Genomic DNA, 119779 nt, shown 5'->3' on the forward strand with positions numbered 1-119779 from the left:
AATGCAGCAGGGGTTCCAGATTTAATCAGCCCATCACAATTAGCATTTCACATGATTTACCCGTAGGTCCGCTGATTTGAAATCTTGCTGTTCTCTTTGTTCAAACAGCTCCAACAGCATGCCAATCTAACAGAGGATAAGCCTACAGGATCTGGTGCTGCTGACCCCTTTTTTGTATGCTTCACCCACAGTGGAAAGTAAGATTTAGTCAGGCAATGCATTCATGTAAACCTTAGAGGTATTTGTACCCACTTTAGTTCTTTCAACATAAAATTCTTGATATTTCACTGAAAAATATTGTACTTTTTTTTTACTCAGCCATGATCATTGGACAGCTGTTATTACTTTACAAATTAAGAGTTTACAAACCAAACTCTGGCTGAGCTCATAGAAACTACATTTCTGCAGACCATAAATAAAGATAACATTGTAAAAATTTTGCTCAAGCTGCAACAGCAAAGTGTGGCTTCTACATTAATGTATCAGTGTTAATAATCTGATACAACAATTGTATAATATTCTGTACAGTACAATATCATTACAGTGGCCACGGCCTTTCTTCTCCGTACTGAGTACTTGTTGCTGCTATTCTTTTGAATTGAGGGGACGTTTTTCTCTTTCCACATCTTTTACTTTTTATTTCGACTTAACCAGATCTGAACAATTCTGAGTTCCCAGTGGTGTAGTGCCAGAAAGTAACCGGGGGATTACTGGCAGCGAGGCATTCCATAATGTTTCAACTGAGACACTCCTCAGGCCGCTCAAATAAATCTCCTCTTTATGATATAATCTCTGAATCGGTGCCGTGAAGATAAAATGTTTCAAACTGATTTGTGCTTCAGCCACAAAACATTTGGCACAATCTTCATCTTAACACTTGAAACACGAACATGAAACCGAGGGCGTTCTCTCAGCAGAGGAGTATTATTGCAAAAGAAAAAGTCATCTGTTTGAAGACAAGCTCCGCTCCCTCTCAGGACTCCAGAGTGGAGACAGACACATATGGTGATCAACACGTAGTCTCTGACTATTTATATTTCAGCAGCTCGCTAATAAAAAAACAGAAAAGAAAAAAAGCCAAAACATGAATAAAAGTAAACTGAATGTCATTGTTGAGATATAATTTAATAGATGATAATAAAAAAAACACTACTTATTTTATGAAATGACATTTGAAATACAAAGTGATCCTTCATGTCTTCTTGTAACTTTTACAAAACGATGAATTTGTCTCTGCTGTTTCCAACAGTAGACACAAACTTGCCTTTTGCACAGTTGGTACGAGTGATCACGTTTCTCTAGATTCCCCCCCGAGTGAAGACTGGGCCTTGATACTTTACTCACCATTCAGCTTGACTACAATGTTGCAGGAAGCATCAGTAAAGGCTACAGCTGCTTCACAATGAATAGTTTCAGGGCCGAATGGAGAGTCTTGGACATGCATTCAGGCAACTGGTCTTTCTGACTGTCGTCCTTTCAGCCATAAAAATGTTGCCTCTTGTTGAGTCAAGCAGAGCAGAGGGACGCTTTGATATGGCTGTGTTGTTACATGTCAGGCACTCAGACTTGTTATTGAGTTTGAGCGCTATAGTCACTCATAACTCTTAACTGTCTGTTCTGGCAAACTCTCAGGAACTAATATCGCTTTGTTCCTTAATACTCTGTGTCAACAAGGGCAGAATTACATTTATTCACATGGCTTGAGGCTTCTTTTTTTCTTTTAAATGCCTCATCACTATTAAATATTGATATTGAATGATATTTTAAGTTAACAGTTACCATTAAAGCGCGCTTTTATGAAACGGATGATATAACCATAGATTTAAAAAAAGTTTGGATGATATATAGAAAATTAACAATAGAACAAAATTCAATCAAATGTGACAACACAAAGCAACAAACACAACCCATTACATTAAAAAAGGATGAAAGCTTTAGTATCACAACTTTTTGGGATTTTGAAATGCAAATAAAGGGAACCTGACGACACGAAACATACCTTGTTTTAATACCATCTGCATGGACGTCATATTCAAATAAGCGTTGCATTTTCCATACCATGCCTATTTATTTATTTAAAGGTTGTAAAGTACAACATATTGTAAAAAAAATAATTAAATTGACACTGTGAACTGTGAAAGCAGTTTTCTCTCAGGGTCCAAACCAGAACTTTAACTTTAGTACTTAAGACAACATCACACTTAAGTGATGTTAACTTGCGTAGGATTGTACATACAGGACTCAACCTGTTATTAAGTATTTGTATTGCTGCATTTGCACTTACAACTTGGCAAAGACGTAAAAACTTCTTCTACCACGATGTGTAAAATGTATGTGTCATTTGACAAATTTTGGCTGGGATAAGCAACCTCCTGGAGTCTTCGCTGGTTTGCCCATCAAATAGACAAGAAGTTGTCTGACTATCTATATCCCCAGTTTGCAGGTTTTGTCATGTGCTAAGCTAACAAACTGCTGGTGCTATTGACAAAGAAATGTAAGAGTAGAATTTGTAGGTAAGGAACAAGCAAAAATGGTTGTTTTAGGAATTAAAGTATCTAATAGCACTATTTCAGTGTTTGCTTAAGAATCAGTGATAAGGCCACATGTGTGGATAAGACTTATGGGGAACTTAGTGTTGTAGTAAGAAAAACCTTAGAATATTCAATAGGTGCTGCACCAAAAGTTGTTTAAAAAGTTTAAAGAACACATCTAATTGATACAAATACAAATCAGAATAAAGGCATTGCAGTCAAGTCCTTATAGAAAATTCCCTTGTGGTCCCAGTGTGTGTGGATGGAGGCTGTTCGCCTCAGGAGAACAGCAAGACTTTCTGCAGTGTCCTCCTGAGAGGCACCTTCACCTCAGGCTTGCTATCAGGGATCATATCTGCACTCCTCTCTGCACTCAGACGGATGGCCGGCCTCATCTCCATACAGCCTTGCAGCCCTGCCTGAGTGATGTTCCTGCAGAAGTCCACCTTTACCTCCTCCAGATTGTTTCCATGAGCAGCCACACCCTGCAGGCTGCAGTTGGTGATCCGGACGCAGTTCTCCAGGTGGAGGCTGCGCAGCTTCTTGCAGCTCTGTAGCACAGAGATCACGTCCTGGTCAGTGATGTGTGCACAGCCAGACAAGGTTAGCGTGAGCAGGTTGGGACACCTGTGGGACAGAAAACAGTCGATAAAGTAATTAAACAGGGCAGGTATCCAAGTGCAAGGCCTGCTATAACTCATCCCTTCATATAGTGCAGAAGGGAGAGATTAGTCTGTCTGGAGCAGGACCAGTGTTCAGTAAACAGCTGTCTTTGATGTGCATTCTTATTTTCAGATGGATATTGTGGAGGCCTAAAATAGAATCAGGTAACATAGGAAGCTTATGGATCATAAGGCCTGATTATGTATGAAAGATATGTAAACAACACTACTGAGAGGCAGCAATATGATCTGTGTAACGACTGAGCAGTTTAATACCAGGACCAAACCATCCTTTCTTTACGCCCTGTCCCCCTGGGGCTTATGTGTTTCTGCCTTCTGAAAACATTTCATGAATACATGAGGTTAGTGCTATTGTACAGAACAATTACAGGATGTTAGACAAATTATTGCATGACAAGGAACAACTCCTCTGTAGTATCTTTAAAAAAAATCTTCTAAAAATGAATATCAAATGTTGCTGGGAGGTGCATTTGTTTACTGCATATTTCTGTGAAGTACCAGGAGTGCAGTGTAGCCTGCCGGCAGGCCAGCATTACAGACACTCAGATGGAAACAAATCAGGAAGGTCATTCATGTTCGCTGTTGCAGATTACATAAAGACTTATATAATCTTACCGTTTTTCCACATGTGAGCTAAACATATTCGAGTGTTGCAAGGGTACTGCCCCGGTAACCCCTGAACGTGCAATAGCACAGTCCATGTGTCCTGCTGCACTGTTGCATGAGCTTTATCGCTTTATCAGGGCATGTGATTAAATGGTATTGACATTGAAAAAAGAGAATGTGTACGAAGAAGAGATAGTGGAATTTGAATGTTCGTTTTCTCTCTGGTGACTGTGTTTCAGAGGAGAAGATAAAGCCCACAGAGTAGGGAATGGCGGAAGATATAACAGGAGTTGAAAAAAAAATCAATCATCAACCTTTGTTACACAATGTGCCATCTCACAGCACTTCCTCTCACCCGGTATGCCGAACCAAAACATATCTGCATACTGCCTTTTTTTAGTGTTTCACACACATTAGCACTCTTGCATTGCATGCACATAGATCCAGTATAATATCACATTTTAGGCACATTAAAGAACTCTTTACTATCCTTTAAGGGACAGAAACACAGCCATAAAAGTATCAGTGGCGCAGATATTTTTTCTGTTTAATTTTCCTCCTTCAGTGTATGTTTGAGACATGATGTAGTTCACATTTAAACAAACAGCTTAGAGGGCAGACTGTTCTCTGCCGAGCACCAGCAGAAAGCCTCACCACTAACCTATAATCATCTCTCTAATGACCCATTTGGGTCCCCAACGGTTATTTTGTGTGGTCAAATTGTCCTGTGAACCCTAAAAAGAGCTAACATGTACATTTACTGTGCATCTCCATCAGCCTCTTGAGCTAAAGGCTTTGTTTCAAAGTAGGTTTCGCTCGAGTTTTCTGCTTCGTAAAAAACATTTTCAAAATCAGCCAAAACTCTGTGTACTTTGGAAACTGAAGCCATAACTTAAAAGTAACTTAAGTCACTGTTCTTTTTCCGATTTTGCAAGAGAAACCATAAATTTCATCAAATGGAGCGGATCAAAGTTGGGAATAATCCTCCTTGGTAATGTTTAACTTTAAAAGTAAAGACAAAGCTTCTTGTGCCACCCACTGTGCAAACAATACCACATGGCACATCGAGCATGATCACTTATGTTGTGTAACTCTGAAACTGTGTCCTCAAGATAATCAAAACTGAGTTGTTGATAACCGGTTTATTGAAGTCCTCTTTCTTTAAAAGAACATAACACTTCAAACTGCACAACAAAGGAACCAGACTAAATGCTATGCTGTAGGTTTTTTCCATGAAGATTAAGATAAAGATAGACGTGAGTTTGGCGTCAGATTTAAAGAGGCAGGCAGAGACGGACATACATGCTCATTCCTCAAACAGCAACAAAGAGCCAATTGTAGGCTCCACCTGCCTGCATAAATCTCCAGTATGCAGCTGACTTGGAGCGTCTGTAGCCGAATCACTCTTTATCACCCCCACTGCTTCTCTGTGTCTCCTCCCTCTCTGTCACGTGCGCTTGCTTTCCTCTCCCTTTCAGACAGTTTGGGAGGGTTTATCAGTATGCAAAGAGTGTGCCTTAAAGGCACTGAAGTACAACACCCAGACAAAGTAGGCGGTTCTCAGTGTGAATCATCTTGCGGCTCTCATGTCTTGCATCTCAAATTTCACAATACAGGAAATGCTCACAGGGTCATACACTGTGCCACAGGGCCGGCCCCCTTTTCCCTTCCTCTTGTCCTGGCCAGCTGCGGTGGCTGAGCTCCCTCACATCAGCGGTTATTACTGGCTGCCTTGAAGAAATTATCCAGAGACCTCATTACGCCTCTCCGGGCTGATTCCTGCATGGAGCCAGCCACGCACACAAGGCCAAGAGCCAAAACAGCTTAGTTTCAATGACCTATCAAATCCAAATGTCATGTCATTCAGTAAATATAATTTGATGTGTGCCCACAGTTGTGTTAGTTAATGGAATAGTCTTATGACATACAGATGTGTCATTTTTCTGTCTAGATAGTCCATTCCAAATATACCATCTGTTTCAGATGATTTTGTTGCTTGCTGCCTACAGCCAAACATGGAAGTTTGACGAAGTCATGTGCTCTGAAATGAAAACTGTTGTTCTCACTGTTATGACCTCAAGCCACCCTGAACCGCCCCCCCCCCCCCCCCACCCCCCCCAAAAAAAGTCACTCGTCATCATCAGAACATATCCAACTGAAAGCTGTTTTTGTCTAAATTTGTCTGAATTTTAACATTCAGAGTGGAAGATAAAACGACCCAAAGGACCTGATTCTACACCTCTTCTGTGTTTAGATTACAAGCAAAGAAAGTATCGCTTCACTGAATATTGCAGCATATAACACACTGCTTTTTTTGTCCACTCTCTGTGGGTCTGTTTCGCAACTGACTCACAGAAATTAATCTTTTATCAGTTGTCCTAACATAATATTTAGCAAAGCAAATGAGACAAACACTCACATGTGGCAGACCCGGGCCAGGAAAGTGCTGACCAGACTCTCATGTTTACTGCAGATGTCCTTCTGAAAAGAGCTCTTCAACCAGTCCTCAATGTTGCACACCTGCAGGACCCTGCTGGAATACCAGGAAATAGTCAAGTAACGCAGTGAGGGTCCCAGCACAAAGTTGTCCTTTCTAAGCTCACACGGAGAGCTGAAGTGGAGTAGGTTCCAAAGGCAGGGGTCCAGGAAGACCTCTCGCAGCTGATGACAGGTATGGGACAAACTCTTTCGGCTGTCCTTGTCCAGGAAGGAGAAAAGGTGGAGGAGACACTCACGGTTTAGCTGAGCAAGATGCATGGCGAACAGTCCCGAGGCATACAGAGAGGCCTCGTCCCTGGGGCAGTGGCGGCCTGCTGATAGGCAGCAACAATGAGCCCACAGCCTGCATTGTGTGGCCTAGATACACGATGCCCCCTCAGGCACACGCCGAAGGCCTGTACATATAAGGCCGTGAAGTAAAAGCTATTTTGGGAAGACAACTGCAGTACACTCAAAGATGGAAGTGTCTGAGCCATACGCTCCCCTGCCATCTGTCATGGCTCTCTACAGGCAGCGAGCTCTGGACTGAGCCAGATGTTTACACTGTCCTGGCCTACTTCACACACAAAGAGACAGCATGTGCTGCAAAGACAGCCTTTGAGTAAAAATTCCTAGTTTTAAAGGTTCCTACAATGCTATCCATCCTATCAAAAGAGTGTTTTGAATCAATACTATTACTGTTCTTGGCTGTTTCATTCAGCATAATGTGCAGTTTGAAACTGGAGGACGGTTTTCACATAAATTATTCCTCAATGAAGAGAAAGGCTGGAATTTGACAATTCAAAGCAGAGTACTTTAAAAAAAATGTTTTATGAATTTCGAGTTATTTGTGAGGCAAAACTGTAACACTTTTAGAACATCTTAAACGGTGGAAAATCACAAGATCGTTTCTCAGGTAGGGAGGAGGAATGAAACAAGGATGCTCTTGAACTGATGTGTGTCCAATCAGACTGCAAGCATGTGCTGCCTTAAAGAAAAAGAAAAGAGAGAGAAGACAAACAAAACCAAACCACATGCATGCATTGCTCCATCGTTTATGAGAACAACTTAGCCATCAGAGGATTCTAACAATGGATCTTTGTATGTCCAGCAATGCTGGCTTTTTAAGCGTACCATTGGGGAAACATTGTTTTACAAACACTTTAGTTGAGTTTTACAATAATGTACAAAACTGAGGCAAGTTTCTCGCCTTAAAAAGTAGACAAATGTCAAAATATTCACAACTTGGCTGGTTTTATTGTCTAATGTTTTGAGGGAGGTCAAACAGTTTTCAAAAGTATTTCTTACAGTACTTATAGAGCACTAATTAGAGTTTGGCAGTGGTCATCACATCTGATTTCCTCTAACTTACAATCAGCAACATCAGTAGATCATCCTCAGTTTTGAGACCATATATGTTTAATATGGGTTTTCCAAATAATGGATAAAAAGTCTTAAATGAGACATCAATTAAGTATGAGACCAATGGACCAAAGATTTAAAATTAGGAGAATAAAAAGAGTTTCGACTTCGGACCAAACAGGGAATAAAAGATTCAAATAAAAAACCCTGCAGTTTTGCTTCTTGGTGCCGGAACTAATGAGATTAATTATTAGTGAACATTTTCAACAACTATCAGGGGTTTTAAAAGAACATATCTACCGAGATAGAGCTCAGTTGTACTAAAACACCTCATAACACAACTTTAACGACCCACTTTTAGGCCTGGAGAGCATCCATGTATCATAATTATGATACTCACAAGAGATAAACCTAGCCCCAAAGTGGGAGTTCCGACATGTGAGTAAAAGTCACAAGCACAACGTGTTACGTAGGTCCTTGCTTCAGGCAGCACAGTAAACTGTGACTCAGCGTGTGTTTGCTCAACCAGAACACAGGATGTACTGATGGCAAAAGGCAAAAATACTATTACGTATATGTCATCACTCCACACTACTTCTCCGAGTATGTTCTGTTCTACTTGTTATATCATTGGCAGTCCCTGAAAAGAATGCAGGACAATGGGAAATGCCACTGTAGGGAGGCTGATTACTTTCTGTACTGTGACTCACTGTGTCACGATGTCCTTAACCAGACCTCCGATTCCATGAACACAACGCAATGTGAGCGCATTAAAGGCAGCTCAAATTCAGCCTCCGAGAGAAAAAGAAAAAGGCCACTTGTGTCAGTAATGGGGACAGAGTAGCTTGCTCAAAGCCACCTGCGAGCAGGCAACGAAGAGCAGCTGTTTCTCTGCATACAGAAGAGTTTGTTCCTGCCAGAGCAAGAGGGTTTACTGGCTGGCACGTGTCCCGAGGGGAGGTGTACATGTACGTGTGACTGAGTGTGGGTGGGGAGCTTCACGCAGGAGTATAATTTAAAATAAAATTTTAGAAAAAAAACTGACGACACAAAAAGGCTTGCAAAAACACGCTCTCTCCTGGAAAGACGTTTGTAGATAAATCAAATAAGAAGCTGCAAAGTGGGTTTTGGGACACTTCTACATACGGATAACACTCCGACTGTGCCCACCTCACACAAATCAAAGGAACCGGACGGTTCTGTGCGACAGGACTGTGCACGGACTTCAGTTTCCTTTACAGATTTCGAATAGTTACCCTCATTAAGAGTCAGTGGAGTAAACATGATCCTTGGCATTTATTACTGTGGTTTTGCTAATTAAACAATGAGGGCTTTTGACATTCAAAATATCACTGAAACAACATTAGCACCTGGTGGATTAAAATGATTCTCGCTGCTTGACTCTTGACTAATGTACAGAGCTAAGTATAAAAGCCCTTGTATTTCGTGTGTGGCAGTTACAACAGATCGGCTGCTCGTTACAACAGAAGCAGCGCTCAAAACTAATTAAAGACATTACAAGTCAAACATGAATAAAAGATTTTCCATTGTATTCCGTCATGATAATGTTGCTCCATACATATTTCAAAAGGGAATTTCATTAGGTCCCCGTCGCTGCCTGCTTTAAGTCAGCACAAAATGTTAAATGATTCTCCACCATCGATACAGACAAAACAATTTCAGAAGTCTTTTACATAGTTTGTGGTCAAGTGAAAACAACTTTCTAAAAAGGCCCCAATGAGCACTCCTAAGTCAAATGCATCGCATTCTAAATACTACAAACATTGGGAGAAAAATACTACAAGGTGAAAAATATAAAAATTAGAAGCCTCAAGAAAACATTAGAAATACCAAATATTGTTACAATGACAGTGTGTTGACACGATGCATCTCAGTCTACTGAACATTGGACCAGCTGAGGTTTTCCAAGGCTAAAGCTTTACTTCATTCATTCATTTCAACGATCACCTTTGGAATCTATTACATACAGAGAAGTCTACCTCAACTGAGGAATACACTGAAAGAAAATAATGCAAAAAGATACGCCAACAAAAAAATAAGCAGCAAGGTAAACATGATTCTTTCAAGCTGTCCATAAACACAAAAGGGATGCAGATACATTTACGGGTAAAGTGAACTATGATAATAATAATAAAACACGCCGACGTATCGCTAATGTGGCTGAGGTGAAACCAAAATGAAGTGACGAGCTAATCTGAGGCAGTGAAATCTGAAAGAATCATGGTGCAACAGTTTGTACAGCTTGGAGAACTTCCTCTGTTCCAGTCTGGTCTGAGTTATCCCCGTCTGTTGCTTCCTCCCCCGACACTGTGTCACCTTCATTCAATGCAGCCATGTTGTTGCACTCATCTTCTTGGGCTTTCTCATCCAGGATATTCATCTGTGTGGCTGCTGCATCCGTCATATTCACGTCTGTGGCCCCTGTGTCTGGTGCAAGCTTGTCCTGAGAATCCGTTTCGGATGAAACGCTGTCCATTGATGCTATGTCCACATCTGGCTTTTTTGTGGACGTGCTGTCTGTGGCCACCTGACCTGTCCTCTCCACATAGAAGAGGATGTAGGCCTTGGCCTTCCTCACCGTGTCCTCATTGGTCAGAGTCACCGTGCTGTCGTTGAAGTGGTACCAGCGGCCCTCATGGCTGCCATATGCCGTATAATGCCCTGATCCAACCCTGTGAGCGAAGACATGTATATCACGTTGTACATTCAAGACTCTCAGAGGACTGCATTTATCTCCGTCAGACCAAGAGAGACACATGCCTTTGACTGAAGGGCAGTGGCACAACATTGCCACTTAGAGGCCAAAATTAATATAGCAGCACTTCTATTCCGGGCTTATCTAAATGCTCTTTCAAGGACTCTCAGTCTGCTGCCTTTCAGAATTTAATGGCTACATGAATTTTTAAACCGCAGCTGTCCACAAAGCTTTTTGACTAAATTGGATATGAATTGTTTACGCAGCGAGTGGGTGACACAGTCAAACAAGGGGCAGAGCAGACAGGTGGAAAATAATGTATAGATCTGTGGTTAAGTGTTGTTTTTATGCATGGACTCGGCTCTTAATTTTGCCACCAACAGAAGAGCACTCAAACATGTCCAACATATCAAGTTGCTGCAACACGAAGCTGCTGTCAGTGCTCGTTATTCAGAAAAATTGTAATTCAAGATTCAGCTTAAACCCAGAAGCAATGAATATCAATTACACCATTTTTTTTTTCTTTTACCAAGAAATGCCTATAAAATGCAAAGCAACTACTCACCCTGATCCATGATGCACCACAACAGCAACAAGGTCATACAGACAACTCCCTGGTAATGAGTTCTCTGGCTGCAAAAAAAAATAAAAAAATCCAGGTGAGGTTTGCAGAAGAGAAACTGCTCTTTCAGTTCCACTCACACTTCCATGCTGTATGATTTACAGTTGTCTTTCAGACTGACAGATTCATATAAAAAAAAAAAAAAGAAGGGGGTCTGTTGCTCTGCCTGCTTTGCTTCGACCTCAGGAACCAGTGGATAAAAAGAGTTCTACCCCAAAAAACAGTCCTGGTAGGGCAGTGGTACTTTTGAGAACTACCCTGAACCTTTGCGGTGGTACTTGCAGCACCAACCATCTCTGATGAGTAAAGCGTTCCCAGCGTTGAATGAACGAGGAGACAGAGCTTGGACTGTGACATTAAAGCAGTTAAATCAGAGCAATAAAACATTCATCTGTGATTGTTTTTGCTCTAAGGCACACAAGAACATCTGAAAGCCCTGAGAAAATGAGCTGCTACTGCGGAATGAGAGACAGCAGAGAAGAAGACATAAGGCACGAGATGCGGTGGTCGGGCGAGCTCCACAATAACGAGCTGCTCCGAAAGCAGTTTAATTAAAAGCACTCATGGCTGATCTTTTCACAGCAAAAAAAAAAAAAATAGAAAAAGCAGAGACAGCAGAGATGGCTGAGTGGATGATAAACTTGTGATTTAGAGAAACAAAATGTTAATCTCTGATTGTTTAAATGTGGTTATGTTCCAATTCCAACATGAAAAAGTGTGTAGCATTGACAGATTTTGAGTTAACACGGCTGAGGCAGGTTTTAATGTCCATCTCGGCTCAGCGTGGCAGTGCCGAGGTTCTGGCAAGCACAGACGGGTGGAGCAACACGCTTAAACGGTCTTAATTTGCCTCATCTACCCTGAACCTCAGACCTCAGTGGAAATGCAACAGACACAGGGCTGAAATAGTCTTAGCGTCTGAAAAAAAAAAACAGCCCCGGGCCGTTTAAGTTCTGGATGCTTTTTCTTTGCACAGTGAAGGTGAACGAATACTGGACTGGTTGACACAGGACGACTGCTTCCAAAGGTTTCTTTGCACATACTTTAAATCTCAAAATACACAAAATAAACATTGAGAAATATGGTTGATGATGATAGATAAACAATATGTGATTTTCATGGATGCTGGAGCACAAAGAAATAAAATGTTAAACCAAAAAAAGGATTACATGTTTTATGAAGTAAACAAAACTACAAAATACTTAAAGAGGTTGGACTTTTTACAACAGTTGGGCCTTGATGAAAAAAAAAAAACTTCTCGTTTACGCAGAGCTGTTCCTTCTCGTAATTCACGCATGCCAAAAATGAGACTTGATCTGCTCACACACATCAAGCCAGCACCACGGAATCAGCTGCGTGATGACAGCACTGTGGTCAGAGCAGCGACTTTCACAATGCGGCTCGATAAGTGTAAGCACGCACGAGATGGCTCCATTTTCCCTTTGTTACACCCCCCCCCCGTCCAGAGGCATACCAACTTCGACCCCCCGTGTCATCTCTGTACTTTCACACTTGACATGATACACAACTAAGATGCAGAATGTCCTGCTTTAAAAAGCATGTGTGAAACAGTTTCGATTGCAAAATATCAGATTGGCTGTAGGACAGCGTCCTCTGGAGCGTCTCGTCAATCAGACCCATTTCATGCTTGACATTTAAAATGGACTGCTTCAAATCAATAGCATTCCAAACCTTTAAACAAAGACATAACCTAAGCAGATAATGCTAAGTACAAGCCTGCTTCAACCTGAGAAGAACCAAACCAGGGTGTGAATCAGCTTTCACAGCATCTTGCCAAGTCGCGGAAACAAGTGCAGACGGCTTTTTACAGCTGGCTGGAGATCAATCACCGGGCCACAGACGCAGGCGTCACCCAGTGATTCAAATAACGAATAACACATTTGTTACAGATGGTACAACAATACACATATGCCCGTTACTGTTAATAAGAATTCAGTTTTTTTCCTCTAGTATTTTGCAATCATCAAACATTAGTGTGCAAACAGCATGATTTTCTAACTGTAGTAAGCCTGAAGTCAACAGTCTTTAATCCGTTTATCAACAAAGAACAAGTATAAAAAGTATTTTACAATCTATATCGAGCTATTCGCCTGGCGTTTTGATCTCTCTACGGAGCAGCTTTCAGTGTCTTTGCTCCTTTAGCTACAACGTTAGCAAACTATAACCCTTCATTACAAGGGTTTCGAGTTGACACGCGAGCATTAGGTTTTCATGGTGCTGCATCGTAACGTTTCATAAAAGGGAGACTAAAATAACATGGGTAATACACTTAGGCCAGGAATGTTCATGCTTTTAATCACACCTGCACATCTTCATGATGGCCGCCGGACATATTATGCACTTGTATGGTAGGTTGTAGAAGTTCAAAGGAATGAATGCCACATGTACGGAACTCACAATATGGAGATGTCCAGTAGAGGCAGTGTAGGGGCAAATGTGACCAGAAGAGCATACGTTTTGATTCAAGAGTCTTAAAAAGCGTCTACAATAACACAGCTATTACTCTTTCTGCAGCGATCTCAAAAGTCTGGGCAACAGTCTGGAAGTGACTACCATGGATTTATACCACTTACTGATTCGTTTATCATTTATCTATAAATGTTTGGAATCTGTTGAACTTGTCCTCGGTTTCAAGCTCACCTCAAGTAAGTAGCCTCTCATGTCCAGACCTTTCAGTGGAAATTCCACATAAGTATCCACCTTGTTTCTCAAAAAGGCAGTCCAGTGGAACCGTTTTAGATGCAGACACAAAACCTACAAAGGAAGAAAGGGGAAAATAAATGATTTAATTAACTAAATAAACTTCATTACACCACTCATCCATTTCCACACTAATCAGATTTGACAGAATAAATGTTCTAATTGAATATATTCCATAAAGCGGAAGACAAAACACTGTCTCATACCTTTGGGAGCTTCTGGACCCAGAACTTCTTTGTTGATTTCTGACGCTTTTTACACTTATGGCAATAATACAGCTCAGTTTCATCAAGTTCTTCCAGGTCTGTGAAGCTACGTAGGCAGTCTTACATTTGAATGGAAGGAAATCCCAATAATGTTATAAATCCCAAACAAAAAAAGTTGACAGAAAGTCTCATCATCAACTTTGAGAGCTTACCACGTAAGGTGCATATTGGACCCGGGTCCTGGTCCTTACTTCGCTTTTGTCTGAACTGACTGGGAATGTCCAATGATAGATCTAAGGCAAAAGTACAGAAGAAAAATCTTCAATGTCAAGTATTAGGTTCCATCTTAACTTAATGCATTTTGCTATCTGGGGTAACACCAGTGGAGCCATCTTTGTGGTGGAGTGTCATTTAACAGCTGTGTGCGGTCATCCTTGAACTTTCTTTCTTACCTAGAAATGGATCAAATTTCCGGGATTCTGTCCCACATATCAGGCAGTTTACTTCGTTCTGAAGTATACCACCGAAGATGGATGTGACAACACTGGCAGCTCCATTTCTGTAAAGAATTAAAAGAAAATGTAAAACACCAGATTTTTATTATTATTATTTTTTTTAAAAGGGCCAATTTAACAGATTAAATGGCATTTTGTGAACAACGAATATTAAACATGTCTCTTCTCAAAGTGAAATTGAAAGCCTAACAGCTTAAATATAAGCCACCAACACATCACAGCAAAAAGAAATTAATTGTAGGTTTAGATGAACTCACATGCAGCATTTGCCCTCCATGGAGGAGAGTCTAACTCCATCTTGAGGTGAGACTGGGTGAGATGCTCCGTTGCGACTGCATTGGAGCTCCCTGTGGAGATGGTCTAGCAGGTAACGCATGAATTCATGAGCATCCTGCTGCTGATACCCTCTGTACACACATACACAGCTTTGGATTACATTACTGGAATAAAAACAACCACCTCCGGTGTATATAGTGTGAACAACATGCATCACAGAGCTAAGAATGAAACGCTTTATGTTGAGGTACCTGAAACTTGGCATAATTTTCCATATGGCATAAAATAAGGAGTCTGGACTGAAGGCGGTCTGGCTTCCTTGCCACAGGGAACAAAGAGTTTTCCTGAACTCCTCCACCAGAGATCTGTTCAACACAAAGTAGCCCTTTAAATGTACTGCCGTCTGGAACCTTCAACACATAAAAACTTAATTTTCTCCTGGGTTGAGAACGAAAAAAAAAAAAAAAAAGTCCACTATACAAAGGATCTTGGTTTTTTTTCTGAAGCACAGTAAAAACAATTAGCAAACATCACACGACTCTACAGAATATTGTCTGTCATGATCACTAACAAACAAACAATTTTGCCAACTTTATACTTGCTGAAATGAATGCCCATAAATTCTCCCTCCTTCAGAAGAGGACCTTACACACTGCTGTCCCCTTGGCTGCGGGTGTGGTACATCCTTCTTCCTGCCGTCTTACCGCTGCGTAGAGCCACTGCAGGCAACTCTTTGAAATAACAACTGAACTGTTCGATGTTGCTGTCAAAGAAACACATTTTGGAATGACGAGAGCAGGAAAGGGAACAGACAAGAATGCCAAAAATCAAACAGGTTGAGTGGTCAAAGATCTGACTCCTAATTTCCTTGAATCCTCACATACTGAACATGCAAAACAAGTCTTAATTCAATGCCTACAGATTGTACTTTAAACAATGTCACTCGTGTTTAAAGTTGAAAGCCTACATGATACACTAATATATTGGTGGGCCACTAGTAGCTGAAGTTAACTAATTTACCAAAATCATTGTCAGAAATGAAAATTGCTGATTTAGAAAAGGTATTTTGTATTATTTCTGGGGATTGTGCTGTAAACTCAAAGTACATCTAAAGTGCTGACTTTAGAGCGTGTGCATAAAAAGGATGGAACACTGCAGTCTGCTTAAGGCTCCGAGCAGCAACTTTACATGGGCAACGACATGGTGACACTGCTTTTAATTATATCACACCATTAATTGGCTTAGAGGAGACTAGCAATCTTAACACGTAAAGACAATGAAATGCAACAAAAACAACTCCTGTCCAAGCAAGTCACTTCATGAAACATATTTTCCTAGCATGACCAAACTAAACTCAACAACATATCCAAATTAAAAAAATAAATAAATTATTGATTGCCTTGAAAATAAGAAAAACGCCTTTAAAAATAAATCCCATGCTGTGTCTTGGCAACTCTTAAGCAGCATTACATGATGTACATGTGAACACATAATAGAATAATCCTTTAGCAGTGAGGCAAAAATGTGTGTGAGCTGGCAAACCTGGCATTGCCAGTGTCTTGTTTCTAAGCAGCCTCTGTAATCCCCCTGACTGTGCCCCAGACTATATTAATAAAGGATGACTGATTGTGGGGCCCTGGATCTACAGGGGCAGAGCTACTGATTCAGGCTGCACAACCAGTCCACCACCCACACACCACCTCCTCCTCCTCTGTGCACGGTCTTACCTGAGAGACTGAAGTATGGCATTCATGAAGCATGTGTTGCCCAAGTTACGAAGACCAGTTGCTCCTAAAGCCAGCCCGTCCTTAAATAGAGAAGTGACTGCATTAAGATGTATGTGCATTTCTGTTGGAGTCTTAAAATGAATAAACAAAATGCAGAATGTTTGAAACTAACATTTAGCTCTATAAAGGGTAGCTATGGCAGCACACTGTGAATATGGACTCATAAAAAGGAAAATTTGCCCAAGTCTTAAAGAGCAGTTAAGTCTTTAGTGCTACACCACAATTTTGGAGTAGTCTCTTCCCATAAAAAGGAAACAATGCTTCTTCTCAAGAATAACTTACAGTGTCTTTTAACAACTTGCCGTCCGAAGCTGGGCTTTCCAGAAGTTTTCTCTTCCTCTGTCTGTCACCCATAAGTGCTGAACTATGGAAGGATTAAAGGGTTTGTCATCACTTAATCAAGTCATTTTCAGACACATCTGAAAAATCAGTTAGAGGCTGGGTCTTACTGATTTAGACATTGTTGTTTATCTATTTATTCTCTGCCAGGTACATTTATGTCTTAACATGGCTTCTCATGTCCAACACTGTAAAAATCATCACAACTACCAACACTCATCCTCCTAAATCTAAATATTCATGCAGTTATGACTGAAATGAGACACACACCATACGCAAAGACTCTTGACATAAGTACTTACTTTTCTAAACTCTGAAGATGTTCCCTCACCTTCTGCACATGCCCCAGTTTGGTGTCATTGACAACAAAGTCATCACATCTGTAACTATAAAAGCCACAGCGATAAGTCAAAACTTAATCACATGAAGCAAACGTATTGATGGCTACACTGATTAAGAACAGAAAAATTAGAAACGTATTACATCATAAGTGTTTTCATCAAATGGTTGGTTACTTGCATCCAGAATAAAGCTGGATTTCTTAAATAGTAGCTGAATGAACTTAGTAAAATTCATGAACAGTGAAACATTTCAGCTATGGGCCCCAAAATGAGATGAAATGTATAGATATAGCTGGCCATGAGAGACACCCACCAAAAAACACTGTAGTTGCTGCAGTCCATGCAGACAGAATGATGGGTTTTCTCCTTCTCTGGTTTCTCACTCTTCTTCTGACTAATACCAGGGCCTTGATTCTCTTCAAAGTGTTTCTTAGCATGTCCATTGACATATCTATCGAAAAAAGAAAGAGAGACCTAGTTAATACAATGAAAAACTTCAGGAAATGCAGAAAATATTCTAAATAAGTAATAAGTAATGTGAAGGTTTACATCCAGGTATATTTTTCTTTCAAATTTAACTACTTGATTGGAGTTGTTACTGATCCTTTAAAGAGCATTCTTTATAAATGTGTAGTGCAGGCATCAAATTCCCACATCCCACAACTGTGGATGACTTATTGGACCAGCACCACTTTCCTCATCTTGTTTGATTTAAGGGATATAAATCACTCACATTGCCATTTCAATTGGTTTGAACATCATATGCAAAAACAATTTTTTTTTTGTTAAGTGATGCACAAAAACAAGTAAGGATGTGAGTTTTAATAAAGTGTTTTGACATATATAAAAACTATCATATAGAGTCATATAATTCATAGCCTAAAAGCAAAAGACGAACTTACCGCCCACAATGGACCATCAGACAGGCAAGGCAAATCCATGGACTTTTATTGGACCTGCAAACTGGACATAAAAGATCATCCTGTTTAATTAAACAATACTTGTGAGTAAGCCATTATTTTCCTGTGTCACAGAGCTTAAGTATAGCTCATGAGTCGTGAATTAGTCCTTGTGTGGCTGCGGCTGCGTTGACTTGTAGCCACGGTGTCTTTCCAGCTGACACAAATATGGCAGTCTCTGTAGCCTGACCAGAGGAAGATATCCAAAAACATTCCTCACACAGCTGCTTTCTATGTTTACATTGACGTTTAAAAAGACAAACACTACTCTCACCGTTACAACACCAAGAGGATGGTGTACCATTGGGGAATCTGGAGGAATCGGAGGCACAGCCGACGTTTGAGATCAGATGAGGACACTCCATCAGCTCACAACTGAAGAAAAAAAAAAAGCCTCCAAACACAACAAATCCAACCGTACCAAGACCCGAGCAGCTAACAATAGTTAGCCAATTAACCTAAACTAGCTAGCTAACGTTAGCCGACCAACTATTTCTGATCGCGAGCGCACGTTTTCCTGTTTTTGCTAACGCGTTTTTAGTAAGTCCTACACAGCTTCCACTCCTCAGAGAGGGAGAGTTTACAGAAGCTGAAAGGACTGCAGCTTCCACATGAACATAGTGAAGGATAAAACAGTATCGTTATCTTTGGTGTATAACGTAGCAGGTAACTGCTGGCGCTCGTCACAAACAAATGGAAATAACTTGAGGAAGTGACGTCAGGTCTGCCGGCTCTGCCGTCTGCCAGCTCAAAGATAAAAAAAAAAACGCTTTTCTGCTTCCGTCGTCGTTTATATTTCCGTAGTTCCTTAAACACGCTGATCTTATCTGAGTTAGTGACATCTCTTTTTTGGTTGTGGCATTTTGGAGCTCTAATTTAGTCATATAAAGTTGTTTTGTGTGCACTGACTGCTGACCCCCGTTCGTGGCCATTTTAGTGTTTTTTTTTTTAAATGTTTAAATTGAATTTAACTTCGGTAAGTTTATTGCTTAGGGACGCTTCCTGGGACTGTAAAACTCACTTGCACGGGGAGACATTTTGTTCTGGAAATTTCGAGTGAAATTGAGGTTTAGCTCCCTCAGAGATGATACCAGAAAGAGGTTATTCAATAATTACATGATATTAAAATAATATCTTCCTGTGTTGGTCATAGTGTGTCTCGTTTTAATCGTTTTGTGGTCGCTGCTTGTTTTGGGTCCCATTTCATTTCTTACCGTGACTGTTTCATGTTTGCGTTCAGTTTTGCTCATTTTATGTTGTTTGTTTTCCGTCTCTTAGTACTCATTCAGTAACTCTTTGTGTTCCTTTCTTTATGCCAATCTATGGTTGTTTCTAACCTACATTAGTTGTGTTCAGTGTCTTTGTAAGCACTTTGTATGTGATCATTTTTACATCTTTCCACCAAAGGTCTTTTCATTTATGCCTCTTCTGTTTTTCTTTGTTCAATATCATACTTTTGGGATTGGATCCTGAATAATCGGGCACCAGGGTCTGTGTCTGGCAGGCCTGTTGCAGAACATATGTGTCCTGTTAGGGTCTGGGACTCCAGAGCATTTGCTTATTTCTTAAAAATTAAAAGTTACTAAAGACATTTCACATTCAGACAATAACGGTAAAAAAAAGTCAACACCGAGATGGAAAAATCAAAGCACAACAAGTTCATTTTATTGAAGTAATCAAGCAAATTTAAAGAGAAACCTCACCATGTTTCAACCCTGCTGCAGTGCAAACAGTATATAAAAGCACCTTTAAAAGGCTCTGCAGTTGATTTTGTGAAACAACAACCCTGAGAATATTTTAGAGGTAAATGACAATGAAGATGTTTGGTGAATGTTTACACCACCCACATTGAATGACAAAAAAAAAAAATCTTTATCAAAATGTGCCGTAATATAAGGCACTGAATATTCACACAAAATCAAAATACATTTTTATAACCCAACAAAAGCCCACATGACGGCAAACATTAAAGTTATTTTGAGATACTACACAAAATTGTGGCAAAATGCGAGGGATGTCTTTCAAGTTTTTTGTAGTTTTAAACAAAAGATTTCCAAAAGCTGAGCCAAAAAAAACAATAAAACACATCATAAATGCACAAAGTGTCACTGAACATAAACAGTTCCAAATATATGTGTTGGGTTTTGACATTGCACATGCAAAAATCTAATAGCTGTCAGAAAACCAGAGGAGAATAATGCAGTTTCAGGTGGTGATGCACCAGCAAGCATGCATGTGAATCTGAAATGAAGTTGTGCTGCTGTTTAAAACACTGACGTAGATAGAATTGATTTTTCTCTTGTAAGTCTTGTAAAGGATGGTTATGTTTCTTTGTGGATGAAACTAATACCTAACAAATTTCTCCTGTTTTGATTGAATTGGACTTTGAAATGTCTTGAATTTGTAGGAAATGTTGATCACTTGACCTGACGTCACTTTTCTATTTCTGTGTGAGACACAGAGCAAAAATCCAGATATATTCATTTTGATCTCACTTAATGAAAATCAGCGCAAGACACCATGACAAAAGAGAAGCAGAAAGAAAAGGAAACGGTCAGGCATTTTACCCAGAAGGATTATTTAGGTAATTATTCAATTTTAGAAAATGTTGCCTCATTATTAGTCTGTCGATTGACTAATTGGTTAATTTACCTACACTGTTACCCACTGAGTACACTTTGGCTGATCGGCTTTATATGGGATTGTTCGCTGAAAGTATTGAATAAATCTTTCAGGAAAATGTTACACGTTTAAAAAAATCCCTTTGCACATGTAATAGAGAAAATTAAACACATCTGAAATTTTATTACATATGCCAGTGTAAAAACAAAACAAAGTTGAACTTTAAAAATATCCTACTCAGTCATAATCATGATGTATTTGGTTTGGAGATGAAAAAAAAAGCTGGTAAAAACTTTACATGTCGCTCCTGAGCAGATCTTTTATGTCATTTCAATCCCCCTCTCCTGAAGAGGTGAGTCAGACTGGGGGTCATTGCTTTTCTCCTGGGCGTTCTTCTTTGAGCCCTTTTTCCTAGAGAAGTACAATGAATGTTGAGATAATAGCAAAAGAATGGCTTCCACTGTAAACAATGACCTGGCTTTTTAGTTGAGCGAAGAAAAAACAAAAATGATCTTACTTTGACTTAACTGTCAGGACAGTAACAGTTATAATGATGGCCGAGATGATGACGGCAAGCAAAACTCCACAGATGATTGCTGTTGAAGAGCAAAGCAGTTTAACGGATGAGGATGAATACTGAATAATCATATGTGAAAACGATTTCATGCAGATCACGGAACCTGATGCACAAAATTTTTTGAATTCCCCCCACTGGGGGAAGAATAAAGTATTTTTCTATTCTATTCTATTCTATTCTATTCTATTCTATTCTATTCCAAAAGCCATGTCTACGGTTTGTGTAAAACATGAGATTAGTTTGCTTTGATAATGAGACTATGCCAAGGCACACCTAAATATTACCAATGTATCTACTGACCAATAGGAGTGTCGGGCTCATCCTCCTCAGTTTCATCACCATCATCTAGGGGGCAAAAACAATAAACATCAATTTAATGTTGGAAAAAAATCAAAACGTCACTCAGTCAAAAAGACTGACTGACATAACCGTGTAACGATCAGTAACTGTGCACAGAAGACAAATTTGTGCTCACTGTGGATGCCGGCACAGGTGGTGTTGCAGGTTTCAATGTCAAAGAATCTGTTTCCATTTCCAATACATCCAGTCCAAATGAATTTCTTGCACTTGTCATGATGCGAGTCATAGTAGTATCTCAAATAATTGCCATTACATCCTCCCTTCAGGTATTTAAAGTGACACGCTTTGGATGCTGTCAAGAGAAAACAACATCACAATTATCAACGTGATTCACTATTCATATAAATGGTTTTTAATCAAGCTTTTTTTATAGCGCTGGTGTGAAAATCCCAAATGATGCTGACTATGTCAGCAAGACACAGAGTTTTACACGACTGACTGTTTTTGCTCATCTTAAACAGTCCTGCTCTTTCACCACTTGATGGTGTATTGTTACCAAATGTTGGTAAGCGGCTTTCCAATACAGCCTCTGAGGACATGAACATAAAAACATATGGAAAGCAGACCTTAGCCATGATTGTGTCCACTGACAGTTATTCCTGTCTGGATTCTGGTGTTTTAGCCTCAGTTGCACTCATGAAGGTTTTATAACTATGAAGTCCTCTTATGGTCTTTTAAGCCATAAAACTCTCATCAGCCAGTTCACACTCCAAAGTCCATCAATAGCCTGGCTTCATCTACCTTTAGACAATCTTTGAAGTTACATTGAACATGTTTCATACTCATAACCAAGAGGTGGTAGTTAAACAGCTTAATCATTTAAGTTTTACTGTCATTCTAAAATCCTCTCACCATCCATGGGGTATAATTCCGCTGCCTTGGCTGAACAGTTTCTCAGGCACTCTCTTTCATTCACGAAACGGTTGGCATTTCCTCCTTCGCCTTGGTAAAAGAAAGGCTTGCACTGATCCGAGTCGGCATCGTAATACACCGAAAACATGAAATTAGTGCCCTGACCTGCATCAGGGGGGTCGTTACAGAATTCTGTTTCATGAAAAAAATAGTCAGTTAGTATGCAAGTAACACTTTATTTTACATAAAGTTGAACGTATTGGCTAATGCAAGAGTAAGCTAGGGAGCTGGCTTTTACACAGTTTCTATATGATAAATGTTTAAGCAGAAACATCAGTAGATAAATAACTAATGTTTAACTAACCTCATCACCTCAGACCCACTCCCTCTTTTTATGATGGCAATAAAATGTGTCATTTATTTTTTTCTGCCCTCCCGCCCTTCATGGATTTCACAGAAAGGAAATGGTTTCAAATGGTTCTTTTACTCGAAGTACACTTCATTTTGCAGGGACACCCACTTTTTCATCAACCGACTAACAAAAAATGGTCTAATCCCACCATGTTGCTGAAAGTCTGGGCCTCTCCAATTATTCCATAGTGAGGCGAGATGAAGTTAAAGGGTAGTTTCAGCTCATAATAGTCCGGCTCAGACAGGAATGATCTCAGTGTTTAAAGTTTTGAATTACAGAGGTAGGACTTGTCCAGTCAGCTTAACATAAGTAAGAGTCAGTAAATAATATTTATTGGAGAGTAAACTAACAGTAAAAAACATTATTTCAGCTACATGTCACAGCATGCACACACAGTCGGACGCAAAGGTAAAATGCATTAATGTCCAATTAAACTTGCATGACAAAGTTTAATGATGTTTCTTTTTTTTGTTTTACAAAAATCCAATCAACTGATTTTTTGCTTGGTAACTGTCCTGTTTTTCCAGTCTATGTCATCTTCGTTGCCATGTCTTTGACAATACGATTGCCATTTTGCAGTGAAATGACTGAGGGTGAGGCTTTTTTCTGTAATACTGTCGGTGGAACAGGGTGATAAGTGTAAAATGAATGTAAAAAAAGAACACGTATAGATATGTCTTCACAATTTTGCCCCAGGCCTGAGGCCATGTGCTGATCACCTTGGCCTACATGATAGAACGTTAATTTCAAGCTCCTGATTAGTTATAAATTCAACTGAGAAATAAGGAATAAGCAGCTTTATGCATACCTTGAATTGCTGAGTGACTGATATGGAACGCTGACAAAAAAATCCCTAAAACCAGAAGGTTCTTCATCTTGCTGCCTGCCTGTGCGCTGTTTGTCCAGGAGTGAGTGTAGGCTATAAACTACAATGGGAGTGGATAGTTAGTTGTAACCTTTGGACTAACGTTTCTCAAACGATGACACCCTCAATCGAAACAGAAGTTAATGTCTGTGGTGGGTAGTTCCTCCTTTTACCGTCTTTATTGTCTGCAAAAGGTTACAGTTTGTTATTTAAAGCCAGAATCAGCTATACCTTACATCCTTACAGTGCTAAATGTGAACTGGGGCTTTTCAGTATCACTTTAAACTATGTTTTAGAAATGTTATGGATAGAGTATTTGAGTGTGTTCATTTCAATAAGGAGGAATCATCAGGACAATTAAATATATGCACCACAAGGGAATTGATGTTGGGAAGCCCTAAAGGGTCAGGCATACATACATTTTATTCCACCCGTTTTCCCGTGATAACGAGATCATTTTCCTCCGTTTTCTCCTGATAACTAGACATTTTTCCTACGTCTTCCCGTGATAACGAGATGATTAATTCGAGATCTCGAGAAAACAAAATGATAGTCTAGATGTCAGAGGAGCAGGAGACTATCGTTTTGTTTTCTCGAGATCTCGAATTAATTATCTCGTTATCACGGGAAAATATCTCGTTATCATGATCATTAAATGATCAGTAGATGGCACAAACGTGATTAAACTTAACAAGTATAAATTCACAAATAGACTTACAACAGGTCGCTACTAAACAAGAAATGAACTACAAAGACAGTGCAGCTAACATTCACGTGTAACTAATGCTATACAGTAAATATTTGCAGAAAAACTACACAAAATGGGCTAAACTACTGCCTCACGTTGTAAATTGCGGACCCCGTGTTAGCACGAGCAACGAGCTAACATATTACAACACAAATTACATTCTTGGGAATCAAAGGGACGATTAAACATAAATCACTCCTGTAAACACAATATTTACATGGGAAGAACGCACACAGTATTCATACACACATGAACACCGTAATGAGTTGCATCTCCAATACACCTGTTAATCTGCGCAACACCGCACTAAACTCACTAACGAACTCGCAATCGGAACTACTACTGAGGTGCATCATGGGTAACGTAGTCTACAAATGCGGTTGAATTCGGGGACTTTTAACATTCTCAATATCAGTGAACAACATGGCACTTGAACTCTGCTTCTCATTTTAAGTGTCATGGCAGATTGACCTCTGACCTCCAAACTCATTAGCCATATAAATCTGATAATTCAGTGTGAGGCAATAGCTGTTTTGTGACCATTTCATAAAATTCCCTGACACCATGTTCCTCTATGTTGTAATTTTCCGTTTCAGTTCCACAAAAAAAGCAGCACAACACAAATTTAACAGATTAAGGGTTTGTAATTGTTTCATGTCTGAACAGAGACAGAAATAAAGTGAGATTTATTGTGAGTACGCAGTTACACTGTAGATTGATTGTAGGTTACACTTTTCAAAATGAGTGTTTCAAGCTTTCGATGCTGTGAAAAGAAAATAATACATTTCAGTAATATCATCATTCAAAGCAGTTGTATTCATTACTTTAATTCTAATATTAGTGCAAAAATAACTCATTTGATGGGTTACATCTACAAGACCAAACTATCAAAATTGTTTTTTGTCTGCTTTCAGTAGTTCTCCTGTTTCACCACTTGGTGGCACATTGGTAATATTCTTTGCTGAAATGTTGCTTTCCTTTAGCCTCTCGGGCACATGAAGAAACTAAATGTTAAATAGATGAAAAGAAGACTTGAACAACATTTGTGTCTGTCTAACTGACACACAAAATAGCACTGAAAGTTTTAACATGCTCCTCTTCAGATATAACACGGTGACACCTGCCTGAAATCTGGTAGAGAAACATGAGTCAAGATAATCTTTTGTGTCTGTCTCTTTGGCTCATTTGCAGTCAAGTTGGCTTTAGGAGTTCATAGCATTCTTTTAAAACTCTTATCAGCCAAGTCATGCAACAATGTTTAAAGGAAGCTAGGAATAAAGAGTTCTTGTGAGACTTCATGGATTTATATTTTCACATGTTGTGTATTTACAACAGAGTGATGGCGGTTAAACAAATTGAATATACAAACTTTCTGCTGTGACAGATTTATTAAATCCTCTTACCATCCATGGGGTATGATTCATCTGCCCTTGCTGAACAGTGCATGTTCATGCACTCTACTTCATTCACAAAACCGGGCAGCAATTCCTACTTCGCCTTGATAAAAGAAAGGGCTGCACTGATCTTTGGTGGGATCATATTACACTGAAAAGATTAAGCTTGAGCCGTGACACGCATCAAGGGGGCTCTTTACAGAGATCTGTTGGACGATAAAGATTAGCTGCAAGTTACATTTTGTTGCCAAAAAGTTTAACATGCTGGCAGATCACAAAGAGAGCCTTGGAGATGACCATTACAAATATTTATGTATGATATAGTTAAAAGCAGAACTTGTCAGTAGAAGAATATCATATGTTTAACTAACCCCATCACCAAAGATCCACTCCCTCGTTTTATGATGGCAATAAAATGTGTCTTTTATGTTTCAGTCTCTGCGACCTTCATAGATTTAATGAAAAATTAAGTTGTTTCAAATGTTTATTTTTCTCAAAGTACACTTTTTGTATCGCCTCTCCAATATTTCATAGGTGAGATGAAGTTGCAGGTTTGTTTCAGCTCATAATAATCCGGCTCAGACAGGAATGATCTCAGTGTTATAAAGTTTGTAATTAGTGAGGAAGGAATTGTCCAGTCAGCTTAGAAGCGTAAGAAGGAGTATGTCAATAACATTTCCAGGTGAAATAATCAACATTAAATACTGTAATTCATTTTTTCGGCAACCACTTAAAACAGTTATTTTTGGTTTCTGCTGCAAAGTCATAACATCATGTCTGTAACAAAGCAGTCATATCCTGTTACACTATCAGAACACCCCCCATCAGATCAATTTAGTTTCTGCTGAACTGACCATTTTTTTTCTTACCTCTCATTTTATTTCACCACTCAGTATTCAGCCTGTAGCTTAATTTGCCCCCATGTTCCACCATATACAGAAGATATCATGCTGCTCTGAAATGACGGAAGATAAAGTTTCACTTTTATAGTTGTAAAAGACTGAAAGAAATACAAAAAAAAATTGAAAGCCACAACGTATAATATAATATATTTTTTTTGTTTTAAATGGTTTCTTAGGGGAGTTTAACTGCATATAGGTTTTGTTTAAGTAATTTTGAAAGTTCAAGACTGTATGGATGAAAACTGACCAGTTTATAACGGTAATTATAAGCTTATAATGACGGGGCAGTAAGTGTCCGTGCAAACCCACGAGCGAGGCTTAAGTGAATTAGAGAAGAAATAAAAACTGAGTAAATATGCACCCAATAAGAAACATAATCTCCACTCCTCTATCCGGTGTGTAGTACCTGCTCGTGGTAGCGCAACCAGGTTTCTGCTGTGTGGAGGTGTGCGAGCTCACACGTCACCTAACAGTGGCGCGTTTGTAACACCAGCACGTGCGCTCCTCACAGTGTTTCCAAAACCCTTCGTCCCTCTGCAGGTCTGAGGTGGAATCCTAAATGAGTGATTTCACTTGGCTGCGGTCGCCACTGTACTGCTGTCACCCTCCGGTGACCAGATGACTGCGATGGCTGGTTTTGTTGTTGCTCTGACGTCAGTGCGAGCTACAGAGAAGCTGACATGAGTATAAAAGCCTTTTTGAAGCCTGGCGCTTCAAGATCCTGCTGTGCACTGGGCTGACATCGAGCTGAGGAAGTCAAGATGCGCTGTCTGAGCTTCACTTCCATAGCTGTGCTACAGTTGACTTTATTCAGCGTAACGCATGGTGAGATCTTCAAAGATCACAACAATGAGCTTATTCTTGAGTAGAAAGGATAGTTCAAGGCAGGTGTCTCCATCCTGCTGCACACGAGGGATGACAATACTTGAGAAATGGACTCTTGAATCTTTATTTATTTATTTTTATCTAGTTTTAGTATTGTTTTGAGTAATTGTAATGTTGTCATTTCAGCGTGATCCAAAAATCCAAAAAGATAAAAGATAAAAAGATAAATCATTTTTTCTCTCTTTCAGGTGCCAAATGGACATACAGTGGTAAGTCTGATAACAGTATCCTCACAATTTTTCATTTTTATGTAACCATACCCACATATATGTATAACTTTTGCCTAAGTTGTACATAGTGTTATTTGCTGTTCACTTTTTGTTTCATCATGAAAAAAGATAAAATTGTATAAACTCTATTTGTTTTAGACAGTTTGTGAAATCTTTAAATCAGCTATAACAGTTTGATGTAACCGTATTTTCCCTTTATTTGATTTAATTTTTTCAAATCCAGTGGGTAAAAACTGAAACATAAGTCTGATCTATGGTGAAAATAAGTATAAAACAGTTTCAAGTAACCTTTACCACAGGTGATTTAGACAGGAACAAACAGATTGTTCCAATTTCTTTAGATGCAACACTCTGATAGGCAGTACAGGAGTTGGAGTGGATAATGTTGTCTTGTCGTCACAACGCTGCTTTCAATGGCCAACTTGTGGGGGGGGGCTATGTGATTATCCTTTGAGTCTGCAGGACAACTGCTGACATCACACCCATCACCTCATGTTATTGTAGTGTTCATTTACGACTCTGCGTTCCCAACATTTCATTAGTGGATGACTGCCTTTGTCTCATGCCTTAAAGTCTCTGGACTTTTTCACCCATGACTCTGTCTTACATAAACGGTGCTCAAGGCATAACCTCTTGTCTCTGTCACCGCCTCTCGAACATCTGCTGCGTTCAAAGTCTGAATGTTATACCCAACTGTAGACAGGTGAAGCATTTCATTTCTTGTGGTTTTGACAGTTTTATTCATTTCTAAGGCCTGTTGACATATTTCAAATATGACTTTAAAGCGAGGAAATTGTTTTCGACTGGTACATGTGGGATAATAATAAGAGATCTAACATACAACTCTGCATAGTTATTTAAGGTCAAATGATTATAATTAGATGAAACAGAGGAGTCTGTACAGCAAAAAGCTTATTTACTTGCTTACAGTTTACAGTTACTTGGCAATTAATGGTAAAACAGCCTTTTTTTAAGCTGTTCACACGGTTGTTTATCTCCTATAGTGGCAGTCAAGAAAAAAACCCAAAAATAAATAACTAAAATGTTCTGTCAGTCCTAGTAAAATAACTTCACTAATTCTGTGCTGTTAAAAGCTGAGTTATAAACACTGAACTGTTCCAAAAATATACGCAATGCATTATATTTGATAGCCCACTAAATTATATTAAGCAATCACAAATGTCCCTAATGATAATGCACTAACTAGAAATGTAATGACGTTTGTAAAGATGGCAGAAGAAAGAGTTCCTAAAGTAGATAAACTCCCTCTGGCCTGATCATAAGTGCATCACAGTGAATTTAATCCTCACTTACTTCCAGAGCCTTGGAGGCCCTGTGTCATAGTAGTCAGTTGTCTTTAGGGCTGGTTGCACTTTCTGTTGACATGGCCACTGCTGAGTCTTGCAATTTACCCTAACCTCAACACTTCAGCCTCCAGCAGAGGACAAACAGTGAATTTCAACATGGTATGTTGATGATGACTGTTGTAGTTTCCTTTGCTGAATACATTACTCCATAGAAAGCCTCATCTAAATCTTCTAATTTAAGGTTTGGTCTCAGAGAAAGGCCTCTGTATTTAAGAAATTACCCACAGGCATGAATGCTCTGTCAAGGACTTCCAAGGGACCATCAAATGCAACAAAAGGTCCGTTATTAAAGGGAAGCCTGCCTCAAATTGTCACACAAATGAGGTGGATGTTGAGTAATTACTGCGATAAGGGTACATTTCTTACTTATTGTTGGACTCCTTCGCCTTGATTGAATTTGGAGCCTTGCATCAATCGAGTATTCAACAATTTCACAGCTTTACATGATGTCCCTTGGCACGTCTAATAGGATCAATCCACGCTGTCTGACACTTGGGTCGGGGCCAGGCTTCAAGCTGCATCATTCATATTCAACTATGCTCAGCTGGCATATAGTGAATGGTGAATCTTTAGGTTAATTCTGGATGGATAATGAATCAGCGCCAAATTAGCTGCCAGAAGGAGATTACACAGAGCTTGTCATGTTGATATTACTGTTTCATATTTGATAAAGTTCAATTATTACAAATTATCAGCCTCAGTTTGGACTGAGCATCATATTTGAACAACTGAATTAAGAATGTCTCATTTCTTGTCACCATTTTCATTATGCATTATTTCAAAGCGCAGTTTGCCACATCGCCTTTCCAGACACATTACTGAGAGACAACCCCATGCAGCTGAGGTCACTTTGTAGAACTGCATGGCTCGATTTGCTTTCGGGCCATTTTTAGTGTCTTGTGCTTTATCGAAACCATTCATTTGGAAAGGCAGAATTCTCACTGGTTCTCCCTGAAAACGCCTGCCTGGATCTCACTCTTACTGATTAATGGCCCTTTTCTATTACATGTTGTGGCACAACTCGACTGGATAGGGTACCATCGACGTGTCAGAGGGAACTCTAACCAGAAGTCCTGTTCATTGGCACTCTTCCTTGTCCTACGATGAGAGAAATTGTGTTTAGGAAAACTGTGCAAACAGATTTGCATAGTTTGTATAACTGTGGGTATGGATTTGATAAGCCTGTTTATTAACTGACTAGATGATAGATAGTAGGTAAAAATGATCTGTCTGCTTAAAGAAGCAATGCAGCTATCCTAACTCTGTCTCCTAAGATAGATTTCCCTTTAAAAATGTTAATGTTTTAAAGGCCTTACTTGTCATCTGAGGAAAGACCTTTTCTTTAGGTCACTGTCATGTCTTAAAGGTGTTATACTGGTATTGTTGCAGGACCACATGGAGAGCCCTACTGGTCCGAGCACTATCCATACTGTGGGGGTGTTTTCCAGTCTCCTATAGACATCAAGTCAGAGCTGCTGAGATTCGATCCAACTTTACGTCCAATTGAGCTTCAAAACTACAACCTGTCACCAAATGAGCAACTCACTCTGGGAAATAATGGACACTCTTGTGAGTATAAATCAATAAAATGGCTCACAGAATATGTAACAACGTGCAATATTTCAAAAGCAATCTGTAATTTAAACTCATTTAATCACAACTGTGTACGAGACTTTGCAAATATTTAATTTTGTTTGGCTTTGATTTTAGAAGTACTTCAAATCAAAACGATGCATGAGTCAACATCTTTAGAGATCACAGCACATAAATTTACAGACCTAATTTCTAGTTCAACATAAAAAAAAAGAATATGGGAGTATTATCCCTCTAGATTTGCCACAGTAATTTTCTATATTCACTCTCTTATTATCTTAACTGTCCATATACCCAAAGAAAGGTTTCCAAATTTAGACTGGGATAAATATGAGCAAGTTGTTCAGTTGCTCTGCCTGTGCTGGGACTGAAGCACCTCAACAAAGGCAACTTACTTCCGTTTACTTATAACTTATAATAGCTTTTAATCAGAACATACACTAATGTCCATTGTACAGAGCTTGTTAGATTAGTTTCTTCTGGAAAATGTAAAATATCAGGAATTTTAGTAACAAACTGTGCTGAAAATGCTTATTGCTTATTGCTTATTGTAGGCTAAAGAGAGGTTGAGCTGAGGTACCCTCACATACAGCAAGTTACGGTCCAACTGTGCTGAAAATGCTCAAAATATATAATAATATAAAGTGATGGTGAGGATTCATTGCTGACAAATCTGTGAGTAAACAAAGTAAAGAATGGAGAAATGCTCATGTGTGCATACCTGAAGGGCCTCCACACCACAAGCTGAATGTCATCAAAAGATGGATGTTTGAAATAAGCTGACACGGGTTTTTAATGTGTGAGCATGTGTGACACACACATGTTAACATGTTTAGCATGTTAAATGCTGCCACAGCACTTTGACAGTGCAAAGTGGGCCATGCTGACCTCCTCAGAAAGATAAGGTTATAGATGATTGTTGTGAAATAAGGTGACTCATCTTGTGTGCTTAAAGTTCTTTTGATTTGTAGTGCAAATATCATTGCCCTCAAAGATGCACATCTCCAGCCTGCGTCACCGTTACACTGCGGCTCAGCTACATTTCCACTGGGGCTCGTCCAGTCGGCCTGCTGGCTCTGAACACACGGTGGACAGTAAACAGTACGCAGCAGAGGTAAACAAAGCAAGCAGCATTTCTTACTTAATACTGATTTAAAAGACAGCAGTCAAGTATAACTAAGTAGGTACAGTCATGTGAAAAAGAAAGTACACTCCATTTCTTACACATTGAAAAAATATCAGCTGGTCCTTGCCAGGTCTTGAAGTGAGGTAAATACAAGCTCAGATGATACTTTTGTACTGATACGCTGTTTTTGGTTTTCACCAAACATGACGCATGGCATGGCCAGCAGTTGCTGTTGCATTAATCAAAAACCAAACTGTTAAAAACAAGCTTCACCAACTGAAAAGACACAAAACATTAATTTGGTATGATAAAGATATAAACGGTATAAATATATAGATGTCTTACATACATTTCCTGCTTCACATGACAGTATCTCTGGCACCAAACAAACAATTTTGTTCATTATGAAAAAAACTCTGGACTTTTAACTGTCAGAGAAACATAGACACCGTTCAAAGCTGCAGTTGATGCTGAAATTGATGCAGTTGATGCTGAGGAAACTCTCAAAAGCTTTACATCTGTTGCAGTTCCCTGACACTGCATCATAAATTCAGTTTACACCTACCTGTCCAATGGTCTCACGCTGTGCCTATTCAGTGTCTTGCATTTTATGATGGAATTGGCTGATTGAAAGGGTTAGTGAGACACTTCTTAAATACAGAAACACATGTTTAAAAGCTGTCTATATTTAAAATGTTTACTGCTCATAAAAGGACAGTTAGGTTCCTACTTTCTCATGTCAAAATAAAAGTTCTCCTTACCAATTTCCTTCATGTATTTTATTTTGTCTTACTGTACTTGAAAGGCAGAAAAAAAGAGGCATAAGTTGGCCTAATTATGTATATTGCCGTACAGTATGCCAATGTCTTATCCCTGTAGGGTTTAAAGGAATTAAAGTACCAGACAATTATATGTTGTGGTTTTAAACCACCTCAAGAAAGGAGTGGCTGTCTGTTCTTTTTTAATGTGTGAAGCCCTGTAAGCAGTTTTCACACAAATAGTTTACTTTAGTGCTTTAATTCAAGCAAAAGATCTGGCAGTAAAGCTTAAGAGAGGGTGAAAGCAGGAGGCTGTTTTATGTAATCTGGTATCGTTTGAGTAGACGATGGAACCTGTGTGCTTTTATATTACCATGCCTCAGCTACAGTGCAGCCACATTTAAGGTGATGTGGTTTGACCTGAGTTTCTTGGTGGACACGTCCGGAACAAGCATCTTTTCAAGTCTTTCCAGACTTCAGAACCACAACTCTGTGATCATATGTTGGGTTTCGAGGGATGGAATGACGGAAAATTGAACATTTCCCAGATCCAGCGCAAATGTCTACGTTAGTCTATAAATACAATATCATCAAATTTTTCCAGAATGACAACACTCGCCTTTGTGTTGCACTGAAAGAGAAAGTATTGTACTCATTTCCACTTGTTGCAAATTTTTAACATAAAAGGTCTGGCTCTGAAATAATTCTTAAAATGTTTTTTTGATATTTACAAATGCCGATTGAGTTTATTTTGCTTTTCACATAAGATGTTGAGATGTTTTACTTTTTCCTCACAGATGCACGTTGTACACTATAATTCAGACAAGTACCCCAATATATCCATGGCTGTGGATAAATCCGACGGTCTGGCCGTGCTGGGTGTCCTGGTTGAGGTGAGACCTTTGTTCTGGGACTAATGATTTTTAAAAACTTTTTTGTTAAAAGCAACTATTCAATTGTGCTTTCTACACAGGTCGGGGAATTTAATCCAGCTTTTGATCAGTTTCTAAAGTTCATCAGTGGTATCAAATACAGAGGTGAGTCTAAAAATATTTTTTCAACGGGTCACTTCTGATGAAAATGAAGTTTTCAACTTTGTTTACGTGTCCATAGTAACAACAGACATTCAGACCATGGCTGACAATTTTACTCTGGAGCTGGAGCTACCAATGACATTCTGAAAATCAGCTGTCAAGGTTTCATCCATGACAAACTCAAGGAAGCAATCTCCCCAGTCTGCAGGGTGGGACTAACTTTCAGGAGACGGCTGTAGGGAAGAAGGTTTATCGAACATTGGCATTTAGCAACGTATTATTGGTGTGTGTATTTCATCTGCTGGGCTCATAGACTGTATGACTTTGCACTGTGGCTGCGCCAACAGAGTCTGCTCAGTATTTTTTTCTTTTTTCATGACACAAAAAGAGGATAAATCTTGGAGCCACTCAGTGAGGTTCTGCACAGCATGAACAGGTGAAGATGAGCTCTTGGAGCTCTGGATAACCTGACACAATGCTAAAAATTCTATAAATGCCTCGCAACGAGTTTTTCTCTACCAAAGTAGATCCTCATTGATATTAATATATCATAGTATTTGAATTATATGAGAACATAAACAATGAAGTCTTTCTAATGAGCGAAGATCAGTTTCTGGGAGGTTAATCAATGCCCACTGAAAGCAACATGGACCATTTTTTAAATTCTATGTTTAAGGTCAGAATCTCTCCTCTCCTCATCAGATCACTCATGTGACCGTGATTCATTTTACACCAATTAAACAGTTGTTAACCAGTTGATGTTGGTTTTGTAATTTCAAACATCAGAACAGAAAGTGCAGGTGCCTGGCTTCAACATCAGAACGCTGCTGCCCATGCGTTTGGATGAGTATTATCGCTATGACGGCTCATTAACAACTCCTCCATGCTATCCGAGTGTGCTGTGGACGGTGTTCAGAAATCCTGTGACAATTTCTCAAAAACAGGTGCTCCAACAGTTTTTGCAACTTTTCTTTAACTTGTAGTGATGGTTTTAATAAAAATGACTATATGAAACTGACACGATTTCTTTAATGCTTTGTTTTTAATTTTTTAAGCTTAACTGGTGTGGAAAATAATCACTGTGTATTTCTTTTGTTTTGTTGTGTGGTTTTAGTTTCTTTCCCTAGCAACAGCCCTCTACTCCTCCTATGCCCAAGACTCAGCCCTTATGCCACTACATAGCAACTACAGGAAACCACAGCTGCCCGACAGCCGAGTGGTCCTGGTATCTTTTAAGGAGGGTAAGTTAGGACTTCAAAACAAGCTTGCTTTATTGTTGGTGCATCAGTGAAAACCTCACATAAGCAACATTCCTGCTGTGCCGCTTTACAAATTGAAAAGAGAAGTTTGAATGGTTGGATGACATTTATTCCACTGCAAAGCACAGGACTGTCATGCTGGCTTTGGCTTGTATTGTATCACCTGCTTGTGGCTGCACTTTATGCTGATAACTTTTGCAGCTGATTGATGCATAATGACTTTGTTCGAAACTCTGCCATCTTTTAAAACACACACAAAGAACCACCCCTTCGACATACTTAGAAACACTTATGCGATTGCCTGGTTTACCACAGTGTACAGCAATTAGCTCCATATAGAGTGGGATGAATGTGCATGTTTTCTACATATTCAGTACTTTCCTCTTCAAGCTTCACTTTTGTGATGGCGCATAGTTTGACATGGCTATGCGGAACCCTACGATATTAGCTTTCCGTAGAGGCAATTAGCAGGTGATGGCTTATGCTTTTAGTGCATCATTATGGGCAGTGCTGTTGCATGGCAAAGATGAAACCCAACTTCGTTCCAAGGAGTGACCCACATGCTGAGATTTTTAACAACATTGGCTCTGTGTCTGATGCAGGCAGAGGACTGCATGGTACCCTTACAGTCACATCTCCTCTCACGCGGAAGAGAGTCATTCAGCAGCTCCTGGTTGGAGACTTAGCAGACTTAGCTGATGAGGGGCTGTATCAGCTCCTACCAAGTGGCTCACAGAAGCTCCATGCTGGCAAAAGGGAAGACCACAAGAACTGGCAGAGTGAGATTCTAGCAAAACCCAAACAACAATCATTGAATCCATCTCTTTGGAAGAAGAGCCAGACCAACCGCTATGTGGGAAAGCTGGGGCTGGCCGAAGACACACTGTGCTATGTCCCACTGGAGCAAAGAGTTTTTCATCAGCTCAGACAGTCCCACACTGAGAATCAGCTGGTTCAGACTCTCAGAAATGCAGTTTTCCCTGAACTCAACCTCAAGAGCTATCTGGACTGTAAGTCAGACTTAGCTCTCCCCACCATCACACACATTCTACGAGGACGACCATCCGATGAGGCTTTTGAGTTACATCGCTCCCTGACAAAAGCCTTGATGAATCAAAAGACGACTTCCACACCAAATAAACCAGATGGACCAATGATAAAGCATGATGATCGTCCCTCTGCTGCTCTTCCCAGGAAACCCCTCAGCCATGGTTATCCACATCCTTGGCTTTTGCCAATGGAGTGGGAAGATTAGAGAGATTCCAGACATAGCTCACACTATTGCTTTTGTAAAAGACATCAGTTGTGTACCACAATGGAAGAGCAATTTTGGCTCTTCTTTTCTTGAAACCATCTTTGCTTAATGTATTTAACAATAAATTATTCTCTCCAGTTTATGCACATGAATTTATAAAAAAAAAAGAAAGAAAAAAAACGTGGAACATTTATATAGTCCAACAGGATTACAAGTATAGTTTGGCTAATGTTGAGCTACACTTGTAAATATTTAAAGATGCAGCTGAAACCCCACCACTTAAAAGGAACACCAAATAATAAGACTTATTGACCCTGATATGCTCTGATTAGCCTCTCCTGCTTAAATATGTTGTCAAAAACACAATAAGTATTTGAATTATTTCAGAATCCTCAAAAATGATCAAATATTTTGAACTACGGTGCCCATTATTACTTTATATACACAATATATTCTGGATCGATGATTTAATCTGGTCCCTCCAGACAGATATGATTTCAAATGATGTTACCACTTTTAATCAGCCAGCAGTTAAGATATCGATTCAATATACACTGTGCTGTTTTGACTTTAGTTTCTAGTTGAAAGATTACTGAGGAGGTAAAGCATGTCTTTGCAGCTTTGTTTGATAAGTTTCAGTTAGTTTCCGAGTATCGTCGATTGATGAACGAGCTCTGCTTTCATATAACCAACACTCCAGCTCTTGGCAACCTATTGAAGCAAAAGTGTCATTGCCACAATTCTACTCATTCTATTATGCAGTTTGCACAGGAGTTTACAAGATACTCTGATCCATTTTGGATATGCCTTTATCCATGGACACGGACATACCTTGAGTGAGTCTCATGGAACCCTCAGTCACGGTTGAACTTAACAACTTAAACTCTTTCGAAAGCATTAAAAGAAAGACACCTTAGACACTGTCTCAATCTCAGCTTCCACCTACTTGATCTGCTTCCTCTTGGTACGTTTCAAGTAATGTCTTGGGTTGTCCTCACTGCTTAAATCTCACTTTGGTTGAAATGAAGGCTAAACAGAAGTCATATTCTTCTCGCTGTAGAGTTCAGGGACTGCGGCTAGTTGACATCACTATCTATAATGCAATGTGACGTAAACAACAATGGTAGACATCTTTTAAATGCTACTCCTTCACAGCCAAAGCCATTGTTAATGTATAAAGCTATAGAAGTCATATGTATTAGTCATGTTCATTATCTTTATTGTAACTTTCCTGTCTTTTCTTACAATTTGTATTACTTTTTAAATTTTCTGTTTGCAGACAGTAATTAAGAAAACGCTGTACAGCTAGGAAACATTTTCAATAAAGGCATCAAACTTGAATCAGACATGACCGACCTCTTCTATGTTTTCACCATTTCTCTCTGAACCTATAACATGTTAGTTTATGGCAGGATCAAAGATGGTCGGTCACTCTCCTACTTAACTGTACCAGCTGGAAAAAAATAGCATGAACTGGTGTTACATTTTTACATTTAGCCTTAGCCTATACAGAAAAGTGCTTTAAAAAATGACAGTTTGGAGTTGGAATTTTTTTGATAGAAGCAGAATTCAGAATAGAGAAAAAAAAAAGTGCAACGAACAGGTTTCACTCTGAGGTACTACTGTGGTGAGTGAGGGAATTTTTGTATTCAGCGAAAAAGCTGCTAAACAGCAGAAATTTCTCATTAGCTTTTTGTTCATAATACTTGTATAAGTCTAAATCTGCAACTTGTGTCATTACAAGGTTTATATCTCATATTAAAGACTTTAACGTTGTTCCTTAATTGCTATGTATCATGAAGCACATTAACACTTTTAACTGCCATATCTGACCTGTTTGTTGTTCTTAGAATTTCATTGTCACGGTTTGTTTCTTTCTCTTTGTCACTCAGATGACCTTTTTTGGATAAACACTGGTATGTTGCTTTTTATATATTTTGTACTTGTTTCCATCCAGTCATGTACAGATTCCAACTACATCTCATTCCTTACCTGCACGGTGAGGCCCTGTCCCTCTAAAATATAGTTTTCTGTTGGGGGAATTAGAACAAACACGTAGATTAAAGAGCTGAACATAAACAGTCAACCCTTGTTTTGTCTGAGGAATAATTAACCTTCACTTTAATGTATCAGGTCAAAGTATGATGAAACAACATGATTAGTATTGAAAACAGTATATGAAAAACACAATGCAAGAAAGTAAACCAATAACAGTAACAAATGAAATCCATCAATTACATAGTTAAAACAAACGTAAAAGACAAGGATGAAAATAGATCAAACAAGAGCCGCCACTAATCAATGAAAAATACGAAAACAGTCTGCTTAAATCAATATTGGTGAACTTGACAAAAGAGTAGCATCTTGCAGAACTAAAAGCACTGGAAAACAGATGAGTCTTTAACTGTGATTTAAAATTACAAATGTTGGGGCAAGATTTTATATGTAACAGAAGACTTTTCCAGAGTCTGCGATCAGCAACCAAAAAAAGCTAAATTATCTTTGGATTTAAGGCGTGAGTGAGTGACGATAAGTGTGATGACGACCTAAATGACCTGCTAGAAAAAGAGACAAATATGCAAGTACTGTGGAGCTAAACCCCTAAGAGCTTTAAAAACAAATAAAGATATTTTACAATCAATTGAAGTGGGGTGATGGGATCCCTTTTCTTTGCACCAGTCAAGTCTAGCAGCTGCATTCTGAACTTATTGCTTATTGTAGGCTAAAGAGAGGTTGAGCTGAGGTACCCTCACATACAGCAAGTTACGGTCCAACTGAGAGGTAAAAAAAAAAAAAAGCATGAATAACTGTGTGCTGTACAAAGATGTGGAAAATCATTGCACAACTCTAATTATTACATGAACCTTTCTTTGTTGCTCCATGCTCTGCAGGTTTGCTGATTCCCATACTGGTGAGCTCCACACTGGGATTTGTTCTCATAATATCTATAATGTGCTGCTTATTGAGGCAGAAAAGGTAAGTGAAGGGCATCGCCACTGAAACAACACCCCAATTACACTTGATCTATTTCTCTGTTCGTAATAAACAACTGTATCATCTTAAAAACTTAAGCTTGTTTGGTTCAGACCTATTTTATCTGAGGCTCGCTGAAGATGTCGGCTTGTCTGGATTTAGCAACAGTAAGGGACTTTTATTTAGCAAAGACAGAGGTTTCCATGGCTGGTTTTGCAAGTTAAGCCATATGCTCCACATATAAAAGAGACAATTGCAGAGAGTATTTTGAGAAAATGGTTCAACTTAATTGACCCATATATCTGGGGTTTAAGAGTCAGGGAGTTTATTGGGGTTGAGTCCTCATTATGGGGAATTTTTAAGCACTCACTTCTGCCAATAGTCACACTCCTTCCCCTGACAGGGTGATGCCACATAAATCATGAAGCCAATTTATGTAATTGTGGTTTTTGCAAACAACTGGTACTTGCTTGGGAATATTTCCTTGGGTTTGCATTAAGTAAGAAAGTGAACTTTATTTTCATAGCAGCATTCTCAGACAAAAATCACAAAGAGCTTAAATGTAATATTCAGTAAGTGTAATCAAAAATATTCCAATGATAAAAACATGTCAAACATTTGAAATATTGTGGTAACTCATCAGTTGATGAATTGAACATCTGTGAGGAAATGTATTTTTTATTTCTAAAAAAAAAGCAGGAAATATGAGATTTTTTAAACCTTTTCTTCATTCTTTCAGGGCTGTTTAACAGTTGTGCAAACATGGTGCTATTTTATTCAAGTTTTATTATAAGAGGAAGTGAATCTTGAGGAAACTTTAGTGTTATAACCTTTTATAACTCTTCTTAAACTTCTACATCAAGGAGGAGGCAAATATGGGGAAGAGGAAAGGAGAAATATTCATGATAAATGCATGATGCAAAATTGGACTGAAACTGAAATCAATCCGAAAAGTTTAATACTGTTTAAACTATCATCAGTATACTTTAAAATTATTATTAGTCATTATTATAAAGAGACTCTACGTGTAGAATTCATTGAATGTCTCCTGCTTTCAAATATAGCTATATCAATAGACTAGAAAAATATAATATGAAATAACGAAACACAGAGGGAATTCAGAGGTAAAAGGTGACCAGAACTTTTCTGTTCATCCAGAAATAAAGCATCGCTCCGTTTAATTTCTTTAAAGTAATGCTGCGCAATCCATTCTACTGCGGGGCAGACAGTCCCATCCTCGAAGCTGTGATGCGCTCCCGATTAAAGAGTGTGAAATGCTCCTCCTTTCTTCCAAACATTCCTTCTTTCGTCCTTTAATCCCCGCTTCTAAAACAACTATGTTGTTTTTAAAACTAATTGTCAACTTCCGCATCCTGTTTATAGGCAGCAAACCTCTTTAGTAATAATAACTGAGATATAAAATGTATAACTACTCAAGAGGTTAAAAAAATGCTTTTATTGCCACATCACATTACATCGGTCTTGCTCATATATCATGGAACTAAATAACAAACATCTTGATAGCAAAAAAAATCTTGGTGGCCATGAATTACAGCGGAAGGGAGGACACCCTATTTAAGACTACAAATAGCATGTATTCATACGGATGACCTATGATTCTTTTCTTTTCTTTCAGATCTGCTGGTGATCAAAACAAAAGCAAAAGTTCTGGATACAACATTGGAGACAGAGACGAGTACGGCTCGAGAGTGTAGTTCACTGTTCTGGACCTTAGCTCATAGGATCTCCATGAACCACTGTCCCCTCACATCATTCACTGTGTTTTAGTCAGATTGTCCCTTGGCTCATTTTGGATGTTTATGGATGCATGCAACATCACATGATTAAGTTTGCACGCAGCTCTGGGGCTGTGGGAAGCCCTTTTTTTCCCCCTCGAGCCACAGTCAGGCCTTTCTTTGCTGTGATGTGGCAGGCAGAACATGGTCAGCCTCCATGCTGGATGTTTTATGCTGTATAACTGCTCCCTCAGAGCAAGAGGAACAGCTGTCTTCTCAAATCCCTATCATAGCGTGGTGAGTTTCTAAAGTAAAGCTCTGCACAGAAGCTTTCAGGCAGTAGAGTTGGGCCAGTGCAGAACTAGTGAGAATCTCAGGTCAAGTCAGATCATGGCACTTATTCCACAGGGCTGTCCTGACATGGTGAGAAAGCCTAACCACAGTCCAAACAATAGGGGGACAGGAGTTAAGGATGGCCTGAGAGGGATGGGCTGTATCACATTTCCACCAACCCTGTACTTAAAGCAACTCTATGGATTTTATAATAAAAGGGTGCTTAGCTCCATACAAACACAGCTTCTTCCCTGTGAATAATGCTGAGGGAATTAAATAAAGGCCTTTGTGTTTCAAGGCTGCACGTGGGCTGACTCCTGACCCCAGTCCAATCACAAGACTAACTTCCAAACACTCCAGAAGGCTTTTCAGTGAGATGTAATTTGTACAGTTTGACCACGGTAGAGTTATTGCATCATCATGTCATCCTACCAGCAGTGATATGCACGTGTATTTATTTTGGTTCATCATAGATGTTCCTGGATTTATGTTTTCTGTATTTAAATGCTCAAATGTCAGTTTTCAAACAATAAACAGACCATCATGTTAGATGAGTGCACAAAGGGGTCAAATCATCATGAGGTAACCGTTTCACCACAGTTGAATATATGTAGTGCGCACAGCCATGTGCAGTGTAGTGTTATTCACCAGTTCTTCAACACACATTTTGCCTGCTCATCTCTGCTTGTGGTCAAATATCAGTGGTGACTTCCCGTTGCCATGTTTTTTCTGGAAAAAAAATGTGTCATGGCATGTGTCAGAATATATTCATGACTTGTATTATTTGTGCGCTGGTTGTCTAAAGCTTTTCCCTTGTGTACAATAATTGTAAATAACAGCTGTCAAAAATTAAAACTGTGACATGCTTTCGAAAACAGCCTGTGTTTCTGTAGCATTTTCTCCTATTAGTTAGACTGTAGATCCTCAGCAATATGGTTTAATAATAAAGACTGATTCCTTAAAAGCAAAGCACAACTAATCAGGTCCTCATTTCTTCAGTGTGTCATATCTTAAATATGTTTTCACTCACTCACATAAAAAAGCGAAAACTACTTTCACAGCTCACAGTTATAAGTACGTACACTTGTTGAACATGACTGCCATCTAGTGGCTGAATTCTTTAAACGCAAAACTCTTTTACTTCCGGGTCTTGCAGAAAGCTTTTGCGTGTATCGTCCACGGTTCTTGTGTCCCACTTTTGTGCACTGTGCTGCTGAGAGCCGCAAGTGTTATTGTGTTGGTTTCGTGATGTATCACAAGCCTGTGCTGAAGCACAGACGCACCCTCCTCGAAAGAGCGGAGAAGTTCATCTCTGATGTTTATTTCACAGACTGTAATCTGAGAGGACGGTAAGGCTTATTTTACAGTGACTGCAAATCACCTGTAGGGATGTTCAGTCTTCAGTGGTACAATGAAAAACATATAAATACGCATGGATAATTGTGTAGGAACTTCATTCTGACCCGTTGTCTAAGGTTTCACTGACATTTTGTAATGCAGTTTCCATTGTAGCCTCCTAGAGGTCGAGGTCTTAATCTCCTCTAACAAGCTCGTACTATTGATTTTCAAAATAACTTCCTGGGAGCCTCACATAGTCTAAATGTAGTTGCAAATAGCACCTTGACCTGACCAGAAGCTCCCAGACTATGTGAATTGTCTTTGTGGAATAGAGTTTTCCTCAATAGATCCCATAAAAGTTATTTCAAAACTATGTGAGGCAAATTTAGATTGTTATTCGTGATTTTGATTTCAATACTGTAAACTATTGCCTCACATTTTAAACAAGTGGTCGTTGCAGGCTGTATGGAGACTCTTGCCCGCTGGAAAGCCTGGCCTCCTTCCTTTCCCCTAAAAGAATCACATTTGATGAAGCCTCCAAGCAGAACTTTGCACCTTATAAAGTTGGCGATACCTTTGGGCCAACGTGAGTGATCATTTCACACTCAAATCTTTTATTCTCTCAAATCCTGAGACTAACCCCAAGCTTGATGCTTGTTGAAGGTGGTGGACTTGCTGGTTTAAAGTGACCCTGACAATCCCTGAGTCCTGGAGAGGGAAAGAGGTTCATCTTCTATGGGAATCCGACGGGGAGGCTATGGTTTGGAGAGATGGACAGCCAGTTCAGGCAATGTTGCAGCACTTATCTATTGCATCAGATGCTATTAATGTGAAAAAATGTGCTTGAATCACATGTGTAACATGACGTTTTTACTTGCAGGGCCTGACCAAGGAAGGTGAAAAGACAAGTTATATCTTGTCTGATTGTCTAAAAGATAAAGAGCCCCACAGGTAGGTTAATTCAAATATGAGTTTAATACTCCATCTATAACCATTTAGACCTACTGAACAGATTTTCTTGATATATTTTTCTCACTCTTCAGTGTAACACTTTATGTGGAAATGGCTTGTAATGGACTTTTTGGAGCTGGTCAGGGGTCCATGATTGCAGCTCCAGACCCAAACAGGAAGTTTTCTGTACAGAGAGCGGAGCTGGTGGTAATCAACAGGAATGTCAGAGAGCTGCTGACTGATTTTGAGATGCTTGTTGACATCGTTAAGGTATTTTCATCCATAACCATGCATAAAGATTGTTTTGAGGAAAGAAAAGCAAGTATGTGGTCCCACTCTCTTCCTCCACAGGAACTTGGCGAGGGAGAGCAACGAGGGTACCAGGCGCTCTTCACTGTCAATGAGATGGTGAACCTCTGTGACCCGGCTGATCCCAGCTCTTTCTCCAAAGCACGCAGTTTGGCTCACAAGTTCTTCAGCCAGCGGAACGGGGAAAGCCAGCACACTGTCCATGCAATGGGTCACTGCCACATAGACTCAGGTCTCCGTTTTTTGTTTTAGTTTTATTACTACTGTCACAGTCGAGCCAACTGGGACTGAAAGTCTGGTGGAATTTGCTTTTTATTTCTTTGTTCTTGAAAACTGTTGTTACTGATGTGAATTCTTTTAAGCTAAGTCATTAGCTTAGTTACAACCCTGTGTAAGATGTCATTAAAAAAAAATGTGTGCAAAATGCAGAATATTTGCAGAATAAAAATTGATACAAAGAAAAGACGGCATCACTGACTGATAAAGATGCCATCTTGATGGCAGCATATTTCCCTCCAAAACCTGAATCAATGACCACTATCTTGTGGCATCGTGACATTTTTTAAATTTTAAATTTTTTTTTCTCCACAGCCTGGCTGTGGCCCTACGAAGAGACCATTCGCAAATGTGGCCGCAGTTGGGTGACGGTGATCAGTTTAATGGAGAGGAATCCTGAGTTTGTCTTCACTTGCTCTCAGGTTATTCCATACCAACAGTGTTTCACTTTAAACTCAACTAATCTCAGTAGTCCGGTCCAGTTTTGACCCTTTGTGTTTCGCTTCAGGCCCAGCAGTTCCAATGGGTGAAGAGCTGGTATCCAGGACTCTTCTCCAAGATTCAGCAGTACGTGAAGAAAGGCCAGTTCATTCCAGTCGGAGGAACTTGGGTGGAAATGGTAAATCTTATCCTAAAAATCAATAGCACTTATGTATTACTAATGTAATTGCATCATTGGGCCTACTGATAATCAGACTTCTTTATGCAGCTAATGCTCTAAGACATGGTGGAGTAACGGCATATTTGCTTTTTAGGATGGCAATCTGCCTTCAGGCGAGTCCATGATCAGGCAGTTCCTGGAGGGCCAGCACTTCTTTAACCAAGAGTTTGGAATGTACTGCAAAGAGGTCCGTAAAGCATGTCTGCTTAATCTGCTATTGCATCGAGATGAAATCTCAGCTACATTTGATACAGCTCTGTATATGAAAGTAAATGGAAATATTTCCTTTGTGGTCTTCAGTTCTGGCTTCCAGACACGTTTGGCTACTCTGCTCAGCTTCCTCAAATAATGCAGGGGTGTGGCATTTCCAATTTTTTGACTCAGAAGCTCAGCTGGAATTTGGTTAATACCTTTCCTGTAAGTAAATCCCACACATTAGCTGTAAAAGCATTGAAAACGTTTTCATTCCTTCTTTCTTTGTCTTTCTCTAAGCACAACACATTTTTCTGGGAAGGTCTGGACGGCTCCAAGGTTTTAACTCACTTCCCACCTGGAAATTCTTATGAGATGAAGGGCAAGATAGAAGACGTGAGTTGAACTGACATTACGTACGTGCGATTTGTGAAAAAAAATAGGGGGGGGTTAGTTTTGAGAAACATTTTATTCAATAAAATGACCACACAACAGTGTGAAAACTGTTGATTCTTGTGTAGATAAACCTTCCACTTAGGCTACATAACGTAGGCAGAAATATTTTCTCAATGTATTGTTTTTAAATTTGCGAAATAAAAATAAAATTTGAATTCTTTCCCGATATCAGTTCACCAGAAAACATGAAATAACACAGTGTGCTGTCAAGTTGTTGTTTTTAATGGTTAATCTGATAGACTATAGGTCAGACTATGAAAACATATTTTTTGTTGTGGTCTTGTAAAATATGACAATATGCTGCTTTGGATTCTTTTCATTTTTTTCCATTTGATTTAAGCTTTTGTTTTGGCGCGGATGACGCAGACAGGAACCTTATTAAGTTGGCGATACCCCCCCATCCCAACCGGCAAATCGCACCCTGCATACGTGACATTTTGAATGTTGTGTCTGTGAAGAGTAAGCTTACAATCCTCCCTTTGTTTCTGTTTTCCACTGCCCACAGCTGGTAAAAACGGTGAAGAATAACAAAGACAAAGGCAGAGCCAATCACAGTGCAGCATTGTTTGGTTTTGGTGATGGTGGCGGGGGACCCACGCAGCTGATGCTGGACAGACTACGCCTGATCCAGGACACAGATGGACTTCCCAGGTTAGTTGCTGTCCCACATCTGTGTTCGTCAGTAACAAACACTGCGCCCACTCTCGGCAGGAAACACTTCCCACTTTGATTCACTTTTAATGCCTCGTGTTGTTTCTGTGGTGAGGTTTTAAAGGGAGGTGTCAGCATGTGTGCAGAATATTTTTCAGGTTGAGAAAATACTGCAATGACATCAGTATGATCACAATGTCAGTAAATCTAGTCATGTTTTAGTCAGAATAAATAACAAAGGAGCCACCGGCGACATCATTACTCACTTCCATCTCCACTTTTTTTTTTCTCAGGGTCGAGATGTCTAGTCCCGAAAAGCTTTTCTCACAGCTTCAGGCTGACTCAGCCCTGCTCTGCACTTGGACTGGAGAGCTTTTCCTTGAGTTGCACAATGGCACGTACACCACACAGGCACAGGTAGAACAAGTGCACTCAGAGCTCAACCTAAACAACCAAGTTCTGTGAATTTCAGCTTGTTAGTTTTGCAAAATGTTGCCGATACACAGACATATGTCAACCGTCTCTTACCTCAGCTCTCGGCTTAGCAGAGGAATAAAAGTCTATACATTCAACCAGCAGATAGTTCAAAGGTCAGCTAGTTACATGGTATGGGTACAATGAACTGCTGAGCATCTCAAATTTAGTTTCAAGCAAGGATTGGAGACAGTTTGCTTCCAGAGCCACAAAAATTGATCTTCTTAATTTCAAAACCTTCATGGAGTTTTGTTAGCAGAGGAGGTGATGCGACACAGCGGTAAGATTACCGCTGACTTAAAAGAGGGAATAGGTATATTTAGCATCAAGAAATGACATAGACCTTTACATGACAACAAACAAGTTACAATTAATTCAATACATTAAAATGCCCTTTAGTTTTAGGTCACATTTTTCACATTTCTTTTTTTCATTTGCAGATTAAACGAGAAAACCGCCAGTGTGAGACTCTGCTTCATGATGTCGAGATAGCCAGCAGCTTGGCCTTTTCCCGAGACAGGGCATTTCAGTATCCTCAGGAAAAACTGCAGCGTCTCTGGAGGTTCAGTCACCTCAGAAAAGAATCGAATGACTTAAGTGACTCTTTACAGTTTGTTCAGTTTGAAATTGGTTTCTTTGATTTATTTCTCGGACAGGCTGCTTCTTCTGAACCAGTTCCATGATGTGATTCCTGGCAGCTGCATAGGAATGGTTGTGGAGGATGCTCTTAAATATTATGAAGGTACAGTCTTCATCAGAGCAGTTCCTACAAGAGCCATGCTTATTTTTTAACTCTCACTCCCCCTATCTTAGATATCCGCCGTGATGGTGCTGCTCTTCTGCGTGAAGCTTGTGAAGCGTTGGGGTCAAAGGGTAGCTCAGTCGGCGTGTTCAACTCTTTGCCATGGGAGCGCCACGAGGTCATCCAGATTTCAGATGGCTCTGACAAACTCGGTTTGTGTATGTTGGATATTTAGAATAAATACGCTGTGGCCCTCTAACATACAAGTTAACATGCAGTTGCTCTCTGGTATCTTGCTCTTCAGCTCTGGTGAGGGCTCCCAGTGTTGGTGTGTCTCCTGTCAAAGACACACAGCCTGAGACTCCAGTCTCCGTCACTCTCCAGGTATGCACACTACATAAAGACATGTTTCAACTAGATCTGTCACCGTCTAACGTGTCTAACTAGGTGATGTGTTATAATATAGTCTGACGGCACTGTCGTTATGGAGAATGGGATTTTACAGACGGTCATAAACAAAGATGGCACCTTGGCATCACTGCATTTGATTGGTGCAAACAGGTATTTTAAGACCACACACTAACACATGTGTTGTCAGTTGTCACATATGCAATAATGCACTCTGCTTGTTTCAGAGAGGCAATCTCTGACGGCTGTGTTGGAAACCAGTTTGTCATATTTGATGATGTCCCCCTGTACTGGGATGCTTGGGATGTAATGGACTACCATCTTCAGACAAGGTCTCAGTCATTACAGTTTTGTCATTGCAAAGTATCTTTTTTTTTATGGAAGAAATTTATAAGAATAAATGTCATTAAATCAAGTGCAAAACTTCCACTGCAGGAAACCGATTCTGGATGTGGTGCAGCCTGTTCATGTGGTGTCCGCTGGGGGGCTTCGCGGCAGTGTGGGCTTTACTCTCAGGATCAGCGACAAAAGCACCATCACACAGGAGATTGTCATGGATGCTGTGTGTCCCTACATCAAGTTCAACACAAAGGTACACTGAAGTCTGGTATACAAAATGATTCTTTAGAAAGCCAACAGATTAAACATTAAAGAAAACACATCGCGTCTTCCGGTTTCAGGTTCAGTGGGCCGAGTCGCACAAGTTTCTCAAGGTGGAATTTCCCGTGCGAGTACGCAGCCCCAATGCTACATATGAGATCCAGTTTGGCCATCTGCAGAGACCCACACACTGGAACACTTCGTGGGACTGGGCCAGATTTGAGGTATGACACTTCATCGTACTGTGCAAGAACCTCGCGAGTATGTCTCCTGTCAGTGTCGCCAACTCAAGTGTGACTGTTGACATCTTTTGTGTTTGCCATTTTTTAAAATTTTGCTTCCTTTTCACAGGTTTGGGGTCACAAATGGGCAGACTTGTCAGAGCACAACTTTGGAGTTGCACTCCTGAACGACTGCAAATACGGTTATTCCATCCACAAGAACACAATGACCCTGTCGCTGTAAGGTTTGCACTGTTCATACACAGCTGCACCAAATTTGAAGTGCTGTCATCTAAGTGTAAATGTCTTTTTCTCAGACTGAGAGCACCTAAGGCACCAGATCCCACTGCAGACATGGGGACTCATCAGTTCACCTATGCCATCATGCCACACGCGAGTATGTTTTACTCGTCTTTTTGGTGTTTTCTGATACCAATGGTATCAATAAACCAATGATACTCAATAAACACACACGGAAGTGATGATAATATCTTTTGTACAGGATCCTTCCAAGATGCCTCTGTCATCCAGTGTGCATACAACCTGAATTTCCCTCTGAGGTTGATCCAGTGCAGTCCTGACTCTGTACCCTGGAGTGCCTTCTCTGTCAGCACTGAATCCATCATACTCGAGACCATTAAACAGGTATCGCATCACACACTAAGCTCAACCCTAAAGAAATTAAACAAAGCTGCTATTGAATGCAAATTAGTTGTAACTACTTTTTTTTTCTTTATTGCTTCTATTATTTACCAAAATAGGCTGAGGACGGAAAGGGGACCCTTGTGGTGCGCCTCTATGAGTCATATGGGAGCAGCGTGAAGGCAACATTGCGCCCCGCCCTTTCAGTCCGGGAAGCCTGGCAGTAAGTGCTTCTATTTTTATTGAGGTCCTGTATGATTTCCTATTCTTTTTCTTTGTTCTCTAAGAAAGAAAAAACTTGTTTCCCTTTCAGTTGTGATCTCTTGGAAAGGCGAGACCCCACCCAGCCTGCACACATAACGTCTGAGGGAATAATTCTGAGCTTCAAACCCTTTCAAATTGTGACACTTCTGCTTATTTTGTGATTTCATACATCATTTGATGTCATTTAGTTGCCTTTTGGTATACTAATATGTACCATAGTCGGAGACGACCAAAATAATGTGATCCCTTTGCATTAAATCAATAAACATATTTGTACGATAGACTTTTCTAAAAAGACTGCTTTATTTAAAAACATTTAGCAAAGTATAAACATGTCCCGAACAGTGGAGGTGCCCCTTGGATTTTACTAGTTTTCCTTTCTGGTCACGCTCCTATTTTTTTCTCTGGCGTCCTGCAACAATAACAAATGTGACTTCTGTGAAATTCTGACTCACTTGAAAAAAAACTCTTTTTCTAATTGTGTGAGTTAAGAAAGAAACTGGACAGTTTACCTGCAGTTGGCTCTGCACTTTCGTCTTTCCTCTGACGTGAACTTGATCTTGTTTCACGCTGCAGGATGTGTACTTCCTTAGACTTTTTAGTGTTACCACCCTTTGATACAGCTTCCTTCGGATGTAATTTTTTTTCTTTCTTTGGGGTTTTGGTCAGACCTTCCTGTTTGACCGCCTTTTTCTTTTTTGTGCTGTCAGACTGACGTCTGGCCACCTAAAGTCAAACTAGTGTTAGAGTTACAGATGCAAAGTTCACATGTGGGCAGTACAGAAGGGAGTTTCACCTTTTTCTTGTCTGTGTAATCGTGGTCGTCTTCTTTCTTTATTCTCTTTTTCGCCTTGGGTGACTTTGAATCTTAAAAATAAAAAAAGATTGTAAAGTCAGATTCTTCTGTAAACTTTAGCTGAAGTGCTCGCCATCATGCAAGTTGATTACAAACCTTTGGGTGCCATTGGGCCAGGGTCTCCCTTTAAAACAAAAAAAAAAACAGAGCAATGTGTATTAGTATCAGAGGAAATTCTCTTGCAAAGATTTCTAATATGTGATTTTCCATGACTCACTTTAAACCACATAGTTCTGCCATTGTGATCCCGAATAGATTTCATTCCATCCACGTAGTAACACTGCAGCCATGCCTGAAATGATGAATAGTCTGCCTTCTCTGGGTCATATCCCTTACCACCTAAGACAAAAATGTGTCATAAACTTGAGGTATTGCGTCCTTTTCATGATTAGAGCGGACATTAAACAAATACAAACCCACCTTGATTGACAACCTCAAGAGGTACTGTATGACAAAGCCTGAGGAGGTCTCCCGTCTCCTGTTTCACTCCTTTCTTTTTAGCTCTTTCTGAGGTCTTCACAGAGGATTAAAGGCATATATGGTTAGAAAATACAGTGTCTGGGTTTCAGCAGGTGATCAAAAAAATCTCTGTGATCTCAGCTCTTTCACCTTTTTGTCTGCGATTTCATTTTTCAAAGGCTTCCCATTCTCCAGTAAATCATCTGACTCGAGAACTTCAAGGACATCCCGGGCATTCACAAAGGGTGGGATGTTCAACCTTGGGGTGGGGGAGAAGGGAAATAAATTGTAGCACTTTAGGGCCATTCTTTTACTGAACAAAAAGAGTTTTGTTTTCAAAGAAGCATAATAATCTTGCCCTCCCACAAAAATTGGATGAACGTAGCTATTCATGTTATATCTGGGAAAGAACAATATTGAAACTTGGTTTGGCTCATTTCCTGCCACATTAAACAAGGTCAGCCTCATTCTTCCAACAAAAGCTTTACAAGAAAATCACTTCGTATAATGAGCAACATCTGACCTGAGTTACCGTACGGTTATTATCCCACTGAGCCAGCGAGACCGCTGTCTACCACAGGTCAAAAAGTCCAGACAGTGGTTTAACTTAAACTCTGCATTCCCTGATAAAGATTTGTTCAGTATGTCATCACCTGTAAAGGATTTCAGCCCTCAGGTAGTTCCCGATTCCATTGAAGTACTTTTGATTCAGCAGGACTTCACAGATAGGACGGTCAAAAGCCCGATCAGATAGGTGTGACAGAACATTCTCCCTGCAAAATGTTTGGACTTCATCAGTGCCAAGGCAGTGCTTTGGTGGTGCAGATGTCAAAAGTGAGACTCGGCTTGACAAACCTGAAGCTTTTGTACTCGAACATGATGCAGGGCCCTCGGTCAGGCTGCCACGTCCCATTGGGCTGCCAGCTTCCAAACCTGCGTGCATCCACAAAACTCAGCACTCTGCAGGGCTTCTCTTTGGTATAAAAACGCAGATGAGCATGTTTGGGCAACTCATCCTCTGCAGTGAAACGGAAATAACCCGACATCCCAAAGCGAAGGACTATGTCCATGGGTTGTTCCGCTTCTCCAGCCTTTGCCCTCCGTTTTTCATCATCACTCTTAATGGGCGTCAGTGTAAGTTTCACTTCCTTCCCTCTGGAAGTTGCTGTGATGCGATACGCCTCACAGGTGAAGGGCACATCAGGACTCTTGCTGACTTCAGATTTTATCACTGGTCCACTAAACACGACTCCACCACACATCTTATTCACATACAGGCTGGCCAGGTGGAGCTCTGGTCCCTCAGGCATTTTGTGAATTAAGCTGTGCTGCAGCTGCACAGAAAAAAACCCATTTGTAATTACATCACATCCAGGACAACATCACTGATCTGATTAACATCATACAAACATAAAAACATGGTGTGCATTATTCTGCAAATTAATACTTATTTTTTTTTCTTCAACTGGAGGTGAGTGTGTGTTTGAACGACTGACACAGGCAAAGCATTGCACCTTCTACAACCAGCTTCACCTGAATACACAACATCCACATAGTACGATACAGCTCGATTAATGCACTGATTTTGCAACGGACAACAGTCTCACATCTGGAATTGGCCATCACACAACCACACACCGAGGTTGCACAGAATGTATTTCTTCTACTCAACCTGACCACATAATAACACTGTTTTTGTGCAATGCCCACGCCATAACAAATGAGAATGTACCAATATGCACTGCTCTGTCAGCACTGAGTTAGGGATGCCAAAACTTACCCAGACTAGGAAACAGAACTCGGCCTAAAGTTAAGCTTATTTCTCAGCAGACCTGCTATAAATATACACTCATGTATATATCTGTATGCTGCTGTCGCGTTGGGTAACAGCAAAAACGAGACGGCTTTCACAACATGCGTGCGTTACCGAACATGTTACGCAAGCACTGTGTGCCTGTCGTTTGAAAATGTCGCGAGATATCCGCTCTTCGCGTGCAAAACGACGCTCATCGTACATGCGAAAGTTTGCTAAGGTTTTCTACTGCACAGAAACGGCTTCAGACAAACCTAAACAGACATTTCTTTGCAAACGCCCCACAGATGGTGAATCGTATTTGCGTTACAAGGAGAAAAATCAGCCCGCAGATGCATGACGGGAATTGTAGGCGTTGCGGAAACAGTATGGAGACACAAGTGGTGTATATTTTATTATGAGCATATGTAGATGAAAACATAATTTATCAACATAATTCAAAGAGAAAAACGATCCAAGTCATACAATAACATTTTATAAAAATCAACCATCCAGTACTTTTAGTTCAATGCTACAGCCTGTAAACATTTCCACAAATTCTTACTAATGTCGTAGAAAAATACAACCTAACATCCACACATTCAAGTAAGGAATGATTTCTTTTTTATTTAACATTTGCGAATACCAAATTCAAGCTAATAGTTAATACTGTACATGATATAGGTATGGCACTTTTGGCAGTTCATCAGCATCATTTTTATCCAATAACTGGCTCCTCAAGTGTCACTGTAGTGCATTCATCATGGCCTGGGCCTGTTTGAGCTCTGTGAAAACACAGCAGTAAAAATAAGCGTCTAATCACAATTCTGGCCAAACAAAAGTGAATTGTAAAAAAAGAAAACAGAAAACATTGACCTAGAGGAAGTACTAACCAGCAAGTAAGACTCTGAACTTGTCAGCAGATACAGAGACAACAGTTGTCTCTGTGGAGCCTGACTCTGCTCCTTGTGTCTGCAGTTTAAGCTGTATCAATGGTTCATTCACCTCCATCAGCTCACTGGAACTCAGTGTGTAGTCAATGCGCCAGGACACAGAGTCCAGTCGTCCCACTGAAAGTCATTACAAGCCAGAACAAAGGGCACGCTTAGTCAGCACTTGTTCATCAACTTTAAAGCAGACAGCGCTTGTCATCAAAAACACATGAGGAAGACAAGTAGAAATACTTACATCGCAGGCTGGTCTCCCTGAGTTTGTCTTGAAGTGCTGAGTGCTTGTCTTCATATGATTTGCACAGCCCTGTAGTGTGTTCTATGGAAAAGGGAACATTATATGTAGAAAAAGCGGACAAGCATTTCTAAATTGGCTTAAGACATCATCAGCACAGTTACTGAGTCAGCACAATAACACAAGAGAAAGAGTTCAATCTTAAGCTGGCATACTCTCCCGTGTGGTCGTTTCATCGCGTTAATGGCCCAAAGTCATAATGCACCACAACACTCACCCTCTCCATCAGCACCGTCATCACTCTACGTTGTTCGCATTCTCTTTGAGTGGCAGCTGAGAGTCGCGGATCGCCAACTGATTCTTTTTTTAACAGAATGACTCTAGAGGAATGATCTGTATGCATCTTAGAAGTAAATTCCTTCCTGAGCTCACTTTTTGGAATGCAAGAAAAAAAATTGCAGATCTTGCCAATATGTTTCCCTGCATGAGCCCTGTTTGTCTGCTCAACAGCATCTAATCAAAATTGATCAAGAACATAACTGTGGAATATCTGAAGTACTTCAGACAGACTGATGGACGATATTTTTCCACCTCTTTTTTTTTTAATGCAGTACACAGCCTGTTCTTGCTCTGGTAACAAAAATTGAGCATATAAAGAGGGCTGTGTCTACAGAACAGCTGATCATGCGTGGTGTATGGGGGTGGTTGCCTTCAAACAGGATACAGGAAGAACTCTGCTGACACAGACGTGGTCGAACACAGAAACCTTTTGTTGCCAACCAGGTCTGCATCAGAATTACAGAATGATGAATCGAGTCCAGGAAGATCTTCAAAGCCCAAATGTCCGTACAACTTTTACCTCACTGGGAGTGCTTCTCTCATTAAATAGGGTAAAACCTTCCTGTTTTTTTCAGGTGACCTTGAAGATACTGCATGTTCCCATCATCAGGCACAACACCTGGATATGGTACGTACTTATCTGTTGAGCCTCCCTGTTATTCTCAAGATGTTTCATTTCAGACTATTGTTATCTCTCCTCCTCCCTACACAGCTGATGAGTATCAAGACACTACACATGCAACATGATCATCATTTTCTACAACAAACAGCCAAAGAAACAACCATAAGAACTAACCTTTAGGCAGACCAAGCTGCTGCAGTTCACTGGACAAAGACTCACTGTCGACATCATGCTTCGCTGCACTGGACAAAATGAAGCTGAGCACTGCCACACTCGCTTTGATGTCTCCACTCTCTGAAAGATGGATCAATGAAAAGTGAAGCGGATCATTTGACAGAACGGTATAAGCGCAAGCACATCAGCGTTTATGTATAAAGAACAACACTGTTTGGAAGGGAGAAAAAAAAAAGCGACTTTTGCATAAAACGGAAAAAGAAATAAAATGCATTTATCTGCGAATGATTTGATCTTTTATTGACCCGAAACCAGGAAAGAAGGAAAAAGTCAAATGAAAGAAATAGCTGAAATTTGAAAATGAAGCCGGTAAGTTCTTCAAACGGTTGGGACAGAAACAAAAAACCCTGTTTTAAGCCACGTTGCTGAGGAGAAAGATCAGTTTGAATTGATGTTTAGTTTTTTCCCTGAAGAAGACGACATCTGGATGTCAGCAAATGTTGCTAAAGACATGCATATATCATTTCAGCATTAATTTGAACTGTGTGATAATAAAAACTTCGATGCTCCTTCTCCTCTAAAACCCAGTGGACATGACGAGACTTCCACATAGTATTTAAAGTTTGATCCATCAGACCACAGAACAGCTTTCCATGTTGTCTTATTTCATCTTAACAGCACGTCCTGATTTAGTTCATTTCTTTCTTTTTTCATGTGGTTGAGTTTTAACTCATATTTGTGCATGCCACTACGAACTATGTCCATTTACAGCGTTTTTTGTTTGTTTGTTTTGCTTTTGTCCCAGAGCCCAGGTCGAGGTCTTGTCTTCAAGAGTATCACAGCTATTCAATACCACTTTCCAGCCTGGTCTGTTGCGTGCAGTTTTTCCCTTGACTATCAAAATATTTTAATGTTATTAACAGTAAAATTCTTCTTCAGTGTTACATTGAGAAACATATTGTGAAATAGGTGTAGTAAACCCATACCAATCATTGCCTCTCTTTATACACTCAGTCCTATTACTGACCTTGGTTTTTCGTTACAAACAAATCATTACATCTAGCTTTTATTTACATTTTACACGGCAAATTAATTATCTATCAAAATGGGGTTGTAAATCAACCAAATCTAATGACAGTGTAGGAATGCTCTTCTTTACAGTTTAATGTACTCGCTCTTCTACAATACAAATATTCTGCAGTGCCTTTCCCCCTATTGTATTTATTTGACAGATTTGACAATCACTAGTTGGACTGTTTATTAAGGTTCTACACATGAATAATGCAGTAAGCTTATGTAATGTGACAAACTGCTGTGTAACAACCAGGACTTCTTTGTAACAGTCACTGCTTCTTAAACATCCACAGCTACACCATAAAACATCAGAAACAATAACCAAATAGCCAAAGGGGCTTTTACAAACGCTTGAGAGTGTTTACTAACTTCCATCAAAAGTAAGATTTAAAATGCAAGACTTTAATTTGCATAAAATTGTTATCTATTTTGCTTTTTACTTAACAAAATACTATAAGACATATATATATATGTATATATATATATATATATATATGGTATATATATACTTTCTGTGTGGAGTTTGCATGTTCTCCCCATGTATGCATGGGTTCTCTCCGGGTACTCCGACTTCCTCCGGCTTCCTCCCACCGTCCAAAAACATGTATGTTAGGTTAATTGGTGACTCTAAAATTGTCCTTAGGAGTGAGTGTGAGCATGTGTGTGGTTGTTTGTCTGATTTGTGTCTGTGTGGCCCTGTGATGGACTGGTGACCTGTCCAGGGTGGACGCCGCCTTTCGCCTGCTGACCGCTGGGATAGGCTCCATATATATATATATATATATATATATATATATATATATATATATATATAACATGAACCTCTACCAAAACCAAACAAAGCAGGCACTACATGAAACAGTCACTTTTTTTGTGGAGAGATGCACAAGTTGCAATAAAGATGGACACACTGTGATGGACGGGTTGTTTTAGGGTTGCAGGTAGCGGTGTTAGAGGCTTAAATGTAGATGTTGCGTTGCAGGTTCTCCTCTGAACTGTCCCCTCGTGCACGCTCAGGGTGGGAGATTGAATTGCAGAGAAGATGGGATGCAATCCGTTGGTTTCCCCAGTTAGTCAACTTGTTACAAATTGTCATAATGTGAACTGGAGTCATTTGGATGTTAGTGAATTTAATTGAATTGAACTGAACTGGACTGGACTGCATCTTTAAAGACCCCACTGATGACTTTTCTTGTGAATTGTTGCTATATAAATAAAACTGAATTTAAATTAATTGAATTGCAAAGATTAAGAGTCAAGAGTACCAGAGGAAGGGACGCTTACCAAATTTTGCATCTGCTGTCAGCTTGGCAACTTTGTCATACTAGAAGAAGGGAGACAGAGGACATCATTGATCTGTGTATGCGCACAACATGTGGTTCAAATCGTAGGATTATATTCAATTATCTCTAGCTACTTACATCAATACCTTCTCCAAGTAAGTCCCTCAACACTTGAGCACAGAGCAGTTTCATCTTGACACTTGACTGTTAATCAGTGAGGCAGAAAACAAACTCAACAATATCAAAACACAAGTAAATGGACACTACAAACTCAGAACTGTTCTGTGGTCATCTAGGGGGCATCTGTACTTACAACTTTTGCTAATGTGCTCATTTCGGCTAGTACCCAGTCAGGGCAGTCCAAATCTCCACAGAAACGGAACCGCTGTAGCACAGAGAGGATCGCATAAGTTAAAAAAAAAGAGTAAAAACTACACAGAAACAGGAGTCACTGCAGTCACACAGTCGTTGACAATAACTGCTCGTCATTAAAGACTATTAGCTTTACATGCTAGCTAGGTGGAAGCAACACCTGAACAACGACATTGTTCAGTTAAATTACAGCTTAGCGCATACATAAATAATGCAAATATGTTGTAAGCTAAACCGAGTTGATCACAACTAAACGAAATATCAGAAGCAAAATGAGAATTATGAGCGTGTTTACCATGGTTGTCAGAAAAAGAAGACAGGAAGACTCGTCTCTTTTCTCGCATCTGATTGGACGGGATGTGAAAAGAGGGCGGGACGTTTCAGCTTGGACATGTGACGGTCCTGATGCAGCAAAACGAACTGGCTTAATGATTTGTGGTGTTGTTTGTTAACATTTCGCAGATTTACTTGAGGAAAACTTGATCTTGAAATTTTCCACTTTACGTCTGAACTTGATCACTTGCATCACGCTCGGTTGTATGTCCTCGCAGGAGTTCTGTGTCTTTATAGTAATTTTGCATCATCTTAGTGTCAGTTTTGTCATTTTGAACATCATATCATGAATTTTAGTCCCTTCATGACCATTTTACCTATCTTCTTTTAAAATCATTCTCAGTCTATTTTAAATGTTTGACACCTGAGTCCTTGGGCTGCAGGGTATTTGCATTCTGCCTTCTCTCTCAGCATTTGGTGATTAATTCTGACGAAAGCAAAAACTCTGTAAAAGTTAAATCTGCCTGTGGATGAACTCGTATCAAGTGAGGCCAGATAAAGGTATTTTGATCCTTGCTCTATATGGCATGTTAATGGGATGTGGCATGTAGGATACATTACTTTAAGCCTGACACCACCAGAACAACGACATTTCTGATACATTCTTCAAAAGATATAACTGTGATGTGTACACAGGCAACATTTGTGATAATTTGAATAAGGACATGTGAAGTGGTAGAACAGGAAGTCTTTTTTTAACAGGTCAGTTGTTTCTGAGTTGTAGGAGGTATTTATAGTAACGTAAAAAAAATAAAATTGGGACAGTGTGGCGAGGACAAAAAGGAAATTAACCACTCAAGGTGGAAATGTTGGTTCAGAGCCATGCAGATTATAGTCAGCAAACAGTCTGGTTTTCAAGCAGGGATTTGGAGCATCATTTATTGTAATACACTGCTTACCCATAATAGTACGTGTCTTGTGTTGTATAGATGCCCTTTGTGCTGCCAAAATAGTCTTAATTTGTCTCTTTTTTTTTTGTCCTGCCCTTTCTGGCATCTTGCAGTCGAACGTTAGCATCAGATCCTTTAGATCTGCTGGGCTGCAAGGTAATATGCATGCCATCTGTTGGTGATTTTTTTGGTTGATCAGTGAGGAGTTGACACCTACTGGCTTTATCTGATTTTGTTGGATTAAAGAGGCAGATCCGAGCCAACATGTTCTGCAAAGTGTACAACTGTACCTGGTCTGTTTCAGTTTGACTGCACAGATAGTTTAATAAAGAGACACTGTATCTTGCTGTAATTACAAAGATATGTGTATTCAACGACATAATCACTGGTCTTTCTTCTCACATATTTGTGCATATGTGATTTAATATACATTTTGGACAATTATTTCTCAAATTCAGTCAATACTGTTTGTTTGTCCTCAAAATATGCATATTAATTTCCTTGAGTTGTTTTCGAAGTTGCATATTAATATCAATAATTAATTTGTGTATCATTGCATCAATCCGTTGCTTAGTAACTATCAAAGAGCGTATCGTCCTTACGAAGCAAACACCTTATGGACAATGACCCTCCTTTCGTTCCCTTGTTGGCTGCCTGGGATCTTCCCTACGCCAGCGTGCCAGACTCTGCTGAGATCTAAATGCGTCATGGCCCCACAGACAGAGGCTGCTGCGGATCTTTTATTGTCCACCCGGCAATTTAACCGGCAGACTCAACCAACGTGCATTAGGTTGTCAGTTGGATTAACAGTCTGAGTGTTTAACCTCCGCCTCCTGTCCGATGTTCTGCTCGCTCTCGCCATTTTGAGACGATCGAAGAGCTTTGCAAAATATTTTTATTTGGCTATCGTTTCCCAGCATGTGAAGAAGAAGTGGGTAGTCTATCTGAGGAGGAGACTAAGCTGGGGGGTGGGGGGGTGGGGGGGCACCGTAGACTAAATGTATCATCAACAGTTCAGTTATACATCGCTGCAGCGCAGATCTGATTAGCAGGTAACGATGGGAGTTTTTTATATTAGTCTTTGCTTCGCTGTGTGTTTTCTACAAGCACTTAGTGTTGATTGGGAGGATACACCAACTCTTGGGACTAAAAATACTCCCAGATTTCTGAGCAAAGGTACGTTCACTTCTTCACTAAACTGAACTACAAGTGCCTTTTTGTGCTTGTGTGATCAGTGGATGAAAATCTGTTGTAGAACACAGTCAGTGACCTTAGGTTACTGAAGCCCATTTAAAATCGCGTGTGATTGTGCGTTTTATTTATATTCAACATGCGCTATATAGTTTAATGTGGCCTTCCTGGTCTAAAGTGTAATAATGTGATCTTTGTCCTCAGAAATATTCAGAGCTGGGTTTCATTATGAAGTCTCCCAGAAACACAGTGTGTTCTCATATCAGGAGGACTCGGAGGAACTGTATGTTGGTGGAACTGACTTTGTGTTAAGACTTGATGTGAATGACCATCACATCATAGAGGTGGGTGTCACTGGACCGGCACATTCTGAGCCACAAATGTTTTGCTTTGATCTTTTAAAGTTGTTATTTTTATCACCTACAGCACACCCAATTATCTAGTGATGTAGTGGTGTACTTTACGCTTGATTTCTGTATTGTTCTTTAGTAAGAATGCAGCCTTTTTTTTTTTTTTTTTGACTATGCTGTAACAGATGGTTTGGTCAGTGAACCATTAGTACAGATGGAGTCCGTTCGCCGGCGCCCACAGACATAAACGTTGCGTCTTTTGTAATATAGCTTAATTGAGGCAAATTTTGTAATCCTTAATTATTAATAATAAATGAGCCGTGATTACTGACTATACCTCCATTACATTAATGGATATTGGTTTGTGGAAGAATCAGCTTAAGTGGTTTAAACAGAGGACATCTTCAGTAACATGCTCTGAGAAAGCAAGACAGAAATTCTAAAAAGACTGTCAGATACTTCACGTTAATCTATAATCCAACCACTGTAACATGATATAATTACCAAAAGCACCACTATTTTCAGTAGAGCTTTAAAGGACCTTTTTTATTTTTACGCTGGTTTGTAAGCGATTAAAATTGTCTTTCGGTTGATGTCTCTGACAGAAATTGCCTCTGAAAGCGACAGGGAAGCAGTGCCGTGAGGTTAGTGATTGCCACTCAAATGTTCTCTATGGTGCATTTAAGAATAAATAAAGCTTTTGCTGAGTTTTGTCTGATAAGAACCTCTGTGTTGTAGGATCTCTGTGAAAATGTCATCACCGTCATTGAGAGGTTTCAGGACAGTCTGTTTGTATGCGGTACAAATGGAAACAAGCCAAAGTGTTGGAAACTTGTGAGTGCCTGCATACCTCTTTGAACACAGTATGCAGTATAAACACATGCTTTGTCTGACACTACAGTTTTTGGGACAGGAGGGTAAAGCTGATTAAAGGCAGGGCTCTTGTTGTTCTAATTAAACTTTAATTGAGTGCCCTGTTGTATAATTAAATAGAGTGTTCGGTGTCTGCTCTTTTATTACCCTTTATTTTCCATCACAGCTTGCTGTTGACATTTCTCTGGTTTCTTTGACTTTCCGTGCAGTTTCCATCAGTCAACAATCAGTCTCATGAAATAGTGGAGAGTTACGAGGGGACAGGTATCTCTCCGTTTGTCTATACTCAGAACTCCCTGTCACTCACAGTAGGTATGTTGAATGCAGGTTTGCTTGAGTGTAAATCCTGTCTTTAAAGGTTTAAACTGTGACTCTGTACTGACTCATGTAACAGTAGAAAGCAGATCTGTCAAGCCAATGCATCTTCCAAAGAAACCAAATTTTAATGCTTCTTTCAATGTGGCTTGACTCTGTTTTTAGATGGGGATCTATATGCAGCAGCACCTTTGGATATTGATGGGAGTTCATTGCAGTTCAGACGAATAGCTGGCAGCAGAACTAATGTCTGGATGTATGACGAGTGGGTCTCAGGTGAGGAAATGGATGCAGGTTATTTATAGTAGAAAGGACACAATACGCTGTTGTTCAGTAACAATTGTGATTATCCCATAACCCCATATATTGACATGTTCCATTGAGGAGGACATTACCAATGTTTAACATCTGGAAATGTTTAAAATTCTGCACAGGTGTCATGTATTCATAATGTTTTATCCCTTTGTGCTGGTTACAGCTGTAGCTGTCCATCCATCCATCTACCCCAGTTCTTGTGAATATAATGTTTCAAACTACTAGAAATGATTCCTTCAAAGCTGACACAAAAGTGAACTCTTAACAAAAATCTCATTCGTATTTTGACGAATGAAGTCCATCAATTTTGGTAGTCAGAGGTTAAATGTCCAAATGAACTTATTTTGGCCACAACTCAATAATTCATATTTGAATTTCGATGTATTTATAGGTCCTCTATGCTACAGTTTTTATAGTCATGGCAACAATGTTTCTGTTCTTTCAAATGGCTTTTTTTGCCAAACTTTTATACACTTAACATATGTTATGCAATTCCTTCAGGGTTTTCATTAAATATATTACTAGTGAAGACAAACATGGATGTAAACTGCTACTTGACAGTTTTATTTGTTGGAGCATGTAAGTTCAAGGCAGAAATCATGGTTCATTTTAAGCTTACCCAGCCCAACTCTTGCTGCCCACTCCGAAAGCTTTATTTAGTCTGGCTCTTTTTTGTGTAGTTTACTGGCGTCACACTATATTTAAAACAGTTGAAAGGTTTGGTAAACATGCTGTCTATTCACAGAGCCCACATTCATCTCTGCATCCTGGGTAAAGCGTGTGGATGACCCCGACAATGAGAAAATATACATCTTTTTCCGGGAGAAGAACTCCGATCACAGCCCGGAAGCTGATCCCTGGATATCTCAGGTTGCCAGAGTTTGTAAGGTATGATGGACAGCGGAGAGAGCTCAACCTGTGTGGGCAAAGTTCAGCTACGTAGATGACGAAATTGCTAAAAATCTTTTCTGCTCAGCTTCAGTGAAGAAGCAGCCTCATTTTGTTCAAGTGACATGGGAGTTACAGATAGGTGACAAATGGGAGGGTAACTAAAATAAGGTGACTTGAAGGTGCTTTTCTGCCATATGCTGCCAGAACAGCTTAAGTAGTCCTCAAAGTTGATTCTGTAAGTCTCTGGAATTCTTGTAGAGGGATAAAAACACCATTTATCCAAGAGAGATTCACAATTTTCTGTTTTTTTTTTTTTTTATTATGCTGGTAGAGAGTGTTGTCTGACAGAGTGATCCAAAATCTCTAATAGATGTTCAGTCAGCTTGAAATCTTGTTATTTCGAAGGCCACATTGTTGCATATGTTTTACTTAACTTTCACCCATTTCAAACCATTCAACGACCCCTTGATGTCTTCATACTGGATGAGACCACTCCCATAAGGGTGGAAATGTTTTATTGTAGGATAGATATTGAAGTGATTTGCCACCAAATTGCTCCCTAAAACATACCCGAGTCATTAGTTGTTGAGAGGGTCCAGCCACAACAAAATTACAGCTTTAGTTAACTCTGTTCAGACTAGCCATTTACTGTAGTATTTAGCATGCTTTTCTAGCACATACTGAGCCACAGTACAGACAGAGAGACTTGGAGAGAAAATTAGCATTGTCTCCATCCATGCAGACCAGTGTTACCACATGGACACTTTAACTATTCTTAATGTTACAGTAGATGTTTAATGTTACAGTCAGTATAACTTTTATATGTTAACTAATGCAAACCTGCAGACCTTTTTTTTTCCAATCTTTTGTACTTTTTTGTTGGTGTAAAAAGACTGTCTGACACTTAAGCCTAGTTTATACTTCTCCGTAATGTCGACGGTGTCGACATGAAGCCGTCATTGAGCATTTGAAGTTCTGAATTCTTGCTATTTCTTCTGGTCACAGTTAACAACAGTAAACAATGGCAACCGAGGTGGAGCAGCTGTATTTGCAGTTGGAGCTCATCAATGTTGAAGAACAAATGCTTAAATTGCAAATGTTGAAGCGCAGGCGACACAGAAGACGCTTGCGGAGGTGCCGACAGTAACCCATCCTGAATGTGTCAGGCACAGGAGACAAAATGCCACCATCTGTCAAATCAGAGTCGTCTCGTGTTGACATTTATCTTTGTTTGTAATTGAAATATTGTTTAAGTTCAGACAACATTTACAGTTGAATCAGTTTATATCATATTAATATGCCCTTGGTGATGAAGATTTGTTCTTTGTTCTACTGTAGTGCTCGTACAGTTTCGCACTGCCAGTCTCCTCATTTTGTACAACAATATCATCAGTTCTGAATTTACTGTATTAACTCCACCAGAAACATATGTGACTTGAGAGTGGGAGAAGAAAAAAAAAAAGAGCTGCTGAATCTCAATGCTGAATGTGCAGCACTTGGTGGTCAGGAGTTACAGTTGTGCTTAAGTTCCAGGAGGAAGGCCACTGCATCAACATTTGAATGTAGATGGCTTTATCAGCACTCAGTGGAGGTGTGACATCAACAGCTCTTCTAGCGCCAAGTGAAAAGTAAGCCTGCCCCAGGAGAGGGAGGGAGATGAGAACCGGATGAATACGAGCTTGGGCCTGTTGTACAGTACAGTTGATGCGCTATGCGGTTCTGCCTTTTCCACACAGTAACAACAAATTAGACATCATATTATTTGACGAACTAAGGTGACCTGCTGTTAATGCAGGGGGATAGTATTTCCAACACCGCAGCAAAACAAGACTTGTCCAAGCAGTGGTTTGGTGTTTCATTCCGTTTGTCACGGTGGCTACAATGTCAGTAGTATCAAATAGCGCATAGTTCAACATTTTCAAGAGCACCAAAGCGTCTCCCTGATGTACTATTTATCATTTTGCAGGCAGATGAAGGCGGATCAAAAAGATTCTTCCAGAACTTGTGGACATCGTTTCTCAAGGCTCGGCTCGTCTGTGGTTTTCCCGAGGAGTCGCTGTATTTCAACCGTCTCCAAGACATCTATGTGTTGCATGCAGACGACTGGCATGACACAAGAGTCTATGCACTCTTCACAAGCAGCTGGTGCGACAGTTTCCCTTCCCTTATTGTCAGAAACTAGGCAACAGCATGAGGAACACACTGACAGCACGAAAAACAAGAGAACATCAACGCCCTGAGTTTTAGTTACTGGTCAAGGTCCAGAAACAACAGATGACAACATTAATTTTTCTTGCTCCATTTTAGTTTTAGTTACACACCAATCACACCCCACCATCTGAGGCAATAGCAGATAAATAACTCTATCAGTGATGGCATTTCTGCTAACCTCAGTTTTCTTATTTCTGTTCCAGGAACTCCACTGCTGTTTGCATTTATTCAGTTGAAATGATTGAAGAAGTATTTGAGAATTCAACCTTCAGAGGTTATGACGGAAAGATTCCTTTACCGAGGCCAGGAACGGTAATGATTCTTACGTTGCTTTGCAGAGAAACATCCTAAAATTGTTTTGTTTTTGTCTGTATTGAGTTGACTCAGATTTTGTATGGGCAGCCTATTTTAAAATGCATGCCTGAGTACAGTTCTAGATTTTGAAAAAAGAAAACAGACACGTTCCATGAATGGGTGGAGACAAGGAAAATGTATGTCTAAATTACTTCAGCATGGTCATTGTTTTTTCCTAAAGCCTCTTTGTTTGTTTAGCTGTTGGAGTTAAAGGGGCTCACGAACGTGCTATGCGTTACTTTAACTTCCCGCCATTGTAGTAAACAATTTACTCCTGGAGGTTACTGTCCCTCATAGGAGGCGCAGATGTTGCCATGTTTTGTAAAGAAATCCACCCCTGCTTTCCATCTGTTTAGCTTATACCCAGAGTTGTTGATCATTTAATCATAATAATAATAATAGTACAAATGAACAAATGGACCCACAGCAAGCCCTGCTCTCCATGAACCTCTTGCTCCTACACTACTACAATATAGATTGCTGCAGTTGAATATATTTTCACTATGTACAAAACCATCCACAAAGTCAAAGCAAAAACAGGATTTTGGACCATTGTCTTAAAAGGCTTTTTTTTAAAGTATTTCCTACAGTGCCTTTTGCAACAATTGCAGCCTTGAGTCCTTATGGGAATGATCCTACAAGCGTGGAACACCTTTCCTGTATCAGTTTCTCCCATTCATCTTGACAGAAACATTTAAGTTCACCAGGCTGGATGGGAAGAGTACAGCCCATTTCAAGTATCTCCGGGTGTGTTGGAATTGTAATCCTTAAACAGAGAATGAGATCTTGAATACTCTGGAAAAAGATTTCACTCAAAATTGTTCAATATTTTTCTGCATCTGTGTCTCACTTTATCCTGAAAGTCTACCTGCCCTTGCAGCAGAAAATGATCACCGTAGCATGATCCTCCCTTTACCTTGTTTGACTGTACACCTGGTATGAAGCGGTGAAGCTCATTAGGTTTCCTCTTTACGGCCAAGCAGTTCAATCTTTGTTTAAGCAGATCATAGGATTTTGCTTTTCACAGTCTGAAAGTCATTGAAGTGCCTTTTGGAAAACTTCCAAGTTGCTGGGATGTAACTCTTTGTGAGAAAACTTTGTGTCTTTGCATTTTTCAGTGTGTCAGGAACAGCAGAAGTCTGCCAGAGACCACTGTCAGTATGGTGAAGAATTATCCAGAAATGACTAACTGGGTTCACTCCCTTCATTACACAGCTCCATTTTACATAAGCAGCAACAATTACACAAAGATAGCTGTTGACCGAGTCCACGCTGCAGATCAGCACACATATAACATTCTGCTCCTAGCTACTGGTAAGTTAAGGTTGAGAGAAAACTCTATTTTTTTCTGTTGACTTGGCCTATAATCAAACTCTGTGAATGATCTCTGCTAAGAACAGTAGGCTTGAAATACCTAACCTGCAGTATCGCTTCCAGTTTAGCATCATATCATATTGCTGTCTTGCAGATTCTGGGAAGATCCATAAAGTTTTAGAAGCTGGCTCAGAGCCTTTCATCATCTCTGAAACACAACTCTCCAACAATTCAACCATACAAGCAATGAAGCTTGACTCTAAAAAGGTACGGGTTCATTTGAAATGTACCTTCTAATTGTGACATGTTGTTAGTTGTGTCTCTGTCAGCTGCTACTTTTTTTTTTTTTTTGTAAAATATAGTTTTTTACACAAGTGCAACCTGATTTCTCCTTCAAATTGGTAATGTTTTTTTAAAGCTTATTAGATATTTTCATATAAAGGGTGGATCACAAGCGTAAATGATGTAACATTACAGCTGTGGCTGCTGAGAATCGTTGTCTTTGTTGTTTCCCTTGGCTCTGCATTGCGTCAAAGCATCTTTTATCTCGCTGTTTGTTTGATGGTCCTTAACCTGACTGTAACTGATTGGTCCCACTGCTTTTATCAGCTGCTGCATCCGGCATTTGTTGATAGTTCTGTAACTTTTGATTACACAGGCAGAGAGACAGAGTCAGCTGCTGAATGTGGCGGTGCATCTAGTTTAAAAGTCGGGTATTTTCCTAAGAAGCTGGTTAAGACTAAAAACAGTGTCAGAGACAGAGGAATGTGGCACTTGAGACATAAATGTCCAAATGAATGCTTCTGTGAATGCATAGATAGGCAAGTCTTTGGGTTTATATGGGCCAAAGAGATCTTTATAAAGTGATAATAAAGTTGTGCTAGACCATAATGCCTTAACTGATAAAGATTTAGACTAAAATTTACTTTTTGTTTCATTTGCTCAGAAAAAGTTAGTTGTGGGATTTTCTGAGAAAATATCCACCGTGGACCTTGAGAGATGCGAAGAGTACACCAACTCTTGCGCTGAATGTGTCCTGGCGCGGGACCCATACTGTGCCTGGACGGCATTTGGATGCACCCCAACTGTCCCGTAAGTCCTTCCCTGCAAGATTTGCTTGGACTTGCAATAATGTAATGTTTTCATATTACAGCAGTATTCAATTGCTGCATTATTCTGCATGTTCTGTAAAGAGACGTGATTTAAAACTGATGGGAAACAAGGAAAGAATGACCTGTTTTGTTTTGTTCACAGTGGAGGCATTCAAAATATCATGGATGGAGAAATAAGTGTGTGTGATACAGCAGCAAAAGGTAACTAAAGACAAAACAGTAATGATTGCCTCTACACAGAGATACATGTTGGTCAAATCTCGATAGTGATAGGATTGAAACCTAAGTAACTTATACGGTACACATGTTTTGTGACTTGGGCATAAGTTGTATAACTTGTATCTCCATATTTCAGCTCCAGCAACTACAGCAATACGGTTGCAGACCCTCCCACCCTTGTCCTTGAAAACTCAGCTTGTAGACTAGCAGATTTGATTTTACTCTCAATTATTAATCCATATTTGCAGATTTTTACCTGTACATGTAGGCACAGATTTAATTTGTATTTGTTCTCGTTTTCACACGTTCAAATACAGAGACCCATGTTACAATGTGGGATGTCCTAATCCTTGCTCTATATATTTCTAATAATTTTTTTGTTTTTTCCAGAAAAAAAGTCTATGATCCGGTCGAGACGGGAGGAAGTTTCAGCTCTGAATTTAAGGGTAGTCCATTCTGTCCCCCAAGGTGTCCCTTTCTACCTGTCCTGTCCTATAGACTCTTACCACGCTCTATACACCTGGGAAGATGGAGGCCATAGCAGCCCTTGCCTGCAGATGCTTTCTAATTGTCTACATCTCATACCATCCATGACACAAGAACATTATGGGAACTATGACTGCATCTCCAGAGAAAAAAACTACACCAAAGTAGTGAAAACATATGAGCTTATGGAGCAAAAAATTCCTGATAAAGACGACACAAAGAGAGTCAAATACACTTGTTGTATGAACAAAGCATCAGGTCTTGTTCCCTGGAAGATTTGGATCACACTACAGTTTGTAGCAGTGTTACGGATTTTCAGTTAGTGTGTCTACATAATGATCTAAACCTAACTCAGCTTTCTCTCTCTGAATGGTCGTGTTTCAGATATCAGCTCTTTGGGCCCTTTGAATTTGTTGTTGCCTGTAGGGTCAGGAAGGAGGCACCAACCCCCCCAAGAATAGTGAAGCAGCTGAAGAAGTTAAACAACACCAGTCCCGCTGTGAACCTGTGGCTTGGCAGAAAAGTCCACATGAACTCTTCACTGCCAAGATTATTTTAAAAAGGAAGCCAAAACAGGAACACATAGTTGAATGGATTGAAGGTTAACACAGGACAATGGATCCACAGCAGAACAAGCACTGAATCGACTGTGGAGGGGCCAGTAGTGCCTAATAATAGTTTTTGCTTGGCTGCATAAGCTGCTTATCAGTGAGAAGACTGCAGGGATTTAGGAATGTTTGCAGAGTGATTGCATGATAGTGAGAAAAGAGGCAGGCACACAAAATGATCCATGTCAGAATTCTTTTCTTATGAATGTTTAGGCTGTGTTTCCTGCACCCTCAAAATGTTGTGTTTGTGAGCATAAAAGCTTCTGGTCAGACAGCCACAAACACAAAAGTTGAGTTGTAAATCCTGCATTCCCTGAAGCATGTTCATAGTTCCGAAGCGATTAGTCGGTCAGAAGAATGTAAAACTCACAGCGGTGCACTGAATTAGATGGTACAAAAAAGGGTGGAGGCCATTTTAGGACTTCAAAGAATTTTCCTGATTTTACTATCCCAATGGATGGTGGGAGATAAGCTGGAAAAATGTGTAATAATAAACTGTAATCTAATGAGTAAACATTAGGCTCATCTGGACTGTAAAAATCGTATGTGCTAGCATCAGATTACCCGCTGCCTCACATCTGTTTCTGACACACCGCATGAGTTACTCCTTTAAAGGTTACAATGGATGGGTTGAAACTAAAACATGGGAATCCATCCCAGCTGCCATCGGGCAAGAGACTGGACAGGCCACCCGTCCTAGAACAGCAATACACATTTGAAAAAGCAATAAAAAAAAGCACTGTAGTCACACTTAGGCTCTTTCAAAGCAGTAAAAGTTTGAATGCTGTGAAATTTAATGAACTATTGTGCCTTTTTAATACTTTTGCTGTGGTGAGATCCGGTTTTTATGTGTCAGATTGTTTTTTTCTGTTAGATGTTACTAGTCCTACTTTAACAAACACAGTGCACTCAAGATGTTTAAAATGTAAATATAACAGAAATATATTTTGATATATTTATTTAACCCTTAATTTAACTGAAAATGACAATGATATTTTACAGATGTTGAAACTGATTAATGTAATTGTTTTATGAAAAATGGATGCTGCTTTTGAATTTACACCAGCAACATGTTTTCAGAAAAGAAAGAGTTCTGGTCCATCTCAAAGCGAAATAATTTTTTCAATGTAAAACTGTATTATAACAGAGATTGTTACGAGAGACTATGTCTGAAAGCATTTATTGAATAGCTGGAGGTGAAGGGGAAATTTGACCTGTGGTCGGAAGAGTCAAAATTAGAAATTCTTTCGAAAAACCTTTTTGAAATGATGGATCCCATGTTCTCAGAGCTATGTAGAAGAGTCATTACCTTTGTGTGTTGGTTCATGTGACATATTTAACGAGCACATCTAAGAAAAGAGTAATACTGAAATATATCCAGGTTTTGGAGGGACATATGCTGCATTCCAGATGATGCTTTTTTCATATTCTGCTCATATTACAACAGCATCACTCTAGTATAAAGAGTCTGGATGCAAAGCTGACTTACCTCCAGTCCAGATGCATTATCAAACAAAAAAAACATGTTAAATTTAGGCTTCAAACTGCTGAGCAGCAAGAAAGAGAAAACATTTTGCTTTCAGGAATAAGAAGATGTTGTCAAAAGAAGGGGTGATGCAGCACAATATTAAACATGTTCCAGCTCTTTTGAAACATCTTGCTAACATTAAATGACTAAAGAAAACCAATTTTGGACATTTGCCTTCTTTGTTTATGTTTTCTGTTTAAATTGTTTCCAAATGATTGCACATCGGTGTACCATATCTTTTGGAAACACTGTTGTGATTCTTTGTGCTATGAGAGATCTTCCTGGGTTTCAGAAATATGTGTCATTCTTTCTAAAATAAAATGTCTCCATACTGCTATCTCTAAAATCCTACTTGAAGAATACGCAATTATTGGATATGAATATAACTGATTCAGTTGTTACTGGGGAAGAAAATAAGCAAAACATTTACAGCAACTCACAGTCACATCTCTCAGGCCTCTTCTTAAGTGGCTTCGAGAAAGTATTAGACCTTGTCATAGTTGGCCATCCCTTAAGCCCAAAAGGTAATTAAAGTATTTACAACCTAATTAGTTCACAATAAGCACTGTAAGACTCTTGATCTTAATCTATCATTACCGGTACCTAGATAACAAGTCTCAAAACCTGATAATGACCAAAAGAGTACATCCTGCTTATGGAGAGAAGACAAACACACCCACACAGCGGCACTCTGTATTTCTTAGGAAATCACTGAAGAACCACCCGGGCACAGAAATTGCCCACAAATAGTGACCACACCCTGCTGACTTTATGTTGGTCTGAGTCGGCAGACTATGATTTAACAGGTTATATTGGATGTAAGAGAATTTCTGTCTAGCCACAGGATTCACCAAATACTACATGCTGTCTATTGTTTTGACACACAGTCATAACAGATGTGTTCACGGCTGAGGTAGAGGCATCACTGCATACCATGGCACGTCTCACATTCAGACATGGGTCTCTTTAATGAAGAGTACTTGGCTTAAGCCGGACCTGACCCAACAGCTAATTGGTTCCTGTAACAAACTGCCTACACGATCTGTAAATGGTTGTCTGCAAATAGATGTTATAGTGCAACTGGAACTATAACCCGATGCAGTCCCATTCTGCAACTTTATGGATTGTGTGATTTGTGTGTGAGTCATCTGCAGAGCCACCCATTGCCATTACTTCCCAGCCTCCAGCTCATGTTGTGGAAAGAAAGTGGTCTCTTAACAGCCTTGTATTTGGCCTTCATACTTCCCAGCTAAACATCACTGATAGGATTTTCCTTGGGCTACTTAAAGAAAACATGTTCAGTATCTTATCTACTGCCACAGCTATGAGAATTCAGTGTCGGGCTGAAGTCTAAGCTCTGAGATACAGGGATTGTGACCTTCTTTCTCTGCTGTTTATATATGAGTATATATGAGTTTATATATGAGTAAACCTTGGTGCATTTGCACTGTGTATTTCCAAGTTTCCCTGTCTTGATAGGAAAGAGTACAAGAAGGAAGCCAAGGTGAAGGTATTCTTGAGAGAAACCAAAAACATTTAAGGTTGAGATCTGACTGCAGACAACTTTCAAAAAATTGATTGTCTATTACAAAACATAACTCATAAAATCAAAAACATCCAAAGCAGGTTTACTAATAACTTACATGCAGAATTTACTTAGAGGTTGCGTGTGAATTGTATTTGTGCCTTCTGTAATGACATACTTTAGACAGCAGAGGTCACTGTCCCCATACAGAACTGATTGTGGTCACACCCTGATGTACTAAACATCAGTTTGTACCCAAAACTGAATTCAAGACTGAATCTAAAACCAAAGCCTCAATAATAGTTTGTAAAATATTTCTATGAGTAAAACCTGCGAGTGTTTACTTCAACATTGTTAAAAAGATTCCAAAATTACGTTAGAATACAACAGAAGATGATTTCCAGTAGGTTTTTGGCAGTCAAAAGTTTGTAGAGGTTTGTGACTAGAGTGCATGGGATATGAAGGTACCCCACAATGATGAGCCAAATGACATTTTACACAAAACACAATGCACTCATTCGCTACCAAATAAAGCAGAAACATTTCACAAAAATATCACTGATAAATCAGGTTTTAACCCTTAAATCTGCTGCTCACCCATTGTATGCCATTGCTTTGTTACATTTTGATGCTTCTAAGAAAATGAACATCTAGACATTTTGTTTAGAAATATAATTCTTATTTTTTATTGTCCCTATTAATTGAAAAAATGCAGGAGAAAAAGTTTCCCATTGTTTGTTTCTCATTGTGAACGCTGAAAGTAAAAAAAATGCATCCAGAACTTTTGAGTTCAGAGAAAAGCAATCAATCCATCTATTTTATATAGCTGCTAAATCCAGACCAAGCTTGTGGGAGCCTCTCTCAGCTGCTGTTGTGCAAAAGGCAGGTTACACCCTGGACATGTTGCCAGTCCATCACAGAAACTACAACCACGCACTCTCGCTCCTCGGATAATTTTCTTTCAGAATCGCCAAGTAGGCTGAAGTGTATACTTTTGGACTATGGGAGGAAGCCAAGGAACCCAATGCATGCACAGGGAGAACATGCAAACTCCACACAGAAAAAGAAAAGCCCCAGGCAGGGTTGGTGCTGCCTGACGGGAACCCCCTTGCTGCCTCGGAGGGTTCCTGATATGCAGTTATCTGATGATAACTTTCACTGAAGCAATGGAGGAGCTTATGTGGGGAGAGCAGGGCCTTGAGACTGCTCGAACCACATATTCACACCACATATTCAGAAGTCAGAATGATTTCTCTTTAGGTGATAAGATGACGAAGATGTAGCAGTAATCTCAGACACAGTGGTGCCAGACAGAGATTGGGTTTAGACGTCATACACACACAATGATATCAGGGGGTATAAGAGAATCTCACAAGCTGTTGTCATTGGGAATTTACATGTATGCTGCCATATACATGTCTCTATATCGTTCTGATCAATAAATTCCCCATAAGAGGCTGCAAAGGTGAGTCCGACTACTCTTTTCTCCACAAGACTTATCAGTTAAACTAATGACAAGTTTTCCCTGAAATGCTGTAGCTTTCGTCCGAAAGGTCTGGCAAATTAGGACTAGAAATCATGCCAACAAGTTGCACTTTTTGAAAGCTGCTCATAAAATGTACCTCTGCTTGCTGACTTGCTTTTCTCTCTGGCTGCTAAAACAACTTAAATTAGTAACCTCAAATAAAATGTGTCATATAAGAAGGATATGAAGGCTGTGTCAGTCACTACGCAGCGTGCTTGGAAGAGATCTTTTAACAGCAAACAAAAAATGGTCTCACTGACCTGACTGATATATTTCAACCTTGAATAAAGAACAACAGGGGAAAAAAGTATGGGTAAAAAGCCCATTGAGATGAAGTATTTGAGTCTTAAAACCTACACTCTACTGTTTTCTCCTCTAACTGTGTGTATAAATTGCAATTTTAGCCTGTTTATTGTTGTTAAAGTCAAATGGTCTTCAGTCGTCAGGAAGATCACAGTGTTCACCTGAAGGTGGCAGTATTCAAGTAGAAATGGTGTATTTAACAATTTGTCAAAGTAAAATGACTTATTACATATATAGATATTTTGTAATAGCAGGTTTACAACACAACACGTGTACAACACACTTCTAAATATGGGATTAGTTGTTGGAGCTATTAAATGTGCACAATTGAGAACAACTGTTTTAGTTTAAACAGTTAGGAGCTGCAGACCATCACAAATTACACATTTTTAATCAAATGTAAAAACGGTTTCGGGATTTGAAGTTAATTCAGGAGGCAACGAGCAACAGTGTTGTCAATGAAACGCCACCAATGGATCTCAACGTGATGCGACTAAAGATGTGGAGTCTGTGTTTTGGATGACTCTGATTTCAGCTTCTGTTCAGCCTTTTTCTTTCCTTGTATTATCTTATATAATTTGCTTTGTTTAACAACGATCAATTCTAATGCTGCGTTTGCGTAACGTGTGTCTGCAGCTCGCTTTTCGCAGTGCAACTTCTTTAAAACTGTAAGTGAGTTTGGAAACTCTTGGCTGAGCGCTTTTATCTAAAGGCAAATAGCTGCAACCAATCCGAATGAGGTCAAAGATTAGACTTGGATCGGGGTAATAAATTAAACATCGGATCCTAAATTATGAATTTCCTTTGAGGGCGGAGGACCAGTAGCTTCTGTATCTTTAATAGTGAGGAGAGAGATGGGAGAGGCTGCGCGTTCGTGGTGTCTTTTCTCGCTCCGCAGCGACGGGAACGCGCAGTGGATCCCACACTCACTGGAGAGGAAAAAAGCGCCGACGGACAGCAACAGCGACTCGCTGGGAAAAATGTTCCTGCCACCGTCCTTCTTCAGCGCTGTCCAGGATTGCAAAAAACATGTGAAGGGATCCGCGGCGTACGAGGGCTCCAGTTTTTTCGACCATTAAACTTGTTTCAGAGGACTGTAAACTCCCGGAGTGGTTTATAAGACAGCAATTGAAGTTAACATTGAACAGGTAAGACGATTATTTGGTTGATGGGGCAGCTACTTTAGGCAGGCAGCAGAAGGGAAATAAACTTGAACAGCATCCAAATCGGAGCCGAGGTAAAATAAAGCACCCAGTAGATCAAGTCCAGCTCCGATGAATCTCATGAAAAGGACATGCGTGCCAAAGTTAGGAATACTCCGCAAATTCACTGGCCAAACTAAATCATTACAGGTTAACTACTGAAAGTAAAACGTTTCTGACTGAATGAGACGGAAATATTCGCTCGTCTGTGTCAGCCACAGCAACACTTAAGAGTCTGAATTTCATTTTAATGAGTATTTAAACGTTTTTAAAGCATTTAGTTGAGATTACTAATCTAAATGTTGTTGTTTTTATTTCTTTTTTCCCAATGCCTCCTTATGGATGCTTGCAGACACAAAAAATGGCAACAAAGCTCCTGCAGCTCCTCGCCTTGTGGACTGTTGTGATTGGCTGGGTGCGGTGTTGTCCAGAGCTCTGCAGCTGCCAGGATAAATTTGCCCACCAGTTTGCAGACTGTGCTTACAAAGACCTGCTGGTGGTACCTGTTGGCCTCCCCTCCAATGTCACCACTGTGAGTCTTTCGGCCAATAAGATTAAAGTCCTGAAAAGTAAAACCTTTATTAATATCACTCAGGTCACCTCTCTCTGGCTGGCTCACAATGAGATAGTCACCATAGAGACAAACACCTTGGCCCCTCTGATTCAACTTCGCAATCTGGACATCAGCAACAACAAAATCGTGAACTTTCCATGGAAGGATCTACTGAACCTCACAGCCCTGCAGCTTCTGAAAATGAACAACAATGAGATGGTGAACCTCCCAAAGGATGCCTTTTCCACACTCAAAGACCTGAGGTCACTTCGCATTAACAACAACAAGTTTTCCACCATTGCAGAGGGTACCTTCAGTGCCCTGTCCTCCATGTCCCACCTACAGATTTATAGCAACCCTTTCACTTGCTCCTGTAATCTGGAGTGGCTGAGGGATTGGATTGCTACAACCAAAATTTCTGTGCCAGAGCCAAATTTGATAACATGTGAGGCTCCTGGACATCTGAAAGGAGTGATGGTTTCAAATATTCCCAAACTGGAATGTGAAGCCCCTACTGTCATCATAACATATCAACCAAACATAGAGAACACTGATCTCTATGAAGGTGTCTCTGTCATCTTAAACTGTGAGACAAAAGGGAGCCCCAAGCCACACATCAGCTGGGAGATAACTGCAGGAAATCAAAATCATCTGTTCCCGTTGCCCTCCACTGGAGAAATAAATGAGTTGCCAGTAAACGATAAAACAACCAACAATAGATTTCTCGTCTTTAGGAACGGCACTCTCATCATCCCTCACTTGAGTAAAAAGGAGGATGGAAATTATAGCTGCTTTGCTGTGAATGAGTTGGGTAAGGCAGAGAGCAGTGTTAAAGTGGCTCTGGCAGCCACCCAAAAACAAGGAAGCAACTCAATCCCTGAATCAACTGTGGACAGGATCCGTCCATCTGGTAAAAAGCCTACAGACCCCAAAGTCCTCAAAAACAACGTGATCAACTGGGCCAAGCACAACGAAAATACAAAGGACATTTCGGATGGTTCAAAAGGCAAAATTGACGACACTGAGGGGGGTGAAGGTGCTTCTAAGGACCCCACCTTTGCAAGCAAGTGTGGTGTGAGAGACAGCAGTGAATACATCTCCAACCACGCCTTCAACATGACTTTGGAAGACCTGAAGCAGTACACCTTTGATTTTGGTGTTATTGCATTAGAAGTTTCAGAGACGGAGGCCAAAGTGCAGCTGAATCCACTGCAGCTTCCCAGCAGCAAGTCTAACCTTCATCTCAGTCAAACTGAAGATCAGGAAACAGTGAATAAAGAGCCCGTGGGTCTGCTGCAGTCCTTGTCCAGTAAGGCTACTCTGGACATGCTCTATCTATGTGTAAATACAGGAAATGGACACTCCATTGTTCAGTGGTCCAACATAGAGGAGGGGGTTAATACCTACCGCTTCCATGGTTTACAACCTGGCACCAATTACACTCTCTGTCTCACTTATAGGGGGCAGGACTGCCAAGTCCAAGTCGTCTTCACAACTAGGAAGAAGATCCCCTCCCTGCGTATCATTGTGGTTGTCAGTATTTTCCTATTGGGTCTGGCCACTGTTCCCTTGCTGGGAGCCACCTGCTGCCATTTATTATACAAGTACCAAGGAAAAACCTACAAGTTGATTATGAAGGCTCAGAACCCGGATCAGATAGAGAAACAAATGACCGGAGATTTTGATCCCAGGGCATCTTTCGTGGAGTCTGAGAAAACATTCAATCCCAGCGAGTTAGGGGAGGGGGAGGGAGAAGCGGAGGCTGAGGAGGGAGACGGAGATGGGGAGGCCGAGAGTAGCGTTGTGACCGAGTCCATCCCCGGATCCTCATCCAAAACCAACCCGGAGGAGTTTGAAGTGGGATCCGAGTACAGTGACAGATTACCGCTCGGAGCAGAGGCCGTCAACATCTCAGAGGAAATCAACGGCAACTACAAGCAGCCTGGCCGCTGAGTTCCGCGGGTCGCTGCGAGTATTCTGTAAAATAGTTGAAGTAGCCTACTTTCAAGCAGGTAACTCACGCATTATCGTGACATGGGAAAAACGGTGGCGTGTGATTGAAAAAAAAAAGGCGGATCATTAATCTTTTACCTCAGAAAGTCGTCCTCCAATCATTGTGAATACATGTCGCATCTGTAGTCTATGGTGGGATTAAAATCAGTTACTCGTTTACAGTACAAGCACAGACTTCTATAGTTTATCAGACCTCTAAACCGATAGTAGAGCAGCGAAATCTTATCTTTCAGAGGACCGACACACTTGGGCAGGCGCGTAAACGGGAGATTTCATTGAAAGCGAAATAAATGGCAGCTATTAACATTCTAATCACCATTTTGCGCTGCACAAAAAAATGAGAAAAGGGGGGGAAAGTGCCACATTTTTTGTCTTTAAAAACCCCCCAACATTTTAATCAAACAAGCATCAGGGACCAGACTCTCTTTCTAAACAGTGCGCGTCCTTGCAACATCCTCTCAGGTGTCGGCACTTGATTTATGCACAAAACTTACACATGGTGTCATAACGTATTCAATTAGATAATATTTGTACTATCGCACCTGGCGGCGCGCACACAGCATCGTCCTGCCCGCTGTTCCGTGAGTCCATAAAGGAGATTGCGCTTTCAACTGCGGTTGTGCTTGACGGAGAAAAATCCCAGATTATTCACCAAGGAAATGTTGTTTCCCGTTAACGTAAGGCTTTAAAAAAAAACGTGCGACTGTAACCTCTTAACCGACGGGTGCTCGCTGTACTCTCGCTTTTTACAATGAACGTGTCCGTGGCATGTCACACGTATTTTCCCTGTGTGGTTTTTCTCAGTGTAGTCTGTAGGACTTTAGATGTGACTGTCTACCTGTGATGTAAAGCCAAGTGAGTTGAAATTAATCTTTTTTACGATGTTTTCAGTGAAGTCGGAAGGGAAAAGGCGCAGCGAGCGTCTGGTGACTTCACTCTCTTGTAATTTGATGCATATAGTGAGTTTCTGTGAACAATGTTGTAAGACTCTTTTAAGATTTTTTTTATATAATTTTATGTAAGTGGGATTAATAAAAGATATGAAACTATACGGGCTGTTTGAACTTGTTTGTATTCAGATGACCTTATAAAATGATTGATCTTGAATTCTGGTCCATAAAAAACAAAACGTATACAATCTGATGCCATCAGCAGTAGTATGTAATGAAACTGAAAAATCCATTTATTCCGCTTTTAATACGGGTTTGATATTGTCTTTTTCCTAAGGCAATTAGAGATAAAAATACATAAAAGCACCGAGGCTAAATTAATGTTTAATGTAGAACACACTCAGAGAAACTGCTGCGTTTGAACGAGCCAGTCGACATTTATTCTCTCTCTGTCTTCGTTTCTCTTGATCGTCCAACTTAGAATTTCAAGCAGAACAAAGGCATTTGAATCTAGATATTTGTTTAGGTCCAAAATCAATATTGGGGAAAAGAGAATCATTTTGTTTTATTTTTATTTTAACAGTAATCAGAAGAAGGGGGGGGTCGGTCCTTTCTGTTTTACATGAGGGTCGGCATTTGAAACAAATGCGGGAACAAACGACGTGGCTGAACGTGAGAGACCATAAAAGAGTTTAGACGACAACAGAAGGTAGCAGCAAGTGGTTTTAGATTTAATGGTCTAAAAATGAAACAGAAAAAAAAACAAAAAAAAAGTGTAATTTCTCCGGTAGCTCCTATTCCACAGGTTCATTTGAATTACACAAAATATGTGCAACTGAACTGAACAAAAATCAAACACAAACGAACGGAAAAAAGGAGATTCATCAGCAAGTCTATTAAAACACTTAAATTTGTATATTCATAAATAGTTCTCTTTCTCTATATAAATACCCTCTTTAAAAGGATTCTTCAGTGGATGGTTCAACCATGGGTTTAGTTTGGGCAACTATTAATTTGCATTAGCTGCACTTTATCTAGTGCCGATAGGGTCTATCCCAAAAATAAGCACATAAATGCGATGAAAATTATATTTACTGTATTTGTTTAGATGAATCAGTGCCACCCGAGTTTTGCCCATCAAACCTAAGACTGAGGCCCTCACAAACAGGACAACACGAAGAGCAAAGAAAGGACTCATAGTCTCCAGATAAACAGGAAAGATTTGCTGAATATCTCTACACGAGGCACCGAGCTATAATGCACTTATTTTGCCAAATGCAGACACATCTACTGTAGGTTTGAACCATCAGTATGACAGTAGTATCTGAGCTAAGAGCCTCTGCAGCCGATACTTTATCAGGGTCGTACATTCTTTTTCAGTTGCTGGCTGTGGCCTCTGCTTCCTTTTTGCTCTCCTCCTTGGTGCTGCGGTTGAAGCTTCCATTCAGGAAGCTCTCTGTAGTCTGACGCTGGAAATGCTTCCTGGTGCCCACCAGGGAGGGGTTGTTGACCAGGGTGTACAGGAGCTGCCAGTGTCTGCGGGCCCTCTTGGCACTGGACACTTTGTGCTGTTTCTTCTCCTGCTGGACCAGCTGGATCCCTGAGGGCATTCAGACATTATGATAGCACCGACAGCATAGTCACATAAATAATTATCTTTTTTACTCTAAGCTGAAATGGGTCTCTTTTGCAGGCCACCGAGGACCAGCCAGATACTGCAGAAAGAGTAATAATAGAAAGCAATCATATTCTAATCCTCTAAGCATGGTGTGAGCATATCGGTCTACCATTAACAAAATGAAAGCTTATAAACCCCTTGGGCGGCATGAATATGTAACAGGCAATTAGTGTAGCTCATCTGTGTAATCAGCAACTGGAGACGTAATCTCTGACAAACAACAGATTCTTGATAAAGAATTGTTTTCTAGATTTATAACAACCAGCACGTACATGATACATTTGTATTGGGACTCGGCTGTGTCTACATTCCACAGCAACTGATGAGTCCTGATGGATCTTCGTGCAAATTTGTGTGGGCGAAAAATTTGTTTCCTAAAATTTGTTCATAGTTATATGTGAATATTAAGTTAAAATATATTGGTTTCCTATCAGTAAGTGAAAAAATTGTGTTTATTTGCGACTATATTGTAGTTTTGTGGCAGAAGGCTCAGAGTCATAAGGACAGCTGACTTATTTATGACAGATATGACTGAGCCCAGCAGCTGGACTGTAAATTATTCCACGGTGAGACTCAATTTGCTCTGGGCATATCAAATCAGAGCTGTGAAGTTCTCATCGAGTTTCTGCGTGCAAGGCAGTTTTATGATCTGATAAGACCTCACAGTGACCTGCTATTAAATTAAGTTAAAGATGTGACCTTGCCTTTAACATAGATATTAAGGTAGTACATGCTTTGTTTCTTTCTCGTCATGAAAAGTCCAAAACCGTGAACTGCAAACAACTAGCGCATGTGTAGTCACAAGTCATAGCTCTTTCCTCAGCGTCACAAAGCTGAGCGCCACAATTACTGCACAAACAGACCAACTGATAGTTCATCACTATCGACACTGACATTGTTATGAATTTGAGTATATTTAGTATAGACATTCCTACTGCTGAAATTCCAAATGTGCATTAATAACAATTAGTTTAGACTAATTTGCTTCTAGTTAATCTATAATACATCGTGACCATTGTTGTGGGCTGAGTTTTGTGCTACGAACCCTCTTCAGCATCCCGTGACCTCTGTGCATCTTTGCTCTCCTGGCCCACAGACTGTAGCAGCATCCCGCAGAAGGCCTTCATCACAGGGTGAGACTGGCTCACCTCAATCTTCAGATAATGAGCATAGCAGCGGTAGGCTGCAGACAGACACAGAGAGGGGGGAATCACTCTGACTGGGCAAAAGCAATAAACACGCAGGACTGCACCCCATGTTGGCTTTGAGACAATCACACATAATGGCTGCACAATCACACTTCTCTCTTTTTTTTCCCTTTTCAAACCACCTGCTTTTCCTGACAACAGATGTCTTAAATCTGCAGCCATTTCAGAGATCGGTGTGCAATTAGTGTCCCTGCGCTGCACAGAATACAGACATCATACAGGCTGCAGTGAGCTGGCAGAACCGCAAAGTGAATAAGATGCAAATTTTTAGCCTTTAACACAAATGCTTTTTCTTATGTAAAAACTGTTTCCTTTTAAGCCTACATGGAAAAAAGAACACAAATGTTAAAGCATGCTGCTAATACCTATTGATATGATTTTTTTTGTGTGCACGTAATGAATACAGAACGCGTATTTGTAGCCAAGACAAGGCATCCACCTACAGCATTGAATGTGCTCTGATATTTCTGTATGAGCAGCGTACCAGACAATGACATAGTACAGCTGTGTGGATCACCATCTGCACACAGTGCAGCTAACCTGGGTCAAATGCCTCCACATTGCGGTTAAGAAGACTGATATCCATGCGTCCCATGTGGATGATGTTGAAGAGGGCCGTGATAATCATACGCCAGACAGCCAGTAGGACCCCGATCAGAACATTGACAGGAAACAACAAGTATGTCAGCAGGAACAGATTACCCCTGTAAGATAAATTAGAGTGATTCCAAAGTACATGAAGTTATCAGGGAATAAAACACTTAGGTCAAGTAAAAGTGTTTATAGAGGCAAATTACCTGTTGTCTAAGTCTCGTGTGCCTGCTGTTTTTTTGATGAAGCAAAACCGCGCAGTGATGTGTTGAATCAACACAGCCAAAAGAATCATCAGCCAGAAGGGCCTGAAAGGAAAAAAAAAATCAACACTCAGTCATTTCCTGTTGGGAAATGAGCCGGACAGAAGGCACAACAAAAAAAAAAGACATTTGTAGCTGACAGGAAATTATGTGAACCCAGTTCATCTTTGTGAAGTGTGATAATTGAAAACTACACTAGGTGTCAAAACTAAGCCAAAAAAAACCAGTCCATGCTAGTCGTAACATTTGAGGCTTGTATTATATTCAAGGAGACATCTTCAAAGTAAAACTGAAAGTTTCAAGCAATAGAAAGGTCAAAGCATATGATCACGCCTTTGTAAAACTGTCCATTAAAAAGTAGATATGTACACACTCACCACATGCTCAACAGGATCTTAAACAGTATCAGATTCTGTCTGTGCAGGATGGGCATGATTATGAGGAAGACAGCAACCATAAGGCAGAGGAAGAACACCATGGTCTGGATGATCATGCCTGTGGGCGAGAGATCAGAGCTTTACTGCTTACACTGTGTCAAGATTCCAACTGTTCTACAGTGTGCTCCCACCCTCTAATAGTGAAGTGAGGTCTTCTTGTTAACCTTAAAAACCCAGATATTCTCCAGCTGAGACAGTCGGTGGCTTGAAAGATGCATTTCAAACGTATGGAGTTAATTTACACGGGATTGAATACAATACAATACAATACCAGAAAACATATTCAGTATTGCAGCATCTTTGTAAAAAACGGTTAAATCTTTGCTTCTTCTTCAGTGCTTGGTGTGTAATAGTACCTATGCAAATGTGAGCCACTGTGAAGCTGGTGTATCCCATCCAGCAGACCAACGCTGGCCTGGATGCCCTGATACTTCGCTGGCAGTTATAGACATTGTAAATATCTCCTCTGTAAAGCCCCATTAGATTTGACCTAAAGAAGGAAAAACACAATCAAGACAACGCAGAGCTAAGAGATACATAAAGAGATTCATTGCTAAATGTACAAATCACATAGTAAGCTGATGAGGCAATTTCAGGGACGATATAACTGAAAGGCAATTCAATTCTCGACTCAGAAACCCATTTCTTTTAATACACTGCCGCTTATGGTAATGGCCCAGCATTTCATTTCTCATCTGAAGATAATAGCCATTTTCAATTGTAGCAGAAGTTAGCATTGAGTGAATGTTTTTTTTCTTTTTGTCTGGATAATTAGTACTCTATTATGTTCTAATAACCCTGACATTTTAATGAAGGAACCAGAATGCAACCCATGATTATACTTCTTGGCAGGAGAAGAGGGGGGAAAAAAACTAATAGAAAGAGAGCTTTTATGTTGCTTTTTTCACAGACTTACCGATGCAGCACCATTGACCGCATGAGCATAGCCAAGTTGACCAAACAGGACAGAATCATCGCTGAGATATAGCACACTGCAGGGAAATTAAAACAACACGCTCAGAAAGGTGCAATGCATTTACACACTAAATACATCTACTAAAGAATGACATAAGAAAGAGTTCCTAAAGTTAAGTACACCCTGCATCTCTCATGTCACTGAAGGGCTGCTTTTGGTTTCACTCACCTTCCACACACCACATGTAATGAACCACAATCCTGACAACTTCCTGTCTGTCTGGAGATAGCATGATCCTAAAGCCAGCTAAAACGTTTGCAATGTCGTCATCGACTCCATACCGGGCGGTCTGTAGAGTCGGCACCACGGCTGAGATCAATACGAGACCCACCTGAGAACAAACAAAGCCAGAGTTTTACTCATTACTGGGAGAAACTCTACGATAGCGCAAAGACGTGGAAATTAAAACTGATCTGTGTTAAAGTGCTGATAATAATCTTACTGTCAGTTAAATGTGGTACACATTTTGATATTCAGATGAAACAATAGTATAAAATCTGATGATACTGAAATCCTGACTGAAGTTCTTGGATGGCAGTCAGCGAGTACCGGCTCTACTCAATGTTTGAAGAAACTCACAGCAGCTAATTGCCTTTGTTATGCATTTATTACTGAATCCTTATGTATGATGTAATGTTTAACACAAAATTCATGGGAGTAAATTTACAAAGTATAATAGCAGATATGATAATTACCTGATACAAGGTTATAAAAGATACTACACCAGATATGGCCAACTTCAGTGGGAAACGGAAAGCTGTTTGACATACATACAAAAGAATATGTGTTATAAGACACTGAAGTCAAATATCAGGCAAGGAATGCTTGTACAGTACAGAGATTTGTACTTTAAGCTGGTAATTACGATTATAACGACACCTTCAACATTATTCATTCAATATTCATTCCAACACTTAGTGTGTTTTTGTTACAGAAAGAATCATATGTTGCATGTTTTTGATGATTTTTGCCATTGCCGTGTACAACGTAACATTAATTTCTTTTCTAAATTCGTGTTTGCTCATAATACAGTGCACCTTAAGAGTGTATTCAGATGAACAGTCCCTGCGTTTGACTCTATGTCGACTTCTCACTTCACTTAAAAATTGTTCTTGGATTCATGGATTCATTTTATTCATTCATTTATGTCAACACAAACCCTGACTCTGAAAATAGCATCTGAAGGTATGACCAGATATAAACAATTCAAGACAACATACTTACCATCTTCTGGTGTGTAAATGTAGGACTTCACGGCATCAATTATTCTTTGAGGGAGTTTGGGCTTTTCGGTGCTCGAAGCGCTTCAGGTGAAAAAGAAAAAAAAAAAAACGGAGTTACACATTTAAACACAATAGATTCATGAGAGTGGGAAACTTTTTTTCCCACCATATTTGCAACAATAAAGTTGAAGAAAATATGTTTGGGATCAGATGCATTTAAGCATTTGTACAAATGGAGAGGGACTTTCACTTTGAAACTGATGCTTTCTATAAACAGCCTGTACGTGCTGTCAATCGAGTAGTAGATATGAGCACTTTCTTGATAGAATAATAATTAAATAAATAAGCTGTAATTATCTCTGGTTATCTGGTTATCTCTGCAATCAAGACCCATTTTCTCTGGAAAATATCTATTTTTTGGTATTTTTCATCTTTGGAAGGAAGCATCTATGCTTTGGGGCATATAAAATAAAGGATTTACAAATCAATATGTGATTGATTTGTGTTGAATAAGGTGAATATTTTCAACCATCCAGTCGGACAACTCTGTATGTGGGTGAGACGTGAATATTCCACAATCTGTGTTATGATTTTGCACAGCCTCTGTCTACATGTTTGGACTAAAAGCTTGAAAGTAAAACAGCTAAAGAGTAAAGATGCCAAGTTTGGAGCTCTGTAGTCTCTTCCTCTCCCTTCTTGTTGACTATCGACTGCCAAATATAAGATGAACAAGTCATGGAAGATTCCTTAAAAAGGTAAAACCTTTCACTTAAACAAGCTTGATACAACTGCTTCCCCAAAACTTGGCACAGAGTGGGAAATTTGATTTAAAACAGAAGGCAATCATTTACAATTATGTAAACCTTACATTTTAAAGAAAAATTCACCACAAACTCCTGCTACCCACTTACATTCAGATACATTCCATAAACTTGGCTCGAGTTGTTTGCACATCTTAATTGACCATAATAAGACAGGCACAAACGAAGAGTAACCCAGCAACACAGCAAATCCTGTGAGGTTTTGATAACAGCCTATAATTCTTACCTAAGTTTGCTGGGCTTCTTCTCGTTGAGCATTTTTTTTACATAGTCTCTATAGTAGCTGCTGCTGAGATCCTAAAGAAACAGATAAGAACAAAACTGTAACAGTAGATAATGCACAGACAAGATAGTGAGGTAAAATGTGGAAACTAAAATGATTTTTAAAGGAACCTACAGTTGTCCAGACTTATTTGGACAACTGTTAACTGAATATATTGAACATAATAAAATGAGTTCAACGTGCAGACTCTCAGCATTTTTGAGGGTATTTAAATCCAAACAATAGAGACGGTTTAGGATTTCTGGCTCTTTAACTTTTAGAACCTTGTTTTAAAGGGGCTCAGATGTAATCAGCGAATTTACTCAATTTCTGTTGAATGAACGATGAAGCGGGTGAAGATTGATTCCAAATGTAGCATTTTAATTGAACAGCATGTAAAGCAAGGCAGCTCCTCGTGGAAGTGAAACAAGCCATCAGTTCCACCAGTTGCGTTTAGTCATTTTTGAAATTCATGACATTATTTTATTTTTTATTTTTCAAAAAAAGCCTCTGTATGCTAAGGATCATTAAGTTCATTTCTGTGCAAGAGGTTGGGGGAGACTGGGTGGAGGTGACACAAAATCCAGGTAATCGCCTCAACAAACTTTGTCTCACCCATGCCTAGATTAGCATAAAATAAACACAGCATTGTGTGTCCCCTCCTGAAAAAAACAAGGCAACCGTTTCATAATGATCAAAAGGTCATATCGTAAACCAATTACGTCAAATCTACTTAAAATGGTTAGGCCACTGGTGTGCTTTGTGGGCTTCACATTTTCCATAAGCCTAGACTGTATGAGTTTGCTAAGCTCTATGATTAGCAGGCAGCTTATAAAGGTTCCTCACATGCACAGTTTGAGATGAAATGTGCGTCTTTTTGTAAGGTATTTCAACAGCTTGAACTGTTCAGTCATCCTGAAGCAGACATGTCAGAGGAACTGCTTTCAGATCAAACCTTACCTCTGTGGCGTTGGTCTTTTCAGTACCCTTGAGACCCTTGAATAGAAGCAGGGGATACTGGAAACTTAGGAATGCCAAGCAGGCTATTTGAGGCAGGCTGGAGAAAAGGGAGTAGTATTTGTGTATCTGTAAGAGAAATAAAACAAGAGTAATTTATCAATATGTTCTGCGAGTTTTTAGAGTGATGAATACATTTCATATCGACCAAAAAGCAGACAGAAATGGTTTTATGCGTTTCCTTGTTGTACAGTCACAAAAATCTGAGACCCTTACTGACCATATATAGTTTGATTGAACGGATCCAAGATCTATGCTTGTAAGGCTTTCTTCTTTTTTACTACTATCACTAAACTGAATATTCTTCTAAATCCACACTACTTTCATTATGCGAAAGTATGCGAAAGTGCCACAGCTGCAGACATTAAAAGAAAAAGACAACCATTACACAACGTGTAGTATGGGTGTCTCTTTTTACTGACACACACTAAAGTGATTAACAGTGACAAAGCCTCTTGATTAAGACTAGAGGACAGTGGAACGAATCGTTTTGAGTTGTAGCTATTCACAGCACAAAAAGACCCCCAAAACTTGGAACAAAATCTTGGATTGGCCCCAAAATCCCCAAATATGTGTCCATGGATCTATCTTAAAAGCTCAGTCTTCCTCTTCTCAAATCCCATCTCTTACAAATAATACAGGCCGGCCTTATTTGGCAGTCATTGGGTTTACAAACCAGAACAAAGCAGCTTTTTTAAAATAAATAATCCTTAATACTTTGACAGATGCACAACACAGTTAGTGACTGAATGTTAGTCATGACGTAACAGGTCTATTGTGCTCCTTCTCACAACCTGTTACAAATGAATTGGAGCTGATTTTGACAATGAAGGGGATTGTTACTCACCAGAGGTGTTTTGGGACAGTCAATTTTCTGCCAGACCAGAACACCAAAGTGCGTCCATGACAAGAGGCTACCAAGAACATATCCAACTTTGTTGTGTAAGGTGCCACATGCCAGGAGAGGGTAGTATAGTGCGGGGTAGTAGAAGACTCCCAGGATCACCCAGTTTTCTGCAAAGACAGCAGAAATGTGTGAGAACCAAGAGCATCAACGTGCAACAGTTGCAACTTCACCCTAAAAGCATATATGCCCTAAGTTAAACTCAAGAAAACTTTTTCCTGCTGAAACTTCAGTTGTCTGAGGATTCAGCAAAGCAGTGAAGGGCCAACTCCTTACAGTCATTTCTTATGTAATTTTGGACACAAAGCAGCTCGAGTGCCTGAGTTAAAAATAGCAGATATGCATGGAAACAAAATAATCCAGTTATATAACGCATGTAATTAGCAAAAAATAGCATCTATCACTGCCTTCTTATGAGCACTTTTTTCACTTTAACTAAGCATAGGAGAGAATGGGTAATACAATTAAAATGGGCAATTTGGAGGGGATGATGTTAGTGCTGCGAAATCTAAAGTGTTGCTCACGTTTGTTCTCAGTGTCTTTTGTGAAGGGGAGGGGATTTGGAGAGACGAGCAGGCCCCACAGTTTGCACAACAGCACTCCAAACACAGCCACTGCCAGGCCCTTGTGCTGCGTATGGTCCAGGAAGTTGACGGGACTGGGAAATAAAGCAGCAGGTGTTCACATGTTACCAGACTCAAATTTTGATAAAACGCACTGATCAAATTGGACATGATCAAAATCTGAAATTCTAGTTAAAAATCTATTTATTTTAGAACTGTTATTGACTTGAAGTATCTTAGACATTTCAGGCTGCTCTTGGCCTCCATTCATGTCCAGTTTAGCATTAAAAATTTCCTTTTAAGCTTTAGCCTTGCTAAAGATTGGAAAACTTGTCAGAGACTTCAACTATTAAACCAGGGGAGGTTCACTTAGCATGAAATCCGTCTTCAGTGCCAAAGGCCCATTATTTTTACTTTCAATGACACAAGTAGCCCTGTTTTCAGTGACCAATCAGCAGCTGAACTGAATCAGCTTTTTGGGATTAATGGTCCATCAGCAAACCAAATAAGTGCATTAGTGTTTTGATAGTGTGGTATTGTTTCTTGACTGTTTGTGAAACTGCTTGTTGGAAATTGTGACAATTCACACTTGCTAATCAGTTAAAATAGTGACACACAAACTGCAACAATCTAAACATCCATGTCTCCTTTGATTTATGATCCGACAACTGAACTAATAAACACTAATGGTATCTGGAATGTCGAGTTTTCACCTCCAATGCCAAATGGTCATCATCAAGGCTTTGTTTCCCCATCTCAGTTCAAGTTTCTATGCGTCAAACTCTATACTTTATGAAATGAATGGACAGAAATATCTGCCATCAAAAAGTGTGCCTTGTTGTGGAACAATGGTGACAGAAACATACTGTGCACAGTTTAATCTAAGCACTTAAAAAACATGATTCTGAGAGAGCAGATTATCCAGTCTCAAAATTAACAACCCAGTGCCACAAGAATCAGTAAACGAGCCTCACCTGAGTAAACCTGGGAGCCCCTTCTGTCTGTTGCCCACCTTTGTGCGCCTGGCTAAGATGGCTAGGATCAGCATGACGACCACCTGGAGGAGAAGACATCTCAGTTAGCCTCACCTGCAGAGCTCCATGTAGCTGTGGTGTTCAGTCCAAACACTGCTTCACATTAAAAATGACACAAGTCCACAAAAGGCCAAACCCCAGTCTCATTACTGCTCCCCATGGATGTGGTGTGAATGAATAGTCATTAGTCAGGATCACTGATCAGTGAGGGTTCAATGACCTGTCATGACCTGTGACACATTTAGGAAATGCATGGCTGGGAAGAAAGCCTTGCTTTAAACCGAGGAATTCTGGACCAACAATCACAATCATCATAGGACCACCAACCCCCCCCAAAAAAAAAACAAAAAAACAGGTGACATCAGCATGTAATGTCGTTTAGAGAAGTGATGATAAAAGTAAAAAATATGTCTTCTTTGAATGATGTCCTTCATTACCATACGTTTATTTTTGTACTTAGAGTGTTGCAATTGCTGGATTTGAATCATAATCTAAAATTTGATTTATGAAGTCAAACTTTTGTGTGACTGATACTTAACAAGCAAATATAATGCAAATTTGTCACTTCTGGGGCTCAGATCCAAACCTGGATTATTTGATCCATGGCTCATGACCAAACCCATCTTAATAATGCACAAACAAAAGGGACAAAACAAAGTAAATTAATGTAGGCAATTAAACAAGGCTGACTCCGAGAGCCCAACTTGCATAACCTCATGAAGTAAATGAAAACCATGATATCTGAAACACTTTATGGCCTGATAACAAGCTCTGATATCATATACCTAGAGAATAAATGACAGCGTATATATGTGTAAAGTTGTGTCACATGAATTTGACAGGAAGGCGGACTTACAGATATGGCCGTGATGCATATATGATAGAGCATGTCATCAGCAGTGGGATCACATGGAAGGATTGTTCTAAAGAGGCAAACAAAACATTAAAATGTTAGCAAAACAAGCAATCTGAGCTTTAAGATTTAAGGCTTTGCACCTCAACTAAATGTATTCACATGTCACTGTCAGGACCATTTGTGGCTGGAAACTTTGTGTCTGAAATCCCCCAGCAGAGATTTGCATTTAAACGGATTGGTACCAGCGTGACAGGAAAACAACAAATGCCTACGGTCATGTTCCCGTGCACTAGAGGAGTAGGAATGCTTGTCATGGGGAGGTAATTACAACTCAGAAAAGGCCTCAAACATCAACTTCGTTAGCCTGATAGAAATATCTAAGAAAGTTGTGCAAATACTGCATCAAATGTAGACATATATGTTTAAATATATCTTACCTGTGCAAATAAATATAAGATTTTTATGTATTCAAATCTGTTAGTGGACTACAGTGGTGGCCACAAAAAGAAACAATAATAAGTCTGTTAATTTACACGGACTTAACAGTGAGATGATTTATCAGCTAATTATAAGATAACATATTTCTTACAATGAACTGAACTCCAGTTGGCTTGAATTGGACTGTATTATGGAACTGCCTTGAGATAACATTTGTTGTAATTTGGTGCTATATAAATAAAACTGAATTTAACTGAATTCCTGTCATATTGTTCATCTGAAGCACAGCTGGTGGACCTGCCGTGTGAAAGACGATGGGCAAAAAATGATGCTGTAGGACTTTACTTTCAATGTTCTACATTTTCATATTTTGTGGGAGAGTAAATACACTAAAATGTTTAGGGTCATATGGATTGAATGCACCAAGGTGTCATACTGTCACAGTTTACTGTAAAAAGATCTGACAGGCTAAACCAACCAGTTTCTAGAGCAACCTAAAAACCTGAAAAATGATATAACCTCAATATATGAGCTGAAACAGGACCACACGCTGATTCTGGCCCAGGTGAAGTGAGCCAAGTGTCACCTAGTATCTCAATGGGAGGTGTGTCTCAAAGCAACATTCAAACAAAAGACAAGAAGTAATAAACACAAAAGAAAAATGTATTGATGGATTTCATATTTGTGATTTTTAGAGAAACAGAAAAAAACATTCAAAACTAAACATTTATCATAGCATCTAGAATCTGGAAGAGCTAAAGTTTAGAGAGATACTTCAAGAATGTACTTACTCTGGTTGCATTTTGGTTGGCAGAGGATCCAGGTCTGGATACTCATAGTCCACTAGAGCATCTTTATCCATCGTGTCTCCTCTTTTTCAAACAGATCCCAAGTCTTGCAGAGGAGCTAGGGTACTGGTAACCACAGTCTCTTGTGACACGCAACTCTGATGATCCCCCTACCTCAAGGGGAAAAAGTTTCTGCCTAGTCCCAAGTTGGACTCTGTTGCTGCTGCAGAGGTGTCCTTGTTTCGCTGTGTTTTGGTCTGCTCTCACTCTGCTACCCTCCCTCACAGCCTGTATTCAGGTGCCCTGGTCCCGCTGTGGTGCTGAGAGTAATGTGACAGATCCTGGCTGCTGCGCACTGCCTCCACCCTGTTAAAGGCCCTATTTCAGCTGAGGGTTACCACCACACCAGGAATCTGTAGAAGAGAGTGAGAGAGGGGCAGTGTGTGAGAGGAGGGAAAAATGTGGAGATCTGGGGAGCCAATCTGGAAGGCCACCTGCAGCTTACTGGGATTACATCTACTTTTGAAGTTGTGTTGCTGGACCTGTGGCCAGTATTGAAGGGGTCAGGTGTGCAGAGTTATAAAACTCCAAGGAAAACTGTGTGGGTAGCTGCAAGCATTATGTCTGTCCTATCAGAGCTATCGGAGTTCCAAGCTGATAACAGGGAAATTCTCACGTTGTTCCCTCCTGTCACAGTTCAATCACATTTGCTAAAGGTTACCCAAACTTAATCCAGGTGAATCACTATTGCAACATGGAACTAAAAAAGACAGAAGGAAGAGCATATTTTCAGAATGGCAAGTCGGAAGGATCCTCACATCCATTAATGACTCTCCATGCTTCACTTGATAAGGATCGAGGAAGGGCTCTATCAGCTCAGCACTTTGTCTTCTACAGATAAAGTAAGTTAGTTGTGTCCATGTACATATTCATATGAAAATAGCTAAAAAAAATTAAAAATGTAACTGATACAACTAAACTCAAAATACTACTGCGAGCCACCTCATGCAAATACACTGAGAAAAGGGAAATAGTATCCTTTCAGCACACATGATGCAGTGTGTGAGTAACATGGATTTAATAATACAGGAAAGGAATTTAGTCTTAGCGTTTCTGGATACTGTTTTTACATAGTCAGCTTATGAGGCATAAATAATAGCCAACAACAACAAAAAAAGTGAATCATGTGCTCCATAGTTTACCCAACAGCTGTGAAATAAATTAAAGAATTTTGAAGCCTGGTCTTCTTTAAACTCTACTGGTATATTGCTGGATACCTGAAGTATTGCAGCTTTAAGCAGTTTGGATGAACAGGTGTCATTTCTTAGGTCCTTAACTATTTTGTGATACTTGCAAAGCCATTGTTGTTGGGCATCTGTGAGGTCACAAATTATGTCATAGCTCACATGGTACTATAACGGTGCCTTCAGTGGCAACTGGGAACTCAGAATTTTCTATGCCTGAAAAAAAACAAAAAAAAACACAAGAAGATGGACTTATAAAGGGGCATCTCTTAACTTTTAGAGTATAAACTGTATACATTATGTTAAAATATCATGTACAAGAGGACTAGCAAAGTGAGAACCTGACTGTCTGTTGTAATCACTCGTTTTACTGCGCATAAGATAATGCACAAGAGCATCTTAATCTTGATAATCATAAACAATTAAGATAACTTGTTATTCGTGTAATGTAGGTTATTCATTTATGCCAAGTATTCGCTGATTGGAGCTTCTTAAATGTGTCTCAAGCCCAGTCTCACTCCCAACTCGTCACATTACAACTAGAGAACTCAGAAACTCTTTGTTTCTGCAATTTTTCATCTTGCGGGGTTCCCATTGTTAGAGGGCATAGCTTAAGGCAAATGCTGCTATCTTCCCGAAAAGGCGAAGTCATTTTCATGTTTAAAACTAATTAATTATTTTGTCGCCTCGACCTTACCGGTTTTGGAACCTTGCCTCACAGAAGACTTGCAGGAAACTCCAACCACTGTATCCAAGTTGGGGGGGGGGGCTAACAAAAACAACTGAGATGAGACTGTTTTTGACAGAACGGTAAAATTTGATGCCAGAGAACAGGTTAAGATTTCCTGCATTTCTTTGTCTTTTATCTCTGTGAACTGGGTGTCTTTAGGCTTTGGATGTCTGGTATCTTTTTGAATTGTGCATGCTCTCCTTTTCCCTTATTTTCATCTCTTCTGTTGCTCTTATTTCTCCGAAGAAGACTTAAAAGATCTCCAAAGAGCAACACCATTTATCTCTTATGAGACAATTCAGAGATTTTGTCTTCTATTGAAATCAAGCTGTTCTGAGATCACAATGAGCCTCCAAGTTAATTTCACCACGAGCATGTGAGTCTTACTAAGGCAGAAGTCAAGGGTCATGGCAAAACCACAGTTCCAGTTGTGTCTTTTTCTGCAATAAGTTGAACAAAGAAACATTGAATTCATCTACATGCATGTGTTCATGAGCACCACTACAGAACAATAAAGGTCCTGTGTAATATGTCTGAAGAGATCTATTCCTGCATTTAGCTGTTCTGGCTGAGACTAAGCCAGTTCTGCAACACTGCTTCCATGTCAGCAAACGCTCATTATTACAAGATTACGGTCACACAACTTAAAAACGCAACTAAATGTCCCCCACTAACACTTGAGAAAACATGGGTTCTCAAGCAGAGTAAGCCACCAAATCAAATGTGCTCCCAAAGCAAAGGCAGCCCAGCAAATAAAGGGGTCACTGAACAAAGAATGCTTTGAACAGTTACATCACAGAGAGGTAGTTTGATTGAGCCAGACAGTTCACTTCTATCAGGTTTAGGAAGTCGGCTAAAAAGCCTTTTTTGGTAGCAACTATGCTAAGCATGAGCCTTGTAAAAACAAACATAATTGAGCCTCTGACTGGCTAATCCATTTTTAACAATGTAAACAGTCATACCATCAAGAGAGAAGTCAAGCATTCTCAAATGAATGAAGCCAGATACCTCCAGAGCTTTGAAACCAGAGAAATACTAACCTGTGCATTTACATGAAAAATATTTTTTTTTTTTTTTTTTTTTAATGAGTGGTTTCAGCAGACACACAGCTGCGCATGCTTCACTCATGTTCATGTGAAAGGCAGGTACAAGGTTGGATCCGGTTTCAAACCGAAATCCCGGACACATTTCATGGCTTTGAAGTTGAGCTTGATCCCTTGAACAAAGACACTCTCAGCCTGAGAGCCTCAACAGGTAACCGAGTCACCTGTGCCTCTGTTCTGCTTGTGTGTGTGTGAGTATATCTAGTAACCTTTACACGTCGATTCAAGATTGCATTTTGTTTCATGAGATTATTTAGTACATTTGACTGTCATTGGCACTGCTGACTGAAAACTTTTGCAGCAGGTGAAGGTATTGAATGTCATCCGCGGTGGCAGACATATAAACTCCGATGTTCCGGACTACTTACCGACCACAGGTGGGTGTGCAGCCGCAGCGCCAAGTAGGCGTGGAAGGTTAATGCCAAAGTTGACAAATACCGATTTTTATCAAACGCGAATATTAATACATGTTTGATCATATCTTGTAGACTTTGTGCATCACGTGATTGCATTTAGCCCTAGTTTCCCGCAAAATATCACTTCAGAGTTGCTTACATGTCCTTGCATGTAAATATCAGTCTCAAATCAAGATCTTACCTTATCCTGTCTGTCGCTTCGTTTAGAGTGGGCTACCTCAGATGACTCATTCCTCATGGCTTTTCACCACACACCTACCTTGGAGAAGTTCAATAATTACATAAACAGCAGTCTCAAGAACAACTCTATCTTTTTTTCTGAACACCTCATCTAGTGTGAAGTTGGGACTTTGATCCGTCTCTATCTTGTGATGGTGAAAGCATCATAAAATGAGCGCTGTATGCAATTTGAGAATGTGAAGTTCAAATTATGCAATATATTTTCATGAAAGCAAGTACAAGTAAAAAGCAGACAATTCTAATGTTGATGTACCTTTCGGTTATTATTTCTGGATGTTTTTGTGTTTTTTTGCTGTTTCTTATTTTGACTTTTGTGACATCATGCAGAGTTTATTTGTTATGTGGAAATTTCAAGCAAAGGAGGAGTAGTCATAGTCATAGTTGCATTTTTGTCTATGCATACACATAGTTCCGCTTTTTCTGCAGTTTTGTTGCAGTAAAAGGGAGTTTCAAACAGTCTGATGGGAACTGGGCTTGGTCATGGATCTAGATGACTCTGGTTGCACCATAACATTGTGTAGATCAGCATGTTCAACGTTCATCTTTGTCTTTACTCAAGTAAAGTCTCCCATAGGTGTACAGTGGAGTTATATTTTAAAGAACAAACAAAATATTAAAGAAAAACTATTTTGAACTATTTAAGCACATTTTGTTCATCTAAGAGTTTTCCTGTGTGCATCTCTGGTAAAAAGATTAACAAAAAAGTTGGGGAGTGCCTCTTTTTGGAAATCATCATTAACTCCTTTTTTTGTAAAGAGGGTTGCAGGTGACTCCTCTCACTGGTGTTATTCTATGTCTTTTCTTATAGTTGAACACCGACTCAAATTATTATTATTATTAATTATTAACCCGCTATCTCCAGGTTCTTTTTTTGAAAAAAAAAAAAAAATGTAGCTGAGTTAGCAATCTACTATCACAGCTGTCCACAAGCAGGAACCTGTTATATCAGTAAGTTAGAATCCATAATACGGTGCATGTTTGAATGTATGTCTGAGTTATGTTACATTTTGTCTTATGCCGGTTAAAAAATGAAGATGTCTTTGTTAGCAAAGTCTATTCAAATTGAGTAATAGTGAGATATAATGGCTCGATATTAAATCATGGCTCCTGAAGGCCTCCTGGGTGTGCAGAGCTAATCACCGGGGATATTTTTTTCCTTCTCTGTCTGCTCCACTGCTTCTGTCATAATCAATGAGCCTTGTAACACTCAATTAGAACATAATTGGATTTGTGCATGTCTGAGTTGGAAAACATTTTAGAGGACATGACAGCAGCTTATCAATGTTGACTGCTGCAATAAAGCTGAAACGGGTCAGCCAATTGTAAATCTTAGAAAATTGAACTCGGTATCCAACACATCCTCTCAGACGTCTTCACACTGTATGTGGTTTGATCAGCTTGGGTTCACATTATAATGTTTTGCTAATAATTTATATAAAGGCAAATGGCTGTAACTGAAAAATTATGTTGAAACTATTGGATATAATCTGGTTAAAGCTAGCTATAGATGTCAAAGAACAAGGATGATCCACTCTGTGAACCACTGACTGGTGAGCATTATAGTCTAATACAGAAAGTGGATACAAGATATCCCTGCTTTCTTTTGACCAACCATATGACATTCCTTTTTGACCATCAGAGATTGTAGACATGCACCCCTTCACAAGATTTAACATTTTGAAAGACCCTGGCATGCTGTGAAGTTTTTATTCTACTCAGGAAACTGGCAAGCTCACCTGTCTAGCAGTTTGCTGATATTAGTGCTGGTTCCAGGAATGTGTTATAAGAACTGAATACAGGAACTCCAAAATGAAGTCCATTCACTCAAATGTACACCAGTATTACTTCTGCTGGCCCTGTGCACCTCCACGTTACCATACAACCCCCAACTTTACATTCGTAAAAATCTCTCTCTCTCTCTTTCTGCCTTGAAAATATAGTATGTGATCTCTAGCGGTCCTGTGAACAAGTGCAAGTGGAAATCTAATGTCTCACTCAACAAGGCATGCTTCAGTGTAACAGAGTTTTGAGAGAGTGTATTTCAGCCAAAACCATGTTTTACTTTATTTTCCTGTATCTTTGCCTAACTCTATCCAGAAAGCTGTGTTATTTGACGCTAACATAGTTGTCGATTTGTGTAAACAGAGATTCGAACTATGTTGGCTACAAACCCGGTTGAGAACAGTTTTACACCTTCATTTGGCACCTTGCTGTGATAAAAACACTTAGGTGCTTCACCTGGTTATCACCAGGCAAACGATGGAGTAGAAAAGTGTGGACAGCACTTTTGCCTTTATGTAAATGTTTCTTGGTGTGACCTTGTAAGATTGCCACGGTTCTTTTATCAGAGAGCACCAGGGTCCTCATTCAGAATACTACTGACATATTCGATAACTCGCTCTTTTTGCACCTATTCTTGGCGGGACTGACACACCTTCATTGTGCACCGGCATCCTTTTTGTAAGTACAGGGACGGAATAGGAAGTAGAAGTTTAGTGCCACTGAGGTGGTCACAGAGACAAAATGGCATGTTTGACTGAGAAAGACCCTTCACATTGGAAAACAACATTATAACCCACTATGCTAACAGACTGAGGAACAGTTTCACATGTCTAAAAGAAGTTAGACTTTACAGTCATATATTATAAACATGCCCTGTATATTCAGAGAAGATTATTCTTGTCTAACTCAATAGAATGTTCAAAAGATCATCTTTACCATTTCGATAAAGGTTTTGAGGCTGTAATAACAGCAACTGTGGTTGACATCCACAAGAGGTAAATCGGAGAGCTCTTCTTTATGAATTACTTTCATCTCTGACAGACATCCTCTCAGATATGATATTGCATCTCAGGTATTTCCAGTCACTGTTCACTGAGTTCATTGTTTGCTCTGACAGTAATTGGATGGTGAGTAATATCTTTTTATTTTTATCCAGGTCACATGGTCTTTGTAGGTCTCTCCATGCACCCTAATGCATAACAAGTCTTCCTCAAAACAGGCATAAACCACCTCAAACAAACGTGCACTTTTCTTGTTCACATTTGAATGGAAATCCAAATTACAATGGAAACCTACCTAATGTTAGTCAGACGGGACAGAAAGACTGCACACATCTAGTTAGTGGAAGTGGTGATGCACAGAAGAGAAACATTTTCAGTTTAGACAAAATAATCACACAAGCTCATTAGCAACCATTTAATGGCTTTTAATAATTCTATTTTGTTGTGAATAAGCTTTTATAATGCATTTTAACATCTGAAGTTTAATCTAAACAGCCTATAGGGAGAAAAAATCAATTTCAGCCATGGAGGTAATTTTTGCTTTGATATATTGCTGTTATTGTAGTGGGCCGGGGGTAAAAGATTTATCTCCCTGTTTATGAGTGCACAGAATGGGATGTTACATCTAAGGAGCTTGTGACAAGTACAAATCTTCCTGATAGTTATTAAAGTGGTCATGATCATTTTGCCGGAGACGGCGGTGTGCAGTGCTCACTCTGTCACGTTCCCGCTGCGATGGCCTGACAAGTACCTTGGATTTATGGCTGCAGGGCCGAGCCGCTGAGCTGCTGCGTAATAATCCTCTTTTTATAGCGGCTCGGAGAACACCTGCACACTCAAGAATTTGATTTGGTTTTTGGGACCTGCTCATGTTAAACGAGAGTTTTCACTTTTACGTTTAAATATGACCTAGTGGTCACAGTTATGAGCTTAAACCGACTTAGTAGTTTATGAAGTACAACTTTACTAGCTAATGCTCTCCTTGTGAGTAAATAGGAGAAGACAAGATACTGTCCCATAAGGCATAAAGTAAGCTTTTTGTTTAGTGCGAGGCTGTTGTATTAGCTCAGTGTTTGTACTGTGTGTCCTGCTGAAGAAAGCTGATGGTGAGATAAACAGAAAAATGTATTGCTCTTTTAGATGGTGTTTGTGTGAGCGCGTGTTGATATCTGTTTTAGTCGGGGTGTTGTACATGTCTGTGTGATAGATGAGGTCCTTGCCATGGCCTCTGCTTTGTCATTGTCTGTGTGTGTTTGTCAGATGTGGATCATGTGTGCAGTGGGTTATTGGTTTGTTGTTGATTTGGGATGTTGCAAAGTTATCTTTTGACCTATAATACTGGAGGACAGACAGTTCAGTGATATTGATGTGTTTTCCCTGTCTCTTTTTTTTTTCCTGGAATAAGATGCAAGTTTTCCTTTGATTGCTTTTAGTTTGTTATTTGTAAAAGGTCAATTGAGGCAGACAGATTTCAAACCAAAACAACTAATACCGCCTCAGTTTGAAGCGTGATTTGCATTTGATTCTCACATTTCATAGTGTTCATTGTGAAATAAAAAATTCTCCCTAGTATGTCGCCCATGATAACTATCAAAATTAGAGCTTTGCCAAATTTTCCCCAAAGAGCTAATTGAGGTTGGATTTTCGCACACAGGATTCTGTCTCATGCGTGTAAGCGAGTGTGTAGTTCCAGTTTAGATATCTGTGTAGTCTGTATTCAGAAACATTTAAAGTATCTTAGCTTTAAAAATGTTATTGCTAGTCAAAGCTAGTGTTTCTTTCACAGGATTTGCTAAAATAATGCCTGGACATTGCGGATGCTTTTCATCACAGCATCATTTGTGCCACAGGGACTGAGTCGGACCACTTTTCATCAGAGAGGAAACCTCCTGGTCTGTTAGATTTTTCTGATGAATAATGTATTCATCGTCTGAGGCTGCAGACTCGTCTCACTGTGTGTTCAGAGGTGCTTGACTTTCACACATCTCTGCTGGAATGAGGCTGAATCAAGAGCTTGTCTTGCCCATCAACAGCTGTGGGGAATATCCAGCTATGCACGAAAGACACAGAGAGAATCTCAAAAATGTGAGGATATGTCTCAGGCAAGATGTTGGCTTTGGAGGCTTTGTAACAGTGCATGGACATCTGCTTATTGGCCACACAAGCTAGGAGGCAATATAGGCCTTTTTTTAGTTTTCTTTATAATAATTAAATAACTTAATATCAGTACATATTAACACAGCAATGTTCCAGTACAGTTGCTCTCATTTACATGTTTTTCTATTAATTTTGTCAGATGGCTAAATCTTGTGACTGAAAATCAGAACATTAAATTACATCGGACCTTTCATCCTTGTAGAATGAGGCAAGGACAGTGGACCACTGTGCTAAGTGATGCTCACTCTGGGCCTCATATGCTCATCAACCTGTGATTGTAGAGAACAAAGCACTGCATATATGAACTGCAAAATAAGAAGAGCCGTATGAATGTTTGTTAGAATAAGAGACACGTGTATAGAGCTTTTATAGAAGCCAGATAAGGTTAAAAGACACTATATAAATGTTTACTTTTTATTTATTAGTTGATACAGAGTATACAAAGGCAATATGTAATTCTGAATTACTTGACAAAGTAAATAGAACTATGTTTTTATGGCGACAATTTAATATGAGATGATTACTTTTTACGAGCTGCCTGAAGATAATTTTCGTCTTTCATTATGAGGGAAATGCAATCAGGGAGTCATTATTAGTCCTGCAGTGGCAGTTATGATGACGCCTGGACACAAATTAACAGGATCAATAAGGAGGATCACATTGTCTCCACTGGGCACAGAAGCAATGGGATTCTTTTTCTTTCATTATTAGAGTTATGTTGTCTTGGTAGTGGTAGAGTTTTTCTTCAGAGTACGTTTGAAAATGGCTTGAAAAAATTCTTGTCAATTTTTACCAAAAGTACACTCTTTTCTAATTTTATATGAGATCAAAAACCATATCTCCTGGTATGAGACGATAGGTGTTAATGCATTTCTCATCTCTTTGCATGAGCTACAGATAGCCTTTGAACAGGAAAGGTTCAGTTAAAGAGGAAACTTAGATTTTTCTGTCACTGTTAATTGATTACAGTGGTTGCTTTGAAGACTGGGGGAGCGGTCAGCGTGATTTGTAAAAGTCAACTCAGCACAAATGGTCAGACAAGCAGGGATCTGGGTGCTCTCTGAAATCCCCCGAGACCGCAGTGCCATCACATTGATAGGTCCCCTGCAAAGATCACTCATGCTTGCCTCCATTAGTAGAAGACTACTCTCCACATGTCACTGAGTGAACAAAGACACACGTATTCGCTCGGCACTAAAGGAGGAATGCCAGCAGCCATAAATAAGGTTTAGGTAAACACAGTCTGACACACGAGAAAAGCTTGTGTAATTTATAAATTACAACGTTGTGTAATGTGCAAAATGGAGTACGGGTGTAGCACTTAATTTGAGTGTTAGACTCGAAACACATATGTGGAGAGATGGTTTGAGATCATGCGAAGAGACGCGTTTCAGTCGGAATAAAGTGGAAATCATTAAAGACAACAGAAATCAACATTTGCATCACCTCCTGCCACAGTGTATGTTTGTGCTCACTGTCCTGTTCCGCATATGTTGTGTTGCTTTTTTTTTTTAAAGCTCAGCCTATACTGCACTTTTCAATTCTCTACACAAAGAGGTTTATTACAGTAAGTCAACAAAAGGGCTTTTTGGGAGCATCTGTCCAGTGTTGCATTACGGAATTCGTGGTTGTGATTTCCCTGACGTGTAACCTGAAGTCATTTTGATATGCAGCTGCTTCACAGTGACATCATGGTATTGATTGCACGGATTACTGCCATGGGGATCTGAGTCATGTTTCCCGGAGAGGTTTGACGATAAGCCAGTGAGGAAACCCCTGTAGGCATGGTATGGGCAGGGTAACCTACATCGTGTCGAATTTTTTCATGGCAGGCTTTTGCAATGCCTTCTCAAAGACAATTTCTAAAACACTCATAACCTCAGTGTCCTTACCTTCCTCAACGGGGCTCTCACTGTGTGATTGGTTCATAAAACCCCCTCCACGCACTTATGGAGTCGCACAGCTCTTTCACATGACCCAGACCTTAATTAGTACCACAACAGATTGTCATTTGCATGTACGTGCCCCGGTGAGTGGATGGGAGGTACGTGTGGGGGGAAGGAGAGCAGCTCTTCACAGCCAGTTTGCTTAACAGGCCCTGAAGGTAGAGGCAATTCAGAAGTGTTATTTTTGGAGCAAATTACAAAACTTAATGACGTAATCCTTTTATGAATTAGGGAAAGAAAGAAATAAAAAAAACAAACAACTTCCATACTGCAGCATGAATACAGTAATTTTATCAAAACTGAAAAAAAAAATGTAATGTTATTATTTTGTTTCTTCATTATTTGAGAGATTTTCTTTCATTTTCCCTACATCCTTAGTTACTTTGAGATTTAGCTGTTTTTCATATGAACATCGGAAATTCAGAGACCATACAAAGAGTCATCGCCCTGATCCTAACAAAAGATCTGCTTTATACCTGCTGGGATTTTCTGCCTCTGGAGAGCAGAGCATCACAGCGCTGCAAGACTCTTCCTTTCATTTAGCAGGAGACAACTTTTAGACATTACTTGCCTTTGGCTATTTGCTTTAATGTGAAGAAGCTCTGTCTGCCTCTTTGTTCTGACTTTAATACAATATCTGTTCTTTGAGATATGAAGGTTTTTTGTTTGAAATAAAAAATCTTTTATATTTTTATTGGACTGAGTCACAAAATAAGAAGCGTTTCCACTGAATGCTGGATTATTGGAACTGAAAATACCCTGATGGAGTATTTCTCCTCAAATATCAGCTTTGGATTAAAGTAGAGAAGACTAAAAATAACAGAAACAACAGACTGATTTACCTTAGTCAAAAATGTGTAATTTAATATGTAATTTCAGAATTACAGTTAGTCATTTCTACCCTTAATCCAACAAAGAATATACTAATTACCCTCTTAGAGATGCCCCCACACCCCAGTTTGAACAGTACATCTCTAAAACAGCATGTTGAATTTGGAGTTTATTATCCATGTCATTTGTAAGGGTTGTTGGCAGTTGTACATGTGCTACTGGCTGGTTTAATATCACTGGGCATTGCTCAGGCTGTCATTAGCCGCTATCATGCAAATATTTTCTGCAGTGATTTGCATGTCAACTCAACATACTGATCAATGTTTCACTGCTCTATTGTTCTTGCCAGTGTCTGCAGTTTATACCTATTTCATCGCACCGTGTCTCACTTACACATGTATTGTATTTCACTGATATAACCCCTAGCCACAGAAAATGGAAGAAAAATGTCTCTTTTTCGACTGCTTTCCTGTACTGACTGCACTGATTGACAGGTTGAATCCCTGAAAGCCTCTGCTGATATGTTATTGCTTTGGGTCAGGAGCAGACAAACAAGAGTTATCCTCCATACTCCCCCATATCTACTCTTTGGTGCTTTTTTTTTTTTTTTTTTTTTTGCTATTTTTACAGTTCACAATCTTTCTGCCTTCTTTATAAGATTCCTTTCCTTTCTCAGAGTTATTGACTTGTCTGGAGACTCATGTGACCGAGCCTCTGGTGTGTTTTGTCCATCTGCAGCAGCGCTGAGCTCTTTTTTTATTAATTTTTTTTTATTCTTATTACATTTTAAAGCTGAAATGAACATGTGATCAGGATGGAAGGAAATTCAAAAACATGTAGTATAGTGTGCTAACACAATATGTTGAAAATGGTGTATATGAGCAGACATATTTTAGTGTATGACTGAGCGCTTTGCTGTTTAGATTAAATACTTTAAAGGTCTAAACAAGCTCATTTCTGCCTGTTTCTCGGAATGTATTGATTAGCTTCTTTGTGCTTTAAATTTTTTTTTTTTTTCTTGCAAGGTCAAACCAAATGAGAAGAAAAGGGTTTTTTTTAGGATTATTGAGTTCTGACAGATAAGTTGTTGATAAATGAGTTTTCAACATGTCACTGTTTTTTGATTGGTTCGGTTATTTTTCTAAAACAGCTTGCCTCTGTAGTTTTTAACCCAAAAAATGATTAACCAGGAAGATATTGTGAATGTTTTTTGATTGTGTTTTTGCAGCAGTAGCACATTGTACAACACAGATAGACATTGTATCTTAACTGGAAGAAAATGCAGGAACATGTGAAATGGAGTGAGCCATTGATGTAGTTTTATTAATTTTTTGACATGAGTAGGGATGGCAAAGAGGGCCAGCTGTAAATTGACCTTTGACTGCACAGAAAAAAGTGTTAGAAGGTAATTTAAATTCTAGATTGGATGCTTTCAATGATTTGATTACAGTAAGACCCTTTTATTTGATGACACATTTTCAGATTTAATGGTTAGCATATGTAAATACACTCCCAACCTGTCTGGTATATTTTCTATCACATCTGACCAATCTGCATTATGACTCAGTCTTCCCGCATTCACATCTGTCTTTTGGACGTATATTCCGTTAACTCTAAAAGCTGGTGGGATCTTCCTGGAAGACACTCTGTGATGGGTTGGTTTTCATCTTATCTATTTAAACTCAGCAACCTGAGCCTGTGCCTGGAAACCACAGGCCACGCAGGGGAATGTTGACGTATGTGGCAATGAAGAAGACGTTGCAGCTGAAGATGAATGCAGCTTCATTGTTCTGAGCTAATTATTCCAGTGACAAGTGTGACACTGCGCCCCAGCTTTGACCGGAGCTTTGAGCAGCATTGTGTGGCTCAAGGTTGCCATCTGATGCGACTTTAAATTGGCTTGAAACCCTGCTATGAAAAGCTGCTGCTGCATGTACAGAGGTGTGTTGTGAAATTACCTGTTGCTTAGGAACCAATGTGACTTCATGCATGAGAGCAGACTTTGCCAAGGTCTCTGAGCACAAGAATTTCTCTACATTTGATGTTTAATGAAACCGGAATACTGTCGTTTACCATTTAGAGTATGTATTACTGCTTATTGGTTCAGATTGAATGCAAATTAACTGTAATGTCTTTTGCTCATCCTGCTGAGAAATTTATCTTATTACTGAAAAGATTTAGTATATTTCTAAACTCATTTCACTTGTTTTGCACAGGAACATAATAGATGAAGATGTCATAATCGGTGTACATGGTTTTACTCCTTAGCATATTCTATCTTTTAGTTGCACTGTATTTCACAAATAGCAGCAAATTGTTTTTCTGATAACAAAAGATTTAATGGGTTTTAATGGGGAGGTTTTAACAGAAGATTTCAGAGGTTGTCGCTGTGGTTGTGCACACTGATTAAATCTTCCTCCTCTAAATGCAACACAAGGTTCACAGCCATTTGAAATTGTGTGAGTTTCATATCTTATGTCTTACGTGGAAAACATTTGCAGATTGCACAATACACAACATGTGCAGCATCTGTGAATTATCAGAAGATAAATACTGAGAGGCCCACAATTCTGTTTTTAAGCAGTGTTTTATAAAAGATAAAAGTTCTCAGAATTGGTGCATATTGTCTGGGCTTACGTGAGGTCCTTTGTAAAAAATGTGACCCATACATGAGAAAACAATATAAATTTCCAACAAATTTAGCCAACTGCTGAGATAAAGTAAATAGAGAGATGTGCAACATAAGTTGAAAATATCCTGTTTTTATTTTAAACTAAATAACAACAATTTAATGTCTGCTTGTTTTAAATGCTATTGTTAATAGTGAGTACACAACGGCAATTTTGAAAAGTGAGCTATGTTGGTGCAACATTTTTTTTTATTAGATTAGAGATATTTCTGCAGAGGCGTTGAAAAAAAATTAGATTAAATCCACGCACTACCAGTGAAAATATTATCTCTACATGGGACATGAGGGAGTAATCGCTTGATAATGCAATCATCTATAAACACTTACTATGTCAAGAATATTTGGCTTAGTAGCTGTTTTCCTGACATTTAGAAAAGAATGGAAGAAAATCCTGCAGACACAGCATTGTGTGGGCCTGGTTCAAAGTCATTGGCTTTAGAAAGCAGCTAATCAATGTCTTGTAATTACCCACAGGCAAAAAAAATATGTTCCTGGTTAGCGAATACCACTAAAAGAGTGTAAAAACCATGGACACCGTCCCAGTCTCTCTCCTAGATTTGCACTCCCGCTGTGAGGAAAAGCGCTGGTCGAATGAAGATGGCAGATGCAGTCGCCATCAGTGGAGGCAGCATCAGAAGAACAGCAGCACTTCAAATAAAAAGGCATACAGTCATAAATTTTTCATCTACAGCCAGCTTTGAGGCGAGAGAGGGGGCAGGCCAGTCAGACTCAGCTGAAGGCTTCTAACAACAAACCAGGGCTGTCGGAGACAAAAGGTAGATGGGGGGGTGGGGGGCACTTGAAACGAAAAAATCCAACAAAAAAAATCCTTTGTTTACGATAAATGAACAAAGAGCTCCAAATAAAGTCAGTGTTGAGCTGCAGAGCCAGCAAATGTGGCGAACATCACCTCAGCAATCAAAGGGATGAAGGCAGAGCAATTGTGAATACAGTGTTCCTCACAATAGTAGCTGACACAACAACAAGTTTGAACAGATTCATAACTGGCAACATACAATTTGTGTTGGATTTGTTTGTCATTTCCTTCCTGCCACTGTAGTCTGACTGAAACAATGTTCACCAATTAAAGGTTTTACTAGGAAATGTTAAAAATAATTTTAAAATTCTACATTATGTATATTTAATTAGCTGTTCTTTAAACAATTTGCCCTTTGTATGCTGATATTAACAAAGAAACTCAACATAAATGCTTATAATGGCACTCTTTCTTAGTTTATTTTGACTAACTTTTATTTTTCATTGGGTGAAAATATTCATGAGCCGACTATGCCGTGATTATAGTTCAAGTAAATGTGTATTTTTAGCACAGTTATTTTAGTTGCCTTGTATCTGATTAATACTGTAAATATTTAATGGCTTTTTTCAAGACTCTGTTTTTCCAAGAGGGCACGCCATCCGTCTCATGAGTCAGAAAATAACCTTTTAATTTAACATATTTCAGCGACTGAATTTGACAAAAATCACCCGAAACATCTGTGTGCTTTAGTGGACCTGACTTTTTATCCGCGAGGCGAATCCAAAACGTGAACCTTCCCTGCTAAAAGCATCCATGACCATAAAATGCTGCCCCCCATCCAATGAGCAGACGGTGAAGCTCTGCAGAACGGCTGCAAATTTAATGAGTGATTTTTCTCTGCGCCGCAAAATCCTCTGGGTGCAGAGTCTGTCTGGATGCTAATGCAGCCTGACGTCTCCATCCTTGTTTAAACAGCTCATGTTTTCCTGAATGGGACACTGAAACCACAAATTAAAGGCAACTTTAATGGGGGGGAACTGTCTTATCACTGGTGCACTACTTTTTCTGCAAACTCTGTATGCAGAGATCAAGTAAAGGACAGCGGGGCTTCATTTTGGTGGATTTATGTCAGTAGAATGATGTTGTTCTACTGTGAGGTCCTTTGTTTCCTCCTCTCATAGTCTGACAAACACTTAAGTGTTAGTCATGGACTTTTTGAGTTGGATAAGAAGAGATAAGAAAAGCTTTACCTTTATTTGCTCCATAAGTGGAAATTCCAAATATTACAACAGCAAAACAATAAAAGATAATACTCGGTCCAGAAAGTAGTACTTGAAAAGAAATAACGGAGCATTAAGGTTAGAGTCCCTTAATCCCACTCTGCAAACTAATTCAAAGGTCTGTGACTTTGATAAGTGATGGTTGAAATATGTATGCAGTGGTGAGTCTGTTTCCAGCAGTGGCATCTGAAGCAATGCATTTGTTAATGAGATTAAGGCTGGTGTGGTGTCACAAGGGCAGTCAAGCCTCAGACTGTATGACTGGAAGCAGGTGGCACGTTTCTTCCATCCTCGCTAAGAGGGATTAGGCCTCTGAAAGGAGAGGCAGCATATTTGATTTAGCCCATTCAAAGGTTTGGGAAACTGGTGGACTGTTCATGTGATTAGCCAGGCATTTTGAGCCGTTCTGCTAATTTCTGTGGAAGTTTGTTTTGTAACATCTTGCGAAAGACAACTGTAAATTCACTTGACTCCAAGGGAATGTACAAAAGCTGCTCAGCTGTTGTACTGATCGTGATCTCACGCTGAACAATTCAGTACAGCGACGTTTTGTTTAATCTGAGACGCATTTCAGAAAATGCAAACATTTTTAAAGAGTTCTCCAGAAAGCTAACCACAGTCATTACGACAAAACAGTCAAAAGGAATGTTGTCTCCTCGGCTTCCTGCATCTCTGCATTTACTGGGAAAGTGGAGAGTGGAGTGGATGAATCCTGTGGGTGGACAAGTCTGAATGTGACCTGTTGCACCTACCAGCCCACACACAGCCCCTCCCTGAGGAGAGGCTCTTCGTAGAACTGCAGGAGTTGCAGGCCTGCAGGGAGTGTGAGCGGTTAAAGAGTACAACACCTCCAAATAGGATAAAATTATTGAGTAATGTTGAGTGAGCTCGTTTCAGATTGCACATTTGGTATGCTAATAATTCTCTGCCAATTTTTTTTTTTTTAACTACATCTTTTCCTCTATAATAAAATGATCTTTTAATCCTGTAATTGAGTGTGGCACATAAAGCAGGAGGGAGGAGTGTTCTCTAAGCACAAAAGATTTTCAGAAACCGTTTCAAACGCAGAGTTCTGAGACGTTTTGCACATGGTGGAGAGTTACCGGCACACACAGCAAATATTTTGACATTTAGAACATGTAGCTAAATCTTTACTCAATAACAGATTGTAGCCAACAACAAGCCCTCCTTTGTAAACCTCTGAAGCCGTTTGTAGAGCTCCTGCTGGCTGACGCACATCTGAGCCCATGCACATGCATGGCTATAAGGCCAATGCTTCAGATGTGTCTTCTGGAGATATTTTCCATTTGGAGTGATTGAAAGTAAAATAAAGAGGTCCGTAAAGGTTAGCTGATGCCAATTTGTATTTAGGAAGTGTAGCATGCTTCATAAAATCCCATAACTTGCTAGTCTCTTTCAATTCCCGACTGAACTCAAACTTCAAGAGAAGAAAATATATTGATCTCCATGTCTCTGAAGTCTCTCAGTCTCACAGAAGGAGAGCATTTATGAGGGTGAAAAATTGCGCTTTCAAGGAACTCACTTGACTGGAAATTTTAGCAAGAAATTTTTAATCTCTATGAATGACAAACAGCTCCGCTCAACGGACTAAGAGGAGACTTCAATGATGACGATGACTGTCGAGCACGTGTCTCCTCATTCGAATAGCAAGGTTTCTGTCTGTGAAATGACACAATAATTACACACAGGCCTAAATAGTGTGTGAAGGTGTGAAGACTGATAACAGTGTATGTGGAAGGAATGCTGATGGTCCTACAAAGGCAGTGTAGTATTTCTGAAACCATTTCCCTTTGTTCGAGCCCCTGCTTTCTTTGCCTCCTCCCCTTTGCGGCAAGGCAAGCTCATTGGAGGACGGCAAAGTCACGGGTTGACAATCAGGTCCACAGCATGAAGGATTCTAACTGTTGCTAAGGTACTTTGAATGGTTATTTGACCATTTAATGAGTTCATTTGCAATCCATCTTCACCTGATGAATGCAGGGAGAAGGCGTGGAACATCTTGAAAATGTGGAATCTCAGGATTACTCGATTACTCAGTGTCTCATCGAGCCAGACAGTTTTCTCTATCATTCGCTGTCTGGGTTGTTGACTGCTTCAGGCAACATTTGGTATTGAGATTTGACCCAGATCATGTTAGATTCCTTCATGTTCCATGTCTTTGTAATCCCCAGCCAAGAAAAAATTGGCTCATACTGTGTATTGTGAAAAGAGTTGGAAAAAAACTAAGGTTCACCGTCGGCTCAGAGTTCATGCAGAGGGAAAGTTATTTCAGTGCTGCATACTGAGGACATCAGTACCGTCTGGAGGTGATCCAGATGAGCTTTCTCACACACAAAAAGAGGCACTCCAATGTTTCAGTGTGGTTTGCTTACTGCACTGTACAGAAGGTGACAGTGGTTTTGTTACTCATCCCCCTTCCACCAATCAGCTGATTGGTACAGACCTCAACTCTCCATCCATGTTACTTCTTGTTCTTCAGTCATCTCACTTATTTCTTGCTACCTCTCTGCCCCACTGCCCTCTTCCCCATACTCTAAATTTATCTCAGACCACACAGCATCATTATGTCCGATTGTAGAGACGAGACAAGAGCCACTGGCTCCGTCTGTGATTCTAGTGGAGCTCATCATCCCAGCTGTGTGGTGCAGCGTGAGGCAGAGCTGCCTGGGACTGTTAGTATTGAGCAGAGAGGAGTGCCCCAAGCACAAATCATCAAAAAGGAGGTGTTTGCACTGTGGGAATAGACATGAATAATCCATGCTTTCTTTACCCTTCCTTGTGCGACTCAGCTTTTGCTGTTACATTTTCTATTGCCGTTTCTTCAAATATCTAACCACTGTGTTGGTAGTAAAGATTTTAATAGTGACTGGAAAATCTAGAAAAAATCTAAATACAAATAAGTTTTTCCACGCATATCTTTGTTTGCATGTCAACCAAGTGATTTATATATCTTATGGGAAAATGAAAATAAAAGGATATCATTATCAGTGTGATACTGGATGGAGACGGATATGTTGTCTAAGGTGTTAAATGCTCCTAATCGTGATTTTGTTTTCAGGACTAATATATATATATATATATAATTTCACATAGTTTTCAAATGTATTTATTCATTTATTTTACTGTCTTTGTATTTTTATATTATTCATTATGGATAATTGGACACACAATCACTATATAGTTCCCATAATCTAGAAAGAACTCTGTTATTGTTAGGATGATCAACATAGAAAAAAAACAGAACAGTCATCCAGCAGTAGCCTCCTCATTTATTACTTAACATTATCAAGCTTTTAGACGCTGTCAGCTCCAAGCTATAGTTATGAATGTCTTAGTTAAGATCTCATGTATTTTTGCTCATCATATGGTTAATCAGGATCCGGTAAAACAGACAGATAAAAGACTGATTTGGGGTTAAATCAGTCTGAAACTGACTGTGTGTAAAGGACCAATTTTATGGATGAATTGGGCTTCAGGGGTTTCCTAGTTTTCAGTTTTTTATGATGGTCATAAAGATTGATTTGTGCAGAGTTATTAATGGACAAGCCTCTTGAGAGATTCAAGCCATAATCACTGTTTGTGAAGTCCTGTTTTTTTTTTTAGTTTTGGGTCTCTTCTTTTTTTTTTTTTATTCTCTATTTGTTGCCAGGTGAATAATGCAGTGAATGCTCCTCTGATTCTAAGCTATTGGATTAGTTTAATGGACTACTGCCCCACTGTGGTAGCAATAATGCTGTGCCTAGGTCCCACATTGTCCCTTTTTCCTGCTCCGAGTCAGTGTCTTCTCAAAGCAACACCACCCCCCATCAGTGAGTTTGACATGAACACAGCTTTTCCCATCCAAAAGCTGTGTTCATATAAATATATAAAAGCATATAAATGGATACATCCTCTGGTGTAGATTAATATCCAGTGGCTTTACAGGATTAGGATTCAAGCAATTACAATGTGGGAAAATCATTTTGCTTTAATTAGATTTTGGAATATCTGATAAGGTACCTCATCTGTGTTTTCATTTTTTACAGCGCAGTGTAATCAAGATGAGAAATATGATAACTCAATCAAGCAAAGTGAGATTTGATTTCAACAGTCTTTTCATTGATCTTCCTCTGCCCATCTGGTGGTATTGCATAGCATGAGTTTAAATGTCGGCATGTGATACTGCATAACTTAAACTGGCTGGCAGAGATGTGTCATGTTTGCTGATCAGACAGAGATTTGTGGTGTGAATGCTCTTTATCTCCATCTTTTTCCTCTCCTCCTCAATAAATACATCTTTATTTTTCATGATGCTGCATACTGTAGAAAAAGCCCACTGACACCCCTCTACAGTAGGTCTAATGACCCCATAACTATGCCCATAACTAGCACTCAAAGAAGTCCGACAGGAGGCATTTTCTCGTCCTTTCATTCTGATTCCATGAGCAGTAAAATCAATATGCTTTTCTCCTTATTGTGCAGCTGGTGGGCGAGGCTGGCTGCTTCTGATATAGACGACACATGCACACCAGCATGGACACGTACTGTGATGCACTAATGCACCTCAGGGCTCTGACATCAATTAAGAAAGACAATGGATGACTGTCCTGTGCATGGGAGGCTAAACACATTACTTCCAGCTAGAATTTGTGAGGCAAATGGGCATGACCATTTGGAACTGACATTATTTATTGTGTTGAGGTGACATTTTGTCACCAAGGTCCACTTTGAATACTAAATTGTTTGTTCTAAAGTCAAAAGTTACATGTCACCTGTGTCATACTGCTCCTATTGATGAGGCTCCAACCAGCAGTCAGTTATCTTAGCAATAAGACTTAAAACAATAAAGCGGCAGGCTTTTTTTGACTGGGAAAAGGTACTGTCTGGTTGTCATCTGCTCTTCATTCATTTATTAATCCCCACATATCAACCTTTCTTTACTTACTGATGTTATGTTCTTTACTTACTGCGTTAAATTTCTCACTGCATGTGAGATGTGATGATGTACACATTTGTAACTGCTGATTTAGCCACAAACGCTTGTAGGCAGGAAGGAGGTTTTGGAGAGAGATATTAGTCTGTGGACTTCCACACAAGAGACCACAAGTTTGATGACAAACCCACACAATAGCTGTGTTTTGATTTGCATTTAAAGAATGTGAATAAAAAAAAAGCTGAATGAAAATTTTAAAAAATTTTAATTTCACCAGAGCACATAAAAATTTATAGGCTCACTTGAAATGGGGTTTGCCTGTATCAGAGAAGGTTTAATACACATTAGGGCGAATGGAGACATTTTGGGAATTGCTTCTCACAAAAATGAAAATGATGTGACTCACCTCTCTGATCTGAGCTGGCCTACAGTAAACTCACATGACCGATCTGTGTTTTCACCTATGTGATGAAACATCCCATTTATTAAAGATCAAAATGATTCCGAAAGGGGAGCCCTTATCTCTTGTGGATGGCCGCCACAGTTGTAGTTGTTGTCCTTCTAGAGGTTTGTAATGCCGAAGAAAAAGTAGTTCCAACTGGAAACGACCACGAGAAATGTAACCTGTACTGTCACCTTTGAGCAAGACAATTCTGCAAAATTAATTTTCTTCAGAACAGTTAGATTTACTTTGCCAGAGAATATAAACCTAAGTAATGTTTCTACAGTCATTTGACTTTGCCACTGTCCTCTTTATCATGGTTCCAAGCTATTCTTCTTCGCTCTTATGTGTATTTTGTATAAATAAACTTCAGAATATGAGGAAATTGTTGGCAGATTTGATGCATGTGGACAGAGCCAGGTTAGTTGTTTATGGTTCATTGTTTATACTTGGCTAGCTGTTTGGAGGCAGTTGCTTCACATGTGATGTGCTGATTCCCTGAAAGTACCAGAAATCCTGCCTTCTAATGCCTGGCTCTAAAATGCAAACAGATTTTCCTAAAATATTATTTACTTATTATGATTTTTAAGGGTCAACTCAAAAGGTTATGTCTTTTTACAGATTTCCTTCACAAACCTCTTTTCTTGACGGTCATCATTGTTTACGATGATAAATCAGTTTTACCTCATTTCAAAATTATGTTTGATTATAATTTCAGTCAATGAAGCATGACTGCAAAGGTTTGTAAAGATTTTGGCATCACATCATTTTCAGACTGATGTATTCATGTGAGTTGGACCTGTCTGGACAAAGAGAAGCATTTCCATTTCAGTGTCTCCTCCACCTTCTCGTCTTCTAATAATAGTAAACCTGTTTCCAAGGTGCAAACGGTGCAACTCAATGTTTTATTTATCATGCGCATTCAAATGGATTTGAGTGTCAGAACCCTAATCTGTAGCAGGGATGACTGTTCACACCCACATCATGTTTTCATTTATGCCCCCAGTGAGACCGGGGTAACCATTACAAATTCATATTATCCTGGAAAATGGAGAGCAATTCGCTTATTCCACAGAAGCCATGTTTCTATCACTCAATTTAATATGAATGACAGATTCTGGATGGTGACAGTGGAATTGTTTTTTTATTTCTTTCTCCATTTTTTTACTAGTTCTTAAATTAAAAATATATATTTTTGGATAGGGTAAAAAAGTAAATCATCAGCATATGGTGTTTATCATAAGAAAATTATAATAAATGCTCTCTATCTCACAAAGAAAAAGACTGGATGCAACTGCAATGTCATTTTCACCCTCCGGATTCCACCATTCACACCTCACTGCACAGGGTTGACTTCAGGTATACCTCTCATGCTCCTTGTGGCCCATTTTAATCAGGTTTTCCCCAGAGATAATTCCAGAAAGACAGGCAGGATGATGTTTCCAAAGACCTCCACGTTAAATCAAATGCTCTATGTTTCTCTTGGTGGCTGTAACTGAGCGAGGATGGGCAGGGCATGGCTGGCGTCCCAGAGTCATGACGGGGAACTGGGAAGCGGCATGTCTTCCTCTCTCATAGTGCTCTGTTTGTTGCTTGCTATCACCGTCTGTCACACCACAGAGCGCCATGGACTCACACTCTCCTTTCCTGCATTTTTCCAAGCTGGCCATCATGCCACAAGCCTCTCACTCACACTCGACACCTCAAAGGGGAAACATGTCATCCGTCTCTCCTCACATAGTGCTAAAAAGGCCTCACATCTCCTGAGGGACCTCTGCTCTTCCTCTGCTGATTGATCTGCTGAGAGCTCACCTTCATTTATCTACCAGTCTATCCGTCTTCCTGTCTTTATGCCTCGCCATTTATCTTTACCACTTGTTCACTGAGGATATCTAAATAGCTTTTGTTTGTAATCAATAAATCCCTCCGTTGAGATATGAATAATGAATATATATAATTGTGGTTTTAGTATAAAACCAAAAGGCTGGACATCCTGCACTCGCTGTGTACTCACTGTAAATGTCCAATTTATTTTTACAATGTACACCACATGCTTAGATTTTGCTTTACCATGCAGTTTTCTGCCAACTCTGCCTTAGATTGCTTTTTCCTCTGCATTCAATCCCCCCACCCCCACCTCCCACCAGGCATATTGATTGTTCTAGTGCACTAATTATCCTGCTTGGCCTTGGATGTCTCCATGAACCACAGCCGGCCTTTGACTTCAGTAGCATCGAATGTATGGTGATACTATTGAAAATGAAAAGTAAAGATTTTGAGAGCAGAATTATTAGTATGTTGGTGTTTGGCTCCTGATATTTGTCTAAAAAAAGAAACAACAAAAAAATCCAGCAAACATACATAGCTTCTGGTCAGATGATCAGTGGCCATGTATTGAGCTCTCAATTTGGCAAGTTGGAACCAGTGTGTGTCAGTGTGTATATATGGAGGGCACTGTTTACACATGCAGCCATGCATATGTGATTCAATATATGTATGTGGATGTGTGTGGGAGTGTGCACACAATCTTGTGGGCAAAAGTACAGGTTGGTACATCCTGCTCTGCCACCATCTGTGCTCAGGCAGGCATCAGGCCACGTCTTACACACCCTTACAGCCATACAGTTATGTTTTTTTTTCTAATCTTGTTAAGAATGTTAAAGGGTCTTCATTTATTAACAAATATAACAAATATGTTTGATAAATATATTAGTCACTTTAATCGCTATAGCAACGATCTTAAACTGATTGTGAGGGGTTAGAATTGTGTTTACTACAACATTATTTCATTACACCGTGGTATAAAAGGATTTGATGTATGCCACATTTGATGTTAGTTCCCTTGTTTTGTTTTTTTTGTTATCCACACTTGTCCTTAGTTTCTGTTTGCTGTCAGAACTGTATGTGCTTAGTATTTTTCATGAAGCAGCCTCCTCTAATGACAAAACACAAAGGGAAACATATCTGTCTATCAGGCACAATGAGAACATAATTTTGTCTTCTTGATTGTTTAGTTCTGTAGCCTTTTTCAAAATGATATAGCACAGATATAAAAGAGTTCAGTTTATCAGGGTTTTTTTTGCCAGTTTGAAAATATTTGGCAGAGGATATTCAGTATGTACCTAGTGGTATTAATATTGTCGTTAAGTAAGACCACATTTTGATGTACTAAATAGAAAATGCTGTTCACCAATTCACAGAGGAGTCCCTGACCTTAGAATAAATTATAGATCCATTGGTGCGGAATTACTATTCCAGAATCACCCTTTCACTGAAATGTATATTCATGATTAAAATTTCAGGTGTGACTGTAATTGCCAGGCATGATTGTGGTAGATTGGGAATCAATAGCGTTCTTTGAAGCCAGTGTCACTGATGACCTTTGTGTGCTCTCAGAGGAGCCTCAGCCAATGACATTTTAAGTTCAATAGTCCCTATGGAGAACAGCTCCTCAGGCAGGAGTGCAAATGACACTCTTGGCAGTCTGTGTGTTTTTAAGCAGTGCTCATCCTGGCAGAACATCTAAATGCACCATTGCATCAGCATGACCAAAAATGTTAGTACTTTTTAACTTAACTGAAACAATGCTTTGTTTTTTGTGGAAGTATTGACATGAGAAACCTGAACGTCTTCGGTTTATGGCAGAGAAAAAACGAAACAAAACAAAGAAGCTATGAAAAGAGAAACATGCTTGATTATTTCTATTAAAAAATCTACTATAGTGACTAGGAAAAAGTAATATTATTCCTAGGAGTGAAAAGATTAACCAGTGCCAATCAGAACCTGATTTTTAAGAGTAAGAAGTAATTGGATTGGTACACCATTGGAGTGTGTTAAACATACAATAAATGCCTCTTTTGCCCGATTAAATTTAAAAAATCAGTTGACTTAGGTGGATTAGCACCATTAATGAGTGATCACTGAGTGAGTTTACACCATGTAAACAGTGTTTCAGCTGACAAAAGCATTAAATACACCTGTCGTCATTGCTTGCAAGGTTAAAACTAAACATAACCAACAAACATCTTTGACATGATTTACAATTCCTCATTAAATCTAATGTCTGGAAATCATTTGCCTTTCAAAGAAGTAAAGACCATTGGACAGAAGTCTATATTGATTATTGGCACTGATTATGTACAGCAGTAGCATGGCAGATGTCTCAAGAATACAGTTAGTACAAGCAAAAACAACAGCCTACAAGACCTAGACAAGGACACTGAAGCCTTCTTTTAAACCTCTAGTTCAACTCATCTAAATAAAAGGTAATTTTTAGCATTTATTGCAACCCAGAGGTTGTCAATGACAGCTTTCATGATACATACATTAGAACTGTGGTAAATTATACCAACTATACGATATTCCACAGATAATTGTATGCTAGATCTGTATATCTAAGTAAAGAACTAAGTAAAATAAGCATTATCAAACAATCAGACTATCTCTGTATCAGATCAAATGAAACGGATGTTCTGCTTGGTCTGAAGATGTATCATCTCTGAAATTCTACTGTATGTATCTGGTTTCATATCGCATCATCTTATAAGGGAGAGAGACACAACCCTAATTGATATCCATTAGATGTAGAAACGGTTTAAAAACATTAGAGCCAGGCATGCTAGTAAGTCACAGTACTTCTGGAAGAATATTCTCTTGACAGATGAAGCAAAAAAGTTCTGTTTTGACTTGACTGGAGTTTGCAGAAGCAGACAGAATGGATCAGACCAAATTTTCTTATCTGAAGTTAGTTTTAAGTGTTTGCTTAGAGTGCTGTGAAATGTTGTTGAGGTTTGTGTTGTTTTAAAAATGCAAAAGCTTGTTTTTTTTCTGATGTCCCCCACCTCAGCTGCTGTTAGCATGTTAGCATGCCACTCATACCTTCTCTCTGATTCTCCAAATTCAGAGCACTCTACCTGCTGTCTACTGCAGGACACTTACAACTCTACTGACTATTTCTACTTCACAGATCCTTTCATTCAGAGTGAACATCTTTCAGATTCAATCAGAGATTCAACTTATATTAAAGAGGATGTGGTCTCATTTAGAGCTATAAGAAGGCCTTGATTAAAGAGATTGCATCTAAGTTGTGTGCTGTAAAATACAAAGCTAAAATTCCAGTTTGTAACCTTTGATGTAATCTGATTCTCAGAATTAGAAATGTATATCTGAAGATGCTGCTGGTCATCCTCCTCTTGCTGTGTTACTACAGTAGCCCTGACAGAGCAAACTAGACACTTACTCCCCAGTGTGCTGCTTTTTAGCAGCTGCAGTAGTTTCGGGGTAGTTGGTTGCAGTTTGCAAGTTATGCCACTACATCCCACACATTAGGCCTTTAAGGGTTCATCCATGCATCTTCTATACCCGCTTAATCCGTCGGTCGGATCGCAGGGGGGCTGGAGCCTATCCCAGCGGTCATCAGGCGAGAGGCGGGGTATACTCTGGACAGGTCGCCAGTCCATCACAGGGCCACACAGAGACAAGCAACCACACACACGCTCACACTCACTCCTAAGGACAATTTTAGTGTCACCAATTAACCTAACATGCATGTTTTTGGACGGTGAGAGGAAGCCGGAGTACCCGGAGAGAACCCAAGCATACACGGAGAGAACAAGTTTGCATGTTCTCATGTCCACACAGAAAGGCCCCGCTGGGAGTTGAACCTGGAACCTTCTCGCTGTCAGGGTCATAATATTTAATATGCAAGACACTTTCATTACTTGTATTAATTAGAATAATGTGAGACATCAAAAATCAAAACAAATGCATCTGTTTTTTACCCTTGTTCTAATGGAGTATAGGAAAGTGGATGGCATACTTTAACAACTTTCAGTTTGTAGAAAAGACAATGTTTTTTTCTTCTTGTTGCAGTGAAAGTGTTTCAGGTGTAAAACGTATCAATATTTTTGCTATCTCTGTGTTCGTAATGATGTAGAGGCAACAAAAAAAAAAAAAAGTTACAGAATGATGCAGACATTCCAGACATAAATAAGTCAGTGGTTCAGTAAAGTATGCAGACCAGCTTCATAATGATCTGAAATATCTGTCTGCCTGGAGCATGCTGTGACCTTGTAGCCCCTCTCCAGCCTGATTCAGGGCAGTCCCTTTGCCCAACTACTTTAGCTCTGCCTCCTTTCCTCACCTGCAGGCACCGTCCTTTAGCTCCCTGTTCCAGGGACTATGGCTTAAACATGCTCTGTGTCTGTGTGTGTGTATGTGTGTGTGTGTGGATGCACACCCCAGAGTCAGGACCATCTGCCAGGGCCCCTCAGGGCATTAGCCAGGTGCTGGGCATGCTCTCACCCCAGCTATGCAACAACAGCACTGCCTGCTGGGATCAGCCCGGTTGTGCCAACTGTTGATCATCATGTCCACTGATTCTCACCCAGAGGCTCGCTAATAAC

At 39.6% G+C, this 119779-nt stretch overlaps 10 protein-coding genes across 13 annotated transcripts; 4 read left to right on the plus strand and 6 right to left on the minus strand.

Annotated features, from left to right (window-relative positions):
- Positions 1–1706: 1706 nt before the first annotated feature.
- fbxl22 (F-box and leucine-rich repeat protein 22) lies at positions 1707–6680 on the minus strand. The gene is given in 3 exon segments (XM_072385900.1): positions 1707–3158; positions 6240–6602; positions 6604–6680. Coding segments are annotated over 3 exon segments (777 nt in total). The 5' UTR covers positions 6669–6680; the 3' UTR covers positions 1707–2809.
- Positions 6681–8939: 2259 nt separating this feature from the next.
- Positions 8940–18880, minus strand: usp3 (ubiquitin specific peptidase 3). Its single transcript, XM_072385899.1, has 15 exons — positions 18417–18880; positions 18086–18146; positions 17497–17634; positions 17145–17228; positions 16786–16867; positions 16444–16523; positions 15366–15479; positions 14968–15081; positions 14698–14847; positions 14378–14484; positions 14138–14218; positions 13926–14044; positions 13660–13773; positions 10942–11009; positions 8940–10353 (listed from the first exon to the last, which is right to left on the minus strand). Exons 1-15 carry the CDS (start codon positions 18505–18507, stop codon positions 9900–9902), a joined length of 1857 nt encoding a protein of 618 aa, XP_072242000.1. The 5' UTR covers positions 18508–18880; the 3' UTR covers positions 8940–9899.
- Positions 18881–20525: 1645 nt separating this feature from the next.
- Positions 20526–27497, minus strand: LOC140307139 (inter-alpha-trypsin inhibitor). 2 transcript variants are annotated; one of them, XM_072385902.1, is made up of 7 exons: positions 27281–27497; positions 26842–26927; positions 22554–22745; positions 21817–21993; positions 21642–21686; positions 21282–21360; positions 20526–21175 (listed from the first exon to the last, which is right to left on the minus strand). In XM_072385902.1, exons 2-7 carry the CDS (start codon positions 26846–26848, stop codon positions 21085–21087), a joined length of 591 nt encoding a protein of 196 aa, XP_072242003.1. In that variant the 5' UTR covers positions 26849–26927; positions 27281–27497; the 3' UTR covers positions 20526–21084. The 2 variants fall into 2 exon arrangements, with proteins under 2 accessions (XP_072242003.1, XP_072242004.1); XM_072385903.1 differs by lacking the exon at positions 26842–26927 and having other exon boundaries at positions 27281–27496.
- On the plus strand, positions 27429–37418 carry ca12 (carbonic anhydrase XII). Of its 2 annotated transcripts, XR_011915797.1 has the most exons (10): positions 27429–27699; positions 27948–27968; positions 30746–30925; positions 31921–32063; positions 33631–33726; positions 33807–33870; positions 34654–34811; positions 34982–35108; positions 35729–37023; positions 37164–37418. XR_011915797.1 is itself a non-coding variant. In XM_072385901.1 (9 exons), the coding sequence occupies exons 1-9, from the start codon at positions 27636–27638 to the stop codon at positions 36379–36381; spliced, it is 1506 nt and encodes a 501-aa protein (XP_072242002.1). In that variant the 5' UTR covers positions 27429–27635; the 3' UTR covers positions 36382–37418. The 2 variants fall into 2 exon arrangements, 1 of the variants encoding a protein (XP_072242002.1); XM_072385901.1 differs by having other exon boundaries at positions 35729–37418.
- A 5156-nt stretch (positions 37419–42574) lies between these two features.
- On the plus strand, positions 42575–49889 carry man2c1 (mannosidase, alpha, class 2C, member 1). 2 transcript variants are annotated; one of them, XM_072385904.1, is made up of 26 exons: positions 42575–42772; positions 43222–43347; positions 43425–43548; positions 43642–43712; positions 43805–43982; positions 44064–44253; positions 44613–44719; positions 44806–44916; positions 45053–45145; positions 45259–45375; positions 45451–45546; positions 46112–46257; positions 46551–46674; positions 47172–47293; positions 47388–47473; positions 47545–47691; positions 47778–47857; positions 47940–48034; positions 48109–48213; positions 48317–48473; positions 48562–48705; positions 48833–48942; positions 49020–49099; positions 49205–49347; positions 49464–49567; positions 49658–49889. In XM_072385904.1, exons 1-26 carry the CDS (start codon positions 42672–42674, stop codon positions 49767–49769), a joined length of 3069 nt encoding a protein of 1022 aa, XP_072242005.1. In that variant the 5' UTR covers positions 42575–42671; the 3' UTR covers positions 49770–49889. The 2 variants fall into 2 exon arrangements, with proteins under 2 accessions (XP_072242005.1, XP_072242006.1); XM_072385905.1 differs by having other exon boundaries at positions 47545–47685.
- Positions 49890–49907: 18 nt separating this feature from the next.
- neil1 (nei-like DNA glycosylase 1) lies at positions 49908–53012 on the minus strand. Its single transcript, XM_072385906.1, has 10 exons — positions 52704–53012; positions 51779–52257; positions 51577–51696; positions 51074–51182; positions 50885–50978; positions 50682–50803; positions 50561–50588; positions 50405–50475; positions 50121–50334; positions 49908–50020 (listed from the first exon to the last, which is right to left on the minus strand). Exons 2-10 carry the CDS (start codon positions 52231–52233, stop codon positions 50001–50003), a joined length of 1233 nt encoding a protein of 410 aa, XP_072242007.1. The 5' UTR covers positions 52234–52257; positions 52704–53012; the 3' UTR covers positions 49908–50000.
- Positions 53013–53105: 93 nt separating this feature from the next.
- commd4 (COMM domain containing 4) lies at positions 53106–58112 on the minus strand. The gene is made up of 8 exons (XM_072385907.1): positions 58060–58112; positions 57706–57777; positions 57531–57596; positions 57394–57433; positions 55036–55155; positions 53904–53984; positions 53609–53785; positions 53106–53500 (listed from the first exon to the last, which is right to left on the minus strand). Exons 1-8 carry the CDS (start codon positions 58060–58062, stop codon positions 53460–53462), a joined length of 600 nt encoding a protein of 199 aa, XP_072242008.1. The 5' UTR covers positions 58063–58112; the 3' UTR covers positions 53106–53459.
- A 1877-nt stretch (positions 58113–59989) lies between these two features.
- On the plus strand, positions 59990–70899 carry sema7a (semaphorin 7A (JohnMiltonHagen blood group)). Its single transcript, XM_072385908.1, has 14 exons — positions 59990–60163; positions 60383–60522; positions 61134–61172; positions 61267–61362; positions 61611–61713; positions 61882–61992; positions 62777–62919; positions 64889–65067; positions 65337–65445; positions 66606–66801; positions 66956–67068; positions 67748–67893; positions 68056–68114; positions 68523–70899. The coding sequence occupies exons 1-14, from the start codon at positions 60046–60048 to the stop codon at positions 68939–68941; spliced, it is 1971 nt and encodes a 656-aa protein (XP_072242009.1). The 5' UTR covers positions 59990–60045; the 3' UTR covers positions 68942–70899.
- Positions 70900–74928: 4029 nt separating this feature from the next.
- Positions 74929–78135, plus strand: islr2 (immunoglobulin superfamily containing leucine-rich repeat 2). Its single transcript, XM_072385909.1, has 2 exons — positions 74929–75255; positions 75662–78135. Exon 2 carries the CDS (start codon positions 75671–75673, stop codon positions 77813–77815), a length of 2145 nt encoding a protein of 714 aa, XP_072242010.1. The 5' UTR covers positions 74929–75255; positions 75662–75670; the 3' UTR covers positions 77816–78135.
- A 1214-nt stretch (positions 78136–79349) lies between these two features.
- On the minus strand, positions 79350–92293 carry stra6 (signaling receptor and transporter of retinol STRA6). The gene is made up of 17 exons (XM_072385218.1): positions 91828–92293; positions 90599–90665; positions 89683–89765; positions 88670–88803; positions 88089–88255; positions 87185–87310; positions 86189–86259; positions 85143–85222; positions 84614–84675; positions 84087–84249; positions 83859–83934; positions 83299–83432; positions 82883–83000; positions 82449–82550; positions 82192–82355; positions 81489–81626; positions 79350–80365 (listed from the first exon to the last, which is right to left on the minus strand). The coding sequence occupies exons 1-17, from the start codon at positions 91896–91898 to the stop codon at positions 80142–80144; spliced, it is 1980 nt and encodes a 659-aa protein (XP_072241319.1). The 5' UTR covers positions 91899–92293; the 3' UTR covers positions 79350–80141.
- Between the last annotated feature and the right edge of the window lie 27486 nt (positions 92294–119779).

Source organism: Leuresthes tenuis, unplaced genomic scaffold, assembly GCF_036924035.1.
Source record: "Leuresthes tenuis unplaced genomic scaffold, fLeuTen1.0.hap1 SCAF_5, whole genome shotgun sequence".
Lineage (NCBI taxonomy): Eukaryota > Metazoa > Chordata > Actinopteri > Atheriniformes > Atherinopsidae > Leuresthes > Leuresthes tenuis.

Excerpts from the sequence above, each read along its gene's own strand:
- commd4 (XM_072385907.1), bottom strand. Across the intron at positions 53,985-55,035 it reads GCAGCTTGGTCTGCCTAAAG|AACACACTACAGGGCTGTGC; the intron begins GTTAGTTCTTAT and ends CCTTTTCCATAG. Across the intron at positions 53,786-53,903 it reads CAGGGAGACCAGCCTGCGAT|TGGGACGACTGGACTCTGTG; the intron begins GTAAGTATTTCT and ends AATGACTTTCAG.
- usp3 (XM_072385899.1), bottom strand. The coding sequence starts at position 18,507 with ATGGAGTGTCCTCATCTGATCTCAAACGTCGGCTGTGCCTCCGATTCC. Across the intron at positions 14,848-14,967 it reads AAAATTATGCCAAGTTTCAG|AGGGTATCAGCAGCAGGATG; the intron begins GTACCTCAACAT and ends ATGTGTGTACAG. Across the intron at positions 14,219-14,377 it reads GAAATTTGATCCATTTCTAG|ATCTATCATTGGACATTCCC; the intron begins GTAAGAAAGAAA and ends CTTTTGCCTTAG.
- stra6 (XM_072385218.1), bottom strand. The coding sequence starts at position 91,898 with ATGGATAAAGATGCTCTAGTGGACTATGAGTATCCAGACCTGGATCCT. Across the intron at positions 82,356-82,448 it reads ACACGAGACTTAGACAACAG|GGGTAATCTGTTCCTGCTGA; the intron begins GTAATTTGCCTC and ends TTTATCTTACAG. Across the intron at positions 80,366-81,488 it reads GTCACGGGATGCTGAAGAGG|GGATCCAGCTGGTCCAGCAG; the intron begins GTTCGTAGCACA and ends GAATGCCCTCAG.
- LOC140307139 (XM_072385902.1), bottom strand. Across the intron at positions 21,687-21,816 it reads CACCTGTGCCGGCATCCACA|ATGATGGTGATGAAACTGAG; the intron begins GTGAGCACAAAT and ends TTTGCCCCCTAG. Across the intron at positions 21,361-21,641 it reads TGAGCCCGACACTCCTATTG|CAATCATCTGTGGAGTTTTG; the intron begins GTCAGTAGATAC and ends GCTCTTCAACAG.
- islr2 (XM_072385909.1), top strand. The coding sequence starts at position 75,671 with ATGGCAACAAAGCTCCTGCAGCTCCTCGCCTTGTGGACTGTTGTGATT.
- neil1 (XM_072385906.1), bottom strand. The coding sequence starts at position 52,233 with ATGCCTGAGGGACCAGAGCTCCACCTGGCCAGCCTGTATGTGAATAAG. Across the intron at positions 51,183-51,576 it reads AGGGCTGAAATCCTTTACAG|GTTGAACATCCCACCCTTTG; the intron begins GTGATGACATAC and ends CCCCACCCCAAG. Across the intron at positions 50,979-51,073 it reads ATGAAATCGCAGACAAAAAG|ACCTCAGAAAGAGCTAAAAA; the intron begins GTGAAAGAGCTG and ends TCCTCTGTGAAG.
- man2c1 (XM_072385904.1), top strand. The coding sequence starts at position 42,672 with ATGTATCACAAGCCTGTGCTGAAGCACAGACGCACCCTCCTCGAAAGA. Across the intron at positions 43,713-43,804 it reads AAAGATAAAGAGCCCCACAG|TGTAACACTTTATGTGGAAA; the intron begins GTAGGTTAATTC and ends CTCACTCTTCAG. Across the intron at positions 49,568-49,657 it reads TCAGTCCGGGAAGCCTGGCA|TTGTGATCTCTTGGAAAGGC; the intron begins GTAAGTGCTTCT and ends TTTCCCTTTCAG.
- sema7a (XM_072385908.1), top strand. The coding sequence starts at position 60,046 with ATGGGAGTTTTTTATATTAGTCTTTGCTTCGCTGTGTGTTTTCTACAA. Across the intron at positions 61,363-61,610 it reads AGCCAAAGTGTTGGAAACTT|TTTCCATCAGTCAACAATCA; the intron begins GTGAGTGCCTGC and ends CTTTCCGTGCAG. Across the intron at positions 66,802-66,955 it reads CATTCTGCTCCTAGCTACTG|ATTCTGGGAAGATCCATAAA; the intron begins GTAAGTTAAGGT and ends GCTGTCTTGCAG.
- ca12 (XM_072385901.1), top strand. The coding sequence starts at position 27,636 with ATGCGCTGTCTGAGCTTCACTTCCATAGCTGTGCTACAGTTGACTTTA. Across the intron at positions 30,926-31,920 it reads GGGAAATAATGGACACTCTT|TGCAAATATCATTGCCCTCA; the intron begins GTGAGTATAAAT and ends TTTGATTTGTAG. Across the intron at positions 33,727-33,806 it reads TGCTGGGTGTCCTGGTTGAG|GTCGGGGAATTTAATCCAGC; the intron begins GTGAGACCTTTG and ends CTTTCTACACAG.